The 116762-nt window shown below is 38.6% G+C and overlaps 1 protein-coding gene across 2 annotated transcripts; it reads left to right on the forward strand.

The window, feature by feature from the left end:
* Window positions 1–15050: 15050 nt before the first annotated feature.
* On the forward strand, window positions 15051–115008 carry LOC117234634 (tyrosine-protein kinase Drl). 2 transcript variants are annotated; one of them, XM_033496028.1, is made up of 9 exons: window positions 15051–15388; window positions 51342–51469; window positions 87025–87292; window positions 95838–96012; window positions 102669–102873; window positions 110674–110830; window positions 111722–111989; window positions 112691–112877; window positions 114391–115008. In XM_033496028.1, exons 1-9 carry the CDS (start codon window positions 15244–15246, stop codon window positions 114637–114639), a joined length of 1782 nt encoding a protein of 593 aa, XP_033351919.1. In that variant the 5' UTR covers window positions 15051–15243; the 3' UTR covers window positions 114640–115008. The 2 variants fall into 2 exon arrangements, with proteins under 2 accessions (XP_033351919.1, XP_033351920.1); XM_033496029.1 differs by lacking the exon at window positions 51342–51469 and having other exon boundaries at window positions 15277–15388.
* Window positions 115009–116762: the final 1754 nt, after the last annotated feature.

A 116762-nucleotide genomic window follows, 5' to 3' on the forward strand; every position in this document is an offset into this window, starting at 1 on the left:
ATTCTGTATTAAAACCTTATTAAGAAAAATGTTTTTAGAAATTACAACTGTAAAAATATAATAACGTTTGTATATGTATTTTATAAGAACATGCGACTCTTGGATTAGTTAGAAATAATTTCATTTGCACACGATTTGCAATGATGCGAGTTCGAACATTATTTGAATAAAATATTTGGGAAATAATTGTTTAAAAAATGTACTCTCTTATTTAACTCGTAACTATTTCAAGGTAACTAAGCAAATAATATGAAAAATATAGTATTTAGCGTTCTAAATTACTTATTACTTTATTTGAAAATGTTAATTAGGATAAAAAATGATTGGAGAATTAAAATAAAAGTAATAAATTAGTTGAAACTTGGCTTATTATTTCGAGTTGCCATTTTCTACTTTTATTTCAAGTAAAATTTAACCATGTCTGCTATGATTCCAACACAGAACGATGGTGCGTAGAAACCATTTCGAAGAAATAGAAAATACAGGAGAAACAAAAGTAACGGAATGACCGCACCAATCACTCGACCACAATTCCATTGAAAAAAATATAGAACGAATAACGAAAAAAGTATAAAAATGTCCAGAGGCTCGAGCTAGACCATGGAATATTCTATAAATGAATAAAAAAGTATTAATAGAGGGACCATAAAAACTGAAATAGAAAATTAGCAGAAGAAGAAAACGAAAAGATTTAATTATTGTTGATTTCGCCATGCATGAAAAATTGACGCTTTTTGTTCCGTAATTTATACGAGTATATATCAGAATGATGGTTAGAAATACTATAATTATTCATTCTCATTTTGTACAATTATTTCGATTTCCTTCAAAAATAATACCTTGCACATGCCAATATCTCGAGTGCGCCGTAATGTTTTGTGAAATATCGTTTTACAAAAGCTAGCATAGGAAAACTACGTTTACAGATAGGAAGAAGTAAATATTTAACTAATAATTTCGATATCAGTCAACGAATCGTTCCAAAAATTCCAGATGCTGATGCTAATGCTAAAATTTGTACGCTTTATGTTATATAAAATAATTCTGAAAAAAGAAATCTTTTAAAATGCATGGATAGAGATGGGCGCCGTTATAAATGTTCATACGTGAATCCATATTTTGAATAAAAGTTTCATCCGACTATTCCAACTTATTGAAAGGAGAAGTTTCATAAGAATAAAGAAAAAATATTCAATTTTTATTATTTTACCGAATAATTTTATATCAAGAAGAATCGGAAAATATGTTGTTGGCTTGTTACCGAAGAAAAATAAAAATCGGACTGTGCGAAGTACAAAATACCTCGTCGCGGTGAACATAAATGTCGTATTACAAGTCGTGTTTGCACGTAACTGCAGGAATATTAGAAGCATCGTGTTGGAAAGTTTTACACCAACGACGCCGCGATACAGCAGAAAATGATACTTGCTGCAACACGTTAATGTTACGTTGTAGGGATATATCCGTGTTGGTATACGAAGCACGTTTGATACATTCGATGCACGATTCAAAGTTTATCTTAACTTAAGCGGCAAGGCTAGGTCGGAGCGCACTAAAAACCCGTTTTACGTTCGCATGTAGTTGGTTAATTTTAGGCTTAATTTTAACCGATATCATAAAGACATTGGTGTAAATGTAAATTTGTAATCTCTTAGTATCTATATTATTATCTGATTTTGTACTTGTATTTCTTATGTAAATTTGCAATCTCTTAGTTTTTGTGGTATATTTATAATTGATTATGATTTTAGATCAGAAAATAGGACGCTAGACAAAAAAGATATACTAGTAGATCTGCTCTTAACCGTTTCGTATGAGATGAAATCTTTAGTTGGATAAATTAATACTTGGTTAATTCGAAGATACGTATACACCTGTCACACTCATGTGCATACGCATATACAACACGCATATATAGTATACGCAAAGAAGTAATGTATATGGATGTGTGATTTTACCAAATTTTCTATCTGACTTTTGCAAAACTCGCATGAAATTATAACCTAAACTAAAACCCGAGCTCGAAGCGTTAAATCCACGTGCACGCCGAATGTGTTAATATTCTCGGACGTTGAGCAAACAAAATGCAGAATAATCGAGGACGCTATAACGAAGACAGAGAGAATATCAGTTGCTTTTTCGCGTGCGTGCACAAATCCGTTTCATTTCAGACTGACCTGTTCGTCCCTTCGTTTCAAGACTGGCGAAGCAATTATTCGCGCTCATCGCCTTCAAATTTGCCCGTTTGTGCCGCTAGCAATTCGTGGCCATTCTCAAAGAAGGCACCAGGCGGACGTAATCTAGGCGACGCGACGCGACGCGGCGCAATACCTCTCGCTCCCGTGCAATTATCAGCCCCCGCGTGCGGAAACAAAGTACGGAATGGTATTTTGTCGTTTAGTCAATGTGGCGCTATGTGATAAGGCGACCGCCCTTCAATCTGCCCTTCGTTTCATGTTTACGGGCCTCTACAGGGTGCTTTGCAAGCCTGTTGAATGAGATTTAACAACGTTATTACGTGTCTTTTAACAAAGTATCGTTCGATATGCAGTCACTTACAGAAGTCCAGAAATATCAAATATTACAGTAGCAACTCTACGAATTCTTTTGAAACACATTAAGATATACAGTGATTCGTACATGCTTTCTTTTAAAGTTAGATGCATAAAAGTTAGAGACCTTTTTTGAGAAGCTAAAGGGATTGGTTTATTAGACAATTTGTAAAGAATTTCAAACAGATTGCGATTAGTCAAAGTTGCGAAGAAAATAGTAAGTCATTCTCTAAAAGCTTTTGCATCCGAGGCTGTAATGAATATTTAAAAATTACTTTTCGTAGATTTATGTTAATTACGCAGATGCTGAAAGTTCTCTGCAAATAGAGATACGGTATTCTGAATAAAGATAAATTATTGGAAGTGTGCGAGAACCCGAAAATATCGGATCGGATCGAACTGCCGAGAGTATCGTCGTCTCGTAATTCACGATTGTCAGAATTTCCGAGGAATTGTCAGGAATTGCCGAAATTTTCTTGATATATTTGATCACTCGATGTACTCGAGGAGATTTTGAAAACTCTCTGTAAAATCTTTTATAAGGTTGACAAATAAATACTGATCAATGAATCCAATATGTAGGTAGTTAGGAAATGGTCACCCGGTATGTGACAGTGTGGTGTCTAGCATATTGTAAGATCCTTTTCGTCGAGGGGTAGCTACCCTTATCTTTAACAGACAGCATTCCAATCGAAGAGCGCGCCCTTCTTTAGTCCTTATAACCGAGCAAACAGCTTTCAACGACCAACACGTCTGAATGGGGATACCGAGCAAGTTTCTTTTATTCTATCACGAGGAACATATAATCGAATTAATTCGACCAAGATGAATCGATTAAGCACTAAACCTTTTGACTGCAACACTTTAGATTAATCGCACAAGAAATCTTAATATTCGTTATTTCTCCTGTTGAGTAGGTCTTATTTCTTAACACGTTCCATACAATTCCTAATATTTACTTTTATCGTTGTTAATGCGTTGATAATAAACGTATGCGTGTCATAAATGCCTTATTGTTAGATATATATTAATTTAACAATACTCGTTAAATTAAATTAACCTTTGTTTCGTATGTTTTATTGAATTTATTGAATTTCCGAATCTTGATACGGTCACCGAATTTTTATTTCATAATGTTCCCCTTTTTTAACCGAACAAATGTTTAATATTTTCAGATATCACGCACATTACCAATGATTTTTCCATATTTTTGTCGAATTTAGGAAATTTTTTAACATCAGAAAACTACGAAACTAATCCGTGAAATGTAGAATTCAAAGAAAAAGCTCTAATTTTATATAAGAGGACAGTTTTGGAAGGGCGCGAGATTAATTAAGAACGTAAGCGAAATTGTCATGTAATTATATACCAGTAATAAAAAACGGAAAACAAAAAGCGAAATTTCTCGATGTACCTATTAATTGTATTCATAACTGTTGATAACGTTAACGATATTAAACAGTTACAGATAAAATTATTTATTATAATGGGGGAAAAGTAAGGGTCACACGTGTATTTATAACTATTCATAGAACTCGATAGAATCCATGAATTCATCTTAGAAAGAAAGGGAGAATCGATGAATGATATTAATGGTGTTACTCGATTACTATAAATTGTCCATTATCCTATAAAAAGTAATATGCTGGCTTACAAAAGGACTATGTGTAATGCTTATGACGTATAACTTGGAAAACGCTTTCCTATGGCCCATATATCCCCTTAATGGAGTGAACGCAATAGTGCTTTCTATCTTTGGGGGAGGATACTCGTGAATTGATTCGAATAAAACGAAGATAAATAGAAAGGAATATTATATTAATAATGTTAATATGTAACACTTGCTCTAGTCAATACCCGGTACTTGTTCCTAATACTTAATAACGGAGAAATTAAATAATTGAGACGGAGGTAATTAGTAAAATATCAAATTCGTTATTTCGTTATCCTTCATTGTTGTGTTGGATTATTAACACCGACGCATCGCCTGTAGGACACGTACAATCGGAGAATTTGAGAAAAAAGTCTCGATAGAAATGTAATATTTGCGTAGTGTTGTTCCGTTGAAACGTTGCAAACGTTGCTGGAAAATTACTTCGGTGGCGCGAAAGAAAAATTTTGCAATCTTAAAGAAAGTCAGACTCGTTCTCGCAAACTGCAGTCGCTGTCTCGAAACTTTGAAGAGTATTGACACTCGCGTCAAATAAGAAAATAGTTTTACTTTCTCATAGAGATTTTTGAAAACTTCGGAACTCAGATTTCCTTGAAACTTTGTTTCGAACCTTCGTTGATCCATGGAAAAATTAAATTATTTCTATCCGTCGCTTTTAACAATTGTAGAACAGAACCACGCTAGGTTCAGACTGCTTTGAAATTTGTTTCAAGCAATATTCTAAAAATATTAAATATGTATGTAGAGAATACAATTGCCTTTCTTTCGAAAGAATCGTCAATTTCAGGATTAAAAGGTTTCTCTTGTGTTGCTTTTACAGTTTCTTTATTCTGCAACTATTTGTTAAAAGATTGTGTGCAAAATGATGGAAATGGCGAAATTTGATATTTCGACTGATACGATGTGATAATCGTTGATATGACGGAACACGGTTCTCAAATATTAATTTCGAGTAATAATTACAAGCTAAATTAAGCCTACGAGCCTATAAGCCTGTAAATCGAGTTACAGGTACGAGCAAAATTTGGCATAAGCGATTTCTTTGCTTATACGCTTGACCGTTTCGGGTGTGATTATTATGAAAATTTTCGTCCAAACTGTCAAATCGCTAGGGCAATATTGGATGATACGCGTGTCGACGAGCACGTGTACGTTGCACACGTGTGTCCTGTTCAAGGACTATAGTGAAGTTGCCGAGTTAAGGGTCAACAAGTAGAAGGGTGCTAATTCTCTCGTTATATTCTCCTTTGCATCCCCTTTCCATCAGCCTCTTTCTCTCTGTTCTCGACTTGCCTCGTTCTCTCTGTGGAGCGACCGATAATGGACTTTTAATGCGTTCGATTTGCCAGTCGCAGTGCCAGGTTCCCCCTACACTCTTTAGAGTAAGATTTCCATATTTCCGATTCCCTCTACTCAAATAGAAGCAGGCAAAAACGTTCTATTTTCTTCTTCTTTGTCAGTTTTTGTAGTGACTTTGAACGATAATCGTGGTACACGGTCGTTTTACGAATTATTACCAACACGTTGATTAACGAACGAAATAACGTTTATGTAAGCAAGAAAAATGCTCATGGTTGTATCCTCCGATATCCGACGTATTTCGTATTTCGTATTTCGTATTTCGTATTTCGGACATTCTAGTCAAAAACGTTAGATTTATATTTCCTGGTACGGTTAATTTTCCCTTCCTATAATATATCAAATACTTGCTTGACTAATTTAAAATATTTGAAATCTGTAAGCTATCAATTAGCTTATGTTGTGGAATAAATGAAGGCTGGTGATTTCTCATGGATGTTTATGGCAACATGTTTATGGGAACGTGTTTTCGAGAACACGGATGGAAGCAAAGATTATGTGAAAATGTGAAAATTAGAAAACAAGTGGCATAAAATCAAAGATATTGAGATTCGGAACTTTTGTCTATGAAAAATTGTCGTGGCTCGCAGTACAATTCCGTGAGGTTGACTCATTACTAAGGGGAGAATCGACGTGGCCCTGCAGGGCTTGACGCGTTCATTCGATATTCTATCGAGTTATGTCTCGGCAAATATCGATCGAGCCGATACACGTCAGGGTATAGGTCTCCCCTGTGAAACCGTGGTAACATCATCGTATCCTCGTTGAAACGTAGCCGCTTTTACGGCGGTAGTTACTGGCTTGGCACACCGCTCGCGCTCGCCAAAAAACCTGTGAAACTCTTTGAAAGCTCATTCTCTCGCACCGACGCTCAACCAGCTCGACCGGAATTTCCCCGGATTTGCTTGGCCACCGACGACATCCGCTAGAACGGAAAATCGACTCGAGGCCTCCAAATAGCAAAGGTCACTGCCGATCCGATAGAAAACATCGTTAAAAGTATCCCTCCCGCAACCACTTTGCCTTCTAATCTGTCCGTAAGTCAGGGCAGAGTTCGTTGCTTCGAATCAATGGAGTGGAGAATCAAATAGGATACAAAATATTTTATATAACAGTAAGTCTACTACTAGTTTTTCTGACTTTATATAGATGTAGTAGGTGTATGTGATTTTCCTAACGTTAGATTTTGTATATTTGTACCTTTTTAATAAAGCTAAAAGTGAATAAGTTTTGTTACATTTACAACGATATGTGTGTATCCGAATGTATCAAAGAAATTCGTAGAGTCAACGTTTTTACTATAATATTCTACTTGTAAGAACTTTTGTGGCTGACTGTACCGTTCATCGTAAAATATTTTAAAACACTCAACGAACGTACTTTTGCCATTTTTAATTATTTTCAAAGCTAGATACGACAGGATGCGGGAACGTTCTCAAACAGAATTTCCCGTCTACGAGTTACTTGCATCAGATCACGTTTCCAGGGGAAAACGATTGAAAGTACCTTGAATGATTTAAATGGATCGCTCGCGTGTTCCAGCAACGACCATCGACTCTCTTCTTCCTGTTTGCCTCGCATGCTCATACCGATTGCTCGCTTATTTATTTATTTACTTAAGAGCAATTACCATTCACAATTTGTCGATTCGTGTAAAAACGTTTTTACTTTCGCAAACTCAAACCTGAAATATACTTTCACGTACAAACAAATGCATTTTGTTGCAGTTTGATCGCAGTCATCAAATTATCTTTAGTTTTTAAAGTAAAGAACTTATTTTCGTTCGAAACGAATGCTTCGTAAAAATTCAATAACGAAAGTGGCAAATGTAGTTAGCAAGTATGTGAGAAACTGTATTAATGAAATTTAGACTTATAAACGAATGTTGCTTTGTATTTTACTAAAATTAACTAAAGTAAAAAACAACCATCGTGCATTCTCTTAAAAGTTTCCAAGGGTATTCGTGATGAAAATAATATCACGTAGAATGATAATACTATAAATACTAAAATAGCTGTAAATTGAACCAAACCAAATTGTATCATGTCCAAGAATAGTTTCTTATACACGGTTTCATTAATTTCTAATGTGAATTTTCTCTCGTAGTTCGCAACGCTGAAATTTCATCGAATTAATATTCATTTTTATCAAAATGCGCTACGCGAAGGCAAAAAAGGGGAAGAAAAGAGAAAAGTATTCCCTTGTTTTCAAGATTGATGCTTTTTCAAACGAGGAAAAACGATGGTGGTTTATACGTAAAGTGTCTGACAAATATAACTAATGTGACAATCATTTCGCGATAAGGTAAGAAATCTATCGATCGAAGTAAATCTATGCGATCAAGCATATAGAAACGAATTATTTTAATCATTTAAAATTATTTAAAATGTTTGATGCAATATCGTTTCCATGGATAAACCTGCAACGCATTTTACTGCAAACGTATTACATCTTTTTATAAGGGATGACAATGATGGATTGGCTATAGCAAAATGCCAACTTGTTTGCTTACCAAAATCTTATAAATCTCACACTCGTTGAAAGGAGAAGTTCCATATTAAAAATATATTCAAGATTTAATTTAAGAAATAAGGTTCATTTAAGTAATAAGGTAGAAAGATAAGACTGGAAATTTTATTTTAACAAAAGATTCTATATCTTTCGAAGTGGATTAATATTTTTCTTTATTAATGACAATTTAAGATTAATGACAATAATAAAATATGTAATATATATCTGATTCCAAAGTTAACAATTTTCGTTATTAATCGAATAATAAGTACACGATCTTATTAGGTATAATGAATCGACAGTTTGGGGTCAGTTTACACAAAAATAATGCGTGCTTCGATGGTTCTTTTATTATAAAAAAGTGGATCGTATATTAAGACCAATCGTGGATCGATATCGAATCGGAGAGTACCTTTTATGCAACCTTGAACTTCGATGTAACCCGATAAAAGTTTCGTTGTGACGTTAATACAGCTTTCGTAAAAAATACACCAAGAAGACTTATAATGCGAAAAATACACCAAGAAGATGGCTTATAATGCGAAAAATTTACATTGGAAAATACAAAATATACGATAAGCCAAGATATTGTCAATCAGCGAATTTCATCGCCATTTAATATCATTACAGAGTATAGAGTTACGATGTAACGTTTCTTCGTAATTTAAGCACAATCGGAATAGAAATTACCTATGATTCTAAGGGCAGGTGAATTTTTCGTCTAACGATAAATAGCACGTAAAGCACGATGTTTGGAAGTGAAGTTTTTCAAACCTTTATCCGTGAAATTTGTTGCGTATATTAAAAGAGAGTGTTACCGATGTTGTGCTATAAAGCTCATGTCGTGTTAGAAACATGCGACGTTAAAGATGTTACCTATTAGAATTATTAATTACAAGTATTCGAATACTTCTCTGACGTGTTATCAGCGATTTCGGTTCGCAAATATATTGCTCGCTGCTTATTTGACCCTCGTTAATACGCTGCATGTTACGAAAGTTACTGAAACGTTTCTATATTAAAAAGCTTGTATGGAAGTTTTTATTTCATTGTCACTTTCTTTCCGTGCTCTATGCAATCGCTACGTCGACACCAATTGCTTTGGCCCCTTATGAAACTTTTAAAAGTACAACCGTTCGCGATAGTGGTGAAACAATCGGCAACGAGCTCCAACGATCGATTTCCAATCATTATTAATTATCAGAGTTAATGATCTGGCTGATTGGAGGGAACCGTCTCGAGGACCTCGTTAGTGTCGTGTCGGCTGCCTCTTCGATATAGATATTTGTTCATTCGTCCTGTCTGCCGCGCCAGTTTCGCCGACTGTCCTGGCGATCGTTAATTAAATAAATTCACCGCTAATTGTATTCGGGCTTTTCATTAACAACGTGTCGGATCGTTACCGTTTCCCGCAGGATCCTGAGACAACCTTCCTCGTCTCCAGGGCATTCTAATGCGCGCCACTCTCACTTCCGGTCCCTCGTTCTCGTTCCGATATTAAAAATTTACACCACCATGCAGTTTCCTCCTACTTCTGATACGCTGGTTAATTAATTACACTCGATGCTAATATTCTGCTGAAGCTACATCCAACCTTTCTGCCGCTTATTCAGCGTCTCTCGAGAATTTCGTTCTCGCGCGTTAAAGCGGACGAGCGCATGTTACTTTTTAACACGTTTACAGAAAACGTTTACGGCTCGTTTAACAGCTCCAGCTAACGGTGTTTTCGATTTATTCTGTTCATTTTTTATGTTTTACTTGTAATTAGCGGCAATACCTTTTTGCTAGTGTTTTTGAAGCGATTCAACTGTATTGGATTCAAGCGTTGAATCTAAGCACAGAGGCGGAGCTATATTTTCTTTAAAGTCCTTAGAGATAAAAAAAAGTTTCAGCGATGCATGTCCTATATTTCTCTATCGTGTATTTTTATAGATACATTCATTTATAATGCTTCTTGTATAAATCAATTCCATCGGTTATGCTTTGCAGGAACACGAATGCACGAAGAAAACAAAAATGAAGGTAACGTGGAAATATAGGACATTTCATTTATTCTTGCTCTCTTATATTTTTATCCATCTATAACTATCGTTAAAAATATCCGCCCAGTTGTATGACAAAATACGTAAAATATTCAACGTTTATCGTGATAATAATTTTGACAATATTCGGTTGCCTTTGCTTACTTCTTATCGTTGGTTACTAAATGAACGAGCTACACTTTGTGCAAATTTAAAGCTTGAAAACGGTATATGTAGCGATAAATAATATACTTTGTTAGAAAATTTGTTGAATACATTGCGTTGACTTGCTTATTACACTTAACAAGCGACTAATTATTAATCTCTGCTGGAAAATTCTATCGTTTTTTGTGCATCTTGTTGGGCTTGCGAAATGCGTTAATGTTTTCGTTAGTTTGTGGTAATACATTATATACATTATATTTCGATCTTACAACTTTGACAAAAATTAAAGTATCGTAATGAATGAAAAACTGAAATAATACTTGAAATTAACACGTTCACTGCAACGATAAACCATCGATAATCCACAACGCTAAACATTTTGAAATTACTGAAATATTTTATAAATTTCATGAACGAACAAACGTTCAACAATAAGAATTGTTTGGATAACATTGTCAGAAAAATGTTCGATATTACCATATAGTATTTAGGCAAGAAATTAAATATTACGATGTAATATATTTTAATCTGTTGCGACTTCCAAGGTAAAATATATAAAATTCGCGCGATAGCCAACGTTTAAATAATAACAAACTTTCATCGAAGCATATTAACAGAAACGGCTCATAAATATATCGTCCTGTATTTACAGAATGTCTGAAAATGAAAAGAACATAATTCTACTACACACTCGCAACATAACGATATTTCTCACAAAACATATGCCCTGAGCGTATATTTTAAACTATTTTATGGTGCTGTTTTTTTTTCTTTTTTTCTTTTCTCTTTTTTTCTTTTCTCTTTTTTTTGCGTAAAACTCGCCTTTAAAACGAAATACGCTGTACAAACGCGGATTCAAGATTAAAACTAAAGCTACTGCCTGCTACATGATTTAGATAGGACCAGCCTGCAAGCGTGTGCTCGGCAAAAGATATTTGCCATCATAATACGTCAAAAGAGAGCGAGCAGAGGAAGCGATAGTTCAAGTCGGTGTCCTAAAAGCTGTAGCACGATATCAAGTTGAAATAAGAGGAACGACGACGAAGAAATGTAAATGTAAATATTAATACAGGGAGTCGGATACTGTATGGTGGCTAAGAGAGCCGAAGGGAGACTTCCTCCGGGAGTCTACCTTCCCTCGCCTGTTTCGTCCGTTCAAATATTTAATGGATTCGGCTACATCTACTCCTCGATTTTCTATATACAGTGGAGTAGCTGCGCTGTGTGTGGACGATGACTTCGCAGTTCAATTTATACGGCCATGTATTCGTGGGACGTGCAACCTTTTACAGGTGTTCGTTTGAACAATCGTTTTATCGTCAAAGGTTACCAATGAGGTTGTTCACTCGATTCACTGTCCATTGACGTACCGTGAGTCACAGAAATATTCATACTACACACATGTATCAATTTTAAGCTTCAAATTATCGTTGCTATTATTTCGAAACGTAAAAATTTATTGATACGAATGATGTAATTTATTTCTGTTGAAATAAAATTCAGTAGAACGATAGTCGCAATAGTCGCAATTCATCGTTAAGTATGGTCGGATCATAACGTATCCGTAACAGGTTAGATTACTTAAATGTAGGATATTTAGTTTCGCTTTGTATTCTGCCCGTACTTGTATATGGCTTTTATCGTTTGAGTATAGTATACGAAATAAAGTTAAGCGTTCTAACTGAAGCCTTTGCGATAATCTAGAATCCGATGATACTAGTCGAAGCTTAAATAAATGTTAACTATTACCGAAGAATTAAAGTTTCTCACGGGACGATTGGATTCTACAAGAGTAAAGTATTTACGCTGCAGTATAAAGCAGCTCTTCCTAAATTGAACTAGAAGAAAAGAAAAACAATCGTTACAGTTTACAATAAATACTTAGCAGCCTGAAATGCGGAAATTAAAGAATGTCTACAACGAATAAAGTGGATGGGTTTCTGAAGGAAAGCACTTCTTCCTATGGCGGAAGAGTTGTTTCTTCAGTTCAAAAAAGAAATAACGATAATAACGAATAACAGAGTAATTTGAAAATATTTGAATGATCACGACAGATTAAGCGAACATTTTGAAAGTTACAGTTTTCTATCTCATTAAGGGAATTCCATTGATAGTGATCGCATACTTTGATTCTTTAAAAAAGTGTGATACATCTCTGAACAATTTTACGAATATAGTCTTACGAATATAGTCTTATCAGATGCAGAGCCCTTGTTCGATACAAAACTATCTTCTATAATACTATGCGAACTATGCATACAACTTAGAAACCTTCTGCATTTTACGGCCTGATCTTTACCTTTGGATGGGCTGACACGAAAATGCAAAAATGGGATATAACATACATACGCGCATACAAATTCGAATATTCAACGATTGCAATAAATCGAATTTGATCGTAGGTCGAGTACAAAAAATGTCTTTAAAAAACACGATTCAGTGTAAAGCAACGTAATGATTTAACGGTTTTTTAACTTTTCTGTGTCTATCGTCGCACATTTACGTTACGATAGATAGGACAGTTTGACGCGCGAATTGAAATCGAAGCGAAGCCATAGAATCCGATAAGGAAAAAATAGATTGACCATTAATTAGTTGGCGATCGACACTGATCAACCTCTGGATGTGTTCCGCGAGATTTCACGCAGTTAATTAATTTCGCCTGTATAATTAAACTTCCGTCTCGCTGCACACGTGTTCCCCTCGGTTCGAATAAATAAGAAGACACCTGAATTCGAAAGCAATTTAACATTTCGCAATCGTCCGTGCGAAGAACGTCGTCATCACGTTCAAATAATAACGATAAAATTTCTGTAGTATGTTCGCTTTTTTGATAATACATTCGTAATACAAAGGGGTTAGAAACATTGCGCATACATAGAAGAAAATAGATAACGTGCCTGCGTCTTAATATATGGATCAAGTACACGGCAAGCAAAGAAATTTCTACCAGTCGTTTCTGCTATGATCAGTAGAATAACGAGAGTGAAGTAGCGATAGATGAAAAATCAGGATATTTTCCGCGGTTATATCCTGCTAGAGGATAAATTTCAGGTTCGAAGCTCGGCAGAATGAACAGAAAAGGGGGGAAAAAGCAAAGAGGATACTGAGACGCGCTTCGCAGGATTTGACGGAATTAATTAACCCCGTGGTATAATTAAAGTCCCGTTTCGTCGGCAGGGAACGTTGCTACACCATGAAAGTTAAACTGACGAAGATCAAATCGTGAATCCTAGTTGCAAACTGTGCATGGTGCCCGTGCAGTGGTACAGTGAGTGAGAAACAAGCAGAGAAAGAGCGAGAGAGAAAGTGAGGGAAGAGAAGATAGAGACGGTCGGATAAAGGGAAAGGATGGAAGAGAGGAAGACAGAAAAGGGAAACAGCAAAGGACAGAGGGAAGGTTGAGGAAGAAGGGGATTTAATGGCTATAGAGAGAGAAAAGATCTTTAATTAAATTCTACCATTCTACCATTTTCAAACTGCTATGCGTTTCTCATCGAAACGCCGATAGAAAATCGAAGATTCGATGAAAGCGTTGTGAGAAAAAACCCATTTCCCTGCCGATAGTTACGGACGTATCTAATTGAGAACAAAATGCGTCTCGTAATAACACTTTTGGCTCCAATTCAAAAATCTTATATCGTACCTAGATGATCCGATTACGATGTTTATTTTGTTCTTGTAATTCATCTGCCGTCAGCTTCTACCTCCGTCTTTACTTGCGAAATTTTCGCCCCAAGTCGCTTCGAGATCGTCGAGTGCGTTTTAATCTCAGCTTTTCAATTAAAAAATTAAACAAAAAGCGAGTCCTTCTGACTAAAACAAAATGTTGTATCATAAAATGCTGTATCATAGCCTAATTTCCCGCCAGAGATACATCAACTTTCTATTAACTAGGATCCGCTATAACTCGAAAACAAAACTAAGCAGGACATATGTCTATAGGAACTTTTTTTATTATTTAGATGTGCAGAGACCGTTGCCAAAACCGTTGCAGAGACCGTTGAGACAAACTGTATATGCTACATATTATAATTTTATTATTTATACTAAGAATATTATCTATGCGAAAGTTAATAAATGTATGTATGTATATCTTTATAGTACTTCTATATGTGTACTTTATCGACATTTATTTCATTGATGTTTTTCAACCGTTCAAAGCTTTCTTTTCAACCATTTTAAACGGAATAGTAGAAGAGACCTTAGTTTTACCCAGATAACCCGTTCTTTGTGTCTCCCCTACGCCATATATCAAAAACACAATTAAAACGCAGGCAATCGTACGTTCCCCTATTCGGATACTTTGGCGATTCTGATAGCGCATCACGGCCGGTTGGCCATCCAAACGTGTGATTTACACTTACCGCGATTTACAGGGCGTACGCGCGTCGTGTATTACCCAGTGATTCGTCGTTGGCCGTTTGCGTATTCGGCGTCGCACCCCTAAGCGGGCGCAGGCGCGAGTCTCGCGGCGCCTTCAATTTACCGAGCGACGTCCGTCAGTTGCGCTCCGACGCCGACGACGCTGTGATCGCTTCTCCTGTGCTTTGATACTTCTCCTTCGTGTCTCGTCGATCACGTAACCATGTGATCGTCGCTCTCCTCGATATTCATCCGACCATGGATGATCCATAATAATCGAGCGTAACGTCTCTTTGCTATATATAATACGTTTTAATGGCTTACGAAATCTAAAGTTTAGTAGCTTAGGAGAAATGCAATTTTAAAAATAAAATAGTTGTTCGTAAAAGAGTTTGAAAAACTTTCCAATCAAACACGTGGAAAGGTTACATCGAACGATGATTTTGTGCATTGAAAGAATATGGATGATGTTTGTCGTCGTTTGCGCAAAAGATGAACAGAACTTTTCCACGCTTGCTGTCACGTGTATAACGTGAAACGGAAATAAGAAACGGAATAAAAGTGGTACGTTTTGCGCGTATGATTACGTCGGTGCGTGATGTTATTATGTGAGACAATGCGGTGGGGTGATGGATCGTGTGATCTGTTGCGATGCAAGTTTTTCGTTCTTTTGGTTCTCGTTGGCTGCAGCGATGGATACTTGAACATTTTTATCAGCCAGGCTCAGGTTATGAAACTGTTGGGTAAGTAGCCACCTATTTTTAATTTACACAGTTCGTTGAAAAATCAGTTACTTTGAAAAGGCAAAGAAACAGAGGATAACAGGCTTCCTTTTATTTAAATTTCTCGTTGCAAATTTACTTCGAACGCTTGCTGTTGCTAATGCTCAATTTTATTCTATCTTGAAATGTTTCTTTTTCTTTTTTCTTCCCAATAAATATTTTTCTCTTTGTAGATATATATTATCGTGTATCGTTTCAAAGCTGAGAAGCTTCTTTTTCGCTCAAGATTTTAATTATTTAACATTTGGAATAAATCTTAACCGTCTTTAAACAAATATGTAAACAAATGTTCTTAAAACTTAAGATGTAAGCTATATGTCACAACTACGTGTTCACGAACTTTGTTATAATTTTCAATTGTCTTATCGCTACGTTAGCCGAAAACCTAGCAACGATACGTTTGAGTGGTACACGTTCAAACTGCATATTTTTCTTTAAATAGATAGTTTTGAAAATATAATTTAAAAAGTAGAGCCACTATTCTATATATCTATTTTTTTATATTACGTCCATTCTGGGCACTATTGTGCAAGAGCTAGATAAGAAACGAATAAAGAAATATGCACATAGAAATATGTTATGCTGTAAGCGGAGGGTGAAAAGTCCTCTCGAAAAGTTATTTTCTACAAATGTCCGGTCCTCTAATTAGAACTTTCAATTAAGACGAAAGCGAAACAGCGTGCCTGCTCGTTATGGGACGAATTTAAAAACACAAGAGGACTCGATGGTAGTTTGAAGAAATCTTGCGTTCGCGGCGGCCGTTAACGGATCTCGTTACAAGTGTAACGTTTTGTCATCGTCGAAAGCGAAAGAAAGAGCGGAATGGATGAGGAGATGAGCGTGACAAATTAAATGCAAGCATTCTATCGACGTAGCGGCGACCATATGGTCGAAAGAACCGCGAACTCTCAATTAACTTGCCATCGATGCTGCTTCGGCAAAATCTATAGAGATAAACTAAAACTACGTTCGCAATGGGTGTGCATCGTGAACTTTTAATTAGAATCGTTGCCCGACCGTTCGGTAACGAGTCACGACCGCGTATGATTATCGAATTAACGATAAGCTTGATGAACGATGCTGAATTTGGCAGTGCGCGAATTTAACATTGCCTTAATCGCATCGAATCCTCCTGGTCCGGCATTTTTAATGGAATGCCAAGCAGCGTCGGAAAAAATGTCATAAACTGGTTTACAATCGGGAGTGAAATAATCCTGTGTGAAAGACTGAATTGAAATTATGGGATTGGGTTCACCTTGCCGGGTTTTGTCGTATAACTGTATCTTTTTAAAGAATAGTTTAGCCTAGATTATAATACATCGATGTGAAACATGATGTCGTAATAATACTTTTGATATTTTCGCCGCAGATCTTAATTAAAATCGTGGAAAGTGAATACAAATACGGAAACCCAATTTTTAATTCTAACGGATCTAAGTAGGTTTCTATTCGATAAAAAACGGGTTTTCTGTTTTAAATCAATGTTATCGTTGTATCTAATACTTATATAGAAATATATATAATAATAAACACATTTTGACGATGTTCATTGCACGATTACTACTACGAAACTGAAATCAATGCAACTGTAGAAGAAGGAAATATATCGATCGAGTTATTTCTTACCTTGATCGGATACTTTAATTTCTATTTAAAACAAACTATATTTTTATTGCGTGAGAGACGACAAAGTAATTTGTTAAAGTTATTTCGCGATCCTATTTGTATGGAAAGAAAAATTTATTACGAGATAAATAATTTTCCGAAACTTAACTTTGTTCGTAACAAATCATCGTTACGTAACGTTTCATTGTGACGTTGTTTAAATTTCAAACATTAAATTGCATTTGAATTGGAAAATTTATCGTTTCCTTATTTTTCTGCGGCAGTTTGATTTACGACGCCGGTCGTAGAACATACGTTCCAGCCATTTTCCTTCAATTTAAGACCATTCCAAACCGCGTTTCCCACGCTTTCTTCGAAGTGCAGCTAAATCGCACTAGGAGTCGGCGAGCTGCGTGGAATACACGGTGGGATCTGCGGTAGGAGGCGTTCGTTTTTGATGGTCAGCTACGCACACACAGCAGAGACCTGTGTACCGTGCCGCACGTACTTAGTCTCTATTCCATTCGATATCACTTTACGGTTCCATGATTCATACGCCTCTATCTGGCTGAACGTAGCGAGCCTATGTACACACAGCTTGGACGCGTCACTTTTCTGCTAGCGGAAAAGAGGAAAAAGTGGAATAGCTGTATTTACGAGCGAGCAGCCGCTCGTGACTCTTCGAAAATCGAGCCAATCCCAGTGTCGCGTCGCTCAAAATGGCTCCATCGCTCATTTCTGGTGTCAATGGTCTTACGGTCGGATATCTGTGTGCTTCTCCACGGTTTTGCGTTAACACCGATACGTCGTTGTCCAACGGTTAATAGAGGCAGTAGGATGCAGATCGAAACGAGTGCTACGAATTTGAGCCTGCCTGACTGATATCGTTGAGCCATACTTCTTCTTCTTTCGTATTTAAGTTTTGAATTAAAAACGAAGATAACATCTCCATACTTCGCAAAGCACGTTGATAAAGATATTCTTTTTTATTTGATAACGTCGTTGTTCCCGAAATATAGTCGTTTTGCGCAAAGTTCGTATTACGTCGTCGAAAATCAAGAAAATAAGCGAGGCATGAGAAACTGTTGTTTCGTTCTTCCGTAGTTAGAAAATTTGTCGACCCTCGCCAAGTCTTTGTCTTCTCGAAACAATTTCCCTTGAAAGAAAAAAAGGAAAGTCACCTCTTACTCGAATCTACGACGTTGAACGTCTCAAGTTGTTCGAAGCTACGTTGGCATCGACCAAGGTATTCAGGTGTCGCAAATACTTGGCTCAAACTTATCAGTCGTCGGCTCGACGAAAGTACGCCCGCACCACAGCTCCTACGGAGCATAAAACCGTGGGCTGTCACCTTGAAAAATGTCTGATACGGGACGATGCAACTTTAAACCGTTAGTCTTCGTCGACTGGTTAGCCGTGGTGCAAGGATCTCGAAACATCGGCGAACGAAACGACGTGTAACCATGGTGCCGCTACGTCGTCGGAAAGAATGGTGGCTTTAGAGTCGATTTCTCAGCCAGCTAAGCACCCGTGGAACCTAACGGACGACGTAATCCTCGTCAGATCTTGGATCCTTCCGGCCCTCGTCCCCTCTTCCACTTGACCTCCGTAAACGTGCAAGCTGCGGAGAGAAGAAAGAGAAAGGGTTGATCGCGTCGTGCGAGTTGCGACCCACCGGGGGCGCGTTTAGTCGCCCGAGCTCTCGAAAGTCACTTAACTTAGATTGCACGAACGAAATGACTTTAGTTTCCCCGGAAAACTTCGTTTCGCTGGCGGAGCATTGCTCGAAAGCACCGAAAAAAGGAGGTAAAAGGGAAGACGAGCAAGAATGCACGGTGACAGAGAGCGAAAGGTAACCGGAGAGAGGGCGGCGAAGTAGTAGCATCGACGAACAAAGCGCGAGTGGAAGAGAGACAGACGTACGCAGACAGAAGATTCGCTCTAGCCTGAAGCAGACAGCCCTGCTCGAGCACGGAAATACAAGTACATCATTGGCTGACGCCTCTCATCGTGCGAACTCGGCACGTATTCCGGAGAAAGTTTCAAACATTTATACAGGCTACGCCTGCCGTTCGATGGAGGACTTGCAGCGTACTGTGGTTATACAGATGGAGCACAAGGACTATTGCGAAGCTAGTTAGAGAATCGAAAAAGTAAGTTTTCAACTGTGAAACGGGCACAAGCGTGGAAACGCCACCGAATTGGAAGTTACTCGCCGGATGTTCCGTGTTAAACGGATACCTTATTGCAAGTATTTCACAATTATTTTAAGGTGAACTTAACGAACTGAAACTGAACGAAATTTTAGGGTGAACTGAACTACGGCCATGAAACGAGACCTTTGCTACTTAAGAACGCGCAGATTCTACATCTTTTATATTATGCTCCTTAAATATTTTTAGGTAAAATTATATAATTATAAAATATTGCGGAAGCAGCGAAATATTTTTTAAATATTTTGAAACTCTTAATGCACAGATTTAATATAGAGATTTTGTTCATGGTCGAACCGACGCTTCGTGATAGCCTTCGTAATAACCTTCCAAATTACGCATGTTTTACGCATTTTTATTTGTAATTTATAACAATTTCTTATTTATTAACAAGATACCTAATGTTTTCTCGACAAGAAGTTTCTGGCGTCGTTACGAAAAAGAACGCACTGCCGTTTCCACGATTCGAAAATTATTCAAACTTTTCTCATCTAAACTACATTGTAATGAATGAAGTTGAAATCTATCAGTGCCAAACCCAGCGAGTACGGCGGACGGGAAATTATGTTCCCCTGCGATTCCAATATCTTTTTTGCATTGCTATCGCTGCATGTAGTACCATGTTATCACAGATATATGGATAGGAGGATATTTTTCCGATTCATTGGGAATACCTGCTTTATTTTTTGTCGATGCAGATGAAATTTGCATTTATCGCTACTTGAAACAAATAGACAACCTTTAAACGTGTGGCTTCCCAAATAATATAATAAAGCAATAACCTAGTAAATGAAATACTTTAGAATAATTGCTATAGAAATGTCTGAATAGCATTTTCAAATCCGTTTAGAGTTTTATGCTGCTTTCTTCTATTTATGCAATAACTTCTGCGATAATTTATAACTTATTATAACTAATAACTAGCCGCTATAAATACGTTAGTAGTGAATTACTTCGCACATATTCTATAACGTGCTTCTTAACATTAAATTTTTACGTGTTTTTTATAATATCGATCGATCGGATATCGTATCGTTGACCGATAACTACATTTCATTTTCGATGAATAATAATAATATGCCTTTACAAACTGAAATTGCATTTACATACATACATAATATGTCTTTATGTACATAGATTGTGTCATAAAATCTTTTCCATAATCGGTTAAAAATACGTATTTTAACGAAAATCTATTTGCCTGTTCTTTGTCAATTAGATACTTTTGGCAGAAATTTTCTTTCAGATGGTATTTCTAAAAGAAATTACACTATTTCAACATTTGTAATATTTGCAAAGAGAAATATTTTTTATCAACCTGATATAACGTATATAACACAAATTGATACAACATTATTATAAATGTTTATTTGAATTATCTTCGAAACGAATATGTGTGAGTAAGATCGGCGAGTAATTGGAATTTCTCAAGTATCCATTAACACGATCGCACGATTACTTTTTAATTAATCATAAAAACGAGTAATAACGCTTCTATCGAAAGAATTTCCTTTCTAAATTTTTAACGTATTAAACGTATGTACGTTCACACGCATGATCATACATACGTTTATTTATGCATTTAACAAATATTATTGCAAGAAAGTCATATCGTGTATTGATTAAATGTTCGACAATACACACATGCTCTTGAAATATCTTTTATGTTCGTAATTTCGTAAATATATATTACACATTAAAGTGTCGAACACTTTCGACGCATTTCATCGGTTACCGATCGAACAAATATTTTTCAGCGATTAATCGAAATTGGACAAAAGGGATTCCTACGTGTACGGTATATCCGGATGGCGCACGCGGTTGAACGTCCACCGTGAAGATAAGCTAGCGGCGAATAAAAAATATTGCGCGTAGAGAGGACGCAATAGCGAAATTTTATGGTCGCGTTTAAAATTCGTGGTCAAACAATTTTTAATTAAATCACCGACGTGGATTAAGCCGCCGCGAAGGTATATACCCGTTTATGCCGGGCAGAAATATTTTCCCAGACGGTAGAACCTCTGTGACGGTCGACTTGCGCGCGGCATTCAACCTTTTGGCAAATTATTCGCTGACTAAAGCTCGCTGCGCGTCCGGAGAAACAGCCGGTCGAACACTTTCAAATTACCGGGTCCTGGAATTGATTTTTAATTTGCTCCCAGACACGGCGGTGCGTGCAGCGCAATCGGTTTCAGTGTGTTTGCTTCGTCTGGACCGCGAAACAAACCGACCGACAAACAGTCGGCAGCGTGTTCATTCTCGTTGACTGTCGGGGCAAGCTCGTAAAACAACTCCCGTTGATATTTCGCTACGACCTCTGTCAGTGGAAACGACAAGGGGAAAATCACTTATTCCAGAAGAACGCGTTTGTTGGAAAATCGTGCGACAGTTCTTACTCTCTGAAAGTGTTCCGCAAACTCCTATACGCGAACATTGTTCGCGCAGACGCTTTTCCAAAGTCATTTTCCAATTTTAAATGTGTTTTTTTTTTATGGAAATTAAGGAAATCAATTTTCTTGTTTCATTATCTCAAATGTAACGTATAAATTAGTATTCTAGGGTTACTAACGACCGATTGACACAGATTTTTGTACCGATAATAATAAATTTATCGTGCGTATTTAATTATTGATTGTTGAAAGTAAAAGGAGAAGAAAAAGAAGAAGAAGAAGAAGAAGAAGAAGAAGAAGAAGAAGAAGAAGCCAGGGAAGCAGGAAAAAGTACATATTGTTCTGAAAAATAAGTTTATGTACGTGCTATTTCGTCTTGTTCCTTTCGTATGATTTTCTATTCATGTCACACGTCCGGTATGTAGTAACGTGTTTCAAAAAACGAAGTTAGTATTTCCAACGATACAATATTATTTTAAATTGAGAGTAAGAGAAATAAACACGATACCGTCTGACAATTAATATAATAAAGTTTTGCAATATCTTGTAAACGACGAGTTTGTTCGATTATTTTAATGTTTTTATTCGAGAACGCGTGACTCTATTTTAATGGTAAAACGTAAGTTGTTTTTTTTTTGTGTATCGTCTGATTTGGAACAAAACTGAACGGTCTGGAATCGTTCAATATTTTGGCCTTTCTTACTATCGAATATTATTAACTATGTGAGGCATACCGTGTCAATTTTATAATGAATTGACCAACTTTCTGTATAATGTACACGTAGTTTCGCTGCTATTCCAAACTCGGCAAGTTTAACCCCTTTGAACAGTAGACGGAACATTAAATGGAAAGCCACCTATGATGGATGTCGCTTTCTATACAAGTGACTGATTTATACAGTAGTGGTCAAGAAATCCGTTTAATTAAAGTAAACGTAAAACACAAAGAACGTTTTCCTCAAAGATCCAACTTTTACCTTTTCGGTTGTTCATACGGTTGTAAATCATCTACGCGTAACTTACACTTGTCACTTTTGGTATCGGAAGATTTAAACAACTTACAAAATCTTCGTACCATGCGGAAACTGTGACTAACATTGAACGAAAAATTGAATGGAAGCCCTTTCTTCTGCGTATTTGTGATTGAAGCAAAGCTCGATGAAAACTTGTATAAAAATGTACAGAAAATTAGTATAAAAAAAAAAGAATGGAAGAACGAATAAATCCACATCTTTTATTAACGCTGGCCATGCGGAAAACGCAAAGTCCATATGAAATATGCGGCTCGATGCCAAGGGATTAAAAATTCAATCGTAAAACACGATGGAAATTAATACAACGTTTTATTTTCCGATATTTCATTTGTTTATGTTAAACGTATTTAAAGGGATAAATGATAAAAAAGTTCGTTATAGCAAAAGTTTGTCAAATCGTTTGCTCGTGTGGCCGATTTTGAATTTCTCAGACTCAAGCGTTAAACTATTTCATCTAGTATTTTGAGTACAAGTATGTGGAAAAATGCTCAAAGTATTCCGATTGATAGTTCCGTATAAAGTTGTTGAGGTTTGATATTCGCAACGTTCAATGCAACAAAATCTCGAGCTGTTCGTCGTTCCCAAAATTTTTGTCCCGAGTTTATGTGCCGAACAATTCTTTGAAATCCAGTAACTTGATTTTCACTCGCTAAAATCATTTTTACGATTTTCACGACCTTTGCCTAACTTTACCTAAATTCAGGATAAAGAGAATATATATGGACGTTTGACTGACATTTGTTCCGTATTTACTACGACAATTGAGAATCGACTAAGAATAAACTACTAATGTTTCTATATCGCATATATCTGTGCCATGTTTGGTCGCATGGTTTTTACGTAGAAGCGACCAACGATAGACGATATACTCGATTCCAGGAGCAATTACCTTTTTGCGTCGCCTTCGCGGTGTCTTCCCAATGTCCATTTCGTTCGCCGTGATCGAGATAAATGTCGATCGATGGAGTTTGAGAGAAGGACTGAACGTCAGGTTGTCCGTACCTATCGTTCTTGAACGATACTGGACGAACGATAGACTTAGGAATTCGATTCTCAATCGACGACGTGAATGTGTCGAAGGGATGATTAATCATTCGGTGTGTTGAAAAAATATTGGTAAAAAGAGTTCCTCGTCGGTGGATGAGCGGGTGCGGGGAGGTGAATAGAAGCGCGACGTTTCGGCCCTATCAATTTCCACAAGTACACAGGGCTGCAAGGAACGTTAGCCAAATTGCAGCAGTTTGCCGACGGGTAGATCCGGCCAGACGATAACGTAAACCGCCATGGTTTATGGCTGAGCGATCTGCCGTGTCTCGTGTTTGTGCACACGCACGGTTGAATGCGTACGAATACGCGTTTGTACCTGTAGATTCACATATTCCGTCGATATGTGCATAAATACAGGACATACGTAGACGCAAGTGCAAATACATTATGTATTGATACAGCCGCTGGCTCGGTGGAGCCGCGCGATTGATACGCGTACACACGGGATACGTTGTCGTCTTAAATAAGCTACGAGGAATCTGGAGGTAAAGATTTACGGTTTACCCCGAGCACTGCGGTCGACTAAGAATTATCGTTACTAAGTATATCGTACATTGGCACTTTGTTTTCGTATTATCGTACACTGTACGTAGTATAATAAACGAAAATATTTAACTACCTATTTATATGGATATTATATTACGCGTTTACGATAGTTGGTAATTGAGTGAAAATAAAGCAAAGAACGTGTAATTTCCTCACTTCCGATAATTCGTTTCGGTTATCGGACAACTACTTGGGATAAATAATTTAATCCTATTAAGTTCAATCATATTAATGTAGTTATTTATTACCGTTATTCAATCACAATTATATCGGATTTAATCTACGATATTGTCACGTTTACATGCATTTGGAATAATTCACGTAATAATATCAGATTTCTAATTAATTGTCTGTCGTAAAGTGCCATTCCATTAAACATAATATGTACAATTAAGTACGTGTATTCTCCGACAGTTTCAGCATAAAAATGGAATCTTTGTCGGAGAAGATAAAATTTCATAGAGTCTGTGTTAATAGTAGGTTCCCATATTATTATTGCTTATTACGTTAAGGGTCCGTTCAATTTACGTCGAATTACGTATAAAATTTTATATCGAATAGTTTATTGTAATTATAGCTTATGTTTTTTTAACGGAGCACAGAAACAGCGTTGGTATTTAAGCCGTTAAAGGAATAATAAAGATTCAAAGTATTCAGAATGAATGACACGAAATAACCGATTTCCGGTAATTCATTGTGAACGATGCACGAATATAGGAGAAAAAATTACGGGTACCGAGAGTGTTCGTTTATTCTTGCGGTGAAATAATTGATCGATAATACAGCTTATCGACGGTGTTCGATGGAATTTGTCGAAAGTTAGATTCAGCTTGATACAATTTCAAAACGTAAATAGCTTAAATTGTACGTTAATTATAATTAATTATTTAAGAACATAAGTATCAATTGAAAGGTACCTGACTTGGAACGTAAAATATCTTACAAGTCATTTATTTCTGCTTTACTCGTTTGATATTTTTACTTAACCTACGTTACCCAATTTACGTTGATATTGTATTCGTATTTGCACGTTTGAAAGTACTACATGGCATCTAATACTATCGTTACATCGCGAACCCACTACTCTATATAAAGAAATAGTTATGTATCGGGATACGTAGACTGCAAATATTGAACAGCTGCTCACAGCGGTCACCAGATGCTGCAAGTAAGTATCGACGACCAAGATACCGTTAAGTAGTCATCGAAGCGTTCGAGTTTCCCCGATGCAGATAGATAGAGGCAAGGTTACACTAATTATCCGATTCCTTTAGTACGTTCGTTTAGTTTGGAAATTACTTAACCAGTAAAACGCAATAGTTAATCTCCATCTATTAAATGTTGTGTATCCGATAGAATCAGTTTGTGCGTTTCGTTACGTAACACATTTCCAGACAGTCAATTTTCATTCCAACTATTCTATCATCATACGCTACCATCTTCGTCCATCCGTTGGTATTCTATTATAAAGCACATTTTAGAAGAATATAGATTTAGAAAAATATCGTACTCTATGCGTTAAAATATTAGATTTGTATGGCCATAAATATTGATATTTTCTTACATCGCCTGTTCAAAAAATAACAACGTACGAGATTTGCGTACTAATTTCTCAAAGGAATACGAATATCGTGAGTTTTTACAGTTGAGACCATACATTCCAAAACGTGATAAATTCACCATCTATAAAAAATATTAATTTTTTGTAACCTTTTTAAATTCTCCGTCAATCTTGAAAGTTCTTTTTGCGAGAATTACCTATCATCTATCTACATGTATATATACAGTTTTACTTTGTTTATATTTAGAACATTGTCAATATTTTGATTAAAAGAATCGTAGAATCACAAACTTGGGCGTCTACTTTGGGGGATATTTAATGGGGATCTAATTTTTATAAATTCTTTAGACGAATCGCTTAAACGATAAGAAATAACGTTTACTACGTTCATTCGTTGTACCAAATACCATTTTCGTATAAAGTTATCATTTGTAGCTTCTTTCGTATATTTCTGTAATTCCTATATCGAGTTTTCGAAGCATAGGTACTCGATGATTTTGGATCGGTCGATGATAAATACTTGTTCGTACTTTAAGACATTGCAAACTATAATGGTATTTCATTGTTACGAGTCTATGGCTGCGTAATTAGATCAAAGCGCCTATGCATCTCGATTATAATCCTACTCGATTTAATAAAAAGAAAAAAGAAAAAAAAAAAACAAAATGTCTCGGGAAAGTGCATACAGAGACAATGTGAATTTGTTATTCATTGAAAATTTTGAAAGGTTTGATATTTTTATTTCTCAAAATTAACGCTTGTGATTGTTAGAAGATCAGCGTGTAAATCTATCGTAGTATGTATATTAGTTATTGGCAGATCGGTATCCTTCGCTATCGTCGGGAAGTGTCTTAAGAACGAGATTTTTGTTTCGTCTTAACAATTTTTTTTATTTTTCTACTGAAAATGTTGTACAGATAATTTACACTCGTAGTATCAAAAAGTAGTTTCTTTGACATCGCTAGCATCGATTGTAAAACTTCAAATCGTTAACTCGAATCTCCAACTTTGATTCGTCCCTTTTGAGATTTATACGCGAACTCCACATTGACAAGCATTGTTATGATTTTGCAGGCGGTAGAGAAGCCGAGAAACATAAATAATTCGTAGAAAGAAGAAAATATTTTGCAACGATGTACCGATTCTACCGGCGAGCGTTATTTCACTATTGTCTTACACCGTGGGACGCGGAATGGCAAGAATTAATTTGACAGCGCAACGTCGTTCTTTATCTCGTCGTTCTTCAACGAATTTCATCGCGTGATGTACTCGCGCCGTAAATAACGCGATAGAACGCGCATAGCTTGGTCGAAACTTGGTTCGTTTTCTCCATTGGTCCGCAAGACCGAAGAAAACGGCGTACAAAACCGAATAATGAAAAAAGAAAGTTGAAATTGTGCCGATATGAATGGAAGGACAGGCGGATGTGCAGGTATATAATGGCTGACAAGGAGGCTGGATTTCACGAAATATACGGTGATCGATGGGCAACGAACGTGACGAAGCTTCCTCCGCGCTGTCCACTTGACGCTGAATGCAGTGGTTGCGCGTGTAAGAGGATGCGTCGCGATTAATACGTCGACCGGCAAGTATGCAGGTGATTTGCAATCCAATCGACGAACGTCGACCATCGGCCGCCATCGGGCTGGTTTACATGGGAAATTTATATACGGACAAACACGAACGCGTTGGCGATACACGAGCTTCCATATCCGTGATTCCGTACATATTTACACGTGTCTCGCATCGACGAGCGCGCGTGATTTACGCAAACACTCGCGAGAACGGAAGACGCGTCAAAATTTATTCTCCCCTCGGATCATCGATCCGTCGATGAAACGAGTTAAGCCTCGCGATCGCCTATTTGCACGGCAAATTAATATATGTTCATCAGCCATTTCTCTGTTTGTCGGGACAATTTCGTTGCCCGGAGTACGGACGGGTTATGTTTGTGAAGTGCAGTCGTTTCACCTCGCTACCAATCCTGCCCACCGCCACGCCGCACCGCACCGCGCGGTGCCATCCAGTTCCGCGCCGTTTCGGGAATATCGCGCGGAGATGCGCGAACACGAGAATAATATAAATCTCGGCGAATATAAACTATATCGATGTCGACACGAGCAAACACGAAAATTATCCAAGTTATTTTAATCGTTCGAAATTTTATTCTCCCTCGAAGCATGTAGATATATCGGGGAATTCACGGTGGACGCGTCTAGCCGACGCGTTTGTGTGGAAAAATACGATTTATCTGATTCGCAGAGGCATTCCAATCCAGCTAACTGTTCGCATTACTCTCGAGTAGTTGCATCGTTCCCGTTCGAATACATTAGGAACAGGAGGATCAATAAACCCCCTAATGGCGAGGAAAATGGTATTAGGGATTTTCCTTTAATCCGCAAGCCTGACCTCGTCGCTGCTAAAATGTCTAGCTAACAGCGCATAGTTTTCTCCTAATAGTCTGAAATACTTTCCTTAATTGTTTCATCTGATACCGTTAATTTCGCAAATTGTATCAATTATAATTATAATTGTACATAGCTTTCGCTACACTTTTCCTACGCATACCCGATTATATCTTTCCTGAAAGACCAAGTTTGATTTCAAACGTTCAACATTAATATCCTGCTGTAATACATATTATTCGCAATCGAATAACACGAAGCTTACTCGGCATTTTTAGGACCATCGATCGAACCGAGGTGCCGTCGGTTTTCATGTGACATATGGTACGTGCCAAATGCATGGTGCACGAATAACGTGTCCACAGTGGTTTAGCACGTTTGCACATAAATATGTAGGTATGTGCGTATTAGCGATATAGTAGTGAGAAAATAAAAGGAAAAGGCAGGCAGATTTAGATAAATTTAAGCGTGTAGTGAAAAGGATTATGAAAATTGCTATCACGGAGTGCTCTAGTATCTTAGAACGATACGTCGATACAAGCTTGTCAAACTTGTACTTGTACTTGTAAACTTGTCAACCGATCATCGTGAAAATTTCAAATCTAGGAAGATGCTTTTAATATCGTCGTTTGTCTCCCATGTATCTGCATATTTTCCGTTTAATCCTACAACTTTTTCCCATCTATCTCTAATTAACTGATTAACCGATTAATCCGATTAATTATCGAACTAACTAATCGCCGCAGCTTTGGCAATTAAGTTCTTCGATGTTTAGATTCAATTTAACCTGTTTGACGCGTTTCTCGCGTTTGTAAGCATTCGGCCATTTAATTACAGTTGATAATTTACTTTGAGAAATTTACTTCGATATCGCATGAACTGTTTATTTCTACGGTATCGTAAGATGTATTATGCGGATCATAAGTATTAGACCACCTATTCGCTATACTTATCGGAGACCTAACAAATTTTACTTTATTTGGTAATATGTACCTTACGTTATTGGACAAATACGATGCAAATGAAAATGACGGCCATATAATAAAACAACTAGAAAATGAAAGCAGTGGAAAGCATCGAATTTATACTAAATATCAGAAGATGTGCTTATATCTTTATACTTATTGTCGGCAGTATATATTGTCGGCCAATTTTATGTGCAAAATAACGATAATAGCGCTGCGTGAGATAGTATTAACAAGGCGATAGGGAACCACCGATATTGCATCGATACGACGTGTGCTAATATCGATACGTGTATCGTTAAGTATATGTATGTACATATTGCAATTATGATTGGATATCCTTTGTGTATCTAATACAGATTGGCTACAATATAGCACATTTGTGCAACGTGGCTTTGTACGAGTGTACGAAGTACACGCGTGTCTGAAACGTCTTGAATAGGATTTGCAGTTAGGATTGAAATCTATTTCCATGACATAGATAGAACTTCTCCTATTTGTATACGATACGTACACGTATACATGTACGGCATAGATTTACCTATTTCGGATATAATAATTTTCATATAGCAGAGAAACGTTTACGTTGTTTTATTCGATTAAAATCAAAAGAAACTTGGTAACGAATCCGCGATATAGAATACTTATAATAGAGATATCCATGTCGTATGTAAGGTACAATTTTATAACCTATTTTCCCTAAGTATCCTATGATATTTATGTAAGGATTTATGTGTATGCTTACGTATTAACTTACTCGTTTACTTTTATACTGTACTGTTCTCTGTCATTGCACCATTACATTGTCACGAAACGATTCAGAATATTCGTACAGGTTGTTAATTTTATTAAAGTTACCAAAATGAAAGAAAATTTGAAATCATTGTGTCGCAAACTACCCCAAGCTTACTCCAAGAACCCTTTTGTACGATAAAAACGAAATAAAAAATGTATAAAAACGAAGCTTTCCCGGTATTAAAAATTCTCCAAACTATTCAGTCGAGAGAAGAGAGTAATATCCGCGCACAGCATAAAATATTTTCCGTTATTCATCGATCTCTGTAATAATAACGGGAGGAAACTGTAAATGCTTCTCGTGCCAGTCGTAAACGGAGGAGTCGTAAGTAAAAAATACCGGTTAAAAAAAGGATGCGTTGTGCCGAGCAAATAGCGTTCGTTCGCATTCACGACGTTTCGACGCGCGCAATTTTTAGCCGGAACATTTTTTCACGCAACGTTACGTTTGCTCGGTCGCGTACGTGAAGTATTTCAACGTGCACGATGCAAACTAGCGCGCCTATACAAATGGAGCGACGAAGTACTCTCGTTGGTAAAATATTAGACTTGCCGCGCTCGCAAAGTGGTCGAGCTATAATGCTCGTACAAACAACGACGGTGGGCCTGGAGGATAATGACGATGACAGGGAAATGTCGCGTTTCGAAAAAGAACCGTGCGTTCCCTGCGACGAATGGAAATCAGAATGCGTAGAAAATCGTCGGATGGCCATGCGGCGTGCGCCTGCACATATTGCAAAACGGTCGTACCTGTCGAACTCTATCATCGCATAAAATCGGCCTGCAGGCGTAATACCCGTTCCGCTGCGTCCAATGGAAATTGCTCGTGATCCTCCGACACTTTTTATGTTTCCACCCCTCTGCACTCGCTCGCTCGTTCGTTCTGGCTTTTTTCTTCACTGCCGTTGTCTTTTTCTGTCGTTTCGCCAGAATCTTCCCTCTAATACCATGTACTTTATCGTTTTCAGTCGAGCTACTACCGATGTAGCTGGTCCACTAAAAAATTCATTAGGTGGATAACGCGCCCGTTTTACTTCTTATTTCACTCGTAGCGCGGGTGATTCTCGTAGAACAAATGAACTTTTCATAGTCCCTTAAATTGCATCGTTCAACGATGCCGTCATTTGTTAAAAAATAATTCTGCTTTTTATAAACAAAGTATATCGTCGTCTTTGAAACGATACCAGTCGTTTGACCTTTTGACTCTGTAATAAAACGATCAAGAATTAGATTAGAATGTAGAATTTTGAAAATAATTACCTCTTTACCCACCCGTTTGCTCTACATTTTTCATATCAGATACAAATAATACGTACATAACGATTGCGTCATTTAATGGCTCGTTCGAGTATATCTCAGCGTATACCGCTAAAGAGTTAACCGTTCTCTATCGATAACTGTCTATTATTCTCTTTATATCTGACGCATATTGATTCTCTAATTATACATATTACTGTATCGGCGCAATATCATTGGATTTCGAATCGTTGTAGCTGACTAGTTTCTAACATCGAAATCCGCATGCGGTATTTCTAATGCAGTTTTATACAGACAGTAGGTGCGGCGGTGTCGACCAAGGGTACAAAAATATTATTTCACTAACATTAACGTAGTTTTTGTTAAGCTAGAGTACGAAGGAAATGCGGTAGCGAACGAGCACTTCGTCATTGTATACGTGACTGTTTTTTGAGTTATATCGGAAACAAAATAACAAGTGACACGTTGTATTAAAAATCAAATTTCTCATACATATCACACGTAAACGAGTTATTAATACAAATTTCCTTATTATTATTATTATTATTTATAATATTATTTATAACGCAACGTTATAAATTTTGATATTTTGGTCTCTTGTTAATAACATTTTTGGTAGAATTTTGCGGTATAATTGCATTAAAAGAGATTGAAAATTTATTACAGTTTCTCTGGTAGGTACCTAATAAATACTGTCATTAGTTGTGCGAAGCAACGATGCGATGAATATACGCGTTGATACACCATACCATGTCGAATGCAATTTAAAACGAACGGCGCGGGTGTTAATTATAATTTCTGGCAACTCGATGACTTTCTATAAATCGCCAGTTTGAAACAGGCCTCTGCAGCGCATTTTTGCTGATCGAAAATGCATCGTGGAAAAGCTCGACACGTCTGGGAAAATAAATAATTGAGCGCTTCGAATGAATATTCAATAGGCGGCGACTCGTATTTACCGTTTATTGCTGATACGCAGATCGTCCACGATATCGATTTTCTGTACTGGTTACGATAATCGATAATCCGTAGGTGGCTACTACGAGATATTAGAAATTTTATTTATTAGAAGTTAACATTAGGCTTACGAATCTTCGTTACGTACATAGGTAGTGGGCGATACTCTCACGAAAGTCGGAAATCGTATGCGGCGAAGGTATTGGCGCGTGGATTGGGCAGATGTATCAATAAGCGAGCAGGGTGTTGCCGTGCGTAAATCCGGCGTCAAGAGTCAGAGATACGGAATAGAAGGGAATCGTCGAGAGAATCGTAGAAGTGGTAGGTGCATTGCATCGCCGGCTGCAGTTGGCAGGATAACGGCAGGATAGGAAGAGGGGAAGGAAAGCGAGAAGTTCTTGACGTCTGCGCGAGGATCCTTTCGACGCAAATCCAATTCGACAAGCCTCGTACGTAACCTGCAACGCGTCGTCAAGGAAATAAATCCAGTGACGAGTGTCTAAAGCAGAATTCCGCTTAGAACAGCCGGCAACTTGCCGAGACTTATGAGAAAGCATCTATCGTCATTAATGCAGAAAGCACAAAGGAAGGGAAACGTTCGATTTGCTGCCATGGAGAAATTGACGAAAGTTTATTCTCCACTTGGTTATGTCTGAGATTTGTAGCTATTGTTAGAGTTGTCTACGAGGGGATACCGTGCAAGCCACGTTCCGAGGCTGAATCAAGTTGAACAACATATTCGAAACGAATGATCTTAAATTTGTTAAGGGGAGAGTAACGATTGAATTTGCGATAAAATATCAGAGGCATCGAGAGCGAAGGTGAATTGACCGAATAATTCGTGAATAGCGAATATGCGGAAAGCATAAAAAACGTAGCTGGAAAACTTGCGAGTATCTACCTACATACCTCTATAGAGGATAATTTTAGCAACTAGGTCAGACTATATAAAGTTTTGTACTTTTGATCGAGTTCTGCTACGTTATGACATAAGGCGTATCCGCGCACTTACAAAGCACGATTAAAATCATATGACTTCCTTTACGTAAATTTATTCTTCCGATTGTGTTCTAAATGGAACGTACAAAACGATATGTATCTTTTCTACCGTTTCAAAATTAGGTTCCCTAGTTCGACGTGATTTCCTAAGTACGCATTATAAAATAAATATTTTATCGAATTTTAAATCACGTAAAACTGTACGATCGATTTATGATGAAACGTTGGTTTAAAGTGCATGACCACCTATGGTAAATTTGTCATAAGATGTTCCAAAATGTAAATTCTGCGGTAATATCCAACGTATATCTAATTATACCGTTACATAACGTGTATGGTAACTTATTTCCATTGTTCCTACAATTATGTAAGTAAGTTGTAAATTATGTAAGCGTGTTTCTATTAAAAATAATGTTACTTTGCGTTCGAAGTTAGCTTAAATAGCGGGAAAACCGTACTACTTACGGGATGCCTCGAAAAACTTAAAAGTATAAATTTTTATACCCGGATAAATGTTCTTTCTTCATTTCGCAAGTAGATAATCTCTTTTTTATCTAACCACTTTTTTAAACCATCCTATATAGCAGAAAGAGAAATAATATTTCGATTGACAGAATTAGCGGCAACGAAAATGCCGCTCAATTCCGTTTCTGTCGACAATTTAACTTTCTCGGTAGACGAAAGTTCTGATTTCGTTGTTTCCTCCGCGTCCCTTCGATTCAGGCGAAAAGAAATTGTTCCGGCAGTATTCGTCAATTAAAAATTCCGACTGACTGCCGAGCTTCCCTAATTATCGCCGGTGCCACGAACGGTATGATGGGTTCCTCGATCAGCGACGGTTAATTAAGAAACCGTGGTAATCATCGACGAGTTTCGAGAACGAAGCGAACAGTCTGAAGAAGGAAGCTTTTGTGCGGACGCTTACCGCTGCCTCGTTGTTTTTTTATCCATCAACTTTCTTTGTACCATTTTCCCGTTTTCCTTTTACTTTCTTTTTCCACGTGAATCGGTAAGAGTAGAAAGGTAAAAGAAGAAGCAAAGATGGTTTCGCTAAATCCGTTCTCTGTCTGTTGCCTATTGACGGCTATTTCCTCCAGCTAAATTGATAATTGTTCTCGCTTCTTCCCTCGTACTTCACCCTCGCACTTTATTTGTTTGGTTTAGCAACGCGCATCCTTTCGTACGTTATTTCGCGCTAGCCAAGGATGATATCTTGTTTCGTTTCTAATATCGTTCTATCTGAACAAAGAATGATAGAAATATCGGAACATCGTGGAGGTTATTGAGTTTTGGGTGGGATATATCTGCAATGGACGCGTTCACCAAGTATCGTCGTTTAACCCTGCTACGTCTTTCAAGTAACGAAATATTTTGTAAAATAACGAAATGTAAAATAAAAAAATTGACCTGTAAATAATTCTGTCGCGAATTATAAATGTTTGTGATTTACTTTATATGTTGTTACTTCTTACACGTTAATTACGCGATCGTTATCGAAACTTATAAAATTTAGTTTAAAGTGTAAGCTGTAAAACATTGCAACATGAAAGAGAACCGCGCGTTTGCTGACATTCGGTCCAGTCAGTTGAATATTACGCGATCTTTCTTTCTTTCTTCCTTTCTTTGCGTAGTATGGAAAAATTGCAAACACCAACCAAACTTTTACGCCGTCTTGTACAACCGCATGCGATTTTTTAACGCTCGAAGCGACGTAGTGAGGCACATTTGAATTAAAATTTCCTTAAAATTTAAAAATTCCTCGTCGTTTTGCATTCGATGCTACTGTCGAGGAAAGCGTAAAACTGTCGAACAAAAGAATTGCGAGAAAAAGGTTGATACGATCTCGTTTCTAGTTTCGTTCCTCGCGAGAGCTTTAATAGACCGTGAATACGCGCGAGTGGAAGATTTTAATACGCGAATGGATCAGCTCGTGGAATCGACGTATCATCGCGTTGCAGGAAAATCCGAACGAATCACGGGCGACGATAATTGTCGCTAATTACGCTTCGTGTGTCACTTTTAAGCCGGCCGAGGACCACAATCGTGTTTTTCCTCTCCTTCGAATAACGAGGCTCGTTAACGCGCTCCTTCTAACCAGCCATCGGAGTTTCTGTTCATCCGGTCGTGCTTGGATCGATCTAGCATCGGTGTCGTCGTGTTGATTGTGTTTCACGACTTGCACTTACCGAAACCACTCGTGTCTGGCCGGTGTTCGTTGGAAGAGCAATCGAATCGGTCGTCGAACGTTGTTTCTAAAGAGACGTTTAAACGAATTTCACTGTTTTCTTCGTTTCTCGTCGACGCGACGGTTCGACATAGTTATTTGAACAGGACAGCAGAGACCGGTTTAATGAATGTTTTCGTTGATGCTTGGGTACGTTGTGTAGCTGACTCTTGAAAGCCAGCTACGTACGCTCCACGAGAATGAAGAAGAAGTGGTAACGATCAGAATTGCTGGTTGAGCATTTGATCGAAGGCTTTTTTATGCATTTGCTGTGTCTCGATTTTATACCGCTCCGACAGTCTCTCGACGTGCTTTTACACAGAATTAAATTAGAGAATTTTCTACAAAATTTCCGCTTGAAATTACAAATTGGTCAAATTATTTTACAAGGGATAACTGTTCCATTTGTTCTCCAATATTAACGCGATAAAGCACTCGAGCGTTTGATCGACTCGCTGATTTTTAAAACAGAAAGAACGCACTGCGGCGAACTTTCACCTATGAACGTGCAACGTGATTTTCTTCGTCGATAGCCTTTAAAAGTAGAATACGCGTGCTGGATCGTGGTAAGTGAGAACGAACTTATTATTATAATCTTATCTTGCTACATTTTATGTGCGTAGTTTCCACAGGGTAAAGAAATTGTTACCGATACTTGCTTTCTGGTCATTTATTTCTTCGTATTCGTAAGTTGTTTCGTATTCGAATTATTTATTAACGGAGAAAACATATCTGTTGAAACCATTATTTCTAGAATAATACGAAACATCTCATTATGAGAAAACTGATTCATCCTATATGTACTAGATACTTCATTAAAAATCCAATAATGCTAGAAATACGCGATCCCTTTTAATTAAAGGTAATCTGTAAGCACAGTGATAATATTCTGTATAACGAAGAGAATATATATCCGACGAGAATATATGCATCTACATATTGAACGAAATCTGCCATATACTCGGTCGTCCTGCGCTGTATTTGAAGTCGTATATCGTCAAAAATAGGATATCTTTTTGCGATAAGCGCTAATTATAAAATTTAAGCAGAGATTTACAGGTATTCACGTATAGTACGGTAGTTAGATTTCGAAGTGCAGAACCAGTACAAAAACTGGAGTTTGATCCCGAAAATTAATAAAAGTGTATTATTCGTACTTCATAACTAAAAGAAATATGGCTACTAAAATAATCGATAATTAATCAAAGGTATTACATGTTAATATCACGTAATGTTTTCTCTTCGTCGTTGCTAAACGCTATTACACGAGGTCGTTTTGTTCCCAGCAAAATATATCCTCGTCTTTCTACTATTTAATTTAATTAGGTTACGTTAATTTAGGTATGATCTCTGCATAGCCTATTTACTTCTAGTTTACTTTCCGTTTCATCGAAATAGCTTCGAGTCGTTGTTACTTTCCTATAGCGAAAGATATTCGAGTGTAATGGATCGATGCTCGACGAATTAAGATTGAATTAAAAACATGGATATCTCGAAATCTGAAACGATACACGCGGTTCCCCGAATATAAAATATCGAAACATCGTCGAGTTGTCGCTTGCAAGAGATCTTTGTCACACGTGGAAACGCCTCGCGAGCATGCTGCCGTCTTTCATTCGGTTCTATTCAACGGGTACAACGATATTCTCATAGCCACGAAGGGCCATGAAATTTTCCCTTACATTAGTGCCGCTAAATAACAGTAACGTACGACAGAAAGCAATCCTATTACAAAGGAGGTTCCGTATTGTGGAACGCTTCCCTCAAGTTTCTCAATTAGTCACGTTCATCGCCTGCAGCCAGCTTTAATGCACGACGCTGTGCTCGAGTCGCATTTTCCATACGGGAGGACCTTTCTCGTCGCGCGCGCAGGTGTATGATAAAACATACTGGTTCGTTGTTGTCCCTGACAATCGGTTACCGTTAAATAGTCTTACCTGTAAATACGTCAAGGCACACTGAGCTTCGACCGAAAATAGATCAAACATGGGTACGAAAAAAAGAGTCGTTCAGCCTTTGTTATAAATATAACGATCGTGGTCGTGCGAGATAAAGAGAAAGAGAGCGTTTATGAGATTTATGAATTGTGAAAATAGATTCGACGAATACGTATTTATTACGATTTGAACCGAGGTAAGCCTGTCGGCATGCGATAAGCCGATCCTTGCGATACTGCTCACATTGCGCAATATCTGTTGAGATGGACAATCGCTTTTTCATTTCACAACTTGATAGTAACGGAGGATTGTTAGAGGAAAGAGTCAGAATTAATGCAACCTTCGTCGCGCGGGATTTAAGAGTTTGAGTCGTGAAATTTCAATTCAGACGTAGACTTATTTCATACGAAAATTGTACGAGACAGGATCTACGAGGCGTGATATGAGACGCGTCAATGCGACCGATCTATCTTCTCTCCGAGTTTCTTCGAGCTCCACCTTTCTCTTCCGAGGTTGAGTAAAACGTGATCTTTTTCTTCTCGGGTTTCTGAAGATGCTACCCTTCGTTAGCTTCCCCTTCTACCCTTATCAGGAAATGTTTCGCAAATGCAAGGCGGGCGTGAAGAATAGGCAACAAAGCGGATTTCCTCGACCCGAGTCACCAACTCCACGTGGAGTGGTTTTCTACACGGGAATGCTCTTTTCCGAACGTTTAACAACTACGTGTTTTATGACATGCTGCTATTGCCATGCTATTGACATACGTTATTTGCTATTTAGTTGGTTATCGATTTTGGAAGGGCCACGGCCGCGTCTACGGCTCTTTCGTTATAACGGATTTTCCAATTTCTAAAACTCTGATTACGATACGATACGAGAAATTGTGCTAATTTGCGCCTCTATCGACGCTAAACAAGTTTCGAAAAGTTATTTTGAAATACACTCGTGTATGTTTTATTTGGTTGTTCTATCAAAAGAGTGGATGTTAAAATGTAAGAGATTCGTGCCGTTATTTAGGAAAATTCTCGTCCCACAGGATCTGTTCGGTTTTCAGCGAATCGCAATCGAAAACAGCTAAACACGGAAAGGCGGATGCGCAACTAATTAAAAGCAGCATGGAATAATTGAATATTAAGAATTCTGCTTGACAAACCGGTAAGTAGCTGAGTGAGATAGAGGGTTGAAACGACGGCCGCTGGAGAAAAGGGAGGATTGTCAGAGCACGTGAAACGGGTTGTGACTGATTTTAATTAAAGACAAACATCCCTCTAACTCGACGACGCTCTTTTGCGGCCCACTCGGGGAAACAATGGTTCTCCCTTCGGCAGGGCAGCTTGTTCTTTCGCTCTCGTTCCCCTCGATTTTCTCCCTTTGTCTCTCCTTTCCGAGCCTCGTCTCCTCGAGTTTGCCCGATTTCTCACGGCACTTCTTTTCTCACATTTTCCACAAACGATCCGACCTAACTGCAGCCTGCGCAACCCTTTCGAACGGGAAAGCGACAAGAAACGGCGGATAGAGGTGGCCGGAAGCGAAAAAGGAAGAGAAATTTTCGCGAAGCGGGAAAGAGAGGGATAGAAGAAGAGAGACAAGAGCCACCGTTGGATGAGCGTAGGTGATTTTCAGACCAAGTGCTCCGGGCTCTCATTGGCGAGATAATTTGCGAAGAGTAACGCCAGCTTGCTGAAATGATCTTCCATCTTCGTCCCACCATTCTCATCCGGATTCTCTCTGGCTACGTTCGACGTTAAGGATAGATACAAGCTTCCAAATGGGCCACTTTGAGAGTACACTCGACGTCAAAATAGACCGGCCAGCCCGTAAAAGTTTGAGAGGGATTATGAAAATATCATGCCGCGATTATGGAGGGTTAAAGGAATTTCGTGAAGGGATAACGCCGGAGAAGAATATCGAGTGCACGCGAATCTCCTTCGTCGAGACGCCGCGCTGCCGCGCCACCGCGCCACCGCGCCACCGCGCCACCGCGCCGTAGGGCTATAGATTTTCTGGACCTAACGTAGACCTAACGTTGCATGGAAATTCAAGGTAACTTCTTACCGAGAGAACGTTGTTTGCATCTTATTAAAGAGACAAAATGTTAAAAACGAAGGATTATTTAATTGGAGTCTCGATAGGTAATTTATGACGATTATTATAATTTATAAAACAGATATTTGTACGAAGGTCATAGTTTAGAAGAAATATGTTTTCCTTGTAACCGTTCGATACGCTGCACTGTTAGTTTGTCGGTCTTGAACAGTGCTTCGAACGGTGTAAACAGATTTCTCAAGGTACCGCTACGAGGAGACTAGCTCGAAAGGAGAGATATATTTAACTCAAGTTCAGAAGTAACGTAATGCGTGGCTCAGTTAACGAAACAAAATGAACATTAATGAATAACGAATGAAAGAGGAAAACGATGAGAAACGGAGGAGTAAAAGATTAGTCGGTGATATCCCCCACGTTTCATCTATCTTCTTTATTGCAAATTCGACCAGTCAACGTGACGCCATACTCTGGGCGCCAAGTTACGACAAATGAGTACCCTGGAATTCCATTCGACGCCAGTGGAAACGCGAAAACGTAAATCGCGACGCGATAAATGACTCGGATAAAATAAGCTTGGTTGGTGAGTTGTTGAGGGCTAAATTATTAAAGCATGTTTCACCCGTAATTGTTATTACGCTCTAGCGTTATGCTGTATTAGCTTTTCCTCGTTCTGTTGTACTTTACTTGACGAATATGATAGTAATAATGATTTCTATCACCATGAATTGCGATAATTTCCCGAGAAACTGCTCGTTATACGTCACGTTGTGTATCTGTTACGTGTTATAAAATTCTCTGAATGCTGTCCCGGTTCTATCCTGAAAATTTCACGGAATCTTTTTATATTTCAGTGTTTTAAGAAAACCTTTAATATAGAAGTAAAATGAAAATTCAATAACGCTTTTTTCTGTATATCTTATCGAAGCTGACGATATCTTTCAACGTCAAGGAAATAACGACGAAGGACATAACGAGTCATTAGTGCAGAATCGAAAGATGTTTAGGCAAATTACACGTTTATTCGTTTCTCTATTTTTAATTGCTTATTAAACGTGTATCGCCTGAAAACTGATATACTCGGAGTAATTTATCGACGCGTGAAGCTACCGACTAATATTAATTGCGAGCTAAAAGTACTACCGATATTAACGATCAACGTCTTTTGACACGTTTGATTTTCCGCAAATTCGATGACGATGCTATGTAACGCCAGGAACCTGTGCATGCCGCGCGGAGAACTTGCTCGTTGTCGAAAACGAAGTTGACAACGATAACAAGATAAACGACCAAACTCCTGCTGTTCCAGTGATTGCCGCGATAACGAAATTTTCCAGAATCGGCCGGAATGAAATTAACATCTATCGATTACACGCGACGAGGAGTTTCGTTGACTCATGAAAATGTAACGGCGAACAGTTACGGAAACTCCGATAGTTTTCTCGAAACTTTGCCCGCTGTAACTAAATTTCATCGAATCAACGAAACTTTTCGTTCGTTGTCGATCGTCGTTGAGCGAATCGAGGAATTCCGGAAAAGTTTCGAGATCACGGCTCGCGATCGCATAAATGTCTGCGAACAAGAGGAGTGTATATCGGAACCTCGAGGCTTCTCGGTGCACCGATTGGTCGCATTATAAGAGGAAAGGAATACATTATCTTGCCGATGACAGAGATAACGTTTTAGAAAGCTCCGTCCCAGAGTTATATACATATCAGTTATATTTAAGCGAAGTAGAAATAACCAATCTTTCAGAAATACCTTAAAATTTATTCTTTCCTATTTCTTTTAAACATTCTTATAAACCTTTGTATCGATATTTTTTAACCCTTTGCATTTCGAAAATTTTTCATCTTATTCAATTTTTAATATTTGTATTTTCTTCTCATTTTTTATCGGCGAAAACTTTCGCATTAAAAACAACAACTTTTACGTTACGAGTGTCGTTATTCACTATTATATGATATTGTATAATACTATCATTTAACGCCTCCTCGCGCCCCGTGGATACAAACTATTGAGATATTTGTTGGTATCTACCTAAAACGGATAACTTCGATACTACGTATAGAAAGTTGCCAGCGAACATTAATATTATTTAAAACGTTATTTGTGACTACGTTAATTTTCCATATTTAGGAAATGAACGTTTTATGAAATACTGACAGTGTTTAAAAAGCTTTCGAATCAAATTTCAAAGGCTTGGAATCAAAATGTTTCTTTCGTTTTTTCATGACGTAAGTAGGAAAGTAGGGCAGTGATTTGTTCTTATAAATCCTGCGTAAATGCCACTATCTAGTTAATTTTCTTTCGGTCGAAATTGACCGTTTGCCTTTATCGACAAACTTCTCTGAGATTTTCGTACAAACACACGGAGAACGTAATGTTTTGATCCGCCGTTGCTATCGAGGGAAACGATTGTCTCCACTTACGAATGGATAAACAGAAGGGAACTACCGGAAAGGAAACAGAATTTACAGAGGCTAGATTAATTCCGGGACACTGCGACTGTGCTAAACCCTCCGTAGATTTTTTCACCCTCGATTCTCAAGACGCTTCGAATTTCCGTCGTAATCGAGCGTATCGCATCGAGCTCCCCTATTGGCCGAGATATGTTTCCTACCAGGGATGTTGTGTCCTTAATGTGTTTACCTTGGCTCCTGACCCGGGTTGAACCGCTTTCCGGCTTCGCTTTTCGAATACACGCCAAAATGTAAAGGTGTTTACCCGTCCTTTCGATTGCTTTGCATCCCACGAAACAGAAACGGATACAGCTATGTACTTTATTAACTGATGTTAATTTATCGTTCAGACATATTAAGTATCTACGCGTGTGTATATTTGCTGAAATATATATTCAGAAATTGAAAAAATGTATTCGTCGTTTATTTCAGCGATTTTTAGGTCGTTTAATTCTATTTCCTTTACCAATAGATTTTCTTTGCTGTACGAATAGGGGCAAATTAATAAAAAAATAGGACTTAACGTCTTGCTTGATTAGTTATCTTAATTGAATATGAATACGGTTTTAATCGCTGGCTAAATTATGTATTTTAATCTGTGGACTGTTTCCGTGACTGCGACGTAATAACATGATAAATTTTATTTGCTTATTACGAAAGGAATTTTATTTAATTGAAATTCGATATAGGACAAAATCGTGTATTCACAAATGCGTCAATGCTCGCCAGATAAATATCGAAAGCCGAGTTTTCCGAAACGAGAGCTTTGCTGTATATCCCGTACAACAGTAAAAAGCCAATCGAAACAATTGAGAATGAAATATTAGCCCAGAAGCGCTATTAAAGTTGGTTCGTAGAAAATCCGAACGCAGCGAATGTACATGTAGCAAGTTCGAAAGAAGAATCGAGGCACTTTCTGAAAACAGCCCTCAGGCAAATAGAAGATAGTGGTAATGTATTTCCTAATTAAACAGGTAAATTGTTATGAAATTTTTATTCGTTCTGTAAATACAAAGGGAAGAATAAGGCTCTGTAAGAACCATTACAATTATCAATTCGAACGAAGCGTCAATTCATACGTACACGTACACGTTTTACAGTGTAACATAATTTTACGTAGACCGTGTAAGATACATACGCGTTTCCATTAAATTAATGCAACGTGTAGTGTTTGCAAAGACAGGCGCCACGCGAATCTACACGTAGTCATATCCGTACGTTTCAAACTCATTTTGATGTTGCATCAGGCTACGATGCAACGTCGATCTGCATGCTGCGCTGATTTAATTTAACACACTGTGCATTGCCAGACTCAGATTTCCAGTATCTCTTGTACAACGAAATTTCAATTGAAATTTATATCAAATGTTTCGTAACTTAAGCTGATATTTTACGTGAAACGTAAATTGGCAAAACGCTGGTTAAAAATAGCAGAGATGAAACGAGCAATGAAACTTATCAAAAATTGTATAATATTTTAAATACAATGGTTAATTGTGGCTTCGTTTATATTTGTGATGATATTAATATGAGAAAATATGTTCCCTCGAATATCGTGTAATTTAATAACGCATTGAAAATTTGATGCTGTCATGGTGTCAGGAAGCGTTAAAGAGACGTTAGTATTACAATCCGAAGATAGTATTTAGGACCTTTAGTAATATGAGATGAGGATGATGATGATGATGATGATGATAATAATAATAATAATAATAATAATAATAATAATAATTAACGTTGTAAATAAAAATTGTCTATCGGTTGTAATCCTTCTATGTTTAATTGTTTATGACTTCGGAATACGTCTGCAGTTTGTGTCAGACTGAAATGAACGCAATCAGTCGAGATTAGGTAGTAAGTTCTAACGTATAATACTCGCAATTTCGAAAACAAGAAACAGTATGAGGAAGAATATCGATATGAATGTAAGTAATACGCAGTAACACTTGGGAATGTTCCAACCATGGAGCAGCGTCAACCAGAATTGCTAATTCGAATTAAACTGTTGGCGTTCGCGTTACCTTGATACGCGTAACTTTGCGAAATGCATCGGGATCGTCTAACTCGGTCTGAGCATTTAAGATGCATCCACTCCCTCGACATTAGTAGTCCGCAGTGAGTGCCAGTAGTGGCTGCCTGTTCATACGGCAGACATGATTTTCTACTTAGCAGTGGCAGAAGAGGCAGCCATCGACGCTTCCCCGAGTGGAACCCATAACCTATCTTCTTGTTTCCTACCCTCTTGCCCATATGCCGTCTCGAGTCCCGCGGGAGGAGAACAGGGCCACCGTTTCTCCGCATTTTTCCTTTCGCGATCTCAAACCCAAATTGATAGATCGCTCCGTGACCCACTCCGGAGCCCGATCGGTACGTACTTGCGAGGAATTTGCGTAAAACTTGCGTTTGATGGATTCCACTTCGATACTATTACGTGGGAGAACAAAGACGCGCCATGGAAAATCCTGTAGATAGACGGCTTAAAAATTTCTCTCTTTAATACCAAAATGATATATCAAAAGATAGAGTTTCTTATTTGCAACAGTGTACAACGTGCATTGTACACGTTCAATCCTTTGCGCTTTGTTTTTTGCATTTGTACAGTTATCAAATTATGTATGTATACGTGTATTTTCGATTTAGAACTAATTACCGTGCAAGTTATTTTTAACAATCATTAATTAAAGGTATCGTTGAACTAGTAACTAATCACACACAACACACGGTAATTAGTGGTAATCCTGGTTAGTGGATATCTCTACTACGGCAATCAATTACGATGACGAGGGTGCAATCTTACTTTGTCTGCTAATCTTACCAGATAAGAACATCCACCCCATCTCTATTAAGCTGCTCAGGCGCCGCGCTACTCTCGCAACGGCCAATTCTTATTCCTGGCAAAGACAAACGGATTCTTCCAAGATAAAAGCATACGAATGGAAGGTTGAACAAGAAGTTGCCATAATCTCGGTAACTTAACGCGAGCGAACGTTTCATAAGAGGACCGGGACTTGATTGTGTCCATTTGTTGCTCGCTCGAAGCCGCCATTGTGGAACTTAATCCACCTGAGTTAGCTGCACGTGTTCCTCGAGGGATCACCTAAGATATATCTTGTTGAAATATTTTCTTGGCCGCACGAACACATCCTCGCTAGTGATGGGCTCAAGTACGTCGCAGGTAGGTTCAAACATTGACCGTCTAGATTCGAACGTGTACAAGCATCTCGAGAAAGAGATTTCTCTTAAAATCGTTTCTCTCGACATCATCGAAAGCCACTAAATTCTACAGCCTCGTTCAATAATCGACTATATCCAGTAGAATATGTTGCACCGCTTTTCAGATTCCTATGACTCTTCTAGTATCGAGGTACTTGTAAGCAGATTTTCGAAACTTGCCACTGCGACGTTCGGAGTTGGGAAATAGCTTACGAAGATCGGATACTTGGTAGATACATCGAATGATTCATATTTATGGGGATGTAATCCCCAAGTATTTTAGAAAGTACTATGCACCATGGATATTTCGTGTGTTCTTTCATATCGTGCATTCGTATGCGTGCAATTCCGTGCAATATCGCGCAATATCGCGCAATTTCGCGCAATTTTGCATTTTCAATTTTCCATTTTCTCAGAAATACCTAAGAAGCGTTGGATCTGATTCGGATTCCTAACTGGGATCGAACTTGATCCCATCGCTAATCTTCGCATCCCTTTGGTGTACGTGGTGTCGCGTTCCACGGTGCTGGAACAGTGCCACGCGATCACACATTTTTCCCCCAACTGACTCGCGCCACCGTTGCATCTGTACGTGCAGCAACCCCTGTTCCTACTTTTACGCGTGCTACATTCCTGCAGGTATTTCCGGACAGATCCAGCTGATAAACTGACGTGTAAATATGTCGACGATTTTGCATCGAGCGTATCTCGAGGCGCGGCTACTTTGGTCGTGTAAAATCCGCTCGAGGCTAAATGAAATTATAAAATTCAGACAACTCGCGTGTGCCAAGATTTAAGCTTCGATCACGGCAAACTTCTTTTATGAGGCCTCGTTTGTCCTGCCGTGCAATACGCGTTCGTATAAAACGTCTGTGAATTCGTTTGCTGTGTCCTGTACGTTGCGTTGCGTAGCAGCTTCGTATTACTTTCGCAAAGTTAACTCGTGTTGGAAAACAGATGGATCGATTTACATGATCTGAGAAAGAGCCTTTGAGTACGAATTTCTAACGCTGATTAGAAAATACGACTCGTTCAACCACGGCTTTTCGTTTTCTATGCCTATCGCGTTCATCGATCATCGATTTAGGCATGTAATTGTATGCGAACGTTAGAAGTGTAAATATCAGAAATAAGGATTAATTTAGGAATGGTTCGATGCGAACGGTGTTGTGCCGATCGTGCAAAGAGCAAAATTCATCGTCGAATACGTCTGGATAAAATGGAAACGCTAGCAGATTAATTCGATCAACTTGATGCTCGATGCGGTTTAATATTCGACAAACTGTCACATCGGAATCTCAGTGTTGATCTTTCTGTTAGCAAGTGACGCATCACGAAGTAGAAAGTTACTTAATCCTCTTATTACGTTTACCTTCGACTACGCCGCCTTAAATTTGCTCACTAATATTTCGCTGTACTCGTATATCCGGAAAGTGTCAAGCTAATTATATAGAATACCGCGTTATAAATACGACTCATTCCAAGTTATACGATACATCGAGCGTGGTGCTCGAGATTCAATGGAATACAGCTTTTCGATGGAGATTACAAAGATTTCGATCGGATCATTTTATTAATAGGTACATGCATTAAATTTTAAGATATACGTACTATCTTTACATAACACACACGAGAAACGATATTATTTAAAAAATAAAGAATAACGTTAACCTACACGTGTACGTACATTCAAAGTTCAAACTATCACAAAATTACACGTAATTAAAATTTCTTCAATATTTTTCTGTACAAATGTATTTTTTTGGAAATTGTTGCTAAAATAGTTATATTAATTGTATTATCCTCTACATTCACCTTGTATCCACGTTGTATCTTGTATATATCGCACACATATATATAGTTCCGTTCGATATTTTCTTCATTCATGTTACGTTTTCACGTTCTGCAATAAATCACGGAACATTATGAAGGTTTTTGTAAGATAACGTTACTTTCTTTCAAGTTTTCTTCTTGAAATATCGATTCGGAAACTTCACAGCTAGATTTACTACGTGCAGGATATGAAACGTGATCTTTTTGAAGAAACGGCAGTAGTAACGGTCTGTTTAAAGTCAGACTTATTCTTAGATCTGTAACAAACAATCGACTATAATATTACAATAGTATATTCGGTAGTAGTAAATTAATATTTTAATAGGAATAGAAAGATATCACGAACGATTGTTTTAATGGAAAAGAGAGTATTTAAAATAAATTCGAACACAGCTTGTAGGAGGTATCGTACGTACTTGAAACATATAAAATTTCTTCGCTTAAAATTGTTTCAGCTTGTCAAATGTATTTCTCCGCGTATATTTTTCCATCGGTAGACAGCGGATGTTTATGCAAATTCATATTTTTAGGAATATAATTTAAAAAATAGGACTTGGACATTGTAAATATTTTCGCGTATTATGTGCATTCTATGTATTATCTGTACCATCAAATTCCGCGTAAAAACTAAAAGTTTAATTGCCACGTTTGATTAAAGACGTATTATCGATATCTAATTGTTGCGGTACAGAATAATTCTACGATACAGAATTCGCAAAGTCACGACGCCGCGTGTTGCTCCACAAATTAGCACCTCCAAGCCTGTCAAATCACCACTCTATACAATAGAATTCACTCCTAACGAACCAGTAGTTTACTCGCGACACAGTCTACAATTTTGTAGCTTAAGTTGCTTCCTGCAGCACTTTGTGCCTGGGTGACACGACGATTATAAGACGCAACAATTTCTCGGCACGCTATAGGTAAACCTACTGAGAAATAGCTGATCATTTAAGTAAAACAGTTACCTAAGAGCGATGGTGTATGTGTATGCATGTGGCCGATAACGATAACACTGCACCTATTACCCGCCGTGTTAACTTATTCGCGAGAGCAGCGAACGTTCCGACTAATGAATTGTCAAACGACACGAAACGGTGTTCTTCTCCGAACAATGAGAAGTCTTCGAACGCTTCCTGTCTCCAGATGCTGATGCAAGGTTCACGAATCGATGAACGCGCGATTTGCTATCGCTAAATGCTGAGACAATACGAACAATTTGTATCCTCCAACGAAACCTACACTCTCCGATCGACGGAAGAATAAATGATTTTTGCTTTACGTCTGTTTGGAGACGAACGAATTATTCACTCTGATCGCTGAGAGACGTTTACGAATGTAAAGCTCTATCCAGACTGATTACTCACCGATATTCGACTGCATAAACGCGATCATTGAGATATGTCCAATGGAAAAGTTACAGGAGACTAGCCTTGTCGGACTCGACCGAGCTCACAAGCTCCAAGCGAAAATCTCCAAAACATGCAGCCTGACTGGTTTTCACCGAACGCGAGAAAAATCCAGTCAGCGTGTTCGCTGGGTATCACTCGTGTAATACCGTGCGACGCCGTTGGTGGAAGGAGGATGATCGATACCTAGACTTAGACGAACGTGAGACAAATTAGGTAAGGATCGCGAAAATTCGTTCGAGCGATCCTCGACCGTTACGCGCCGCTAATAATACTCGCGTTTATGGTACTCTCGGCTACTGAGAATTTGGCGGACATAGGAAACGACGATCTGAAAATTCGAGAGTATTCTTCGTGTTGTAGACGATGGATGGAAGGAAAGACAGGATTACTTAAAAAAGTAATATATAAAAGTAACTTTATCAAAACTCTACATTTCAAAGCTAATCTTGAAACTGGACTCGTAACTGCATTCGTATCGTAAGCTCGATATAAATCGTTGCACTCAACGTAAATCCTGTCGTTTAAACTGCTTAAAATTATTCTCGCGGGAAGCGTATCCGATAACACTGTTCACTGAGAAATATCATCTGATTCATATTCTACGAAAAGACAGTCCATTCGGGACGTGCTTTACATCGACCAGATTTTAGAATCGTTTTTCTCCTTCGTTCATCCCTTTCTCCCTGGGAATGCACACGTATTCCAGATCCAGAATATTTCCTACTCTTAAAGGTATCTTATCGCTCACCTTTTTCTCCTATGAGCGCAGCGATGTGCGAACACATACGCGTGTATACGAATAGAGATGCATACTTATTCGAAAGGGCTTGTCGCGAGCCTGATATCGAATTGCTTAGTCGTACGTGAAGCCAGACGGATGACGTACCGATCGCCCGAGGAAATTCAGATCGTCTTGTATCTATTCTGTCTACGAGATTTTCCGTGAACGAGACGGGAAACGTGTGCACGATCCAGCTTTCCTTCGGAAATTCGTAGATCGCGATCCAGAATCCAGAAGACGCGCGACGAACGGGAGAACCGAGAAAAAGAAAAAAAGGAAAAAAAGAAAATAAAAACGTGGAACACCGAGAGAAGAAGAGGATGGATTCGGGTGGATTCGCGTTACAAAATCCGTCTGTGAAATACCCACGGTTATTTCGCAGTGTATACCCTCAAGATACGATCTTATCGCGTGGCAAACGTAGCGACGGTAATCGCTGGATAAGTTTCTACCAGGAGCGGATTGTTTGCGAAGTGATAGTGTCAAGGACGCGGGTTGGAATCCGCTCGAGCGCCCAGGATCGTTGTTGTCGTGGCTTAGAGATAAAATGAGACGTAGATTAAATGTAACGCGGTATTCTGGATAATTACCACTCAGAAACTGAAAATTGAGCTGCGCAACTTTTGAACGGATTATTTACCCTTGTCGTGTAATTACACGTCACGGTGTTAGATTATACTTGGCTGGATAGCAGAACTACGGGTGATTTGTTACAGCCTTTTAGACGACACCTTGTAATTAACGTTCGTACTACGCGTGTTTCGTGGATACCGGTAAGCCATTAGTTTAATACTTTCGGCTTGTACGAGCTTTGGGTACGAAATCGTATTTTATCGGTAATCGTAATGGTCTTGAAATAATAAACGTGATTTGTATTTTACGTGTATTTCTAGGTGGACGATAACACGTTAATAAGTGAAATATTTGTAGGGGCTTTTGATAAGGATGGCTCTCAAGATCAAACCCTATCGCTTAAGGCGAGTAAACTATTGAATAAGAGAATATAAGGTAAAATGACACGACTCAGACTATATACGTCTTTGTACTAGCTCTGCTCTCTTTTTTCTTCCTTTTCTCTTTTTTTTCCGCGTGGAAGAAACCTTCGTAGGACCCCACGTCCTCTGGCAGAAGGACGCAGAATAGTGCCGCATTACCAGTCCTGCCCTAGTCGCGTTTTATGTTAGCCTACTTAAGACGATCTAACTTTATTTATCTAACCACGACTCACGCCTCATATTTCCTTATCAACGCATACGACGAATATAATGGCATATGTTTCAAAATCAACCGTTTTTAGGAGTTAACTGGTTCCTTAAAGTTAATAATCCTGTTGTTATCACACTTTCCTGTAAATTACTTCTATAGAACACAAACGACGCTAGTTTTTCAGTTCGATAACATTTTTTATATTCCTAAACCATCAACTTTTATTTATATTTCAACCCTATTTCCCCTATACCCCTATTTCATGTTCGTTTTACGATACGAATGTTTTTGATTCCGCAACATAAAACTCTGGACCAAACTGTTTCTCACAAATAACGTAATAATTAGTTTATTATTAAAATATTGTTAGACGTTATTATCGACGGTACGTGTGTGAAATGTACGTTTCTATATAATCATTCCCAAACGTTAGATCAGTAACTTTTGTAATATTTCTCCTAGTTCGAATTTCTATTTTAAAAACCATACAAATATTTTGATTATTCGTGAAACTTCGACAACGAGTTTCTATAATATTATACTTCTGTCATAAATCGTATTAGCCTTCGATATATTATGCACGTTATTAAAAATTTCTTCGCTTCTTCATAGAAATTGGTAATGTAAAATTAAACGGATGATATTAAGTCGTGAAATGCGAACTTGGAAGGAAAGATGTTTCGCATGTACCGATCTGTACAACCAGTAACATAATACAACGAAAATAAGATAGCCCCAAAACTTTAATGAAACTAGGGAAGCAATTTAAACTAAAATTTATTACAACTTGTAAAATTGATAACGTTCTCCTCGTACTTATAACTTGCTCCGTGTATAGGAGGTATATTTTAAACGGCATTCTGGTCAATGTCCTCGGCAAGGGGAGGTTTACACGTGTCCTATGATCGGTCGATTCACGAAGACGAATGTACTTAGAACGGAAACTTTCGCTCTATCGTTGGTGTGTGGCTGGTATTGCCTCTTCATAATTGATCAACCGATCGATATGCGTTGCTGTTTTGCTTTCAGGGCTCGAAGCTGAGTTATACTACGTCAGGGAAGGAGTGGTTAATACGTATGCGATGAATTTCGTTGTGCCTGTGCCTGCATACATCGCGGATCTCGAATTCTCTTGGCAGAGTCTTGCCGGACATTCAGTATGTATAACGATAATAATTATATCGATGGATTGTATCGATGTATTACGTTTGCACGAATCTTTGAACGAATGCATGAAATCGTATCTGAAAGTTGACATAGACTAATATTCGTTTTACGAACAAGATTCGCAATGCGGATAATAATGCGATGCCATTTTCAAGACAAATAAAATATCTCCGCACCATTATTTCTTACGTTGAGAAAATTGCAGTTATTACTCTTTTAAAATTACAAATCGCTTCATCGCGAGTAGGCTGCTGATTTTTATGCGCTTACGGAAGATTTAAAGATGCAAAAATATAAAAATATCCGAGGTATAATATTTGTTTTATTTGTTTTACTAGGTAAGGTAATTCTTTATTAAAATTCATTCTTTTAATCATATTGATCAAGGTTCACGATTTAAGCAGACGTAGCGAACGCAAAGTATATAACAATTACTAACAAATTATTTAGAACATTATTATCTAAAAACTGTTCTGTTTATATTACTTCGATATCTAGCAACTGTTTTTAATATTTTTATTCTTCCAGACGTTTATTGCATATTAAACGTGTCTGCTAATGTACCACGATCGCGAATAGACGTACGTTACAATCATTGTTTATCTCTTAAGCTACGTATATAAAATTCTCCCTTTCTCTCTCTGTGCTTTTCGCTCCAAATGTACCGGACTAAATTTTCGTTAGTCCAAAGGTAACTAGGATATTTAGGTGTGTCCAGAGTCTAGACTTGGACAGTTCGCCACATTCGTTTCAACGCACGACCCTTCCTCTCGTATCCCGTTTCTCATCCACTTCCTCTCGCGCACTCGTACTTTATCTCGGTCCTCTTGCTTTATTCGCTAAAAGAGATCCATCCATTGTGGGTGCAGGTTATAACTGCCTTTCAGGATACGACTAGAGACACGCATAACGGTACACGTAGCCTAGCACAGCCGAGGAAAATGCTCGCACCGGCCATTAGCGAGGTGCAACAATGCGGAACAAAGTAAACACGTGACTCGGTCGAAATGGTAACTCACGGCATGCTCGTTTACGTTCCCGGGACCGGTAGTAACGGTTCGTCACGATGGTTCACAGAGGGATGAGGAAAAGGGGTGAGTTTGTCGAGTGGAGGGGCTACACGAGGGCTGTATCAATACTCTATCAATATGAAATACAAACAGGCAGTATTCGAGGGGAGTGGGAGAAAGGGTGGCTGATACAAACCGTGCGGTTCAGTTTTGCATTCCCTTCGGTCACCAAGGAAACCGAACGCGCCGTCGAAACCCTCCGAAACCCTCTGAAACGAACAGCATCGAGGAAAACGCGGAAAGTCGTGCGCTCTCCCTTTCCACCTTCCTCCGCCTCTCCTCTCCTCTCGTTCCTTGCTTTCTTACCCCCTGTGTCGTGGAACGCTAAACGTCGAGGAAATCGAGCCTACGATACGTGCTTATCGTTAAGCGGTTCGGTTCTCGTGAATTCCGTATTAATTTCTGACGAGGGGTTGCTCGACTTTATTGCCGGACGTAATTGTTGGTTTAACGTCTTGAATGTCGAAGACGGGTTGGCAGCCCTTATTAATGGTAATTGATCAGGATGTTGTTTAACCGCGCGGAGTTGCGTGTTCCATGGAGGAGGCAATTATACGAACGATAGGAATCGTACAATCGTTGGACGATTATCGCCTCGTTGATGACGCCTTTGCCAGTGTTTACCTGGCAGTTTTAATTTCAAACATCGTGTTTCAATAAGCGGACTGGTGTAATGGGAAGTTTCGGTTGAAATTAAATTATTGTTTCATCAGGCAAGTAACGAAATATTATTTTATTATTTTTGTGAAACAAGTTGAAGAGCAAAGTGCATAAACGATTTTAAAGTAGCGGTATCATAAATTGTTTTCGATTTACTTATAAATTGTGTTAATTAAATTATTTGGTAACTTACAATTAGACAAGGCTTTCATAATGCCAACAAAAATAATTTCTATTAATTAACGTCCATGTTACGATTAATACTTCAACGAATTCTTTTCGACCAATAACTGTCTATAGAGTGGAGACCGTTGAATATAGATAATACGAAGTTTTTAATGAAATCTGATCCTATATATTTCACAGGACGATATTCCGAGTAACTTTTCCCTATACGTGCTACTATCGCCCGGCTTTAATTTTCGAGATATTTCAAGATCGGTTTTAAATTTGGGCCAAGTAAATTCGGTCCAGATACTGGATCAAAAGATAACGTTTATATGAAATTTTATAATATATTATTATTCGTTAATTGGGAACACTTCGGTGATAATATCGTTGAAATAAAAATTCAGCGATACACTCGGCATGACGCTGCTCTTTATTCATTCTGGAGTAGACAGTAGCCGTCCAGCAGTACTAGCGTGAGATAGTTTTCAGTGAATCTATCGATATACGAAATGTTGCTCTGCGTCTTGTTTGTCTGTTCGTCACGTACATACCAGCGCAACTAGAATCAGCAAATATGTATACATATCCTGCTCGCGTAACCTAACGATAATCACGCACGATGTCAATTTTTCAACTACCTATTTATAAATGATAGCAATCGAATTTACGATACACTCGGAAAATCGCATGAAATAAAAATGAGGTCGTGCTAACTTTACCGACTGCCTCATGAAGCATAACCCATTGATTTATCTTTTTCTTATTTATATCAAAGATGATCAGCATCGATGAGTTAAGTCTAAATTGGGATATATAAAAATGTGGCCACCTGTATGCCGAAATAAAGCGTAACGGAAACTAAAAAAAAAAAATGAAGTTTTCTCCGAATATCTCGGAAACAAAGGCATAGCGGCGGTTATATGGAGGAAAAAGTTGATAATCTATAAATAAAATGCGGCTACACGTGTTCGAATATATTTAACAACAGAGCAAATATTTCCCCTTTATTTCTACGATATCGATTAGAATGTTACGATGTACGCATTAATACAATATTTATCGATTATATAATAAAACAACTGTATCTTTTTATCGCTACCATACTTGCCTCCGCAATGCTAAATCTGAAATTAATTATAAGCCTACACGTTACGAACGAATAGATACGGATGATACGTCGAATTATTACATATTGGTCACAAACAGGAGACAGACGCTTTATCAATATTATCTTGGATTGGAACGATATCTTATGAAAATAATAGTAACGTTAGCGCAAAATTTTCCGAATTTTGAATTTTGAATTTTGAATTTTGAATTTTGAATTTTGAATTTTGAATTCCGAGATTGGCATTACGTGTTGTTCTCGAGTAAAATTGTTCGGTTGCGTGATGCTCGTCAACGAAAGGGGTACATACACGAATGCACGGTTTCGACACGCTTTATTGTCGCTGCGAGAACACCGCGACGACCCGTCTTACCCCGTGGGAGCATTTTCCATCCCTTCGTCCCGTTATCTCTCGGATTTGCCAGTAACTCGGTTAACCACAAAATCTCGCCATTCTCACGGTCGCGAAAGCGCCGTTTCGGCTTATCTTCTTTGCCCGAAGACGGTTCCTACGCCCCTTCGGCCGAAACTATGAATCCAGATAAAGAAAAATTGGAATTAGCCTTATGGACCCATTTCCGTAATAGACGAACCTTGTTCCGCTGGAACTTTCTAAAAAGTTATTTCTAATGAAAAATCAACCTTCGTTCAAGCGATTTTATCATTTCACTTTGATCAAAGCCACGAAAAACATGAAAATTCTGATGGCTAGTAAAATACGTAGTAAATGCAAGAAATATAAAACAACTACATATACTTTACTTACTTATTATCTTCTATTCAGTTGCGGTAATAATAGCTTTGAAACAAGAGTGATGTAACTATTAAAAAGTGAGGAAATGTTAACGATCAATCGATCATGATTTAAGTTTATTATATGATTTATTATTTAATTATTTTTATTTACGAGATATCATTTTATTTATGCTCGCTAAAGTTTGGTAACGTATACTTTGAATTTGGTAATATGAAATTCCATGATAAAAACGATTCTTATAAATAATTTTTCAAAAAGACTGTTTGAACGGTTCACTTTGTTCCATTTTTTCTGAATAACAGTTCGATTCAAAGCGAGAATATCGCATCTCTCTGAAGTAAGCTAAAAGCGTCGCTTTTGTGCAAAAATAAGTGAAATAGAAAACAGGGGGAGCGAAAGACTAGTAAGCGGCCACGAGCGATAATTTACATTGGAATTGGTCGGCAGGACGCGACGGAACGGGAAATGCGATGGAATCCAAAATGCGATCGCAGAAAATTGCTCGCTCGATGAAGCGAAACTCGTTCGATCAACGACGGAAACGTTACATTCCAGTCGAGATTTTGTAGCACGATCCAAACTTATCTCAACGTTGCACCGTGTTCATGGAAAATTGACCAATCTCGATTACACGTAACTCGGTCGTAGCATTTATGGTTGCTTCAGTTTCATTTCGTGTAACTTCTTCGTCCGTAATAGGATTCCAGTAGGAATTGGGAGAAAATTTCTGTCGCGGTTTGCCCGATCCGACTCGTCGCGTTATATCGAGTCTCGTTTATCTCTGTTCTGCGATCAAACGAAAAGTTTCCGGGATTGCGCATCGTCTAATCTGATCCGATCTGTACCAGAAAGTTCGATCGCGCCCTCGTGACTCACGACACTTTGTTTCGTTTATCTTGCGAACGATCGACCCTGATGCAAGCGAGCTGCGATTCAGTGGCTGAATCGGCTCGTCGGTTCGCCGATCTTTATCCGACATCATCGTTAAATGTATTCCTTGTCCGTTTATCGTGGTTTCACCGTCGAAAACGCGATTAATAACAAGGCCTCGTTTACCGTCGACATTTGATTTCATGCAGATGAAATGGAGATTCCTTGTAAATTGTTTCTCGCTTAAGACACCGTACCTTTCAGAACCGGTCAACTTGCAAAAAATTATTCTCGTCGCAGATTTTAATCAGTTGCTTGACTCCTTGAAACGTTTATGTTAAATATTTACCACGATGTTTTTAAACAATGTTCAATATTTATTGTTTTCGTTGTAATCGTTATTTCATTCAAATATAATATTTAAACGTAAAATTCATATTTTATATATTTGCCGTTGATCGGTATGCATAATCGTCAGTATTTCAGAACGAATGGTAGGTGATTGCACAGAGATAGGATTCTACAAAGATATGTTGGAAGAAGATAATAACATTCGTTCATTTCGGATGAAATTTTCGAGTAAATGGAGGTTGAAAGTGTGAATTATCCGTCGAGTATATACGAGTGCGTACACGTACACTCGTTGTCCGCTATGTAACTCCCTACAGATCGCGTTCCGTGTGGATCATCGACGTGTCGACGACTCCTATTTCAAACTCTATTTTCTCGAAAACGAAGCCTCGAATGAACAAATTGTGTTCTTATTTTTACAATTTATTTTTGTTTCTAGAATCGAACCGTTGCCATATCGTACAATCTGTTCTCAAACGGATAGGCTACGTACAGCGTGTCCGATTCAACTGAAAAACCTCAAATATCTTGAAAAATATGAATAGCAGGAAAAAAAGTTTCACACAAAAATCGTACGATATCAAGGCTGTGGAATGTTTTACTGTTGTCTATCTGACCTTGCGATGGCCTTGCTACGTCATATTCGATTCAGATCATATTAGATTCGTCGAATACAAACCCGCATCTTTTATCACATAACCCTGTAGCTGAGACGATTCCAAGATATTACAAACTCGTATCTTTCTTATCACCCGCTATCCAGATATGAACTTTTAAACGACCTTGTTATTAAGCACGTTTAATATTTTAATTCTAGGTAATACACTTTTATGAAATATGTAAACTTGCTAATTTTTATTCCGAATACCGAACGATACTTTGAACGAGTGAAATATATAATTATTCTATAGTAAATTCGCGTTAAGAATAAAACATTTGTCGTTAGTAATTGCTGCAAGTAAGTGATCCTCTTTCCGGTAGCTAACATAATCCAAACATAATCCGTAACGTGTGTATAGGTAAACGTTTCTTTTGAGAACGCAATTCAACGATAACGATAAATAAAGCAATGACGAACAAAGTGAACATTTTTTAAATCCCTTATTTATAGATATAATGTAGATATATGTGAAAGTCGTAAATAAATGTAAGCAATTATAAAAGTCTTACGATTTGTTGGAAAGAAACGAAGAGGAAGAAAGTCTTCCACGGGAAAGTCAGAACGGAAGCGTGTGTAAAGCGATCGGGAGTGAAACAAATAAAAGGGAGGGTCTAAATTTCGAACGATAGCACTCTCGATTAAGCTGCAGATTCCTGAAACAGCGAATCAAATTGTCCGTCTCCTTCTATTTCGTCCCTTTCCTCCTGCCCTCGACGTTCTTTTCTTCTTTTTGTTTTCAATTCAACGAGGCGAACGAAAAGAAAGTTATTGGTCGGCATGGACGGGGCTATAGACTGGAACGAAGTTTCTCATCGGAGTGGGATGGCGCACGCGGAATTGGGGATGATTTGTGAATCATCCACTTGTTAGGCGAAAGTTCGTCGCTACTTTCTCCCCCGAGCTAGGACTTTGGATGGCAAGTGGGGTTCGCTACTCGTACCGTCAGGACGTTTCGCTGCAAAATTATGGCGAGTTATTCTCTTTCCTTCCTCCTTTCCCACTTGTCTAGCGTTCTTTTTACGAATTCCGAATATCCTTTCACCCTTTCATATTTTTTGCTTCCTTTTTCTCCTATAGTAGAATTTCTTTCCCCCTTATCTGCGATATCTTCTCTCGTTCCTCTGTTTTTATTTCAACGTGAAATTATTAATGCCCTTTGTACCTCTACTCGTTGATCGTGGCCGTTGCTGTCGTTCTGGTTCTCGTCTTCCGTCTCACCCTAGGATCGAATAGCAGGGCGGGATGAACGTAGGGAGAGTTCGGCGTGACCACCCCAGGGCGACAATTACTTGTAATACCGTCGGTCTCCTGGGACCGATGGGAACTCGATGGGGCGTACTTTCGGCCGAAAAAAGGATATTACTGTAGTCTAGATCGACTCGACTCCACTCCATTGTCCGGAAGGGCGCGACCTGTCGCCCCTTGTCTTGTCGTATCGTTCTTTCACGTAGTCGATGACCCGCCAGAAACCATCGTCGATTTCGGTCCTCGTTTTACTATGCGTATAATATTTATAGACGCGTAAAATTCATTGATAATGTTGACGTAACTAAAAACCGCACGACGATGACACGTGTAGGGGAAAGTTGTTCAGAATGTTGACCTTGACAACATATTTCAAAGTCGTTGAAATCGGGGAGCTCGTCCGCTTTGTAAATTGCCAAATCGCGTAAAGATTAATCAACGTTAATTGTAACACAGATTATTCGAGCATTTATCTTGTTCGATAATATACGTTCAGAAAATTCTGTAGTCCGGTATGACCTTTCAGTTTCTTTTATTTTTTCTTTTTTTCTCTCTCGAATAACCAATTACCCATCGCTGATAGTATTATCTTCGTTAAACCGCTCCGTAAATTGGCAAATGTAAAAGACAAAGTGACGTTACGAGCGATTTAATCGAACACGTTCCACGTCGTTTCGCGATTAATTAAATCAACGAGACAAGCGGAACGTTAATAGCCCGGCAGGTCGCGTCCCGCCAATATTTCTAAGTATATCTAATAAATTCTCGAACAAGAGAATTATCTAGCTCTCGTAATTCATCGTCTATTTCTGATCGTGTAGGTTGTCACGGATAGAGACCACCCGCCCCTCGATCGAAAATAACAGCGTTTCAAATCAAATTATCCGGAACTGGCAGGGTCCCTGCTGTTCCAACAAACTCCGTATAAAGTCCACTCGAATCCTCGTTATCAGACGAACGTCCATTTTTCATTTTAATCACTACCTCCCATGTAGCTGGCTCGCTTATGCGAGCGACCGCTAATTAATTAAATTGAAACCGCAAACAATTTATTACGTCACGCGATAGGTATTCACGGAAACGTGGCCGCACGTGCGCGTACATACAGCCGCTTGTTAGATCCGCACGAATCGTCGTGTTTCTCGCTGGCGCAGCGCGGCGCGCACGACGCGGCGCCACACGAACGAGACTACTCGTCTTAGAAACACAACGATGACAGCAATTTCCAATTAATTGCAAATTCACTGAGCTCACGGCCGGCGACGCGATATGATTAATGTCCGCTCGGCTGTTAATCCAAAGACCGGCCGCACCCTTTCCTCCGCCCCTCTTTCGACCCCTTCTTGCCACCCTCTCTTTGCTAACCTTGCTCCTCGATGCGCTTCGCGCTGCCTCACGCCGCCTCACGCCGCCTCACGCCGCCTCACGCCGCCTCACGCCGCCCCACGCCGCCTCACGCCGCCCCACGCCGCCCCACGCCGCCACACGCCGCCACACACCGTCCCACGTTGCCTCGCGCCACGGAGCGCCGCTTCCGTGTGGTAAGTCCTGTGGGATAACAACCTCGCGTTTCGGATAACAGGGAATATCACCCACGGGGACACCCGATACCAATGGTCTACACGCCGCCTGGCTCATGACAAACGCACCCACTGCGGATTATACGACATAATCGCTCGAAACCCGACCATCGAACGCGACGGGCGGACCAACGACGAACGGTTGAACGAACGCGGCACATTGTAATTTCCGTGGCACAGTTGAGCAACTTCCGTTGATCTGATACCGGATTGATCGATCTGGAACGACTATTCTATACTATATATGGTATAAGCGAATGCCTGTTAAGAAACTCGTTAAGACGGGAAAAATGTAATTCGATTCAATTTGTTATCTTTTATACGCTTGGTCGACACAGCTTCTGTCATAGCGAATATTCGCGATAATACGATTCCCGTGTATTTCTCTACGCTGAAGTTCGATCGGTAATTGGATTTTTACAATATTTAATATATATATATATAATACATAAGGTGAATCAGACGATCTGTTATGACGTTGAATCGTAAACATCTTGTGGAATACCTCAACGGGATGTTGTCCGAGTCAAACATCTCAGTAAGTCATCGATTATTTTAGATAATGTTTTATAATTACTAATGTATACGATATTGTACGAATTACTAGGTATGAAATTGCGCGTGTTTCGTTAGAAAATGTTGTGCAGCAAAGCATAAACATAGAACGTCATAAAGGTAGCATTCATAATATCATTAAAGGTATGATCAAAGCCATCCATTAATTATTAAATCCATACGATGGCGTTAAGGATACGCTATCACGCTGTGGAGGTAAAAAGAAGGAAGCTAAATGTGCAGAGAATTGCAAAGTGGAAGGAAAAAGAAGATGTTAGAAGCAAGGCACGATTGCCAATTCTTAACGAACAGTTTGTTCGGTAACTGCTTCCTCTGATCCAACGTTACCAAACCGAACTCGATACCAAACTGAGGGTGGCTGCAGAGGTTGAACGACCTGACGCGACCACGCGACAAAGTATAACGATATTTCAAACTGGATGAAAGCGGTGTTCCAAGCAAACCGGTGCCGAGCGAATCGCCGTGGAAGAGTTACGCGATTCGAGTAACTTTCGATTTCGCGGGTGTTCAACGCACGTGCCGTTACCACGCGCGATATCGTCGTACTTCTTAACTTTTCGTGTACTCTGCGAAGTTGGGAAACTTAAACGCCCGCTCGACAAGACCTTAAGACTCGAACGTGGGCCGCGTTTAAACTGGAAATTTTGTGTATACTGTATAATGCGATCTTATTATGTTAAGGTATACGGTAGGCTACGACCGGTCCTAGAGGGTGAATGTATAATGCAGTCGCTGATCGGGAGCTTCATAGACCGATTCCCGATCCCGAAGCAGATGGGAAACGACGGCTGCCGCGTAGTATCCGCTCGTGCAATCGACAATAACAACGATCCACTTGCTTTCCCGCTCTGTTTGCACTCTATATACTACATCGGAGGGAAAAATCGAAGACTGCTGTCATTTCCATGCATATCCAGCAGAATTTGTTATTTCGAGTGACGAACGTAGATCGAAATTACTCCAAGCTGAAACAGATTCGCTTACCGTAACTGCGGTAATTAAAGCAGTATTTTCTCTGATCTTATACTCTTCGTACTACGCTTATTTCGATCGTTTTACAACCAGAAATATTTCGAAAGCTCTTTCTTCCTTTATCGATTCCTTATCGAACTTTGATTTCGCAGTGTAACGTAAAAGTGTTCGTTGGTCTGTGAAAAGAGTACAAAACGTTGTACAACTTGTATCGACGTGTAAAACTCCTGTATTTGGGAAACGAATTAAGTCCTCGAGGAAGAAAAATTCCGTAAGTCGATTTGTCGCTTCGGTTCAAGTTGAGCTCTTCGCTCGCGCCGAGTATTATTAACCATGCGATAAAATTCAAATACCGCTTGAACTTGAAGCGAGGCGAAGAAAGGAGGTTTAAACACGGTCCGCGAGAATCGTAGACGAAAGGTTAAAATGAATTTCACAGGGAAATTGCTGACTGGCTGGTCTCGTGGAATAAGTTGAAGCCACATTTTTGAACTCGCTCTCACCCGTGGAAACTTGGTCTTTTTCCCGCGCCTGCGCTACTAATAGCTTCATCGCCAGGTACGTGGCGTTGACGTTTTAATAATTTCATTCGTCGCGTCAAGAGCCCCATTTCCAGGGGCCTTGACGAGGCCTCTTCTCCGAGGCACTGAATCCGCTCGCGCTTACGCTCACTCTCGTTTCTTCTTTCTTCCTCCTGCGCCCCTCTTTCTCTCGCGAGTATATTCAATTTCAAGTTGCGGAATTGCGTGCACCCCGCGCGCGCACGCCGGCAACTCCACGATTTAATTCCGAGCCGATTCTTCGAAGAGCTCGTTAATTCCAATGAGGATAAGGACCGATGGCGAAGAAGAGAGACTCGCGAAACATCGGCTACACCTGAAGAGTTTGTAATTCAGTCGCGTGACAAGGTCGACGAATAAACAAGCGAAGGTGAATAAATGCTCTGGTGGCGGAAATACCCTTCGGTGAAGCTCATTACCGTCGAGACGTCGATAGAAAACGAAGTGGATATTCGCGAAACGTTAATCGTTGTTCGCTAAGTAAACGCGTCGTTTACACCAAAGAATAAATCCCCCGTTTCTTGTTTTTCCGTTTCATTTTTCCCTTCCTCTTATGCCTCCCTTTTTTCGACTTCTTTTCTTCTTCTCGTTTCTTCCGATGCTTCTGAAACGTTACTTGGACGTTCATTTTATCGTCCACCACGATGAAGTTCATAATTAAGATAGCAAATTCAAGAACAGCCATACTGTTACGTCGCGTAACACTCTACCTAGCCCAGGCCACACACCGCGGGCAAGATGGCAACCAGATGTCTTCGGATACTCACTGCGTACCCTCAATAGTCTCAAGTACTTTCCATAAATCTCATAGATTTCCTAGTAGAGGTCCTTCAAACCAAACAAACGTCTGTTTCCGAAGCATTTCTAAAGACTATTGTCTAAAGACAGCTTGACAAGGGAAAGTTAGTTTTTCTCACGTATGATGCAACTTTCCTCCCACTAACCACTTTCTCTCGAGGGCGGTTAAGACCCTTCGTTTAACCAATTAACAACGAAGCCTATTTCCCTCACTCTCTTAACTAAAATCGTCACCAACAAATCCGATGGTCCCGTGCGCTAGACACACCCATCTTTAGCTTTCCTCCGCCACAGCATCGTCTCCGAACATCGCTGATTTTACATCCTTCGAACAGTCAACATCCTTTGACCGGGTATACACACCCGTAGATCAGTCACTCACTCATCACGTACATACGCACCAGCGTAACTGTCTTCGTTATAAGTTGTTAGAATAAACGGTGATATATAACTTACTATACTGTGTCATATTCATTCAACCACCTCTGTTATCTTAACCGAAACAGGGGAACGACTACTTCGCGGCGTCGATTAACCGAATCGTAGCGAGAATTTACGCCTCTCGCTGACGCGTTTTCCTCGCGACCGCGTCTCTCCGCGAACGGTCGTAACACATACGTTATATTAAAATTACGTTTGATCGTATGAAAATCGTTAAGGTTATAGTATCGATATAATATCACGATAATTGACCAAAGTAGCGTATCTTCGTGAGATTACGACATATAAGCTTATTAATTTATAACTTCTTACTAATTTCTTCGAAAGTTACGAATAAAGTGCTGTCGAAGAAATATTCAGAGTACACGGAGTAACTAGAGAATTTTTTAAACAGAATTACTCCGTCATGTTTACAGATCTCAATTCTACTACAGGCATTGAAGCACATTAACTTTCACAGATAAATTTTATCGTGTCATATAACATTGTACGAGACGGACTTACAACGACAATGAAGAATGAAATTGTCGTCAAATTTTTTATAGTTAATTTCTGTAATTTAATTAAGTCGTATTGAAAATGAGCGAGGTTTGTAAGTCCAGATACTTGAAGTTACACTTGGAACACAGTGCGACATATTTTTGTATTTGTCGCTTTCTACGAAAATGGATGATTTAAAAATTCGCTCGGATCTTCTTCGTATCTTTTAATAATCTGCTACGATTAATATTAATAATCGTACAATATCACGACGATCTTGTCGTTGCAGAGTATTTGATAAATAGACGATTCTCTTAGCTCCTACCTCTCAATTCTGGCAGGAGTAGTTCTCATAAATTTCTAATTTTTCAATTTCCGTTGAAAGCTTATTTTACACCGACTGACTTGTCTTAAAGGAGTCTAAAAAATATTGCTCATCGCGTTAACCCCTTTCTGAATGAACGGAAAAGAGCCAGTCATTCGACAGTTTTCACAATTGAATTGAAGCGTCATTCACCACCTACTATGAAAGGATGATTAATTTACTCTTCAACAAATACTTTAAACAAGCAGATAGCCATACGTTCATTTACTTTTAAGAAAACAAACGTGTTTCCACCGACGTTATTCAACGTTTCGAAGCTCTCAGGAAATAGAATAGACTCTGCACGGTGAGAAATATACAAATATAATTTGCAATCGTAAGACGCGTCGACTCGCCGAACGAATCTTTCAGAGAATATCGCAGAATTATTTTCTGCTACGTTTGTTGCCGAGCCAGACTTTGTTTTATCAGGTAGGCTTCGTTGTCGCCAACCGGTGCACAACCTCAACGCTGGTGCTGGTGCTTGCACCGTAGCGTAGGTCGGGCTACGCAACGTTTACGATGTATCCATATTTCCTACATCGCCTTTATAGATAATAAAAAGGGAAGAGGAAGAACGAAGCGAGTAAAGTGGCCATTGAATTGTACGAGATGATGGAAATTATTTGTTTTACGATTCGAATCAACCGTATAGTTAACTCCCATTCATCCTATCCCCTTTGTTCTCGATAGAACAATATATGTCTCTTCGTGACATTCAAATTGGCGATAAAAATAATAAAAGGATACAAACAGCGAAAAGGTAAATAATTAAATTTGCAAGTTCTTTTATTTTGAAAATAAAGGAAATAAGTACGTCGGATAATTTCAATGAAATTGTACAGTTTTGTCGCGAAACAAACAACACGTTCGAGATCGGATATACAGCATAGAGAAGACGTCGGAATCGCTAGTACTGGAGCGAGAAAGCGTTATAAGCTCTTTATTCGTCTTTTACTAAACGACGACACCGCTCGTTCGACCGTAAAAATTTATGGCTTCTCAATTTCACGGATCTTTCACTCGTTTTCCGATCTCTCATTCCGTCGGCAAGTTCAAACGAAGAAGAGGGGATGGCGAGTTGCTTATTTCGTGGCAAAACTCTATATTCCCTTTTTGTTTACGTTACGTATATATAATTTTTTTTTAATTTAAGAATAAGTAGTAACGAGTACGTATGAGGATTCACACGACTTATAGAAAGAAAATATTCTTATTTATATGCTTGTTTTTACCTAGTTTTGTAGAAAAATATATTCCAAATTTGCAAAATAACGGATAGTATCGGATATGTGGAAAAAATGTACAATTGTGTCAGGCGAAAATTGCCTAATTTAACGATACGGTGACGTTAACGGTGTTCAGAGCGGTCTTGCTACTGGAATCCTCAAACGATAAGGCAATATGTACTTAATACTGCTTTCTTACGTTTATTACGCATTACGTGTGTTAGATTGGCATAAGGAACGGATAACGATTGACTAATCGTAAGATAATTTATACGACTCGAGTCATGATATTTGGTGTCGGCGTAAGCTATACGGAAAAGTAACGGAACTAGAAAGGGGATAAAAGCGGTGTCCATTCACGGATCGAGCGCCGAGAAAAATCCATTGTCGTTGCTTTCCATTCCACCTTCTTTGCGAATTTCTTCCGTGCTAGGGGATCTAACGTTGAAGTTCCCTATAGAAAACTCTCGGATTCCATCATTAATTTTCTCGAAGGTGTAGTAGAGGAAGAAGGAGAAGAGGAGAGGGGAACAGCTTGGTGGATGAGTGGAGTTATAGTGAAGATAGCAGCGCCGGTGATGCTGGCATTGAGCGATCATCTCATCTCGGCGTAGAAAGTTAGATGAGGAAATTTGTCGTTGCGATAGGTTCACTCATAGTTGGCAAACTCTGGAAAAGGCCGGTCCGCATCACTGCTTTCTACGCTTCTAACCATATCCACGATACCCTTTGTAATTTTCTGGACAGATTCGATGTCCGAAAATGTCTCGAAGACCGAATTATCGATAACTAAATACAAAATATTTCAACTGAAAACGGTAAAAACGATACAAGACACGATTTCACATTATCACTGTGGTTTACAAAAATTATGCGATATTACAAAAGGAACGAACGATAGAAGTCAGACGCAAACGATTAGGACAACGAATATCGATAAAACGATAGACATAGAAACAACGAACGATCTAGAATCTCGATGCCTGTTTACATTGATTTGTATGAAATATATGGCGTCGTTCACTGTCGCTGATCTTGATAGTACTCCTAGGATCTTGAGCACCATGCAGAATCTGAGAAATGACAGGTTAACGAAATAATAGTACGGCGAACGTTGGGACTGGGAGAAGAAGACTGCGTGTACACGAATTCCTAGTGAGCTATGTCATGGATTTATGGCGCGTCTATCGCTTTTGAAACCACAAACGCCGTATCGTAACAATTCATAGAGTACAAGATTTACGTATACCTTAAACTCTAAATCTTAATTTCACATACATATGTCTTGCATATACGTATATCTGAAAATATGTAATTCGTGCATGTATTTATATAGCCAATTAATTAACCGTTATATTAATAGACTTCGATATTGGGCCATCGACACTGCCGTGCCACTGTAGAAAATAAATCGGAGCTACTTTCGTATAAATGTGCTCTGCCGTTGCGAATTATTACTTTATACCGACGAATATCACGAGCGAAGTTTAAACCGTGCTGTCCCGAAGAAGTTGGCGAATACCGCTCTATCGACTATGTGGTACTTACTGTGCAGCCATCGGGAACTCCGGTACATTTGAGAACTGTCGACGAGATTGAATTATTACAGGAACTGGGAATCGTAGAACAGGACGTGTTATACCAATTGTGGTTGCCGTGTCGGCATGTTCGATTGGACGGTGCGGCGCTTGCGTCGTTGTGTGTCGGGTGTCAGATTCAGAATCGCGAGCGTAATTACATAGTCGTTCCGATTTCGACATCCTGCCGAGCTGTCTTCAAAGCGTCACGAAACGATGACACGCGTGTGGGGCTCGGCTGCTCCACCAAGAAGAATCACCACCGCTAGACCGCGAATATTTACGTAAATCCATGCCTCTGTGAATCTAATTTAAGAGATGGTACGTAGCTAGAAGATTGTTTTATCCATCAGATATTGTAAGACAAGCTGTTGTCCGTTAGATATTGTAACTGCCCCGGTTATTTTATACATATACTTTTTAATATATCTGTATGTATTCTTTTTGCTACAGAACCAGACTATATTTTGGATATTTGTTGTATTTTTATACATCTTCTCGTACGTATCTTTGTCATGTGCATTCTGTGTATGTTTGCACCTTGGAATTTCTCAAAATGTAGAGAAATCCGCAGTCTAACCATCCAACCGTCAGAAACATCGAAGCGGATGCGCTAGAAAAATCGAGATCAGACGATCGTTTGTCAAACTAAGAATTAGGGACATCTGTCCGCTCTGGAGCCACGCCAAATTGAGCGCCCACCTTCCAACATTGACGCGTCCTTCGATACCAGCATGATATTGCCTTCGTGTCGTCTGTCGTCGGTGATTAACGAGGGATCCTCTTTTTCTTGCCTGCGTGATCGAAGATCGAAGACCTTGGAAGGCTTTAAAATCAGTTTCTCATTAATAAAGGTCGACAATAAGGGGTTAAGCAGTCGCGAAGACTCACCGAGAATCGTTTCTTCTATTTTGAGCGGAACGTGTCGAAGCCAGCGAGAGTTTGATTAATTATGAAAACTTAATTGGTTACAGCAATGGAGTAATGGTCTAGATTAATGTGAAACGACGCGAACATGTTAAAGCGGTAGCAATTGATTTTTCACGAAGGAGAAACGAATTCCCTCTTTCCATTTCCCTTCTTCTCCAGATTCGTTTCGTTGTGGACGAGATACATCTTATTACAAATACGTTTTAATTGTTTTAGTTATTAAATGTAATTGGTCGTTAAGTTCGACGACGGTGGAACGAAAAATTATTATTATTTTTTCATTGAATGATTATTTCATTGAAGACCTAGATTTTTTGGAATCATTTCGATGGTAATCGTATTGTACGAGGTGACTTCTATTAACGTTTTACGTCGAAGAAGCGTGTCAAGCCTCGAAGGTGTACTTTGATTAGGTAATAGTGCATCGAACGGATCGTTGAATATCTAAAGATTGAACACAAGAGGTTAGTGAGTAACAATTTGTCGTATTGCACTAATTATAAAACTGTTTCCTTTTGGTAAACGCAAACATGAGATCGATATTATAATCGATAATATTTTGTCTTTGTTATATCCATAAGTGGAAATAGGCACGATGAACGTACGATCGTTTGTTAGAGTATTTCGTCCGTTAATCAATTTCTCAGCATATTGTTCTTACGTTTACCTTTGAAACAACTTATTCTCCCATTAGACGTAATAACAAAGGGGAACCACCGAGCATAAAAGGGCAAAGTTAAAATAACTAGGAAATTCTGACGATTTAAATGTGTTTTTATTGCCTTATACTTAACCTACAGCTAATAAATCTTTAATAAACTATCATACCAATAAAAAACTAACAAACTTTTACGAAACCTGAATATATCGAATAATTTCTGCGTGTAGAGTACGGTGCGTTCTGCGATATTTTTCAAAACATTGACCGTACTTTCAGAAATTACACGGCATCTAGATGTGACGTACGAGTTATGACAATAAAGTTTCGGGAGTAATTCTGTTTTCGTCCAAATTGCAACAATATGGTACAGACAGTAGATGCCCCCTCCACTGTGCAATCTGATCAACCATCCATCGCGACATAAAAGATAAACGTTGTCGAATTTTGTAAACTGATTTTCGTAAAAACGAGTTTGAAGTCTGCGTTACTCAAAAAAACAATAAAATTTTGTGGAAGCGATTGTAATGAAAACTTTGGTGCAAAATGACGTAGATTCCAACAAAAATTTGTGACAAGGTAATTGGAATTTAATTAATCCTAACGTCTTTAATTAATCGGATAAAACAATTTGTCGCGAATCGTGGATTCATCGAAGGTTGGATTACTTCTCGCTAATTACTTCTTACTTTTTGAGATATTTTAGTCGAAATCAGAAATGTTACAAACGATAGATTCAACGTTGGAATGCTTGTACACTATATCAAGCATTAATTCGAAGACCGTGACCTCGTGTTTCTTTGATTTTCCAGATAAAATTTTTTAACTAGTTATCCCCGAGACTGTGTTATCACGCTTCGTACGACATTGGAACGTCATTTATCTAAATAGCCGCCCCTTTGAGCGATATCAATCGCCGCTTCTATCAAAATTTGAAAGAGAAATTCATGATCTGTACGGAGGGAGGGTTCGTGCGACGAATTAAGTAAATCGCGATGATCATTTTGGAATTCTAGTTTTTTTTTTTTTTTAATATTAAGTACATTCGAACCGATAATTTGCAAGAGAAATAAGCTTTACAAATAAAAGTTTAAAAGTCTACGAGTCTAGATACGACTATCGCGATTATGATAGTAAAATTTGAATATAATACGTAGAATAATATGTAGGAGTTATTTATTGCAAATATTGCAGTTATTTTTCGCAAATATTTGACGTACAAAAATATTAACGTAAAAGATATTTAAGATTTAACGTACGTAAAGAGACAATATTCCTGGATATTCCTGGCTCCCGCGTGATCGAAGCCGCGGTATAAGCAACGAATTGGCGGGTCAATAACAACAGAACGGTAACGCATGGAGTGATAGCCGCACGTTTCGTGATGTGGACGATCGAGAGTGGCGATAAGCAAGGACATCTCAGTCATCGATATTCACATGTTCGCGCGTCATAAATGTAATTACGTGCAGATAGTTGCACGAGGCTAGGATCTAATTACGTAGCCGCCTTGGTTCGAGGCATCGAATGGTGCGAGTTGGCCGAGGCGTGTGCGGCGTGTCTCGCAGCTACGGAAATACAGGGCGGATCCTCGGTTTTCGAGGTACCGAACGTGAAGAAGGGAAGCTGGCTTACTTAAGCGGCCCGCGTGAGCGACGCGAAACTACGCGCAAGGTGGTCGGATAGCTACAGAAGCTGGAAAGTCGGGTTCAAGGGCTCGTTTATCAACCGTCCGGGATTCCACGCGTCTTTCCCGTGTCCCACAGGATGAATTTATCGGTTTTATAATTAAGCGCGGGTTCGCAATAGCAGACGAGTAACTCGTTCATATTTTATCTCTCGTTCTAGCTTGTGAGACCTATGTCTTCCGTAGCACCTAAGATCCCTAGCTCCGTCTCGTTTTTCACCCCGATTTTCCTTATTCCGTATTCTTTCTCCCGGCTTTCTTGGTTGCAATCGCATTCGGGTTCCCCGGAAATGTTTTGATAATTCACGCCGCTACGGACCGGTTAAAGAGAGGAAAGGCAACGAAACGAGGTAGCGAGTAGTTTCTCTTCGCTTGGAAAAAGGAGTTCCGATACACAGCGTGAGATAGTTTAGTAAGTAAGACGGTTAATTAAAATCAAAGGGGAGAAGAAAGTTGCTTGCAGAGAGAGATACGGCTATTACAAATGCAGTGTTGTTGTTTTATCTGGAACGCGCTAAAAGGTTATCTGGTATTGCACGGCGAAAGCATCGATCATGATTTTTGAGCGATCGGTGATGAACGATCGCTGTCCGAAATAGATTGATCGATGTTAATGAAAGTAACGTATCTCGAGATGAAACAACGGTGTTCGTTGATGTATCAAAAAATTGAAGAAAAGTAGGTTGGGATTTAAAGATTTTCAAGTATCGATTCATCGGTTAATGCCCCCGCAACGAATTTGCAGTGTATAAAATTTATCAATGGCTGTTAAATTCATTCGATCATGTAAGAAAATAGTCGTCCTTTGATATTTGTATTTTATGTATTTTATGTTACAGACTTTCAATTTGTACAACTTTCATTTTGTACAATATTCGAATAACTCTGTATTATCATTGGCTAATGGATTGGCTAATATTCATAATTTTGAAAAAGTAGTGGTATAATTCAAAGAAACCGCCAATATTGAAAGACACAAAGGTGCGTTTTATACTAAAAATAAAGTATGTTTAACCGACTAAAACATTTAAATGAGACGGTAAGAGACTATTATTAGACGCAAAAGAAAAGACCTTCGACTCTTGACGTATCTTATCCTCGTAATTTTCAAGTAATTGGCTATAAAGGGATACGAATTAGTAGTGAAATGGGGGAAATTTCTGAATTATGCAGAGAGTTTCGTTACGGAGCCCTCCTGCTTTAGCGTATAAAATCCAGTCCGTATAATTACAATCGATTGAAAATGTATGCAAATAGACCGTCTTCGATTTATTACCCAAGCGAAATTATGTATTTTCGCTCGCGAACAAGACATAGACAAACGAGTTCAAATTACAGCAAAGAAGATAGCTTTCGTAATTAACGATACGTAGGAAAAAAAACTCTTCCTGGGATTTTAGAACTCGTAACTCAGAGCGTAAAATGAAGATCTAAAAGCTTTCCACGAATTTGCATTCGCACATAGTATTTTAAAGGATTTGCACGCTCTTGGTCTTCTCCAATTAACCTGGATAATTTTACTGAGAAATGTGTCTTCGGATAATATATCTTTTTTTTCTACTTTATCAGAATGGTTCCTCCGTGGTAATATCTCTCTCGTGCGTACTGCTGTTATAACGATTACGAGTGCACGCGTTACTTATTCATTGACAAATATAAAGATCGTCTATGTACGATATACTTAATCGCAATAATATAAGCTAAAAATTATATGGTGACGCGATTTAAGAAACGCAAAGAGCTTTATGAAAATTCAGTTTGCTCTTTGCGCTAATTCGTGATAAATCTTGCGTGTGTACATAAGAAGAATATTAGATATTCTATAATACGATAATTTGCTTTTTATATTAGAAAAGCGTGAAAATGTAGAATAAACTTAGGTTATTCGATTCGATTATCAGCTGTACAAGTTGACAAAATCTTCGTATTAAACAGCCCTGTTACTTTAAAATGATATTTATAATTTTGTTATTTCATTTTTATCACGTCTCGTTGGCGTATCTCATTTATTCGCATATATTTAATAAGAAGAAATCGACGAGGCACTGTTTAGGCTACCGGTATTTATCGGATCTCTGTTACACGTACGCAGATACAGTTACTTTAATACCGCAAAAATTTTAGCGCGGCATACAAAATACGCTGTCTGAGAACTGCGTATCTCATTGTCGGTGAAAATCGTGGAAAACAAGTGGCGCGGTGCTCGGCCCGCTAACGAGCGTGTAATTACAATGAAACGATTGAGCCGTTGATGTCACGGCGCGGAGGAAATCTGAGTTGTTGCAACTTCCGCGAACGACGTATCCAGATCCGTGGTGGAATCGTCTAAAGAGAGAGGAGGATAGTTAGGGGAAGCGAAACTGACAAATAACAGGAGGGAGAGGAAGAGAATCGAGGCGGAACGTGAAAGGAGACTCGGCAGATAGATAGCACGAGTAACAGAGTGAAACAGAGAGGGGTTGAGGCTAGATACGACCTGGGGTATGGAGTTTGAGGCTTGTTTGAACAGGCTCCGGCTTCCAAAGAGGGTGGACGGGGGTATCGGGAGTTGCTATGACGATCACGCCCCGTCGAATTACGCGAAAATTGCCCTACGTACCCTCGACCCCCTCTCGCACTCCACCCCCTGGCGCCCTTCATCAGGACTTCGGTAATTCCCAACTGCCGTGTTACGAATGCGACGATAAACGATCCTACCGAAGCGTACCTGTACATGAAATTTCTTAGCCTTGACATTTGCCCTTTCATTCCAATCGGATACCACACTCTCTTACCATCGAAAGCATTTTCTTCGTTACGCCAGATTTTATACGAGATGCTAGATATTTGTAATACCGATCGCGTTAAGTAAAATTTATGTTACGCGTGCGCAACGTTATTTTTGGTTTATCACCAATTTGTTCGAAAGTCTTTCGATTCGACAGCAATTGACGTTGAGAAGTTTGCGTCGTATCAGTTTTCATTTATATTTTACATTACCGTGGTTTATCAGCTGCTTCGAGACGATGTTCGTACTTCGTCAGTGGCTTCGATTTTATTTCATAATAAGCATCAAGCTGTATTAAAAGGTTAGTTGCAATATCATTAAGCCGTTGGTCTCTTAAGCGAGCTAGACGTTACACAAACCTCCTCTGGGAGTTGCTCTTCGCAATCCTCGACCTGACTTCTTCCTTCGGTCTCGAGTTTCGCCCGCTTTGTAGCACCGAAGGGAAACAATGTTTTCGCATTAAGGGACAACCTGTCGTTGACCTGAGAAAGCTGTATTACCCTCACGTTGCAGTTTATACGCTACGGGCGTTATTAATCGAATTTAGTTTTAATGGAATTAATCTCGCGTGATTTCCACCGACCAGTGAGACGCAAGGTCAACGTCGCAAAAAGTTGTCCATTCGATCTCTTACATCTTTCTGATCCTTGCTTTATAAGATACGTAGAAGCTTATGAAAGTTTATAACGGGCGATTAAAAAAAAAGCACGTTTCTACGATTTTATTTGTAGGATAAATTTAGCTTTAAATGAAAAGCAAACATGTATTTTGTGAACGCACATTGACTGAGAAATAGCTCGTCCGATTCTGATTTTTTTCTCATTTTAATACACCTTTATTTTATTTGACGCGTAATTTTGCATTCGTTACTCTAGTAATTGAATATGTATGAATATATTTCGAATAAATGGAAGCTTTTTCGGGGATATATTAACAAGTGTAAAAATTTATGTATTTAGTTACAGTCACGGGTACAACTCTGACTTGGTAATTAAATCCTTATTATCGTTGCGATGAATGTAATGCGTTTAAACGTATTTAAATTAATATAACTTCGTGAAAAAAAGATCGTACGACGATCTATCCGCGCTCGTGTTAAAGCTCGAAGCTCCCTCTTTCATAATGCTCCGATCGTTTTTTTCTTCCGGCGACATTGTTACATCGTGTAACGAACGGGCAAGTGAAAAGACTTTTCCTTTTCCAAGATTTTACAAATTCAAACGATCGTACAAAGTTAAAAAAACTTTTTACCGAATTTGTTTTAAGATGATCTTGCGAAGGAAAATCTCCCCTGTACGACAACCGCTCAGAACTTGATCTACGATTTTTTCTCGCCGTTTTACTGTATTATATAGATTATATAAGATGTATGGAATGCAGAATTCGTTACTCGTCGATGATCTCGTCGATGGTAAAGAGGCAACAGTCGTGGCTCTTTCGTACTTCAGAAAATGTAATTTATTTGAAACGCTATTGATGAACGTTCCGTTCGGAGACGATTCATCGACCTTTGACCGTCGAAGAAATTAATTTCTCTTTGCGGTTCAGATTTCCATTACTGTGGCCAACGCCGTCGTCTTCCTTTCTTCTTGTTTTTTTGTTTTCCAGCGGAGACGAATCCGGCAAACCGTGCACACAATGCCGCGCAATAGCACGGTGAAACAGATATGAATCGACGAGGAAGAAAAGAGGAGTATAAAACAGTTATACGAGGAAACAGCGGTGAAAGAATAAACAGCGATGATATTTTTCTCGACGCAAACGTTCTCCGTGTTTCGTACCACATTTGATAAAGTTAACGAACAACGAGATCGTAGTTTTAGCTTTATCGTCATTGTCCTAAAGCTCCTAACTACGTTTCTTCTCTGTTGATACTAAAATCTTTACGCTGTCCCATTTCGATGCGATAAGGCAAGCGATGAAATGAAATTTTTGCCAATAGTAAACGTGGTAATGAGTAAAAATATGAAAAATTACAATGAGATCGTCAATAAGTAACACAAACAAGTGACTCCGTAGTCGTTCTATTTTTAAAAAAAACTTTCACTGGCAGCAGCAAGTTTCATCCTTTTAACTTGCTTTCCTTTCGTGCATATTATCGTCTTCCGACCGAGTGAACGCCTCATCACGTAGCCGACGCAATCGGCTTGACAGTTTTCCGAGGGACACCGAGAATCCTGGCAGGACAATGCCGGAGGGTGAAAGTTTTCAGCCCTGCAGACACGCGAATTCGAAACGGTCCAAACGGTACTCCGTAAGCTTGACACTTTATTGCTATCGCGAACTGAATCTGTTCTGTTTCCATGTTTGCCAGACACTCGATAGTTTCGCGACTGTCTGGGAGATCGTCGATGATTCCGACAGGAGACGAATGAGATTCGCGCTGGTGTATTAGAATGAAACGCCAGAAAATGGAGATCACGCGAGAAAATTCAGCTCGATACGATGAAGCGATAAAAATGTAAGATACGAGCGATTAGGTACTATGACGTCGACAGAATGGTTGAAAAACAATTTTTTCTCGCGGATCTTCCTTTTTTGGGAATTTAACACGAAAGCTCTTTAGACGAATGAACAAACGTAGAAACATAGGATAAAAGATTCTATCGCTGGGAGAAGACAATGTAAAAAGAGGGAAATACGACAAAAAGATGAAAGAAGCGAAAAAGAAAATATTTTGTATTAGATTGAAATAAAGAGAGTATAGATACGAGGATGCAGAAGAAACTTCGGACGTAATTTTAATGAGAATCGCGGTTAAAAAACAATGTTCGTAAATGGGAAATAATCGAATAATTTAAATACCCACGCGATACTATTAAGTCTAAGAGATTAAGTTGGAAATTGGGATTTAGAGGGAAAATTGAAGAGCACGGATAATAATAGACAAAACAGGAGAAGGTAAGTAGGAGGAGGAGGATGGGGGGGGGGCGAGAAAAAAGGAACAAAGGGAATAGGAACAAACGTGGCCAAACGATTACAAGACAAAGTACAGGCAGACAGAGGCAAGCAGAGCGTTCTCGTATAAACGCTTCCATCTTCAACGGAGTCGAGCATATTGCGTTAACACCGAGGGTGCAAACAGCCTTTGTCTATCTCGCTCGCTTCCTCTCGCGTTCTCTCCTTCTTTTCAGCATTCTGTCACGCTTGCATAAACTAAAAGACCCTCTGGAGTACAGTCGAGCTAATAATTAAAGTCGCTAAAACCGCTCGTTAAATCGTACCGCGTCTGCCCTACATCGTCGAGAACGTTTCTTCGGTCTGCAATTAGTAACGCTTGTCCTCTTAATTGACACTGATCAGAATCTGCGCGTTAACTTATCAAAGTTACATCCTGTACCTTCGAAATAAGAAGACGAAAGTTTTACGAATCTATCATAAGAAGTATATCGCAAGTACAAATCGAGATTTTTACGTTATGTTCGATTTAACGGTAGAACTATTAAAATCATTCCATCATTTTTTCAGATTCTTTGTTTTCATAATAGTTCGTATCGTCGTTGTTGACAAAATTGATGTCGACTTTTATTGAAATAAAAAAGTAACCGTGTAGGTATACTTATTTTATATTGCTTTGTTATATTTCTTGAATCGTTCATTCGTCATTTAGTTAGGTACATATTAAATGTAAACGTACATTGGTATGTTGTAATTATTCTCGTATGATATTGTCATATCATATCATAAATATACACTATAGTTCAATGTTACAAAAATATAGGTGTATCTATTGGTATTGAAATTCCTATAAAGAAAAACAATTTATATTATCGTAAACAATTTATGAAGGAATAAAGTAAAGAGAGACTGTTTTAATATACTACAGTCGAAACGTTTCTCTTATTCTTACTAGAAGAATGAACACTAGAAAGATAATCAAATGTTCTCTTTTTCTTTTTAAGTCATCATCTAAGAAGCTGTTAGAGTTAGGAGAAACGGTGATCTCTCACGTTCTACCATTTGTTCCGAGTCGATTGCTGTGATTAACGATTTTCTCGATCGGCTGCGTCGCGCGGCGAAAGCTCTTTTCTGCTTTTAACCTGTTTACGTGGAATGCACCGATAAGCGAGATGGCCGAGAAGCGGGCTTCAAGTACATTACAGAGAAGGGTGGTTAATGATTAATTCATCGTGTTGTTAAAAGTGGCGCCGAGTTGCTTGCGTATAAACGTTGTCTGACCGAAATAAACCGATAGAGAGGAAGAAAGGAGAGAAAGGAAGGAAACGTGGCATCCCTTTTACGACTAATTCATCCTCTTCCTATCGGGTTACACGTAAAACCATTAAGGTATGTGATTGAGATATCGCGGAGGATTTAAACGCATTCGCGTGTCTCCGAATAATACCCGAACGATGACAAGAGAACCGTTGGTACGACACAAACGAGAAAAGATATGCTGTACCGTGCACGCGACGCCACGCCACGCCACGCTTGATAAATGCAGTATATTTGTAGCGACTCGCATTAATATTCGCTGTTTGAGAGATTATTGCGTTATAATATGATCGTTGGTAATAATATTATCGAATTAGTTGACTTTTAATATGTTAAAATACTTATCGCGTGAACGTACATTTTATTTATTTATTTAACTCGCATAACTTTCTTATAACTTGAGAAATCCTTCAATTTCTTCAACTTCCTTGAAAATAAAACTTTTTGTTCGCAAGTCTGAGGCAATTTTGTTATTCTTGTCTTAAACTTAGAATCTCTCTCTAACTTCGTTTACCTGTATCACGTATTATGCCTCAAGGGCCCACAGTATATGAAAGAGATAACGTAAGAAAAGACTGAATTTTGCTAAAGAATATATTTCTAAAAACCAATCGTGATGGAACGATGTAATATTTTCAGATGAAGGTAAATTTAATCTCTTCGGATCAGACGGATGAAGAACGATGCGGTGTAGCGAAAAGTCAACGAAGAATTTCAATTTAAAAATTTGAAACCGACAATGAGATACGGCAGTGGAAGAGTAATGTGGCGAGATTGCATCTTGACTGCAGGTGCAGATGAATTAGTTTTTGTTGATAGTATTTTAACGAAATGTGCTATTCATATAGATACAGATATATGTTAGTTTTAAATTTGATCAGAACGATGACATAAAGCATGTATAAATTTATTATTGATTTTAGTTTTAAAACTATCGCTATTATTATTATTATCATTACTTATTACTGGTTGTATCATTTTAATTCCTATGGGTCACAGAATGACACTTGGTTTGCAAAATACTACTAAAAATGTTTATTACATATATAATCGATCTAAAATATGGTACGCTCCCCTTTAGTCACCGAAGAATTCATAAGATTGTCGATCATAACGTTTTTATATTTTATCCCATACGAACTATAGAACGATAGAATTGAAAGAGCACGTAATAGAAGAATAGAGACGTATTACAGAAAACCGTTAAAAAGTTGCATTCAATGCGCTTAGACGTTCTGCTATATACATTTAAATAAAACCATAAAATATTAATATTACCATAACAGGTACATTAAAATGCATGCATATTTTTGCAACGTCAAATTTCAGCATTATTTACCTTTATTTACGCTTATTATTATTCTTAATACGTTAGGTATTAATTATAATATAAATATAGTATATTCTAAAATAGTACAATAGAATTAATTGAGTGGTACAGTTATAAGTAAGTATATAGGGTAGGTACGTTCGCGAATAGGCTCGAGCTCGAATATTAATCCGAGTTACAGTTTCTACTTAATATACCTTTTTCAAACCTGATGTAATTTGCTACGTAATCTAATGTGAATAATCTTGCGATTTATTTCCATACTTTCTACCAAGGAATTTTAATCACGTTAGTTGCGTGGCCAATAATTGTGCACCGTTTATATCGAGGTTAGTGATCCATGGTCGTGGAAGTTGATTCGATACGCTATGCAGAAAGTCAATCATAGTAATCGCGGTCAAGGCGAATTAGGAAATACTTATAACGACGTTCGTTTAGCATTATAAGGGCAAGGATCGCGATCAAGCGAGTGTGTTAAGGAAAAAAATTAGTTTGGTGAATTCGATCTTTGTGAAAATCGATAATTTAATTTCGATGGTAAGCCAAGAGATTAAATTTTGTTTCAAATGTATAATTAGTTGGCCGAATGAGATGTATCTAAATGTAAATTCAAATATCTTTAGTAAACAATTTAAACATCTCATGAAATACTTTAAATTTCATAACGATACCTTTTTCTGCCAAATGCTCTAGAAAATCGTCTTACTTAAAAAGAAAATAGAATTCTCTTCTTCTTGGAAAGAAGCTGGCTATTCTGTATTTTTCAAGCGTATCGTTGTATTCGTGTAAGAAAATTCTTTTTATTTCTGACCAAACTAAAGATACATCTTTTAATTATGTAGATATTTACGAATGCCTAAGCTCTCGATTATTTAGTATTACACTTAACGTATCACGCTTCCAACTTCAGCAATATAGATTCGAAAAACCGTGCATTATACGATATCATCAAATATTTAAATTATTTAAATCGTTAAAAAGCTTGATCGTTCGTCATTATGTCGCGAAATAGCTTTTCGATTTCTTTCTTCAAGCTGCAGACAGTGACACATAACGTCAAATACAACCAAAAGTTTTCTTACTTTGAGAAGTTTCGAGGGATGCGCTGAAGCTTCGAAGCAAAGTCTGATCTGTATTTGAAAATTCTCGACGTGCAAGAAGTATCTCTGGTTATCAACGTCTCTCTCTCTTTTTCTCTCCCCCCTCCCTCTCTCTCTCTCTCTCTTCGCATTTTCTGTCAAAGAGTTCAATTTAATTTCTGCTCTACGACGGATAAGTTCACGGGCTACATGGACAAACGGCAAAGACGAAAAGTCGAATCGAGGCGTAAACGCTTGTCTTTGTCCTCCTCGAGAGCCCGAAACAAGGAAAGAACAATGGAATTTCATTATTGCGCCAACAGATGGAAAAACAACAAAATGCCCCTCGCAAGGTCTTTCGCCGCGTTTCATTCATTCTCCCTTTCGTTCTTGTGGCTCTTCGCTTTTCTGCCGCTTGTCTCTGAATCGATTCCTACGTGACGAATCGCGTTCCACTTTCTTTCTTATGTACCTTATTCTCGGTGAATCTGACAATTGATTGCGCACGACCGAATCGAGGTCACGCGTGTACAGGCCTTTGTCGAAGATGAAAAAGAGTCGGGTACTCGAGGAGAAAAACGGGATGCAGTTGCTATGAATTTTACCGCGTTCTACGCCCTGGAGGTTATCGATGATTGGCTGCACGCTTTCCAATTGTCGTCGTGTCAGGGTCTTCGATGGCCAGCACCGTTCCTTAAAATTATCTTCCAATGACAATAGTTCCTGCAAGTTGGAAACAACAGAAATAAAAACGAAATGCCTGTACTATCCTGCCCAGTCTAACTGTATTCGAACATATGGAAATATGTTATGCACGATGTACAAGATTTGTGCGAAGAACAACTAAAGACAAGTCAAATACTCCGTAGTTTTATTCATTTCACAGTATTTTATTCGGTATTTTATACAGTATTTCACGCAACGTTCTACAAACGATAATAGATGTTTGATACTCTACGTAAAGTGTCTTAACCTAACGTATTTGTACTACGTATACAGAAATATTTATTGTTTTCCACGTTATATCGATGACACCTCGATCGAATGTTCGATTTTCATGGCTTTATGTTATAAATTATTCTATTTTAAATTGCATCAAAGCATTACATTACGTTCAGGAAACATGATATAATTGATTATAGGTGTCTATCTGAAAATATTGAAATACAGATTGTAAACCATGCGTGCCGATTAATCATCAAAACAGCAGTCATCGGTAATCTTTTTCCCCACGTTACATGCCGCATTTATCAGCGCAGTTTTTGCATGGTTGCACACTTTTCAACACCCACACTCCATGGCACGCACGTAAATACATCGCTCGGAATCAACCAATTCGCTTCGTTCACCGGAATAGCACAAAGGACGCGAATAATCAGCAATTCGATTTAAAATGTCGATAATACCTTTGATTCGTTTAAAATCTTTGATGTCGATCCATTATACATAAATACGATCGTGTAATCCTTAAAGTAGTGGCGTATTATTGCCTATATCATATTTGAATGAAACTTTTCATAAGTATAACGCTGATACAATTATGTATTACATTTTCTTTTGAAATACGCTTTTCCTTAGATCGAAGGGAATAAACGCATAGATTATAAAAAAAAATTGTTTTACATCGTCTTTTCTCGATTCATTATCGATTTTACTCCAATAATTATATATCATTTTAAAACTTTCGTTTCAGCGATCGTTTTGACACAAATTTATCACCATCGGTGAATCGTAACATCCTTCCGTTATATTTCACCTTTTCGCTGCCCAAAATGCGAAAACATACCGCGAGATTGTGGGCGTTGTGTAATAAATATAACAACGGGGCAAATATATTTTATACATCTTCATATTGATACGGTGCATACGTGCAATGATAAGTTTAAGCTAAAGTTTTTGGTCAGATAGATTTTTCATTGTGTATTTCAAGAACGATACTTCAAAGAAATTTAACTGATATCATGTACAACCACGCAACAATGTTTATTTGTTGTGGATACTATTTTCCTTCGGTTGTTCCATGCTCTTATATCTATTATCAGATGAAATTTTTCTCACAGTTAGTTTTAAATTTATCACGTAAAATTATTTGTAATCGGCCAATTATGTAATATTCGGACGGTGCAAAATGACGAGGAGAGACGAAAACGATAAAGGGAGATGAAATCTAAATGGAAATATAACGAGCGAGATATATGTTATTCGAAACTAAATTCTCGAATAAAAATTTCGTATTATTCGTATGCTTGATCATCGCTCTATGTTTGACGATATTTTTATCTCTTCTATCCTATCTGTAAAATCCTTTTAGATACTGCTTTTGAAATATAAAATGTAAAATCTATCTGGCCAGGTACTTTTGTACACCACTGCAAACGTTCGAATTCTCGCACGAAGCACCGTGTATTCTTTTGTTCAAACGGTGACCGATAACAAAATCACCAAAACAATTTCGAAGTATTCGAATGGAGAAGTCCGCATCCATCAGGAGGTCCATGTGTTTTGTTGATGTTGTCACGGGGCAGGATAGTGTAGCGTACACGGCGTCCTTTTCGTCGTCGCCAACAATGCCTATAATGTACGGTGTACGGATTCACGTCGAACGGAGGTTTGTTCCGTACACAATGGAGTATACGCGAAGCCGTGTGCGTGGCTGGAAAGCGATTCAAGTGTTCGTGGTAGCTGATTCGAAATCTGCGTGCCGGAGTTTAACAGGCTCTGAATGAAAGCAGACATTTCCTAAGTAAACGTTTTTACGTTATTACGAGGATCCTGAAGTGGATATCAAGCAAACGAACGTAACTGAACTCGGTTGATCGACTATCGTTCTCATCTCTATAAAGATCTCTATTCCTGGACATTGCATCGAATCTCTGACTCAACGAAATTTTACTGCAGCATTTGTGAGATTAACTTATCTCGCCTTCTTCGATAGATGGAATGGACGAGCCAATTTGATCCGCAAATTATAAGCTGGCTGAGAGCGATGTACGTATGCCGTGAATCCTAAACAAAACGTTGATTTATTATGGAATTAAATATAATCTCTCGTATGTTAGGCCAGTATTGCTTTTTACTAAAATCTTATATCTTATATTTTAATAAGATTTGTTTGCTAATATAATATATTAAGCTGTGCATAATATATTAAATAATAACTTAATATATTGAATATATTAAATGTATTAAGTATTAATGTATTAAATGTATGAAAAATATAAATATTTCGTGTAATATTAATAACAAGTAAACAGAACGATATTAAGACAGAATTAATTCGTGTATAAATTAATTAATCAGAGTGTGATATCGTGGAAATTATAAAATATGTAAATATTTCATAAGCATGTATCGAAGAGGAAAATACCAGGTATAATTATGAGATATGTGAAATTTCCAATATTAATATCGAACGAAATCGTTCGTTTTGTGAATTATTAATAAGCAGCTATTTTTCGATAAAACAGAAAAAAGATTAACCTCTTCTTCTGTTGATAAATTTTTAATCATTTTGAGAACTTGATTATTCTTTCTCACTTTGTGCGAACAAGTCACCTAACTTTATCGAGTACAAAGTATTTCGTTTGCATAATAGATCGTCAAACGTTCTGGTAATTAACAACATCAAGTAATTGTACAGTAATAAACGTTAATTACCATGTAATTAAAACATATTACAGGGATGAAAGGAGCTACTGCGGATTACGTAAAGATGCTTTTCCTCGATTATCCAGGGATGCAATTGTCCTGGCAGAACGGTCGTGTTTATCAGAGTTACGGTTAATTTCCTTGGCCTAGTGGCCATCGAGTGGTTTGTTAACCTCGGTTAATAGAATTAAATAAACATTTAACTATAAAAATTTGGTAAATAAGATGATGTTACATCGCTGCCTAGTTTGAAAGTGGCAACGATGAATTTCTCAAGCAATATACTTGAAGAGTACCTTTAAAATATTTAATATTTTAGGAGTTTAAAAATTTTAACAAGAATAAAACTCGACGGAAGAATGCGAAGAATCGAATGAAGGACTTGGTTTGTATTTCCTTCCAAGGCTTCCCAGTCAGTTGTTGTCATGATTTAAGTACGTTGATAGCAGCAGGGCTGTCAGCACCGGATAGAGACGAATGGCTCGATGTCGTATCATTCACAACCCAATAATAATTATGTGAAAGGGGGGCATTAAAGAAAGAAATGTCACAGCCCTCGGCAAGAGGGCTCCCGTTCGAGTTCGTCATCGACTCGAACAAGAGTAAAAAACAGACATATTTCCAACGTGAAATCTCTTTATAATACACATAGTATTCGACAAAATTTCAACCTTTAATTCTTCCGATTAAATTGGTCTCCATGCGACATACAGTGTGAGACTCTTTTTATACATGTTATATTAACAAATTATCTTTTAACATTATGTCAAATAAAACGGATGAATTACGATGATGTATTAGAGATTTCTCCCTAACTATAATAACGTCCTCGCACTTTATCCGATGTAAAAATCGCGTAAATACAAGCTTTTAATGCTTATCGTTGGCTACCGTATGTGACATCCGTCTAGTCAAGAAATATGACAAATGGCGCATTTGTGCATATTTAGACTCGTAATAATCGACCTAGTTGCTATATTTTCATAAATCATTTATAATAAGCAACGAATTTCCTTTATATTTCCCTATATCAAGTTTATCGTTATTTAGTATTACATATGCCCGAATCGTTAGAAATCAATTTTATCATTAATAATATTGTAATTGTACGATTAAATAGGATATTTGAAATCACGTTTACATCGTAAGAGAGTACCAATTAATGAATTAAGAAAATACGGGAAAGACATAATAAATCCACTTTTTCACAACGAAAGATGGAAGACGATCGGGCTATAAAAGATTTCATTCCGACTTATCTTCGCTTATAATTAAGTTCCTCGGTTAACGTGCGTTAATAATTCTTGGCTGACGGAAAGCTTGGCGAAGAAGAAGTACAAAGTGGCTTATGCAAATCAAATTGCAAATCAACTGTCTGTGTATGGTTCGCAGGGCATGTGTTCAAGTAGTAGTAAAAAGAAAGGAAAAAGCACATAGAGAAAGAATTGGCAAGATCTTAGCCGAACGAATGCGATAGGCAGGTGTCACGCCATCGCAAACCCCCGGCGCGACGATTACGACGATTACAGGAGGCTCCCGAGGGGTTGAAGAGGGTGGAATCGCCTCCGTTGACATTGCATCACGAAGCACTAACCACATTATTTATGCCACCTCGTAAAACTTGTGGCGTGCCTAAACACACTACTCGTTCCCACCACTCTTCCCCTTTTGCTCGGAAGTTGCACAGATCAGAGAAGGGGCGGGAACTTTTGTTTGTGAAGTTTACCATCTCCGCCCGTCGCGTCAGTGGTACTGCTCGCATCACCGATGGTTGAACGAGACTAGACGTTACGCGATCCTTCCGCCAATCTCGAGCCATGACATCAAATTCCAGTTTTGACCGAGGAAACAGATATTTAATGAAAAAATACACTTTACCATCGAGGAAGATATAATATAAAGATATTATTTATTATTATTTACATATCTATTTCTACTCACATATTTTATAATACCGTAAAACTGTAACATTATATTTATAACCCCTTGTAAGTTACAATACTATAACTATATAGATATACAATTAAAACGAAATTAAAAAACGATATTATATATATATTATACGATATACGATATATATATATATATATAATTTATATATATATATTTTATATATATATATATTATATATTATATAATATTATATTATATATATATATATTATATATTATATAATATTATATATATATATATATATAATATATATATATATATATATATATATATACATATATATATGAAATAATAACGTGACTAGACATCAGCTTTGATAATATGCACATATGCGTAGTTACACAACGAAATAAATTGAAGAGAAAAAAAGATTAATATTTCCCCGTTACAAATAAATTGCTTTATAGATGAATTTTTCAAACCGAGCTCTTGTTTTATCTGTGAAAAATTGTTAGTCCGCTCGTTTTTTTGCTATAAAAAATGTTGTAATTTAATACATCTCACGGAATTAATGAATAACACTTAATAACATGCCCGAATTTTTAATAAAAAGAAATTTGAAACATAAAGAAGGCCAATTCGTTTAGTTGTTCTAAACCTACGTTGTTTAATTTATTATTAAATTCTATATTATTTAATACTAGTATGTTGAATATATTATAACGATATTTAACGTTAAAATCAGATTTTTTCATTCCGGGAGAAAGATTAATTCTTGTGTACATAATAAGGGGAAACGAGTTCTTGTAACAAGTATTATCGTAATTGGACTACTCAAACGTTAAGTAAATAATATGCGATCTAACGGAAAGGCATATACGTGTTTCACGTCGGCGAATTATTCTAAGATGATTTTCCATTGGAAGTTCATTAAATTTTACGAATAACTTGGTAGTTTGAAATAGCAACAAGAGAATGAAGTTGTTTGCATCAACGTCAATTTTCGAGCATGAAATAAGAAGCATGCAACAAATGAAGGTAAAATAAGAATGGATCCAGTGTGAAATATTGCATGCGTGTAATGATATGCAAGCCGAAAGGGGGTTTCTCGCCGTTACAACGCCGACGCACGGGTCCTTACTAAGGCATTTTTATTATACACGTGAACGTGTATTTGATTAATGTAGACGTATGGAAGACATAGATATCGTTAAGTGAAAATTGATAAAACTTTATTTATAACAGCACCTAATCGTGTTATATATGCAATGTTATAAAAGTATATTTTATCAATTTAGTTCTGAAAAGAGGGAAAAATTATTATAAAATAATGTCTTGTAAATTTTTGTTTCTCCTATTTCATATCAGACATCGAGGGTGTCTTTGAAACAATTTCGAGAATTATTAAAGGCTACAAATTGCTTTACGATACGAAAGAATTGCAGATTAAACGTAAAATATCGCATGTCTGTAATCGTAAGTTGCTTTAAAAGTTCGTGCTAGAGTTTCCACGTTGGTATGCCTAATGAAATACGATTTTCGAGCTATTTTTATTAGGTATCCGTAATCGGCCAGCTCGCGTAAACGCCGTACTCGATGAAAACGAGGAACAACGGGAATGCCTTCGATTTGACATCCGCTTTTGTTTGGCCATTTCTACGTTCTATTTTTTCCGATCGAAAGCCGTTTCATTCTCAACAAATTGTAAATCTGAGTGCAATTCAATTCGATTTCATCTTTTCTCGCGATCGTGCGTATTTGTTTCTGATAGTATTTTATACAGCGCGACTACAACGCGACTACAACGCCTCGAGATGCCATACAGTGCGTTTATAAAGATCTGTTTTCACTTCCGTGTTTACTTACAGTTACCGTACTCGATGGAATTGGATTACGACGTAGTCGGTGTTCCGGGCGGTGTTTCCGGAATGATGGCACTGCTTCCTCCCAGAGTGAACGTGTCGGCTAGGGGAGAGGTGCCAGTCACACTGCAAGTCTTTAGGATCAGGCTACCGTGCTCGGGTCTCGTGAATGCGCAAATTCCTTTGGCTTTGAGGTTGAACGTCACAGCCCCACCTGGTACCAAATACAACGATACCATTTTAGTATTCAAGAGAAACAAGATTTGTTTGAAAGGTAAGTGACAGAACTAATTTACAGGAATTACAAAATGATGCGGTATATCTCGTATTATTTCCACTGGTTAATATTTCATTTTCGTCAAAGTTGGAGCAATATGGTATATTTTTTGATGAAATTCGAAAGATACACTCTCTAGGAAAATTTCTAGCGCGTTATTAAGACACGTATACGTAAAATCCAACGCAACTTGTTCCGTTTTACCTTACTACGTTATTTAATACGAAGTATTACTTTTATCGGCACCCTGTCAACCGTGTATGGTTAGCTGAGACGATACCAGAGGCCCACGTTAGATCAAAGACTTTCGCTCCAAGTACGTGTATTTTACGTACTTGCAATAATTTGCAAGTGGTAGAAATACTTGGGAACAGAACGTTACTCGTACTCGCGCACAAAAGGATAACTCGGTACAGAGAAATTGCTCGAATTTGCCAAATTTTTCTGCTTATTTTTCGAATAGCTCGACGTTAATGGAAGTAAATATACAAGTTAATAGAGGAGAATCTCCGGCTTTCGCGAAAACGCGTTCGCGGCACACCGATAAAAGTCTAGCCGTGCGTGTGTTACGCACGAAACGTGTAAACCGTGTCAACGCATTTACATACAAGTATTTTAACACCGTGGCGAACTGTCGATAATTGGTCGGCTTACGCAATCGCAAATTTAATTAGTACGTTCACCGGGATCGTTGAATACCTTCGTTACAAGCAACGCAATTTCGACGTATCCGCGATTAAAACAGAGAGAGTCGAGCATTCGTTCCGAGTCCCTTTCGGGCGCGAATTCTATGCACGATTTATGCCCCTTTGTGCAACACGCAATCGGCAACAACGCCGATGCATAATTTCTGAAAGCAGAATTTCGTGTATGCGAACGCGCTCGCCGTGATACCTGCACCCTGTGAAAATCGAGTGATTAAACTTTGGTCGCGCCGATGGCCTGGCTAATTTCGTTTAATTACATCGCACGTGTGCCATATACCGCTTTACACTGGTAACCTGTCGTGTAACTTTATTAATCCTATTCGATCTGTTAAAACTCGGTTTACTCCTTTGTACGTTAACAACTGGATACCGATTACTGGCCAGATAATTACTCGTTATCCGCTTGGCAACGAGAAGCGGAGCTGGCCAAGCGGTAAAAAAGTTTGCAGGAACATACTTTCCGAAATATACCGAACTGGCTTGATTAAATATACTAAATATATCGAAAGTTTCAGTCTACGAGCATTTAACCAAGCTCGATTAACGTAACTCGTTATTTACCTAAAAGTCGGCATGCACTTCGTCGATGATAAAAGAGGAAGTAATTAAAATGCGAAGAATTGTATTTTACAAAGAAGCATTTCGCAGCAATTGGGTCCGAAATACGAATTATTTTTTTATATTCGCGATAGTAGTTCGCTATAAATCCAATTCTAGTGCTTCCGGAGACACGAGATCTCCAAATCTCGTGCTTCTCCTGCTCAGTTCTTCGAACGAAACGTTTCTCGTGGAAAAAAAGATACGATATGATGTACAGACGTGATTCTCGTGGCAGCAGCCGTGGAAACATCCCATTCCCCGTCCGGAAATCGACAAGAACATGGAATATCGGGGATCTCGAAGTAGTAGCAACATTTCGTCAGACAGGTGGATAGAATCGGACTTGGCTGCTGATAGAAACTATACGTGTTTACAGCCGAGCGAGTGAGACGAACGCGAAAGGGGAGGGTCAACGGGAGACCGAGGAAACGAAGCGGTAGAAGGGAAACGGCGTGAGTTGAAAAAGAAGGTGTGGAAAGGAGAGAAGCGAGATAAGGCGGAAAACGAGAAACGCGAAGGAGAAGATAGAAAGAGCGAGTTGACAGACGCTGATCCGGATCTGGTTACCGGTGCAGGGGGCTACAACGAAAAGCAATCCACCGAATAAAATTGAATCTCGTCAGGAGTCGGTGTATTTAATGAAAGAGAAGAGAGGAAGGATCTCGCTGTCTAAGATCAAGAGGATCGACCACGTAGAAAAGTGGAGTAAAAGAGGTTGGTGAGGGGGTGATGAGGGGGTGGTAGTAAGACAGCAGGAAGGGTGGGAAATAAATAAGCAAGCGCTGCGAGGCGAGACTCGTCGACCGATGAGTAGTAGTACTCGCGCGTGTAGACCGAGGTTTCTTCCTCGCCAGAATTTGTTTTCTTCTTCGTTCTAGTAGTAGCCCCCGTCCATCATGGTCGTACGGGCGAGGTTCTTTACTTTCTAAGAGGTCCTGCGAAGATCCGAAATCGTTTGGAGACCACTCAAAAATAATCGAATCTCGTGTTGGCTCCTCGAGTGCTCGTATTCCAGCTATGTATACACCGAAAGGTTGAAAACGTTCGATAGCGGTCTTGCAGCAAATATCAGGCAAAAGCGCTGAATGAAAAGAAAAATGTCGGTATAGCGAACGATTTAAATGCCGATATTGTGCGAACTTTTCTCTGAATCCAGTAATCCACAGGGGCAAAGCGAAGGCGATGCGATGTAGAGCATCCAATGGGGTGGGGCCGAAGAAGGTTCTTTCTACTTTTAAATTTAAAGATATTGAACAAGCAACATGAATTTCTGAAAGAAGCGAAAAGACCAGAGGAAAATAAGAGGATCGTATCTTTTTGTTTGGTTATTTAGTTGCATTAAAAACTACGCAAACTTTTTATATTCGTCGCTCGATACACGCTACGGAAGCGCTACTACTGATCTCTATGATAACGATATCGGTAAATCGTATTAGCTAAAACAATTTCAGTGATATAAAGTTACGTAGATTTTATAATATTATTTTATCACGTTACAAAATTATTCAATTCACCACTGGGCAACGGTGTATGTGTTATGCAATAATCGGACGACAGGGGAGTACAAATTAACAAAGTCATGTCCGCCGATAAATCGAAATGTTCTTCGTAATTTCATCGCGACAAATTAACGTTAAATGTACTCGTCGATGTACACGTAGTCATGGTATAAATTTGACGATCGAGAACGTTAAATTTATCAAAGATTAACATACCTAATATTCTCGCTACGTATATCGGTTTAACGTATTTTTACTCCTTAAAATCATAGTGAAATTACTCGATATAGCGGACGGAACACCGAATATCTGACCTCTTTTTTAAGTAATCATCAATGTCTCGTTACTACGTCGATTTGAGAAACCATACCACAGAGTCTGAAGTATCAAACAGTAAAGCACTACAGTACTACCTATGCTCTATTCTATAAAGAAATTTCATTATTGTTATTGTACGACGTGTATATTATAGCAATGGTATTTCAAACATCGCAGAAATGTTATATATAGGACTTGGTCTTCAAGAAAGCGGCTCCTTAAAAATAATCACCAGCGAGTCGCGCTTACATGTACTAAGAACAGCATTACTGAAAAAAGAAGAAGCGAATTTTATCGTTCACGGTAAAGCTAACCGTGTCATCCGCGATACAATCTTTTGATCTGCGCTGTATTTACGTTGTATTTACTCGAACATGGAGAATAGTTGAATTGCGAATTGCAAGGACAGATATTATACGATGATGTAATGAGTAAAATCTTATATTTCGCTGTCTTCGATCACTGAATATTCTCCAATTTTTAAGTTTATAATAGGAACGTAGTAGTATTTACGGTAGTTGTCGGAGGATGGTAACTAGATTTTAAATTACTCATCACGGTGAGATTGAAAGCATTTTTCACTCCGCGGGAAACGCCGCAATTTGCGATGAAATTTGTTTCAAGAGAGCAGACGCCGAGCGGTTGAGCGAAAGAACACCGAAGAACACCGTTCGAAGAGGGTCATTCCATTAATCCCGCAGGGACTTAATTCTGAACCTTCGTAAATCTCGGTTAAGGTTTGTTTGATAGTGTCGGATGGCATCGCCTACTGGGATTTAACCGAGATACACCTCTTTTCCTCTAAACGCGCTTTCTCGACTTTGCACTTGTTCTTAAACCCGTGAGTTTCTTGTCGGTGCGTCGACCAAGACTAAGTTTAATCGATCCTACGCCGTCCGCGAGCAGCACGAGCAAATTGATTCCTTTGTGCTTTGCCGACCGTTAATCTCTTCCTTCGACGTTTTTAATTAAAAATCAAGCGCTGCGGTTTCTTTGGACGTGTTAAACCATCGTCTAAACCGTCGAAATTATTTTTGCGCCAATCGAAACCGTGCATTTCTGACTTATTCCAACCAAATAAGCGTTAGAAAAGCTTCGGAGAAAGGAAACAATTGACGATTAATGGAAAATATAGCCGATGAAAGAAAAAATAGGTAGTAACGCACATATGTTCTCCTTCTTCTTTATGATATTTTTCCTTTTACGTTGTATTTCAAATAGGCAAACTCTGTCAGTATGGTAAGCTGTGTCAGTCTGGTTAAAAATAAGAAATAGATCTATCATGAGATCTGAAATACTTAATAGAAAACAATTTCGATCTCCAATATTGCCCAATTTTACGCTTTTATGTATCGATAATTTTGGAAAAAAGGTCTTTTTTTGGCACGAACGGTAAACGTTTTGAAACAGATTATTAACGCGTAGTACTCGCATTGGCCGTGCATCTATTCTTTTTTCATGGCATAGTAACCACAAATGCATTACCACTCCCTTTGTACTTGATATTTTTGTTACAGCTTTTTAACGTAGTTTTAAACTACCTATATTTATACGACGTTCTTGCCTCGTGTTTCATCGTAGAATATACCGATGAAGTTTAGCTGGAAAAAATTGGAGCAGCCTGTAGTGTCGATTTAATAAAGGCAAATTGTGTTTCTGACGCAATTGATTTTTAGCAGGAAATTCTCAATACCAAGGGATGTTAAATATTCTTTATTAGCTGCGACGGTAAATAGCAATTCCACGAACGATGCCATAATTTAAATCGGCGTATGCTAACTAGGCGGAACAAGCAAACGAACAATTAAGGGTCGAGTAAACTTATCAACAATTCAATTAACCTCGCGGGAAGCGAAAAGATGAAACAACAAAAGTGTAATACCTCTCGTGAAAGCGACTTGCAACTGCGATCGCGCGGCAGAAAGAATGAAAACCAAAGTTACTTAAAAAAGTTTTTCGCGTGGTCTGCTTCGGTGAGTATTGTGCCATGTAAGAGGGGACATTTTAAAAAGATGTCGGTTCCTGCAAATAAATAAGAAAAGATTCCTCTAAGAAGTTGGACGTAGCGGGAAAAGCAGCTACGAGCCCGCGCGATTTATTTAACTTTTTCCACCGGCCTTCCCTTCGCCCCCTCTCGTTCTTCCTTCCTTTCCCTTCGTCCCTGCGCGCATCTCATCGCGCTTCAGAAAATTCTTCCTCGTCCGAGTGTCTCGCGAACGTTTCCGTCGTTATCGTGTAAAGCTCGTCTGTCTGCTTTGCGTTATTTATCCTGGCAACGGCACGAATCCTGTTTTTCCCGCTACTTTGTCTGGAACAAAACGAGATAGTGCAGGCGGATAAAAAGGATGCGATTCGTTAAAAGCGGGACACGAATTTACGTTGTTCAGCGGCTCGTACTTTCGGTAAGAAATCCTTGTAATATCGAGAAATTGCTTGCTCGTGGTTCCAGGTAATATGCTTAAGAAAGTTTTACATCGCTTTGCGAGAATACGTTCTTGAAAAAACTGCACTTTTAAATTACGATGTAGTTTAATCGAATGAAAACATGCGCGTGTAAGTGCGCGGCGAACAGGGGCGAATGTTTCGGAAGCAAAGTTATCGAGAATGAGTTGCAAAAGTCAACTAAATTAATGTACGAAGTGTATTTATAATATTTAAGAAGAAGGAGAAGTTTAATTGATATGTTTTCTAGCTATACGTTAGCGTGTTTTATCGCATGAAAGTGGTAAGTTAATTTATTAAGCGTGTGTACGTTCTCGTTGAGTCGAAGATGATGAATTATGTAGTAATGGCGTATGTGAAAGGTCAAAGTATGATTTTTTAAAATATGACGTTTAGAAAATAAATTGAAAATAATTTCGGCGCAACTTTATTTTTATCTTTATCTTTGACATCGTTCACGAAATCACACACCTATACATGTGATTGTTCTTGCGAAAGCGAAACTTGTTATTTTTTAAAATTAAACGTTTAATTAACACATGCCAGAGATTGCTAGGAAGGTATATATAAAAATATAAATTATATTACTAATATAAATATTTTAAGTGTAAAACTGAACACAGCTAAAGATATTTCGAACACGTTGATTAAAATTGTACTTGGCTCAAAACTCGAGTTATATCGTTGTATAAAATGCGCGTGATAACACTCATGACCTAAATCAACTTAATGAATTTCTAAAGCGTACCAAGCGGGGTGGCTGCAAAGCCAACTACCAGCGTGTAGTTTCCAAAGGTTTATGTCCACGTATTAAAGGGTACCTATTCGTGTATTTTATATCTAGATAAATACGCAGAGCGGTGTACTTTTACCGTTAAATAAGTAAATGGAGCTTCCTAAGAATTCAAGTCCAGGAAGTGGAAACATGTAACAATATAGTAAGTACGGTGGAAAACAACCGTTAATAAGAAACCATTAACGTAGTGTTTTATCAATTCGTAGCTAACAGGAAAATCAATTACAAACTTACAAACTATCTTTTTGCCGTATCGTTTGCTTCAGAATGAGAAACACCAAGTACAAGTGAAATAGAGAAAAATTCGTCATCCGATTTATTCATATAAATGTTGAGATGTCTCGAACGACTACGTCTTGATATTCTTATCTTGATATCGTTGTCTCGATATCTAGAATCGATCCTGCAAGTAGCGCCAACTTTTTTATTTACACTCTGTGTACGTTTCCTGCTACGATACGCTGGAACCACGCATTTACTCGTGCGATCTTACAAATTTTCGGTTACTTATTTCATCGAAAAATCTGATTCAAAGGTAAAATTAAAGCTGTGGCCTGTATAACTCTACCTTTATTAAAGGAATCGGAGCTCGGGTTTTCATTAAAAACGTCGAACAAACAGAAGAATGTCTTCAAAGAATGAGAGTATAGTTTCGAAATCAAAGCGAAGCACCGGTGCAATTTATTACAGTTCACCCTACCTTTACGATCCCGTTTGTGGAACAGAAAAGATCCTGAAAGATAAGGAACGGAAATTTAAATCAAAGGAATACCGGGCGTGGAAAACGCAATAGAAGCTTATCAATTTCCAACGAAATCGCAACGATATGAACGTCTCTTATTTCGAGGTGTAAATTTCGAGATACAAATTTAATCGATAAAACAAACAGATTTTCATAAAAGACACGAATCACGTATTCGATTTAAATCGTTTAATTTAAACGACCGGAGAAAAATGCTAAGACTCTATTTTTTAGCACTCGAGATGGCAATGATTCAAAGGAGGCAACCGGTAAAGAGTTATGCAGGGTGGAAAGCGCAAACAGACGTGAAAGGAAATACGACGAGGTTCCAAGGATGACCGACCGTGCCTTGTAGAAAACTCGTCGTAGTTTGTGGTGAACCACTAGGACAGGAGGAGGGCCGATTCAAAAAGATGTTCTTCCTTGCGTTCGAGTTGCACTCTTAATCCGCTATTCCACGGTTGCTCCATGCTGCTGTTCGATAGTGATTCGTAGTTCGGTAGTGACACGTAGAACGAACGATCGAACAGCGTGTCAACGATTGTTCGATAAAATCACCTGTCTTACTTGCCACGGAATGCACCGTGCCACGGAGGAGGGAGAGTGTGGTTCGATCGGTAAAATGGATTGTCTACGGCGTAACGCGGCTTGAACACATTTTCTGAATGTAATACCAATTATTTTACGCCAGTACGGGAAAATCCGCTCGTTAAATCGCTCACGAATCTATGTTAATGGCTGCGTTTCTCTGTTATTACGCTGTCAAAGTGCATGGCCAAATTTTTTAACGAGATTTCAACGTCGCGCGATGTGTTTCCTTGACTATAGGTTATCGTTAATAATGTGTATATAAATTTAATCGGTTGATCGACAAAAGCGGCGCCTCTGACCAAGGTTAAAAATTGCATATATCATATATGTTTGAGCTTTTGATAATATTAATTTATGGAAGTCTAATAACTTTCTATAGAACGGAGCTTATAATGTATGTATATTAATAATAGAAGATGTGTTATTGAAAAATTTTTTGTCGCGTCTTATTCGAAATTGTTAGTATTTCGACTTTAAAATCTTCGATCGAAAAAACAAAATTTAAAATCATAAAGCTACAATTTGTATTATAATATCGAATACATGAATTCTTGAACCTATATTTAATCTCCATCTATTTTTATTTTATATACATATATCTTAATTTAAAATTCTAGAGAAGATAATAATTCTTAAAATTTTTAACGTTGTATCTAAAAATATTACCAACTCGTTATTTATCTCATTTTCAGCAAATGTAATATTTATCTGCAGAGATGTACATACGTAATTTCTACGCTTTAATTCGTGTATTACGGAGCACGAAATACATAGCTAGATATAATAGAAACGATAAGTCGGATTACTCAAAGATACGAAAACGAAACTACTAGGATTTTTGTTGCAGGAGTGCAAGCACCTCCCAGAAACGATTCGGTACGTTTGGAACCAGGACCTTTGGTGAATGGTGCTGGAGCTCTTTATATCGCCGCAACATGTGCGTGCGCCTTGATATTAGTCGTTGGAAGCGTAGCAAGCGCCTTGTACATTCGCAACAGCAAGGCTCGCATTCAAGAATCCCAGTAAGTAGATACAATTTCCATATGCCGGTTATCACTTTGCTACGAATTCCGGTTTCACGTTCGAATTACCCAGCAAATTTATTTTTAACTCGGTTAGACGAAAGTAATGGTCAAAAAATACACTTTGCGAGTTGCGAATCTTGACGCTATTTCAATAATTCCTTTCTTTCATTACGTCAAATTCACAGCTACGAATAACCAAAAAGATTTACGAGTATTTCTTCTCTCGTTCCTTTCCCGTTTTCTAATTACTTATTGTTAATTTAACGAAAATAAGTCGATTAATTATAAGACTAAAGCGGCTAATTAATATTAATCTCTGTAGTTAGACGTTTAAATGAAGTTTAAATAAAGTAAGTATATCGGAAACTCGCGTCAAAATTCAATTTGTAAGCATTAAAATTTCTGACGCAATGTAAGCTATGTGCTGATAATGAAACAGACGCGTGTCCTGCGCCGTTTTATGTTTTAACAACTAACCTTTAAGATTCGTATTTAAAGTGTTTGTCATCGAATAAATCGTCACGATGCAAATGAAATTATCGATACTTTTGTGCGTAAGTAAGAAACTTTACGACAACGCTGTTTTATCATTCGCTGTGAAAAATAAGACAAAGTTTTTTGTACTAAACTAAATCGCTATTCCTTAATGAATATTTATTGTCTACGAATTAAACGTTAAAGAACTGATTAAAATATACGTATTACGGTCCCTCTTAATTAGTGGTCTTAAGCGAGCAGTACGCAGGCTCTAAATGCAAACAGGAAAATTTTGTAGTGCCACTGTCGGGAAATCGGAACAGTACTGCAAAATGCAGTACAGGCGATCGTCTTACGATATTCGTATAGACGAAGGGTACATAGATATTTTCAGTAGTGCTTTAAATTCCGATTGGCATTTGAAAATGTCGTAATCGTACGAATAAGCGTATCTTCCCGCGAAGATAAAAGCCACTTATTAAACGACCTAATCCGATCATGTCACGAGTAGAATCGGACACAAGCGAATAAATGAAAATCAGCGGCAAACGGGACGTTGGAACGCGGCGACGCGTAGGCCACTGACTGCTCGTAAGATTCGCACGGTTGGCAGGTTTTCACGTATCGTCGCGCGCGCCGGGCGCATTCTCATTTCCCACCAGCAACCGGAGAGTGAAAAGTCGTCGACGCGCGTTGCCGGTTGTCGTGAATTTTCCGCTGGATACGGCAACTGCCGAGTTGGGCTGGTCTCTCGGCCCGGTTCACCGTAGGGAAGAGACAGAAGGGCAGAGAAAGATTTCTACACCCCCGCGGGAAATTCATGGGATAAGCTGGATAGGAACTCGTCCGCATGAAATATCCTTTCAATAAGCCCCGGTGATACGTCGGTCGCTTGCCACGGCAGCCGACATTTTATTGCACGGCTACACGCCCCCGTTCGAAAGAGGACTCCTGCGGGAGAGAATGTAAGCAGCGAATTCAGAGGGATGGAATCGCTCTCCATCTTCGCCTGTTCCTCACCTTTTCCTCTGCTGTCTCGCTTCCGCTTCACTCGTCTTTCCCTCTGTGCGAACCACTTGTCTCTTTTGCAGATGTACGAAACGAACTAGCTCGGTCTGGCATCATGGGAAAATGCTTCCTCTTATTTGTACCGATCGACTGAAATGCTTCGCATCCGTCTAGAATGAAAGCTTCCGAAGGGTTCGTGAAGTCATTATACCGCAATTTTTCTTTCTTCGCGTCCGATTCGCCTATCTTGTAAAAATTATTTCGACGCTTCTCTTACGTTAGACGTTTCACTTTTATATAGATAGTAATTTGTTTGTTGAGAAGCGATAGTTACAAAAATTTCATATCTGTATATATTATATGCTTAACAAGTTACTATAAACTTTGAAAGATACCGTTGTGATAAAGTACGTGTTTCATATCAGACATTAACCGAACATCGTATAAAGATAGTTTTTCCATCGAGCTTTTATAACCTATTTCATGATGCATAAATTATTAGCTATACGTATATAGCAAAGCAACTTATCCAAGAAGATTGCGGTAAAAGAAGATCCCAGGCAAAGTTTCAAGAAAGGAGAACTTTTACCTCCCTTGTACTTGCTTCTCTACTACCTCTCCAGCTTCTCTCTTCTTTATGCGGATTCGTCGTATACTTCCTCCGAATATATTAGTTCTTCCTAGACTTTTGGCATGCGATTTTTCACGCGACTTACGAAAAAAAAAGTATCGTTCAAATTTGCGGCAACGCGATCCACTCCGTTCTATTCGTTTCTGATCTTTGTTTCTCCTCTGTTATGATTAACTGCTTGTACTTCGTTCTTGTAACTTTTTCTGGATGATTCAAATATATAAATTAATAGACAAATTATATCGTACTCTGTTTCCATCCTACAGGATTGACATAAGATAGCCAAATAGCAAGGCAGTTTCATGAGCAAAAGTAGGTCCAAAAATGATGGAAGTACAATTTCTACGAACATATTCCAAGGTGTACATGCTTTATTTTACGAAACACCGAAACAATTTTTCCTGTTATTCGCTCGATGTTTGTAATTTCTTCAAAATTGTACATTTGATTTGACGTGTGTCTAAGCATGAATAAAAATCAAGCAAAATTAATCAAGTTTCTTAAGAACGTGTCTCGTACGAGGAAAATCGTATTCCGTATCTTTAACTTCTTTCTTCGTGTATAATCACTTTCTTGACATATCCATGAAAACTGAATAGTGCATTGCGCTTTGTTCTGACATTTCACGGGTATTCCAGTTCGCTTTTTCGAGACAGACCTGAAACCCGAAGCTGAAATTTTAATTCGCCGATCTAATTAAAAACTCGATCGAAACCCGAAAAACCACAAACGTGTCACCTGATCATTGTGAAAATTTAAAGTCTAGAAATCGCCTTCTTCTCGATTCTGCAAATAGAATACCTTGGAAATATGTATTCGAATTAGATGCTGCATGAAATAGTTTCGTTAACAGAAATACCCTACGAGGTATTATAAATAAATGTTCTACGAAGCACGTTATTGGATTAAAACCCGTACTAAGTCTAACTTTAATTAAGAGACGCTCTTTGCAATACACGTATTAACGCTCGAGCGTACGAGAAATCTACTTAACGGCAGGTAGGTAGGAGAGCCTCTAGGTTACGTAAGTAGGTACTTCAATTACACGTTCAATTGAAACTCCGTTATATCTGGTATTAACGAATTGAATACTTTCCTGCTCGATTGCCCGATATCGATGAAACGAATCTCATTGCACGATAAAATTATAAAAATGAGATCAAAAGGCAAAAACTTCCACCGACCTTTCATCTTCGTTCCCTTTGTACGCCGCCTTTCCGATTTCCCCCAAAGTAGACCAATTGTCTCCTGACGGGCATTATTAAATCTTTTGAAGCACCTCGTCGTGAATTTTTCTCAAGAAGCAAATAGTTCAAGATCCTTTTTGACGACGAATATCACCCAGCCGCAAATTTTAATACGTATCTATTTCTGTCTTTTCTACTACTGTTTTCTTATGGTCAAGAGTATCGTCGTGTTCAAATGTATTATTCATTCAACGTATTATCCTTTTCACGTCAGTCTCGTAAATATATCAATTTTCACTTCCGCGTTCGAGTAACGTTGAATATCCTTCTTTTTTTGTTCTCAAGTACACAGATTAGAAAGACGAGTGTTGCAACAAAAGTAGTATAATAACGCAACGATTAATTGATCATAATAAAGATAAATTCGTTATTTCCAGAATTGTCTGATAATTTCACGTTCGAAATACACTTTTTGTTTGTGTAGTTATTACGGTTTTTTGTATAAAATACCTCTATAAATACGAGGGTTTACGGTTCGTAGTTGGATCGTACAATTCAGTAAATCATTACATTATGTTACACCACGAGCCTGTTGTACAATAATTTGCTAATTAATAATATCGGTCGAAAGGTAATAATATTAATTGAGAAGTGATAAATTGTCCATCATAGATTTCTGTTGCGCGAACAATATGTAGAAGCTTGTAATATTTTAATCATCGGACTTGTAATTTGTAAGTGCAAATAGTTTTTGAGCGTAGCTATCGAATTTCTTGAATATTTTGATACAAGGAGAATCTACTTTATGTCGCTATTAGCATACGTCTATAGCTATTTATAGCTCAATTATTACGAACGAACAAAAAACTTTCCATGCTTTACCTTCGATTCATATTCCTTTTTCGCTGAAGCTTTTTTTTGAAATCATCGAAACGCGCGTATCTAACGAAAATACATTCTGCTCTCTTACATTTATACAATACGTAACATCGCGTATTATATTTTGTAAATAGTATTGGGTGAACCATCGATTCTTACATAGATTCCAACATAGTTGCAAAGACGGTATCTTCTATTAAGATATTACATTTTACTAAGAAGTACATTGCGAATATGTTTCGCTCGGTTTTCATTTCGCAAAGTAACAGTAGTTGCAGTTCCGATAACAGTTTCCAATGAATTTTCGACCGTTCCTCGAACGTGCACGACCACTAAGGCTGTAATCTGAAATTTTAATACATCGAGTGGGCACTTTTATCATGGTCCCCCAACAGGGGAATATTTTTATGGAAGGGAAATTTTAGGAGAAAGGGGAGACAGAAGTAGCCCTTCTTCTTCTGAAAATGCCTCCTTACCTCGTTTCCCGCGGCGTCTTTCGCTTTGGGGAAGTCCCGGCGCGGCATGGGCCAATTGTCTCTCGAGGGATATATTAGCTCTTTTGAGTCTTTCCAGGCTGATAACGCGCGGGAAAACGAGGATCCTTCTCCGGCCCTTGTACGTCTCCTTCGGGGGCGAGGCTGCAGATTTTACATCCGTCCGCTCGAGTAAACACAGCATCCACCGTTGCACCCTCGTTCCCGTTACCATGTCGATCTCCATTCTACGCGCAAAGCACGATTTTCAGATTGGACAAGAACAGGTTGTTCTTTGCGGCGAAATATACCATTCGCAAACAGAGAAAAGGAATTTCTTCGCATTTGTTCCTTATATCCCATGTACGGTAGATATTTCGTCCTGTGCTCTTGATAATATCTTTACGCAAAAAGTGCGTATAGCATTTTATTTTCGTACAATATCAAGTTTATGATCTCATTAGACCGGTACATATGAAATATATCGATATTAAAAGACATAAAATTTACTGTATATCAGACATATTTATCGTTAGGAATATTTAAAATAAAAATATCAAAATCTTATTATTGATCGTCGTAATTAAACGGGGAATAACTAACATTCGGTTATAACAATTATATACATTTGAAAATTTACAAAGAAACTAAAGCAGCTTTTTTGTGCGTGTTGTTGAAACGCGAAACTAGTTCCAAAAATGTCGGTAACTTCAAATAAATTGAACGGGATGTAAACAGTGGTTCATGCATAACGATCCATGTATCGATGCTGAAATAGCCTGTAGCGATAAAGTCGACTGTGAACGTTACAAATTGAACAGCGTTTTTTAATTTAATGCACCGATAAATTACGGCTACGTTACGTATTTGCTATGTATTTGCTACGTATTTATAGAGAAATTATCGCGCACGAATGTGTCACTAGCAGCGAAATAAAGTAAATCGGCCATGCTAAATCCGAACTCGTACTACGGCATAAAATATAAGCCCGTCCTCGGACATGAATACAAAGAATTGGGGAAAAAAACCGAGCGTGGAATATTTGAAATCGTTTGCGCAATGTGTTTCTCTTTTTCGTTCACCTTTTTGCCGAATCGCCGTAGTGGATTTACATGCGCAAAACGGCCAATAAATCCGACGAAATATCGGAATTACCGTTCCTCCGCGAATTCTCTCCCGGTATTTTAGTCTTCTCGGCATCCGTACCTCCGTTTATCGTTCTCCTCGTCTTCTATCTGGCCGCTTTCGAGCCTCTTTCTGCTCTAATATCTCGCTGCAAAGGGGAACGAGACCCTCTTTGAAAATTTTTCCCCGCAGGCTAAGCGGTAATTTCACGCGCTACGAGAACTTTTCACGGGATCGATCATACCGGATACGCTGCCGAATGTGCTCGCAAACCTTCTGTTACGTCGAGTTACGAATTTAAGGAAAAAACCACAGAAAGATCTTCGGGATTTATGCAGACATTGTGAAACTCGACGTGAATAATAAACGAAGTCATAAAACTTGATTCCGAAACTGATTAACATCGCAAGAAAGAATTATTTCCTCTCATAGAATAAATTATTATTACGTCGAAATAAAAATGTGGAACTATAAAAATTTCATTACGTAATATGAATTTCACTGGCAAGCTACAACTTCTTTCTGGTTAAACTTTTCAACAAAAATGTTTAAACGATACATCTTACGCCGTTAGAACATCGAGAAGAAATGGAAAATATTTTATCATAGACGAGAGATTGTCATCCTTGTTCCAGCGTTATTTGGAAATTCGGTTAAAAGCATGGAGGTGTCAAAGGCGATTCGGTGGATTAGGACGAAAGTAGCGACGAGGCGAAAAAAGCTAGCAGCCAGCGCAGCGGTAGCAAGTGTCTCTCGCGATTATTATAACTCACGCAACTCGAGTCCCGGTGCAAAGCATGTCGTGCATCGCAGAAATAATTAGCCTCGTGTATAATTATTAACCGGTGACTACAGGATCGTTCGTTCTTTCAGGAAAACACTGCCCTGCTGTAGCTATTCGGCGGCAGACACCGGCGGCTTAGCCAGAAGTTCTGTGCTGGTTAGGGTCGACCCACGACCCGGAAGCGCGAATTCCGGAAGTTACGCAACCATTGCCGACCTAGAGCCACTCTATGCGAGACCTTGCGGTTCCAGAGCGAGTTACTACGCTTCCAGCCATGTGACGCATCTGAGCCAGGTATAGTGCAAAATCATTTTACGGAAACTTCGGCAAGATATTGCATTAAGTACCTACATACGTCGGTTTCGAACCGGGGGAATGTGAAACTCTCCAGGCAGGAGATGCGCTGCCGAGTTGCCTCTAAAGTTTCCGAGTTTAACCGAGTGCAGCCCTACCTTACGTGTCACGAAACATTCGTGCTTCGGTCTGATCAATTTTATATTTGATCGAACGTGATATACGATTTTACGGAGATCGTATGCAGTTGGTTTAAATTTTTGGAAACGCGTTTAAGTATCGAGACGATATATTCACTCCGAGAGGTCCGGCGCAACTCCAAGCAAAGAGAGATCGGCAAATATCGTGAAAGCTTAATAATGCTTACGTATTCTATTGTTCAAGACAGACGAAATAAAATACTCGAAGAGGTTCTTTGTAACAGAGACGGTTCCATGCTACTTGTTGAAGCGTTACTGCGAGAGGCGAAGAAATCAAATTTGTTTAAAACATGTGCTTCTGCCGAATGAACGGGACACAACAAATAAGAAATACTACAATTTGTTATAGGAAACATCTTGAAAAATAATTTTTCAATTATTTGCTTCTTTAATCTGAATCTCTAGAATCGAGAATTATTTTTGTTTCTTTAAATGAATCTCTCGATCGTGTCGATCCTTTCAAATCGATGACAATTGCTAATTATCGTAATTATCAAAACAAAAAGAAAAATTATTTAATATTATGATAAATAATATTTAAGAAATTTTGAAAGGACGAAAAATCCATGTTTAGCTGCAAAGCTAAATAAAAAGATAATTTTGATAATATCGAATCGATTGACAACGTACCGAAGTTTAAAACTGCTTCTCTTGTAAAAAATAGAAAATGCGAATTATCGTGCTTTCAAATGCGAAGCAGCGATATCGAAACTCCAGCGAAATCACATTTTAAAGATATGTCGGCTTATCGTGTTTAGCGTAATATAGCGTAATGAACTTTAAAAGCGGTGAAGCAGTGCGCGAAACAAAGTCGAAGGTAGATGAGGAACTCTCATAGAGAAATCCGATTTTCTCTCAGCCCTTCTCTCTCTCTATCCTGACCGCATCTTCATCGCGAACTCCGCCCTGTATTCTCTTTTCGTTCTCTGCGTCGTTCTTTCAGTAGCGAAAACGAAGACTGCGAGACGATTCTGTTCTCCGGCGTGTCCGGTCTCGTCTGGCCTCGCGTGCAAGACGAGAGGTGCATTCAAAAACTTTATCGAATTTGTGGTCGTAGGGACCACTTTCTACCAACAACTTTCCCCTCCCAGTGCTTTCAAACCTTTCGGCTCTTTATTCAGCTGCTTCGAACCTGCCAACCTACGACTTCCTTCTAACCGAGCGAACACACACCGTTCACCAGAAATTGGTACACGTGATAAACCCCTTTTCCTTCGCATCCTTTTCCCTTTTTGCTCCCGTTGCCTCTTGTCGCTTCTGTCAAGCTTCCTGCCCCGTCTTCCTCGGAGAGATAATTCCCTCCGGAGGAAAAGGTAAGATCTGCTTTTCTTGGTCCTGAGTCTACGTGTAATCCGATACTTGATTTGCCACACGACTTTCGAGAAGAACAATCATTTTATTCGTCTTACTGTGTTGGTTATAGATACCTGGAATTCTTTGGAACCGTACGGAAGCGTGCAAAAGTTATCGGTCAGATAAATTTTTCTCTTCGAGACGCAAAAGCGATATTTCGAAGAATATGAAAGGAATTTAAGGCAAAGTTCGATATAACGCAAAGATATGTAGTTAATTGTTCGTGGACAGCGAGTCGACGATCTATACGAAATTTCGAAAAGTTTCGACTTTATGTGACAAATAACGTATAATTATTATATAATGTATTAATATCGATAAGTACTGATCCAGTTTACCTATAGAATGTGGAAAATACGTTTCCTTGTGGGAGGCTAACTTCGCAAAGAATTTTATTAAAACTAAAGAAAAGAAATTCGTTACATTCAAGCACAAGATTATATATCTAAACGCTGCCTTTTTATGTTTGTCACGATTGACGCAAATTGACACGAAAGACGATCGAAGGTAAAATATTATTCTCTACCCGAAATTAATATACATACAGTTATACGATTTGACAGACGATTAAAAGAAATTTTCCTGTGATATTATTCTTTCAATTAAAAAACCATCTTCGTCGTAGCCTAATTTGAATTCTTAATTCCATATAAATGCAAATATAAGACCCTCGTTATATGCCAACGTGGGTACAAAGGGAAACCGAGTGTAACTGTGTAATCGATCATCGGTGCTTGAGTGAATAATTAATAAAGCGAGTAAATCGACAATTTACAATTTTTATCCTGCTTCGAGAAGACGTATAGAGGTGACGCGGTGAAACGACGACGACGGGAAGCGGGCGCGAGCGCGGGCGCGGCGAGGTCGTGACTTCTTCCTTTCGCCCTTTCACCTTCTCGCGTTCTCCATTAAAGAACACGATCCCTCTATTCGCTTCCGTCGTTGCTTTCGGACCAGGCACGCTTCAGTCGCTGATCTCTTTGATCGCTTAGAATTCAAATTTCAATGGAATCAAGTACATAAATCGAAGGATGTGTGAAAGGAGACGATGTACTTTTGTTCGATAAGAACTCTTCTTTTCGAGCGACTTATCGAAAAATTGTGGCATCGTTAGGAAAGAAATTCACATTTTAGCACATTTTATCGCAGTTTTTATCTCTTTCTATACTACTGAAGCGTATACCGTATACACTTGAGCGCCAGTGGTAAAAGTAGCTAATTCCTTGTAGCTAATTATAGTTTTCTGTAAACAGGAGACATAAGATAAGGTTACTAGAGATTGAACACTTCGTGACATTCCACGAGATTCTACAAAGATTTCGTGATTTCCGCAATTTTAACAAAATACCGCGATACAAATTCATCGACGAATAACGTACGTACGTGTGAAAATCTCGACGTACGGGGCACGACATGCCGTAAATGCGAAATAGCTAGAATAATAACCTCTTTAACAACTCGTTGTGACTCGCCTTTCCGCTTGGTGCGTGTTTAAAACGAAAACAAAGAAAACATAGAAGGGAAGGGAACGAGGAGAAGAACGATGAGGAAAAAACAGAGATCGCGCAAATGTCGAATAAATATGCAATGGAGTTTAGAAAGAGCAGCCGGGCATGGCTCGATTCACGTAACAAAGTCTAGCCGGCACTTTCCGGCTCGAAACGAGCGTTTTACATTAATTTCCCGGGAAAAAGAAACGGCTCGGTACCACCTGTGCTCGGCTATTCAAAGAGGAGGTTGGCAAAGGGGGCGGACGAAGGTTACACACGCGGTTAGAGAGGCAGAGAAAGGGGGTGAATCAGGGTGAAAGGTGGAGAGAAGCTAGAGAGAAACTGCAAGTGGGTCCTGTGATTGTTTCGGCTTTGATCTTGGATCAATTTACCGGGTATACGCGTATGCCTGAACCCTCGATGTCCTCGTCTGAAACGCCACCCTCCTGCTATACCGGCGACTGTGCGTCACCGACACGAAGAACCACGAAGAGAGGAGTGTTTATACAAACGCGTACAGACGTAAGTACGCGCACCTCAGACGCGAATATACAAGTATACACACACACATACACACACAAACATATATTTCTGTGTAACCACGATCCTTAGGGAAAACTTATCCTCCGGCCTGATTCCGCACCCTTTCCCTCGCTTGCTCGCTCGCTCGCTCGCTCGCTCGTTCGCTCGTTCGCGAGCTCTCTTCAAACTCAGCCAGTCATGTAATGCGGCAACGTCTTATCCCTCCTGTAAAACGATACGCTTGAGATCCCATTGCTGAAGAAGCCATTACTGTTCCTGTTTACCGGGGACCTTCGGTTTCAGAACAGATGCGTTTTCCTCCTGATTTTCCCGATAGACGCGGAGAGTAACCACCCTATCCTTATCGAAAGATAGATAAGAAAATAGTCGTAGTCGATGGTGCGCGAGACTACGCTACGGCGAAGCTGCTACGGTAAAACTGCTTAACATGCATTGGCTGATATCCCGCACTTAACGTTTTGTATCTTAATTGTAAATGTCGGCCCTCGAATCGACGATTCGGGTCAGTGTTACCTCGAGAAGTTCTTGTCGCTTTATCTTCGATCGAGCTTCTTCGTGTAAACTCGTGTACTGAAATTGAAGCTTTGAATTATTTAAACAGTTCCTGTAGAGTTATTCATGAAGCTTCTAGGTGGATTCTGTGTAACGAAGAACTTTTATTCCGTTTAAAAATAATCGGACGACGTAGGAACGTTGGAAAACTTTCGGTGCCAGAAGGAAATGTCGAGTGTCTTCGCTTTATCTTCCGATCGCTTCGACAGTATCTATATCGTACCTGTACCTAACGTCGAACGTTAGTCGTCGAACACTACTTAAACACACTGGCACGAATTGTAAATTTGTTGTAAAGTTACTCTATACTTCAGTTTCGATATGCGATTCCATTTATTCGAGTTAATAAATTCTGTCAGCTCTTACGAGCGATATCGAGATTCGTAAAATCGAACTCGATTAAACCAGATACACGTTTCACGTGTCGTTCAATTTCTATATCCTTTCGCTCTCCCCTCTCTTATCGATTTACTTCTTCGTTTCTTTGCCGAATAAAATTCTATCTAGCCGAGAATTAAAGAGCGACGTAGTCGGCTCTTAAACTTGTCACCGTCAAACGCGCCGAATAGATCGTATAAGTCGATTCTCTGGTTTAGCGAATTCCCACCCGAACGATATCGTCTTTCGTCCCATGGTCGATGGTTTAATGTAGTTAAATCGGAAACTGTATTATTAATTAGCCGGATTGAAATTAAAAGTTTGAAACACGACCCTCGTGACGAGGAGGCTAGACGGCGCCTAAAAACGATGCTTTCAAAGTGGCTCCAACGGGAAACAAACTACGACGTTTGACGAGACCCTCTCGATAAATAAATCGAATTGCTGCATCGTACGCGTCCGGCAAAAAGTTCGCTGCTGGCGCCGTTAAATCAATAGACCGATTGTGATTGTATAAAAGCGACTCGTCAGTCTACATTCATTACAAAAAAAAATACGTTTGCAGCCGGTTCAATTCCTCTTCCCATTCGTTTCTCGCGGCAATTACGAATCCGTTTTTTCAAACTAATAGCAGCCGCTTGTTAATTATGCGTCGGACGTAGTTGTTAGCATTGAAAAATTTTATTTGCTTCGATGAGCAATTCAGCGATGAGCAAAGCAATCGCCACGCGGCCGAGCACGAAACAAATAACAATAATCAACGTTGGGGGATAATATTTATTACTCGTTTTCCGAAATCTCATTTACCACGTTTGCGTCATTTTCCACTGTCGCCCACGATATCTGCTTCCAATTTGCAATCGAATCGTAATACCGGCATATACTCGTGACATATAGGGAACGTGATATCGAGCGAAAACACACCTTTCCTACAGAATTTCGACGATTTAATCCACACGACGGTTTCCTTCTTCTTAACATTGTACGATAACCCATCACCTTACGTATATTTTATTCTTATTTATTACTTATTTGTTTGACGATGTATCACATCGCCACACGTACATAAAAGTTTACACAGCACGGATCGTTTCCATTTATTTTCTCGTAGATTGTAAAGGGGTACGTTCCTAGATGACGCACGCTTCGAATTTTGCGATAATTTTTTCTTTCTAGTTCTTGAGATACGTGATTTGGAAATATCGTAAAAATATTCTTAGAAAAAGAAATTTAGTCTCTGTGAACTTAACCTTGACATATGCATATATCAAGGTTTTTACCACACAGTAATAACCACGCGTTGATGAGGGAGCAGTGGGATACCTACTGTTGTTTTACACATATAATCTAGTACAAGGTGGGATATTTTTGCTTTCATTGCTTTTACTTTCAGTATTATTTTATCATAAATCTGTTATTTAATTCTCGTCATACGTGTGTTGTAATATGAAATACCGATTAAGATAGTTGGAATTTAGAATATTCCGACATAACATAACGAGCATGTTTACATACTTACGTATACCTTTAATATTATTATATAGCACACTTATGGCCAATATTGGCGTATGTGTATACGTATATGACAGTGATATAATACTATGTCGAATCGATCTATTTGACACTTTTTATAAACGCACGAAGAAAAACGTGGAACAAATTAAGCAGAACTTTGAAACAGAGACCATGCATTATAGCCATGCATTTGCTACGCGGTTTGATAAAGCCTGCGTCATAGCATTAAACTACAAAAGCGTAACTTGCACGTAAAGTGCTCTAATAATCTAATCACTGCTGCGTTATATCGGCGAATAAAGCGAAGCATTTGATAACATCATTAGCGTCTTATTTTTATAGCACACGGCGCATTCGGGCGTAATTCACTTCGCCATAGAAAACCTCGTTACTGTTTGCAAACAATATAATTAAAAGTGCCTAGCAGCGGTGCCGGCTATCGCGTTTAAACCGTGGCGAAAGCAACATGGAAGCATCCGCTTTGCTTTCCATAATAACGAAATTATTGCGTCCCGTCAACTACCGGAAAACCTCTCTCTCTCTCTCTCTCTCTCTCTCTCTCTCTCCATACCGCAGCGCGCCGGTCCGTGTCGCTTCGCGTTGCGATTATCAGTTAAACAAAGGTGCGCTTCTCGCTTCTATTTATATTTATAAGCTTATTCCGCGTTCCAAATTCCACGCTTCGAATTCCGCAACGGTCCTTTATAAGTCTCTCGGCATGCTCGCTAGCCGATTTTAAATTGTCTCGTTGCATTTTCATTAACAAACGGAAAAGAGAGAAAGTAGAAGCGAAAAACGAGCAGGGCAAGAATTCTCTCGCGTCGAAAAGAAGAAAAAAAAAAGCGATAAAGAAAATTAGGAAGGGAGAAACTGAAACCGGCGAGAGGAGAACGGAGAATGAAACCGACGAGCGGAACGAAACGCGGTAATGAAAACCAGCGGGGACAAAGCGGAAGAAAGAAGCTAGCTGGAAGTAGATTTTTTTTCGGTCGTCGCGTCGGATAAGAATTACGGAGCACGGTAAGTCGCGATATTAGCCGACTGTATCCTCGTCGAACGTTGTCCTCGAAGTTTCGACGAACGATCTCAACCGCGACATCCTACTCCGGCTCGGGGAATCTTTCTTTTCAACTTGGTGATCGCGTTACTTTTCAAATCGGGCACGCCCTCCGGTAATTTGCACGCCGCCAATGGTTTTCCATCGTCTTCTGCCTCTTTTTTCTCGCTAGTGTCGCTGGTCTCGCACGTACACGTACAGAGCTCGGTGCACGCGTAGACGCGTGCAAATGGAATGGGAGGGGCCGAAGGCAAAACTCCGGAAAATTGAAATTAATGAATAACCGGTCTCCCTGCAGCCCTGTTTGCTCCCCGTCGGAGCTGTCCTACGCTTCGCAACGCAGGAACCGCTGGAAAACCGTTGAGGAACAAAGGGGAATGTGGCTACGATGGAAACGACGATATAACGATGACACGGCCGGACGTGGGGGAAGAGGGGAGAGAGCGAAGGGAAGCTGGTCCTTCTCTTTTTTTTCTTCTTGCCATTCTTCTTGTCCTTCGGGGACTTGGCGACCTCTTTCGTATCCTGTTACAGGCGACAAATGCTTTTTTAATGAGTTGCCCGCGAAGGGATTTTGTTCTGTGATGAATTATGCAGACGCCGTGTGACGCGATCGAGAGACGCCGAGAACGGTTGCAAATTGTTTAGGAATCTCTTTGGTGTCTGTGCGCATCAGGCTTAATACCTCCGTGTCCTGTCTGTTAATTTATAGTCGACCGATCCTTGCGAGAAGGCTAGGGCACTCGCGGTATCGAGGTCTGCGCTCTACTGTCGCAATCTCGTACAGGAGGGCACCTTCGGACGCGTCTACAAAGGTACCTTGGAATTGGTTGGCCGTGAACAAGAAGTCATCATAAAGACAGTCACAGGTATCGATGTATTAGTATCGTGTTGGAGAGCCGTGATATCGGGCTTTGGCAATAGTAACGACTCGTCGCTTTACGAATAGTAAGAGAGTCGTTGATGTTTTTACGAAATAAATCGATACCGTACAAAGTACTTTTTCTTCTTAGCTTTTTAAATTAATTAGAACATCGTTACAAATCGTTACAAATCGTTAGAATATCTTGAAAGGTTTCGCAAGTACATAAGTAGGTTGCAGCAAGGGCTTGATGCTCGAACCTTTTACGATCGGACAAATTCGACAATGTGTCGTTCTATCAACCAACACGATATTAATAAAGTTCATGACGAAAGATTTCTTTTATACAAAGTTTTACTTTCGAAACTCCTTGTAACGCATGTTCGAGTAACTTACGATTTGCTAAAGTATTCAAAGATTATTTCGATAAATATGTTAATTAAGATGGAATAAAATGTCGCAAGGTGATTTATACGCGTATGTTTACGTACTACATTGAACAACTTTATCAACGTCGGTACGAAAAATTGAAAATATTATTCGATAGTTTAATTTTCAATTACGCGTACAGGTGTTCAAATTTGAACGCAAGTTGCACTACTCTAGGCTAGCGACGCGCGATAAGGTAGAAAATCATGTATCTGCCGCAGATTCGTAAAACGGAACAAAGAAAGAAAACGATGAAACGAAACGAGGAAAATATTTCAACAAAATCTGTTACAAAATGAACATATCCTATTGGTTAAAGACAACGAAAGTAATCGGAAAATCGTAATTATTATAAATTGTTTAATATCTTATAGCCTAAATTTTAGGATTTCCGAACGCGTTCCGAACGATAACACGAAGGATAAGAGAAATCACTGCAGGAATTAATAAGAGATGTTGATCATTTTAGAAGTGGCATCGGCTTATCAAGCCTCTTTGCTGGTGGTCGAGGGCTCGCAGCTGGCAGGATTAGTGCATGCAAACATAGCTTCGCTGGCCGCCGCCTGCCTGGATAGTTCTTGTCCATTATTGGCATACACGAGTTCGCCAGGCGAGTTAAATCTGAAGTTGTACCTTACCGACGGAAACCATCATCCTGGGACCAGGGACTTGGTGCACGTTGGCGCGCAGGTTGCTAGAGCAGGGGCATTCTTGCACGGCCGAGGGCTCCTGCACAGGTGATTGCATCTACGTATTTCTCTATTCGGTAGATTGATTAGAATGTGAACTGAATTGCTGTCACAGACAGTGACTAAGATACACAAATACCACTCGTTGCCAGTAGGTGTAAATTATGCAAACAATGTGTAAACGAGTTCTGCTTCTCAAATGGAATTATAAAGTACTGTTTTCATAAGATCGACGAATGCGAAAGTATATTTGTGGTTGATCGATCGTATCTTTGAAGCTCGAAAGATAATGCGCGAATAAAAATTGTAATAAGGCGTGTGTATGGTAACTACATATGCCGACATTGTAATTGCAGGCCAATTTAGCAGATTTTCCAAAATTATCTGTCTCGATTAAAAAATAACCAAAGAATAAGAAATAAACGTGTTCGGTAAACGCATCCCCGAAGAGATTTAAAATGACGTGCTTTAATCCTTCGTTTCGATTTCTGTTAAAATTATGTCGATCAAACTATATTTATGCAAGATGATTTGAAAATCACGACACAGTAACAGCCTGTTGTAAATGGAACGTATGCAAAAAAATTACGCGAGGAACTACATTTTTTCCGTCTATGTTACGGCTTCCAAATCATCCTGTATAACAGCTTTCTCGTATCCGTACCATTTATACCATAGAACATGCTGACACAAAGTTTGACTGGAAAGAAGGTTTGGAACATCCTGTATAACCGACAATATGTTTCCAGGGATATCGCTGCCAGAAACTGTTTGATCGAGCCAAGCAGTCTTCGCGTGCGATTAGCTGATACGGCTTTGGCGCGAGATCTCTTCCCTCAGGATTACCATTGTCTCGGTGATAACGAGAACAGACCCATTCGTTGGATGGCCTTGGAGACTCTCCAGCACAATCAGTATAGCACGGCGACGGACGTGGTACGGACCATAATTCCTATTGAATTCCAATAAACTTTTGAAGCTGTACCACTCCCTGGCGATAATGGACGACTGAATTTTCCAATAAAATCAGTAGATTATATACATTTAAATTATCTATTAGAAGATTATTTTTACTAATTGTTGTATACTATACACATACGTATGTTATTATATATATATATATATTTTAAGTAAAATATCATTACGTATAATTAAGGTCAGACGCCTTTCTATTAATTTAGAAGAATCTAATTTCTGAATTTGACTTTTAATTCAGAAATCAAGAATCTGAACGTAAAGAACATTTCAAGCAACAAGACGAGTCTATAGACAGTTACGAATGTCAGTCTTATCGTCGCGTTATATTTTATTTTATTCGTATTATATCTCGTTATATATTAACTTTATTCATCTCGTGGCACGTATAAACCGATTACCGAAAGTCGACAGAAAGACAACTAAAATTACAAGAAGTATAATATATTTGGTTCGGAATAGTCGTTTTTGTACTTGACGCGCAAAGGTAAACCGAATAGTTTAGGTAAATCGGATGTCTCAAAAATTCTCACGGCACTCTGATTGAAAATCGCTGGTTAGGTATCGACTCTCAAAAACCAATTTAATCGGCTCTTGATATTCCCCGTTATACGAATTATTATCGTAATTTGGCGATCCAAATATTTCTATTAAAGTACATGTTCCGATCGTAGCTGATGGAGAGAATCGATTGATTTTTATCACATGAATTGAAATTATGTAAATTACATGTTCCCCCACACTATGTTTCGACTAACTCGTATAAACGGAGTTCTATCGTACACGGGTTGACTCGATTGTGAACGAATAATCAATTAAAAAATGAAAAATACTTATGTGTATTAAAACAAACTTTGGTCAAATTTGTATCCGTGCGATAGGTTAAATTATGATGCGTTTTTAAACGAAACAGAAAACAAACAAATATTTCGTATCCAATGGATCGCTTCTTTGAGGAAAAAAGATTCTTTAAAACGTAGAAAGGAAATTTATTTAAATGAGAAGCGACTCCATAAATAGTTACCTATTTAAATTTGCTTATACTTCGTGAAAGATACATATATAACGTACGTTGTAACTTTTGTTACGATATTATCACACTGATACATAAAATATGAAAGTAGATACTTGTAGCAAAGTAAATCATTTTCAAGTGACGTTATCGAAGAGCGTTTTTTTTACGTTGAAAGAAGCTATTACGGATATAAAGAGACATACAAATGGACAAAATGAATAAGATTATTAAATAACGAGGAGTTTCGGTAGCTTCGAATTTTAATAAAAAGAAACATTTTATCGAGAATCGCAGATTCGACGAAACTGTAAGAAAGTAATAAACGTTATATCGTTCGTTCGCTAAAAATTATGAACACCGCGAAAACATTATACGAGTAATTCGGCGATATCGACGTAAGCGAACTCTTATCAAACGTGACAAGTAATTATTCCTTTTCTTTTCTTTTCTTTTTGCAAGTGGTCGTTCGGAGTGTTCCTGTGGGAATTGGCGACGATGGGCCAGCAACCATACGTCGAGGTGGATCCTTTCGAAATGATGGCGTGTCTTCGAGATGGTTATCGACTGGCCCAACCGAGGCCATGCCCGGACGAATTTTTCGCCGTAATGGCCGTCTGTTGGTTAGGCCTTTCCAGAGACCGGCCGACCATGCCTCAACTTCTCGCCTATCTACAAGACTTTCACGATGCCCTGGGCGGCTTCGTTTAAAATATTTATACTCGAACGTCTCACGGTGTTCCTTGAAACAGCGAAGCACTCTGGAATGATATGTTCGGATCACGTCGCGGAACCTTTCCGTCAACGTCCCTCGCGAGAGTTCTGAACGCAAGAAAGAGGATTCAACGTGAGCGGGAATCAAAACGAAGACTCATCGAGAGAGAGACTCACGATAAAGATAGCTCGGCGACGAATGACGAATTTTTTGAAAGTAACCAACACCGCCCAGAAGGGCGTGGTTTTTCATTTAAAAAAGGAAAGAAAAACCAGACTCGAAAGTGGAGATGCAATCGTATGGAATTGAAAATCACTGCCCATTTGCAATCGTACAGAATTGAAAATCACTGCCAATATTATTGATTGTCAGCAACGGTACTCGACATTCCCTCTGGCGCGTATCGGCGGGCCACATTGTTTTCGAAATTCCGTTTGGAGAGCAGCCGGAGAATCAAAACAGATGATGACGGTTGACCAAGACTGGGGTGCATTTCCGCGGATTAAAACGATTCGATTACGGAGAAACGAACGAAGTGCGGCCCGATCGGCGATGAAAAGATCGATGCGGATATATCCGTCCATAGCAGTTAAAAAAAGGAACTTGAGGCGTGACAGATAGATGCAACGCGACACAGAACGCAGCGCCTGTGAACTCGCAATCACCGCTATCCGTTGTGCGCGTTACATCATCGATTCGCAGGCGCGCTTTCGCAACGTTCTCCTTGGTTTCTTTCTTTTCCAAATTTTACAATGTCGCTACTTTTCCGTAATCTCGGAGCGCGTTAAAAAGAGATTACAACCATTTTCGCTCGCCCAACTTGGAAGGAAACGTTCCGTGAAACGTTATGTGGTCTCGTCGATTCGAGCACTGCGTCAAAAATCTCTATAATCAAAATTTTATTCGATCAAAATGTGCGAATCTACTACTTCGCAAGGTGGAAAATAACCGGATGACTATTTTCTTAGACATTTTCAAACGCTTTTATTCCCGTCGATGTTTGACTGTTCAGCTACGCGTGTAAAATTCTTCTAACAAATTTCAAAGCAAAGAGTACAAAGTCTTGCGTTCTTCTCAAGTATCTTTTCGCAAGTACATTCTCGATATCGACTATGGTATAATATCACGATATTGGATTAGATAAAAATATACTCTTCATACGGAATAAGAAAAACAGCTCTAGAGTTTTGACAAGTTATAAACGAAGTTATCCGCGCATGTATAGCTACTTTTGTGGTATCGTTAACCTGAAAAATATTTGCTTGCAACGATTTTATAAATAATGCATCGAGCTCGAAAAGGGGAAAGTTTGCAGCAAGAGGGGAGACAGAACACAGTCAAGAATACAGTATATTGCCTCTTGCTAACGCATTTTCCGGGAAATTATTCCGATTATTAAAACTTTCGCAAACGTGCGAACATTTACAAATAATTTCACTCAGATTCCTAAACACAACCTCGTAAACGTAATTTCCCTCGAACGAAGTACGTAATACGAATAATTTAGTAAACATTGAAACTGAAACTCGGTATCGCGAATGTATTTTCCGAAAAGCTCGATGATGCGACGATCTAAGCGCAAATATGCGAATGTCGTATTGCGTAAAAAAGATCGAGGCCTATTACGCGGAGAGTTATAAAACTAACGTTACATGCATTTTCGTATGTAATTTGAGATTGTTTATATTATCCGTTTAGACACGAAACGGTATCAAGATGATTCTATTTGGACAAGGACGTTTAGCGTTCCTCGAGCCTAATAAGAGGCTCGAGAGGTTCGCGATGCATTGGTTGCGAAGTTTCAGCATTATCTTTGGTTGCAATCGTCTTTATAGAAAAATTTATCACAGAGATTGTCAGTGTGAATTTATTACAATGTATCTACGTTATGCTATTATCTATTCTCGGTTGCAACATTGATTCTCGACGAATGAGAAGAAGCGACTTACGATCTACAGCGGGGCATATTTAAAAAAATACTAAAAGCTCGTTATATTTATATATTTGGAACAAAAATCTATCTCGTGCGTTTTCTTTATCCTATTGGAACGTTTTCTAATCGCGATTTAATTCTATGAAACGATGTTTGTCCGAATAGCAGGATATCGCTACCGTTCCC

Source organism: Bombus vosnesenskii, unplaced genomic scaffold (genome assembly GCF_011952255.1).
Source record: "Bombus vosnesenskii isolate JDL3184/JDL3185 unplaced genomic scaffold, Bvos_JDL3184-5_v1.1 scf7180000013305, whole genome shotgun sequence".
NCBI lineage: Eukaryota > Metazoa > Arthropoda > Insecta > Hymenoptera > Apidae > Bombus > Bombus vosnesenskii.

Excerpts from the sequence above, each read along its gene's own strand:
- LOC117234634 (XM_033496028.1), top strand. The coding sequence starts at position 15,244 with ATGTTATTATGTGAGACAATGCGGTGGGGTGATGGATCGTGTGATCTG. Across the intron at positions 96,013-102,668 it reads GCTCGCATTCAAGAATCCCA|GAAAACACTGCCCTGCTGTA; the intron begins GTAAGTAGATAC and ends TCGTTCTTTCAG. Across the intron at positions 112,878-114,390 it reads ATAGCACGGCGACGGACGTG|TGGTCGTTCGGAGTGTTCCT; the intron begins GTACGGACCATA and ends TCTTTTTGCAAG.